The sequence below is a fragment of the Aquila chrysaetos genome, chromosome 13, assembly GCF_900496995.4.
Source record: "Aquila chrysaetos chrysaetos chromosome 13, bAquChr1.4, whole genome shotgun sequence".
Lineage (NCBI taxonomy): Eukaryota > Metazoa > Chordata > Aves > Accipitriformes > Accipitridae > Aquila > Aquila chrysaetos.
This window is the reverse complement of record NC_044016.1, coordinates 33,569,953-33,714,131: the sequence shown is the minus strand read 5'-3', so window position 1 is coordinate 33,714,131 and position 144,179 is coordinate 33,569,953. Positions and strand designations below refer to the sequence as shown.

Here is a 144,179-nt window from a genome sequence, read left to right as displayed (position 1 = left end):
TTCTTAAAGTCAGGCCAGATCTTTGAGGAGCTAACTCTGGATACCCGTATCTCAACATGTGCAGGACTGCAGGATTGGGTAGGATCATACTCTGCCAGAGTCACAGAGCGCTGCAGTCCAGGTTGCTCCAAAGTCTCCAAAGCTGCATTCCCCTATCCCTGCTGGGGCATGGACACATCTTGCTTCGGCCACATCCCTGCCTGCACTCAGCTCTGCCTCCAAGCTCAGAAGCTCACCTGCACCACCCTGGGCATGGCTCTGCCTTCTCTGCCAGGAAATTTCTTTGCTGCCAATCCTCAGAACCTGTCTTTTTAAGGATCAGGTAGCATGTACTTAATACAAACCATCTTTCTTAGCCTGTCAAAGGGTAACATGGAATAGGATCATTCAGTCAACATGTTTAAGTGTGTCATTTTATTACAATCAAAGGTATTTCAGGAGCACAAATCTATAACCCTGTTTGCAAGACTTAATACCTCGAAGTTCAGGATTGCTTAGTTTCAGGGACAGTTTTTTCCCATTTCTGAATAGCTGGCTCCATAACTAAACATGGATTCCAAAACATCATCATTCAAATTCGTATTTACAGGGTTCTGTAGTGTCTGGTTCAAGGGTCAGTTTAGTTTGTTATCCAGACCTCTGGAAGAGAAAGGTCTGGTTTGGACTCCACAAAAATTCACTTTCAATCTGGCACTTTGTACAACAAAATCATGTGCATTTCAAGACTTCAAAGAAATTAGAGCCAATATGGTTGCTTGATTTCTTTCAGTCAGAGGAACCATATCTATCTAGTAAAAGCACTCTTTCATTTTGCTACTCTGTAGGCATTTAGCTGCTGGTAGTTGTAAATTGAGTGCTTGCCCAGATTTTGATAAAAACATTTCATCCAACAAGATCCAGTAGAGGTCTGCCATACCTTCTCAGTCAAGCAGGATATCACAGCAGTAACAGAATAAATATTTCTCTGTCATAAATTTGCCAGTATCGTAAATACAGTGGCCAATGCCAGAGCCTTCAAAAGAATAATAAAATGCCTCATAAAGCCCTCAGTTTTGTAACTCTTGATACCTTGAATGTTAACATCCCAGAAGAGCCTTATCATTCATAATCAAAGACCGGATAGCATTCATGTGGGTAATATTTTTATCCATACAGATGTCTACTGCTTTTTCTTATTTTATTATTAATATCCCAAAGCTGTGGGTTTCATCAGATAATCACATGTGCATCAGCAAAGCACAAGTTATGCTTTAGGCAAGCATGCATTCAACCAGTTACCAGAGAGGTAACTGGGAAAAATGTAATCATTTCTGATGAACAGGAGGTCAAACTAAATTATCTAGTTGTCCCATCTGGCTCAGAGGTCTGTGAAACAACTTAGCATAAAGAATCATGCCCTTCCGTTCATTTACACTCGCTGCCTTTTAACTGAGAGAATTCCTTTTTCATGTACTCTGTGTGCAAAAGTAAGTAGGGAGTAACATCTACCTCCAGTGCAATCTCCCGTTGAACACAAAAATTTCCCCCATTTTTGTTAAATAATTACAACAAAAGAGTATACTGAATAATGAAAGCCTAGTCTTCTTACCATTTCAGTAGTGATGAGTCATCTGGCTTTAGTAGGAGAAAGATCAAGCCATAGACTCTGAGGCGAATGAATCTGACAATGCTGAAGATAGCAGTCTGGGAGAAGGAAAACTTACGCAGAGGAGACTGGAAATATTTTCTTCCCCTCCTGCCCACAGGATATTTTCTTCATTCTTGCTCATCCCAGTGTATTTATGCAACAGTCAGATTAATAAACTAAATAGTGCCTCCCTAATCTCCAGTTTATCCCCAGCATATGGATACAATATGCTCCAAATCCTAACTCACTGATAATTAGGATGAATTTTAGAGTAAGAATTAAAAGAAAAACCTCTAACGAGGATGTAGAAGTTTATCATCCACACAGCAAACATCTACAAAATCATGCAAAGTAAAATCTAGTGGTTTGACTGGAGGACCTGATTTGACCCATAACTGGTTGCCAGATTCCCTGTTAGGTCTCTAGACAGTCAGTGCTTTGCGTGGCCAGAAAGTTCCACTGGCCTGGAAAGTCAGGGTGCTGGGGCAATGCTGGGTGTCTTCCCAGAACATTCTGCACAAGCCTAGGACCAAAGTTTCAAAAAAAGAAATTCAGTAAAGGCAAGTCAGCTCGCACCTCTCCTGCACCTTGAATTTCAGAACCTACATTTTATGTGTCAAAGTTTCGGATTACAACCACCAAACTGTCAGGCTTTGGCATTTGACACAGTATGCCTACTAGGCATGTTCTTCAGACTCCACAAACTCACTGGGCAAATGAAGAATAATTTGTTTAAGCATCCACACTACTCCTTTGATGCAGGTATAATGAAAATCTCTATTTCACAACAAAGAAAACTGAGGAATGGAAAAAATATCACCTACCTAAGGTAAGGAAACCAGCATCACAGACAATGCTAGAATGCAGATCGTCTAATTACTGGACTATGTTCTCCTAATTGCCAAATAAACCCACAACCCTAGCAGAAGAATGATTACGCCTTCATCACCGTCCTGTTTACTCAACAATCCAGTAATAGAGCAATGACTGGGAGAAAATACATTTTGGTTTTGCAAAATTATCTCAGAGATTTGACAAGTCCTCACACAGAGACCTGTAACGAGTTCCAACCACTCTTAAAATAAAACTAAAATCTGAAACAAGCTTCTGAAAAGGAATCTGTGTCACTTTCTGAAACGAACTGTTCATTTACATTCCTTTAATGATCTGACTGTATTGAACCCAATGCACGGAGCAACACATGCAAGAAAGCTCATTTACACTTCCAACTTTGTTTTTCCAAGGGACCTGTATTATTTACCTCCTCATTTCCTTTGGAGCTCTTACGATGGGAGCTATAAGCTAAATGTCTCGAGCAATAGATGGAAGATGAAAGGTGACCAAATATATTCGAGCCGATAATAAACAGAGAGCATTTGTAGGTGAAAACAACCAGCTTGGCACAAGAGAGAGAGAGATAATGCAGTGGATTTAATAGGAGGCTTTTAACGTTTCCTGTTCGGGATTGGCTGGCTTATTAATGATTTAAGCACAAATTGAATTAACCAAATATTGAACATATGTTCTTTTAAACTCTCTTAAATCTACCAGAGCCTTGCACGGGAGAGCTATGCGGCCATGCTGTTGAAGTGGGGGGAGGATGACAAGGGGGTATTGAGGGTGACTGGGTAAGTAAAACATAACCTGAAGGTGGTCAATTTAATGCTGTGTTAGTGGCCTGAACTTTCAGTTCCCAAAGGGAAAGGATGATTAATGCCACTACCAAATGTATACCCATACCTGACCCTGATCTCATCAAATCCTGCTGCCACCATCTGCTGTTTTTAATTCCTCTGCAATATTTGTATTTGCTACCTCCCTCGTACAAAGAGAGGGAGAAAAAAAAATGTTCCCTGCTTATGAATGGTGTGATCTGGTTGTACTGGCTGAACGCTGGCCAGGAGGCATCTGTTGCTTATAGTCCTGACAGCATCTGCTACTATTTCTCACTTTTCCCAGCATGCTGTGAGATATGGTTTCTCCCAAAGGTGGCCTTTGTATGCACCATTGTCAATTCCATCATTGTCTGCCACAGCCTGTTCCCACGATGCAGTGGTAGTTATTACCACGCTGCAAAACCTTTTCTTGCAGGCTATCTGTAATCTAAGATATTGTGTGATTGAGTTATGCAGTTAACCCTTTTCCTATGCATCAAACCATTAAAATAAAAAGAAACAAGCTGGACCATTTTTGGAAGGAAAACCTTCGGAGCTTGCAATGGATGGGAAAGCAAAACAGATTTTTTTTTGTTGGGGTTTTTTTTGCTTTTAAAATAATGACAGTTTGGCGTTAAGTAAACTCAAGGTTTAAAAACAAACAAACAAAAAGACAAAAAGCAAAAAAATTCCTAACTAGCAGTTTTAATTCCTTTAAAAATACTATAAAGGATGCATTGTTTTTTCTCCTGATTCTTGATACGGCTATTAAGCATTGTAACCAAATGTGTGTGAATGCTATTATTTATGTGTCTGATCTTTAAATACCCTCTGCTAGTGGGATACAGACTGAGACTTCTGATGGACATAGGCGTCCCAAGCTGTCATCTTGCCTTGTCCTTCTGTCAAACAGTTAGTGTGTCAAGCGCTTCTCCTGGGAACTTTTAGAGTAAGAGACTGTAAGCACAGAACGGTCCGGTCTCCAGAGAGCCACTTTTAACTCACGACAATATCCTTGGTGTCAGCTCAGAATAGCCCACTATGGGGCAAGGAGAAAGAAAGCGCAACAGATGTTACTAGTAAAACCATGTTTACAATTCTGTAAAGTTATTGCCCTTATGTACCTTCTGACCAAAACCCACTTAAAAGACGGCCAGGTTGGATTTTTAAGTCAATTCTGTTCACATAAATCTTTGCGTAGAGAATCCGTGTAGTTAAAATAGACATTACATCTCTCACGTGTATGTGCCCCTCCCATTCCCCCCTGATCATTTGTAACAGTGGAGACTTTCAAATAATATAGTTATCACTTACAGCTGTATTTATGGTAATTTATATATCTGTGGAAGAATTGTAAATATCTCTCCCTAAAATACATAGGACATGAGTGACATTTTATCTCCCCAAATGCATTCATACATCTTTTATCCTCTTTTTTGCCTCTTCTTTTTAACTTTTCATTAATTTGGGGCGACTTATTACGTATGGAATCATATGTAAATCCCCTCAGAGGTACTTTCACAATTTTTTAATAGTTAAAGGAAGCAAGGTGGCTGTCTCTGGAAGCAATAATGATAATTAGCTGATTTTTTAAATCCATCTTAGAGCAGACCAAAATATTGGAGAGACGGGGTGGGGGGAAATCAACCATGGAACTTGTAAAGAAGGCTTTTAAAACTAAGCTTCCCCAAAATCCTCATCTCTCCTTCTGCCCAGTCCTGAGGAACTGTCAGGCAGTGCAATACAGCACATGGTGACAAAGCAAATATCAGGGCAGCATTTACAAGACTACATTTGGCTACTGTTCCCCTGTTAGCCTCATTTGTATTACATTTTGCATCACCTATATTACATTTTCTGGAGGAGAGAGCTTCTGAGAAGGGGGGAAATTGTGTTATTTTATAGCTCTGTGATTCCTATTTTAATTGGGACTCATGTTATTTCAACTGTGGTTTTATCCTGTCTGCTCTAATAATGCCAAGTGTAGTACCAGCATGGAGGGAACATAAAGAACAAGTACTACTCTCTTTGGCACCAGTTCATCTTGCCTTCACACTTTTGCTAGTTATTTAAAGCCCATTTTCAGTGTTATCATAAATTTAAATGAGGAAGTCTAATTTAAAACTGTTTTACATTCTCTCTGTGCATGTAAAAGGCTAGTGAGAATAAGGCATTTTACAGGCTAAGCCAGGTACGCTGTTAGATAACAGATCTGCCAAGCTGCTGTTGGTTAAGACCATTAAAAATATATTGCTGAGTCCAAGATTGAGTTTCTCTCTGCATTCTGAAATCCTTTTTCCAGAGGCAACAGATAACAGAAGGAAAGCCATGGCTGGCTGACTCACTTGCAGCTTTTCTATCGCTAGGACAGGATGAGCTTGGGGAAGCAAAGAGACTACCTAGAATCGGACCTCTGTACTTACAGCATCTGGTCTCCACAATGGTTGCAAAATCTGCACAGGCAGATTTGCATGGAAAAATTTATGATTTCTTTAAAAAAAAAGAAGGAAGAGAGTGTACCCATGTGAAGGAATCCATAGGTACAAACTGCGTGTGACCCACTTTTATAAAACATTTAATATCCGTAGATGGAAAGCAATAAAATTATCCTAGCAGCCAGATAACATGACTTGTGACAGAATCATTGAGCAGGATCACAATATACAAACACTCTGAATGACGTATTTCAAGCTACAGATTCCTCCAGGTTAGCTGTGGAAGCTCAACTGCTACAAACCTACCACCATTTCTGAGTCTGTAGTTCCCTGCAGCACCACCCTATCCCCTGCTATTTCCATTAGGATACAGGATACTTTACTGACAGCTTTTTTGCAGGAGGAGCTGTGTGTTTATTACTTCCTGCAACAAGGTGAACCAAGGTAAGACCTACTATGAAGGGCACTATGACCTTCCTGAGATCTTCACTAAAATACAGCAAACCCCAGGTGCGATGTAAGGACACACAAAAGCACCGCTTTCAACAGAAAGAGATTCGCACACTATTGGCATAACATTGCTTCAACGAGCCTCAGCGGATATTTTTTCCTGTTTCAGGCCAATCACAGGGACTCTGTTGCTCTTCGTTTTGACTTCTTTCTGCTCGTGGTCTGGCTGAAGTCAGTGAACGGCTCCTGCGAGAGGTGCTGGGTGCACCCTGACCCTCTGATGCCAACAAGGGGCCCAAGCCTCACCAGCCCTATAAACCAGAACTAACTTCAGCCCCGCCAGCAGCTTCCCTGAAAGACAAGCAGCACTGGCATGTTTACAGACAAGCATGAGTATAAATGTTTCCCTGAATCAGGAAATATTGCAAGGAGGCAGCAATATTTTTTCCCTCTTTGTTTCAGCAGCAGGAACAAGTACAGACAAAATTCCTTTATTATGGGTGAGCAGGGTATTTTGGCTAGGATCTGTTGTCTCTTCTCCTCCCTCCAGCATTACCGTCAGCAGATCCATTTTCAAACTAGAAATAAACTTCTGCCGTGTGCAGGTAGGTTTTGATAGCCAGCCTGAGCTGGAGGCTGCTCTCGCTCACCCACCGTTTGTTTGTTTTTAATTCAGCCCAGCAGCTCCAGCTCCCACCAGGCAAAACAGAGATTAAAATAACGCGAAGCAGAGGCAGGAGAGGCCTGTGCTTAGGTCGGGAAGGGTTGAGTGGAGGAGGAGATCGCACGCCCGGGGAGATCGGCCGCCCGGCCTCGGCAGCGGCATCGTGCCGCCCAGGCGCTCGCCCCAGGCCTGGCGGCCGCCAGCCGCCTCCTCCCCATCGCCAGCTCGCGGCCTCCGCCCGGCCGCCCTGCCCCGGCGCCCGGCCGGCTGGGTTTGCTGGGATGCGATCCCCCGGCCTTCCCCCGGCCTTCCCGGCCTCCTCCGGCCTTCCCCGGCCTTCCCCGGCCTCTTCCCGGCCTCCTCCGGCCTTCCCCGGCCTTCCCCGGCCTCTTCCCGGCCTTCCTTCCCCGGCAACAGCGGGGCGGCAGCCAATGGGGCCAGGCCGGGTCAGGGCGGCACGGCGGCGGCGGCGGCGCGGGCCTTTGTGCGGGGTGGCAGGTGACCACGGCGGGGGAACAAAGCGGGGTCAGGGCGGGAGCCGGGTCCCTTTTCTCAGGCCCATGTTCTCCACTCCTCACAATCTGTCTGAATTTAACTTGCCATTGAGGGCCCTGGCTGTAGAAAACAGCTTTATGTCGACTAATCCAGGCAGAAGTAAGGGTAGACACAGAGACAGGTTTGAAGGCGGGGACGTGGCTATTCTGCTGCCTCTTTTTTTTTTTTTTTTGGCTTTTTTTCTCCCTCCCCCTCCCTTCCCCTCTGCCTCCAGTGAAAAGTTTTCTGAACAAAAAAAAAAAAAAATGGTGACAAGATTAATCAGCCCGTGGAGCTGAAACACATGCTTGACTTAAACAACCTCTTTGCTGTTATTAACAACTGCTCCAGCATTTCTCTTGTTATGCTAATGGTACAGATTAGAGTAAAATCTATTCCTTCTTTGCTGAACAGGCCAATTGATAGAGGCCGATCTATTTTTCTCCCCCGTTTTAATTCTTTTTTTCTCCAGGCACAAGTGTTTGCGGCAGTAAGAACAACAGAACATGAAAAAAAACCCAAAACTGCACACAAAAGTGACGAGCCCCCACATACACTAAAATCATTAATAAATACAAATCTATATCAGTCTCCGCTACAGCCTGGAAATAATGTCTGGGTGTTGTAAGACAGGCTCACCACAAAAGACAGGAAATTCAACATAGTGGCCAATGCCCTACCTTTAACTCATTCATTTTTCTTCCTGCAAAGACACAGAGTGCCTGGTAAAGGAGACGCCTTTGATTAGTTTTAGTACGTTCCTGGGATGAAAAATGAAGGAGAAGGGAGCGTTGCTGGCATGTCCTGAAGAGGGCAACTTGACTCAACACCACGCCACGTGCTGGAGCGTCATTTGGATGGAAGGAGACCGTCCTGTTGCCAGCACAGGCCGTAGGGCCATTTGCTCTGTGGCATCAAGGGGAGCAGGATAGGTGCTGCGTGTCAGTCTGGGCTTGGTGGTTCGTGCCTCCTGTTAGCTTGGGTCAGACCCTAAATGCTCTTTAGTTTTTCTGTATTTTCCCCACCAGCTTTTTAGTAGTGAAAGACTGGGACCAGTTTCACAGATAACAGCAAAGATGACATTGCAACCTATGAGTTTATGATATCTTAAATATTTAAAAGCCTGTCTGACGTCTCAAAGAGGAGCTTTCAGCAGGTAATAGCCACTGAGTGAGAATGAATGCACCATCAACTTCCATGTGCAGCATGCATGTAGTATTTATATTAAAACCTGTATCACTTCCTCTGGATTTGAATTGTTTCTATATAAATAAGTGGAAACATTATGACCCTGGTTCTGCCTCATCCTAAGCCAACTTAAGTCAGTGAGACTCCTCCCTTTGATTTTGCTGATTTCTAGATTTGGCCCTACCACTGTCTCTGTATACAGTCACTGCTGAGCGGCAAACATCTGCTGCTGCCTACCACCGTCTTCAGCCTCCCCAGACACATTCACAGTTGGTTGATACTGTAAACTTGCCCAAATTCAACATTCCATGACTTCAATGAGCTCAATGAATTTCCAGGATCCACTTGTGAAGCCTGCAGTAACAGCAAGCTGATCTGGCTGGGTCCAAATACGTTAAAGACTCTCCTGGGCTAAGCCTGGATTTGGAAGTCAGCACTTTGCTAGCACTGAATTTGATCAGACAGATTTCAAAATTTCACAGAGTCAAAGACCACAGGGACTGTTAGATCATCTACTCTGACTTTCTTCATACCATATGCCATCATATTTCGCCCAGTTATTCCCATATTGAGCCTAATTACCTGTACTTGATTAAAACAGATCACCCATCCTGTCCTAATGAGATGAAATAAAAAATGGGAAACTGCTACCTCCTGTAGTAGTTTGTGCCAGTATTTCAATGACCTTCACTCTTCAAAAACATGTGCCTATTTTCTCACTTGAGTGGGCCTGGCTTCAATGTTCGTCTTTGCCCAATTTGGCTCTACTGGAGTAAAAGATTCTTCCTGAATCTGGTATTTTCACCCTCTGAAAGTATGTAGATTTCTTTGCAATCTTTGTGCCTTTATGTCTTTTTTTTTTTTTTTTGACAATATAAACTGGTTGAACTCCTTAGGGTGTTCACTGGAAGCCACTTTCTTGATCTTTCTTTGCTGTTAAGTGGGGATTGCCTACTCTCTCTTGCTAATCCTTTGCAGGCACCCAAGGACTGCTTTGACCCCTTTGCCATAGCCATGCTCAAGCAGCTTGTTCACTGTGAGTGCCAACCCTCTCCAAAACTGCCATATTCCAGGAGGCAACCCCACTTTCTCAAGGAGTGGCCCACCTTCTTTGTTCCTAAGTGTGCACCATTTTGCAATTGTAAACACTTTGTGTTTGTCTGACACATGACAATGTTGCTCCATATGACTGCTGCGTCCTCAACCGTTCTACTAATTTTTGCATGTAAGTGTATATTTTGAAGGGCATTTTTGTTACTCCAGGATGAGCATGATGGGGCTCGCATCTGGCTGCTGTCAAGCATACTAGGAACAATCTCATTGAGACATAATTACCCAGGGACAACTTATCTTCAATACAGGCCAGTATCTAGCTATTAATCTATTTATCACATGATCAAGTGATATTTTAAAGAACTTTAGTTTTAATTAGTGTCCCATAGTGTGAATGTTGTATGAAATATATTGTATCTCTGTAGTTGTCTTTAAAAGTTGAACTTTGACTCTCATTGAAGAAGGAGTTGGCAGTTATTCGACAAGATCAGCTTTCTTTGGTGTCATTAATCCAAAGATATTTCCGTCTTCTAATTCTTTATTGATTAAAATCTATAGCAGTCTAAGCATTATTTCCCCTCAGATAAATGGTAGGTTAATTGGGCCGCTGTTACTTGGGTCATCCTACTTGCCCCCTTTGAATATTGGCAGGCCGTTTGCACTCTGCACAGCTGGAATATCCTTGGTACTCTGAAATGAATTGAAAATGAATGTCAACAAACTGAAGATTTCCTCAATGGTTTCTGAACTTCTGGGTATAAGTTACTGAGCCCTGATGGTTTATAAAAGATTATCACTAAAAGATGTTGCCTTGCCTTCCTTCCAGTAACCCAGTGTCTGAAAGGAGCTTCTATGATCTTCATAAAATAGAAGAATATCAAGAAAAGAAAAAAAAAATAGCTGTGAAATACCTATTTTTCCACATCCAGGGAATCCTTTTTTGTAATCTCCATCTGCTAATATTTAGATCCCATCATTAGAATTTCTTGTGTTCCTACTGTAGTTAAAAAACTCCTGTTCATTGTCTTCAGCAACTCCAGATAGGGATTTATCCAACTTTGGCTTTCCCTTATCAATTTTCTGCATTTCATCCCTTATTATATCCTTTCTTATCGGTTTTATCTTTTTCATCACACTTTCTTATTTCTGACTGCTGCTTTCAATATTTTGCCAATGCTTTGTTGTTTCTTCTTATGATAAGTGCACAGTTACAGTAAAATATAACTTCTATCCAGAGAAAATATAAAAATGTGCTGCATTTTTAGCATATCAACACTGTGATAGACTCCCTAAAGGAAATCTAAGAAATCATGAACAAACTCTTTGTCAGTCTGTGCAAAGCAGTCTTCTTTCCAAGAGGAAAGGAGATATACACCAACATGTTGATAACTTCTGATGCAGCCCCAGACCAAAGCCGTGGGCTGCACCACTGCATTCTCATGACTGCGTCACATTGGCAAGAGCCGACGCTGCTCTGCTTGGGCTGATGGACACCGGGAACACCCCTGAATGCAAAAAGGTGTGAGAGAGACAGGGCCTACAGCTGGTTTAGGGTACTGCCACTTCTTCTTCTCACCCCCAAGTAAATCTGCAAGTAGACTTGGCTTCCCTGGGTAATTCAGTGTGAAACGAGCATCAGAGCACACGTGGTGGTAGCTGTTTCTTAAACAGAGAGAGAAATCCAGGCATTTTGAGCCACCTACTAGGTAAAAGAAGTTCTTACTCTGCACTGAAGAAACAGTGTTCCTGGGAGAAATATCCTCCCCTACACTCAAGTAAGAACTCAACAACAAAAAGAAAAGAGAGTAAATATTTCTGATTTTCACCCATATACCTTAAAGTCATGAGTTTTTTAAACAGGATTTCAGTATCTGCTTGCAAGTCAAATATTTCCCTCGGTGAGAATTCATCTCTACACAGCACAAGGCCTGTCAGTCCTACCATAGGCCACCTTTCCCCCTCCTCACTTGGAACATGTAGGATGTCATTATTTCTTGTTCCAGTTTAGGCAGTGGGGAGCAGTGGGAGAAAAGTGAGAGGAGAAACATGTTGAGTTCTGATGCCAAATCCCTGAGTTTGAGCTTCATGGAAACAATGCCAAAATACGGATTAGGCAATATAGGAGCCAAGATGCTGTACAGGAACTCATTGCCAAATTTTAAATAAACTACCACCCTTAGAGAGGAAACTATTAGATTTTAAGAAAAGCCACCACATTGTCCAGCACTAATGCCTCTTATAGCCAATAACTGCAACCCAACATAGTATTATACAAAGGGTTGAAGCCAACTGTTCTTGCAAATTAATGAGGAAAGAGCAGAAGTGGTGTGATTGCTGCTATATTTATTATTATTATTATTATTATTATTATTATTATTACCTAATTTTCTATTCCTAATACTGCAGCCAGAGACAGTGAATTTCCTTTCACAGTAGATAGTCAAGAAAGCTGAAGAAAACTCTGCAATTTCCATTTACCAGCATTCACACAATTTGCTTTGGTCCACATACCATACAATCCCTGGTTTACCCAGAAATATCTTGTAGACAGAAGCTGTACCTAAAAATAAGCCAGCAAAGGAACTAAACACAGTAATAAAGAGACTCTGTTGATGTGTGTAACATTTTCAGAGAATTGCACAACAGCTAGCAATAAACACTTTTCCAAGCTTTAACTACTCCATCATTAGTTGCGTTGCGCACTGCCTCTTCTGTTGTTGTTCATATTTCTGTAGCATTACTATTTGTGGACCCATTCTATTTAGGCATCAGCGCTCTGTTGAACAGTACCAGATTTTGTGGTCTTGCAAACCAGCTACTGGTTGGGGAAGAAGTGATACAGAGTCTGGAGATTTTTCTCAGTGTGGGAGTCATCAGTCTTCTGGATCAGAGACTTGTGACAGCCATTCACATTTCTGTGAGTCACAAGGTACCTTAAACATTCACCTTTTAGCTGAATGCACTCTAAAGAGAAGATTGTGCCATAAACCAGCTTGTTGGACAGCCGATGCTGTACTGTGCTCAGGCTGGGAAACAACTGGTTAGACAGTATTTCAGAAAAGCTCCAGGGGCCAGAGTTTTTGAAATGAATCAGAACATATTAAAGAAATACCTAGACTCTGCATCACTGTCTTAGGGTTTGGCTGCAAAAAGCTTTGTAGGCTGACACAAGCTCACTCTGCCCACACTCCAGGCAAGCACAAACTCTTTCCACCCTAGTCAAAACCAAAGAAACTTTGTTCTAGCAGCCATGCAGCTGTATTAGGGCTGCATGGATCCAAGGTGGTTTCGCCTGTATCTCTCAGCGGGACTTAGCAAAGGCTCAGCATCCCTCTAGCCACAGCTTCCAGTTTGGAGCTGTGATGGGTCCAGCTACCTCACTGAACCAACAGAGTATCACACAGCCATCACATCATACAATAATGTATTCTGTATACTCTGTGTGCATGAGAGATGTACAAAAAACACTCAAAAGTCCATTGCCTGAGACCTCTCAGCAAAAAATATTGCCGTACAATTCATCAGAAACAATCCTGTTTCTAGACCTCATTCTAGTTAGACAAAAACAGGGGTCAAAATCTTCTAATGCTGGAAATGAATCCTCCAGGGAAAGAGACAACATGATTTAGCCTAGCAGTTTTTCAAGGACAGAATAGCATTCTTCCTAAGAAAAACAACTGGTAAAGCCACAGGTGCCAGCCCCATACCAGGACTGTGCCAGACTGCAGTCATTGTATGCTCTCAATGAATGATGCCACTGCTATATTAATTTGGCTTGTATAAACATAAGAATGTGTTCTATCTATTTTCATAAATGTATGTAATATTATAATATAACTTATATGTTATAAACATATAGCGACTTTACAGCAGGTATTGTCAGTGTATGACAGTCCTGTACTTAGCTCACCATTGGTGCTCTGTGCAAATTTGAGTATCACTGTTGAAGCAAGATGCACGGAAATTGGAGGAAGCCCAAAGAAGATGAGAGAAGGCCGAACAACTTGGGGTGGCCACATTCAGAAAAGTCTGAGGGACACCAGGATGAGAGTCTTCAAAGATGTGAAAGGCTGCCAGTAAAGAAGAAGAGAATAACCTGCTGTCCTTACCCACAAGTCGGGAGCTCATTCAGACATTAGGAAAACTTTCTCACAGTCGTGACAGTGAAGCACGTGACTGGGTCGCTGGGAGTGATCGCAGGATCTGTGTCACTGAAGGTCTTAAAGAAGCAATTAGAAAATATCTCTCAGGAAGAGAGATATATCACTCAGGTAGAGCTGATCCTGCCTTGGTGCAGTGCTATGGCCTTGATGACCTCCAAAGGTGCCTTCCAGGACTATTTTTCTGCGTCCATGTTTTCACTATTACCACCTGAATGAAAAGGGCTCACTCTCAAAAAAGAGCAACAATTTTCCCTCTAAAGACCCAAAGACCAGTGCTAGCGAGCTCCAGCTTGTCAGTGGTAAAAGCTTCAGAATAAGGGCTGGTGCCTGCAGACTTCTGAGGGTTAAATGCAAGTGTCTGGAGGAATTAACTACTGCCCATTCCTGGTCTTCAGCCATCACCCATGTGCTGGAAATGCAACAGCAGACATGACAAAGGAGCAATTATCCCAACAAAATCAGTTATTACCAGCGATTCATATGGTAATGATGGTGGTGAGGATGATGATGATACTGCTCAACTGTAGCAAGGATGATAATAACCAGTGTTTTAGGGGAAGGATTACAGGTTTAATCAAAATGAATAGTTTATCACAGATAATGAATTTTACAGGGGAATATGGTCCTAGGAAAATGCCTTGTTCTGAATGCCTGAAAATTGCATTGATTTAAGTAGTGGGCTACCATATTTGCACTATTCATTTAGGAGAAGAGAGAATGTAGCATTTTTATGTAGATATTCTTTGCCATCCTTAAAAAATGGGTGTTAATGTCATGATCATGGTAAGGAGAGCCATTACAGAGTCCCACATGTTTACTGGTATTGTTTTTATAAGCTCTAAAATTTTACTCGGGTCCCATTTATATCATCTTTGGTTTGTCCCTGGCATAGGAAAAAAAAACTATCCACGTGCTAAAAAGAAACTAAGATGTGTGAGCATCTTGTGAAATTCATAAGCATCAAAGATCCTAATTCAGGAGAATGTTGAGACTCCTGTTACTACAGTGGGACTTAAACACAAGCATAGATGAGAGGGAAGCTCTCTCAAACAAAGGATAAATGGAAAAGGTCTGGAACAATATATTAGCACTAAAAAATTTATTAAGCATATTCATTTCCCAGTACATGTCCTTTTTTCTAACAAAAAAAAAAGGTTAGAAGCTTCTTTCATATGTTGTAGGGAGAGGCTGTAGAGAGAAGGGTGTGATAAGATAGAGTTAAAGAGTTGCCCATGTTTTAAAAATGGATAGAGAAATTTCAGACCCAAGAGAACATTACTTTATTCCCAAAAAGAAGCAGATCTGGGTTACCAGTGTATCTCCTTTCCAATTCATTTAACTTTTCCTTGTATAGTTTGCATGTTGAATTCTCTATAAGATCATTCCTCATACCATTGATGTTATTTTGCTATCATTGTTGATTTCAAACCAGGCTCTGCTTTACTTCACAAAGTGCCCTCCAAACTCAAACGAGCTGCAGAAATGCTGAAATCAATACATGCCTCTTGAAGGATAGATCTTTTGTAACACAAAGGAGAGAATGACTAATAGATTACTGAAGCCTTAACAAAACCTCAACAGATCCCCATATGGTGCATTGCAATTAAAAGAGTAGAGGATGGATTTATAATTTTTGGGGTGGAGAAAAGAAAAAGAAAAGAAAGAGTTTTGGACAAGAAAATGAGTGAGGTGGAGACAGAAGTGATGTGTGACCATACACAAAATAGAAATCCTTCTTTCTGAGCCTTTCATCTCCGGGTCACTGGTTCCAATCGAACCCAGGTCGATAGCGAACAAAAATCATTTTAATCTGATGGCTGTTTGCTGACCTATGTGAAATGAACTGGTTGTGTCAGTCTACTTCCCAGCTGACAGCTCTCCCCATCATCAAGGCCATTGCTACAAGTGGCAGTAATTGGTACTTTTCTGAGGCCGGCTCAGCTAAAAGGCTGAAGAATGGAAAAAGCAGTAGGGCTGAACCACCTCCTCCTCTTGTTCAGCTGCTCCCTCCAGGTGAGTGCTGGGGGACGCCGGGGGAAGCTGGCACTGCCGTTGCCTGCACCACATCTGCTCTTTGAACCAACAAAAGACTTCGGGGCAAAGGGGACTCCTCTGAAGTGGTAAAGACCTCTTGTGAACACAGATTTCTCGGGGAGGATGTGGGGTGGTAAGGCCCCAGGCAGTGTATTGCAGGTGGGTACCATTGTTTGTTGGTGGCCCCACGGGAGGGTGTCTGTGCAAGCATGGGACTCTGAAAGGACCCGTCAGGCTGCTGAGCCCGGTCCCCGCGGCCTGGGGGTCTATAGTAACAATTCCACCTGCGAAACAGGAGCAAGGAGGCCTAAGTGCAACCTCCACTGATGTCAGTGGAAGGACATCTGGGCTCACTCACGTGCGGGTACATGCAAAGGACTTTAATAACATTTTCAGAGAATTTCAGTTTTTAATTAAACAAGCTTCTGTGAGGGGGAACCTGACAAAGTGAGCTCAATCTAAGATGTTAAAATAATAAAGGAAGAAATAAAAGATGAACTTCAAGAGCTTAATAAAAACTAATGCCCTGGAGAGGACAGTTTTAATCATGAATTTTATCAGTGTTTCTCTGAGCAGCTGACACCTCCCCTATTGTGAGGAGATAATGTATTACAAAGGGGATATTATGAGGGTGAGTTTCAATTACGCTTTAAGCCACGGCCACCCTGTCCCCCTCAGATGCCTCCTGGGAACAGTGATTTTGCCATGGGACATCAGAGATGCCAGGATGGTCTGGCTAACTGGGGCACCAACAGGTGCTCCAAAGTCTGCCCACATCGTGCAGGCCAGTGATGCTTTCTACAAGGTAAACTTGTGCATGCCGCTGCAGACAGGAGGGAAAGCGATGAAGGGTGTCAGAACTGCTGGCAAAGCTGTGAAATGAAGCCTCGCAAAGTGGGAAATCCACCTTGTGAGTACTTGTTTCCCCTTTCAGGGATACACACAGAAGTACAAGAGGGTGAGGTCCCATCAGGCACTCTCCAGGTGGAAGGATCCATGCTGCAAGTGGATTTCCTGACATCTGAGTGAGCTGCTCCCGACATTGCACTTCACAAGCAGATTGTGTGATAGTACAGCTATGAGACATAGGCACACGCGATAGGGACAAGGAAGAAAAGAAGCCTGAAAATATTAGGAGGAGCCTTGGTTTTGCAAGTCATGACTTGTGCAACCGACTCTTTGCCATACATGCTCCTCTTTCACATATACACTAATGTCCTTTTCAGCACCCACATCAAGCGTCACTGTTACTTGGCAGGCTGGGTGCTAGGGAAAGCAACACCTCCATTCTCAAAGTAGGGGCAAGAAAAAGACATGATGCTCTCTCATGTGGTGCCTTTCTGAGCTCCCACCACTCCCTTTCTGTCATCAGATAGACCGTAGCTAGAGGCAATCTGTGTGGAAAGCTGGCAGTGGTCCTCACCAGCACATGTACCCTCTACTCCATTTCCCTACAGTTGGAAAGAAATAAGTGATGTGTCTGCATGGAAGAAATTCCTTTTCGGTTTTCATTGGTGATCCCCCATATTACTGTCGAGAAAAGAAAGCTCCTGGAAAATTTTAGCAGCTTCAGTCTGTATACTAATGAACACTGACTGCTAGCGAAGTTCTCTGTGCACACTGAATTCCCTTGTAGCTCAGAGTCTGAAGAGTAGGAATACTCAGGATATCTCCAAAATCTAAACAGGAGTTGTTTCCTTCCCACTAGCTGAAATTGTTTGGAAGGCCGTAGGAAGAGGCAATGGTCTAACAGGCACTGGTCCCACCTCAGCCTGAGTCAGTCCTTAGGCAGGAGGATGAAGAACAAGCACTTAGAGGACGGCAGGCGAGAGATGTGTGTTATGACAACTGAGCTAGTTGGCCTTTGGCTGGAGTCTCGTACTCCCTAGGATCCTTTCTCTGTTTAATCCAAGTTAAGCTCACTTTGCTCAGAGGTGTGCCAGTAGGTAAGTGCAAGGTGAATTTTGTTGCCATGGATAAAGAGCTGAGGTGAATGTCCTGCCACGGGCAAGGAAGAGAAAGGGCAGAGCTGGGAAGGAGAGTTTGTGGGATGAACCAATCTCCACAGTATGCTGTGGGATATAAGGTCTGTGATTCACGGAAGGGTCAGGAACTATATTAAGAGGAATGTCATTCATATAGCATCAATTGGTAAACTAAAATGTACATGTATGTTACATGATAGTCCTCATCTCTTAGAATACAAACCAGAACAAAATGTTCAGGGGCAGGTAGAAACTTTATCCAGAGGTGAATTGCACCTGCAAGGTCTCTGACCTTCCTCTGAATAATTTGGTCTTTTCAGAGATTAGATCAGTACTGGAATAAATTGGCTGCAAATGGAAGAACGCCATTTAGTTGGAAACAGAGAAATTTCCACAGTGGCTCAGACCTCTGGTCCATTTAATTCAGTACCGCGGTGAAGCCGCCAGCACAGAGTTGTTCAGAAGCTGTTATGCCCCTGTAAATAGACAGTTCTGTGAGGATATACCTGTTTTCGGCTGTTTCTGTCTAAATACTGCAATATTGTCACCTCCTCAAAATTTGGGTGAGCCTCAGGGAATATTCATAACTTGAAAGCTATGGGGTTTAGGGGATTCGAGTTTTGCAGTAGTTGGGAATTACGCAAGACCACCTAGTTCATTAAAACAACATGAAAGACAGAGTCAAAGCCAAGCCTGCAAAGGTAAACAGTGCATGAATTCACTGCCTCCATATTTAAAGCCTTCAAAGCCTTTCAGTTAAAATCCTTTTCCGCTCTGGATCTCAGCATGAGTCTGGCTGCGGGGAGGTTTTGTGTGGTGGCCTGTCAGCTTCCATCTCCAACACAGTGAAATTCAACTAATTGTAAGTGCACATTGCTCCAGGCGTACACTGCACACTGCCACTCGGGCCATGCACACGCGCCGTGACCCCATCCACCTACTGTAAAATACCGTATTCTCTCCCCACACACACGCTTTTCTTTTTTGTTACTTGCAATCACCAAAAAGATGACAGGCCAGAGCATCCCCATTGTGTTTCTGCAAAAAATCGGTGTGGAAGGATTTAGTCTCACGACTGCTTATGTGCCAAGAATTGCAGCAATCATTGGATTGTGCGTCCATTAATGAAAAAGGGTTGGCCAGAGAGCACAGTGTGGGGCTGCGTCTGCCTTCGGACTTTGATCTTACCTGCTGAAGCCGACCTCACTGCCGTGTCAGGCTCTCTGCATTGCAGCTGAGGATCAGAAAGCTTCGAGAGGAAAAGAGGAAAAGAAAAAATGGGAAATACCTCACAGTTGAAGACCCTCCGTGACCCAAAATAGCCTCTGTTAGTGCTAATCCTCAGTTGCTTGTGAGGTTCTGCAAGGTCAGGCCTAATTTGCTCTTTATGCAAAACTGTTTCGTTCCTGAGCTTTCATGGCAATACTATAGTCACAGATTACTGGCAAACTGTCCCCAGCAGGCTTTTTTCAGCACATTCTCAAGTTTGGAATTTGCCATCTGAACTTCATAGAAGTCATCTGAGTTTGTTTCTGTTTCTGGTTTGGATAGGCCAGGCTTTACTTCCATCAAAGTAGGGTTTGTTTTCTCACTCCTTAAACTAGAATCTTTTTCAACTTAATTTGGGCTATCAGCTTGACCGATTATCACAGATTATGAGTGATGTACGGCTTGCATTCAACTGGACTGTCTTCTGGGGGGACAATGTAAGAGTATGTTTACCTTCCTCCCCCACAAATTTTCTAACTCCCCAGCTGAGAGGATCATTTGCATCACTTTTGCTGCTGCAAGTTGATCAGCAGACTATTATGGCCGCAAATCGTATGTTTCATCCTTCTACGCTCAATTTTTGTCTGTCTTTGTGTGCTCAGGGTGGTAAGCAGCCACCTGCTCCGCCACACCGAGCATCTTTTGTAAGGGATTCAATGCTCTCAGGGTGCATTAAGCATGATCCAGACACACCGAGAGATCAGCCCCGTCAGGGTACTTGGGCAGAACATAGATGTGTGCAGACTTCAATGAGCTTGGCCTGGAGGCAAGTGCCTGCCCCCAGGATCGTAAAGCTCCTGTGGCAATGGGGGAATTTTAGGGAACTTTGTGATCCAAAGCTCAGAAGCTGATTGATGCTAGATGCCTCCCCAGCAACGGGGAACTGGGTTTCTGAACTAACCTCCTTGTGCCTCAGTCTTGTTTAGCTCTTGCATAAAGGTCTGGAAGAGGTTGTTTCAGTTCTGCCCTATGCCTTTATTGTGTGTAAGTACCTGATCCTTCACTGGCGACTCAAGGTGCTATAGTTGAATGAGTCATGTAAATAAGATTAATATTTGGTTAGTTGTTAGCACACCTTTCAGGCTGGTCCTTATAAAGTTAAGTTCAGTTCTGAGCAACCTTTCTGATGTGATTAACTTCATTTTCATTACTCTACTGCAGAAGTGTTTCTTGTCCTTCAGATCACCTGCTAACTCTGCTCTCATGTTCAGTCGACCTGTGACACTCTATAATTCAATGCTGCTTCAGTGACAATAACATTGAAATTCAACCACACAAGATCAACTATTTAAATAAATAGTTCTGACTGCTCTCAAAGAACTCATAATCCAAAAGGCTTTCACTGCCACTCACCGCTGAACCTCACCACTTATGCTCACCTAATTATGCAACACTTTTCTTCCCAAGCCATTGCACCTGAAGTGCTGATTATACTGTACTTGGAGTGCTGTGTGCTCTCTGAAGGGCTGTTTGCAGTCTCTGTGAGGTTGTCACTTGGTTCCTGATAGAAGTGATCCCATTGCCATTTCTACTTTGTTTGGGGGGCAATAACTGAAGTGCTAATGTTCGGGGATGCATCCACAACACCACAAGTAGAAGCGCGACAATTCCCTTTTTGGAAATGGGGACATTGGAGCAAAGCAGTTAGCCCAAACTCTTGCCCTCATTTCTGGGCTGTGTGAGAAGTATGACCCAGGAGCGGCAGACCCTTTGCCTGACTGTGAGAGCACCCTTCTCTAAAAATAAACGCTAGGCGGGGGAGCCCTGAGGAAGATAATAGCTGCCGCTAGCTGCCTCAGGAATTAGTTAGAGATAAGACAGTCTCAAAAATATTTGAAGGAACAGTTTGGTTTCATTAAATATATAAAAAAATAAATCTTAGAGGAGTTAATAGAAACAGAATATGGTGATGTATATGGTGTATGTGTACATGCCTGGAGATAGATATAGATATGGATATAGATACAGATATATATGTAGATAAATATATATATATAGTCTTTCCCTAACTGAAGTATTCTCATTAGTTTTATTGCTTCATTTCTTTATTTCTAGGTGGTTTAAGAAATGATTTTTTTTTTAAAAAAAGGTCATCGCAAATACTGGAGTCAAGGGGGACTTTTCCTTGGACCTTTTGATGTTGATTCAGAGTGCTCTGGGTTTTTCTAATAGAGCAAAGACAGCCTCTGCACATACAACCAGAACAAGCCAGTGTGCCAGTGAAGTCTTGTTTTGAGGACTTAAATGCTAAGACCTTATGGCTTTTTACTGATCTTCTGCAAGGCATGAATTTCATCCACAAGACTTCACAAGGTAAAAAGTGGCACCATAGCAAACTGGAGGCACAAGTATACCTCTTCTCACTTGGCCTTAAATGTCTTACCCATTTGAACTCACATTTCCGAGAAGAGATTACAATTAGGAAGAAGCAGATTAGATAGAATTGAGTGGCTCAGCTGATCCTGACATGTACTCTGATAGGTTTTGTGTTTCTGGAAGTAGCTATTCAAGAGATTTAAGGCTCCTTCCTTTAATGGAGACTCTCGGTCTATTGTATCAGATGGGTTGCCTCAGAGCACCTCACCCACCTTGTGGGCAGAGAGCCAGTCTCTAACACCAAAGCGCAGAGGGAAATGTAGGAGGCACAGCCCAAAGGAATGAAGAAAATAAATAGCGTGTCCTCACATGTCCTTCCTTATGCAGGGACTCGAGAAGGGTCAGACCCATCGTTCTCACAGATTTCTCAGAGTCCCATCTCCTGCCTTCACGCTGGTTTCTGCAAAAGAATATTAAATTTTACCAGCCAGGAAACTCTCAGAGGACGGCTTCTTCTGCCAGCCGAGCCAGTGCTGGGAAGCAAATGGCTTCCCACACTTGGAATTCACAGATCATCTGCCTATGGTCAAGCCTGGATTTTTCCTTGAGCGTTCTGGATATGAAGGCAAAGCATTTTCTTCCAGCAGGGCAAATTAGCTTGCCTGTTCTCCCCTGCAGTTGCCCTATGGTTTCTCTGAGAAGGCAGAAATGCCTAGAGCAATTGCTAGTATGGTTGATTTTTGCCATGTTGGCAGTAAGTAGTAGTCACTATTAAGCAAATACTGAATTCCCCATGTTGCATCTTTCTCATGCACCTTAAAGACATTATTCATCTCTCGCCTTTCTTTCCTGCCATGCTTATTCTAACTATACAGTACAAAACTCACAACTCTACCACTCTTCTATTCCTAATCTTAATAAGCAGTAATGGCTGAGGTATAGGGATTGTTTTTGAAAAGTTACTGACAAGTCAGGAGGAGCTGTTGGTTTGAGGTGCAGCAGAAACTCGTTAACCTTCAGCTAGTCATTAATCCCCAGGAAATGTCCACCCTGCAGTCATTACTGCTCTTAGGATGAAAAGTGTTATAGAAGAACAGAGTATTATTATGAGGTGAGAAGGGGCGGGGAAGATGTTTTTCTGAGATTAAGTGCCCTCCGAATTTTATTTGGTTTTGATTTCCTTTTCCTGACAGTATTGAACTTCAGCAGAATAAGCACTAGGTTGCTTTAAACCATTGCTTCCCTCATATGTAACTCAATTTGTACAGGCATGTATTTTTTTTTAATTTTTTTTTTTTTGTTTCTCTGAATACTGTTTATTTAAGTAATTGTTGGCTCTTTTCCTGTCCTTTGTTGACCCCAGGAAACAACTTTTTTTATGTGTTTCCATTCTGGGATTTCTATTATCTACTGACTTGAGCTGGGTGTACTTCCGTGAAAAGGCCCGAAAGAGGAGAGAGCTGAAGTTACTCTTGAACTAAAGTCAACTTGTCTTCCAGTCTGAGGCCCAAGAAAACCATCACTTGAAGCAAAGCACTTAGAAGGTAGTTTACAAGTCTACTTCCCAAGAGCAAACCAGGATGCAGTGTTATCACCTTCATGAAGTTAAAGGAGGTGGTTTTGCAATTTAGTGGAAAGAAGTCATGCTGTTAATTAGTCACATTTATTTGACAAAAAAGTGGGGGAGGGTGAAAAGGGGAAAGGAAGTTGGGAAAGCAAAACAGAACAGAAGGGAAAAAATCTTTATGATGAGGTGCTCGGCAGGATGAAGGAACAAAAGGAAGGCTTTCTGCCTGTCTCCTGATATTTTCCAACTCAGCAAAAAAATCCATTGTGTAGCTTAAGGGGAAAAAAAAAGTTAAAGTTGAAAGCTTAGTGTGTGAAAGCAACTGCTCAACCATTGTGTAATATGGGCTAATGTAATGTCACTGTTTCCCCATGATGTAAGTTGCAATTTTTGTTCCAGTTGCTGTGGTCAATGTTATCGCTTTCACTTTTCAAAAGGGGGCAAAGGGGTGCATGGAGATGGTATTTCTCTTTACCCCCACCGGCCCTTCCCCACCCCGAAACAAATACTTCTGTTAGGAAATATCAGTGCTGACCAGATGTCACTGACTTCTTTTTTTTTTTTTTTTTTGCATGTGTCCCTTAACAGCTGGCAAGAATATCAGCTCAAATTATTCACCACAAGCACACTCTTTCTGTTTGTCTCCAGATAAAGGGATTTGAAATCCTGGTTGTCAGAGAGGGATGCTGAAAACTGTGGAATGGATTTCTTCGGACAGAGGGAATACTTCTTGAAGATCTTTAAACCAGTCAGGGATGGTCATGACTAGCATGCAAAACCAGATAGATCCATTAGGGTTGGCTCTTCATGTTCTCAGAAACCGTTTTAGCCCAGGATGTTTTCTTGGAACCACTGTGAAGTGGCTTGTTCACAACAATCAGGAAATCTAAATGTAGAAACACTTTTTGTTTCAGTCATGTCAGCTGAAAAAAAATATCTTAGATGTGGTTACAGATGAGAAATACAGTGGATGGGTGATAGAAAGAGACTGCTGGGCATGGATGCTCTAGAATTGCTCAGGACCATAGCCATGTGCGTGTGCTACCTTGAACTACAATCTCTACACCTTGCAAATGGGCTGAGGGCACAAGACAGCGCTAGATTTTCAGTGGGACGGTTCCACGCGCAGTCCTGGTGTCGCAGGGCTCAGGAGGTGGCAGTGGTGACACAGCGAGTGGCACTGCTCTACCTGGAACCACGCTGGGTGGGTACCGCTGGGCACAGCCCAGAACGGGGGCTGATTTGCCCTCACAGACCACAGGCTAGTGGCCCTTGTCACCCATGTCAGTGAGGACGAGTACCTTCTGCCTAACCATAACCTTCTCCTCTTCCCCTCATATTTACAGTTATATCTGCTTTTTTTGTCGAAACCGTCATAGGTAACTGGTGTTTTAGAGAATAGTGCTGTGTTCTTCTCCAGTTATGGCTCCGTTGTAAAATAAGTGTGTTTTCCTTACACGAGCAAAGATAATTAAGGAGCTCGGTACAGGGAAGTCATAGCATGATAGCATTATTTTTAACATTATCTTCAGATGAGTGAAAAACCAAGATCAGCTGAAGATAACTCAGAGTTTCTGAAAACTCCCAGACAGCGGAGAAGCAAATCTCAACTCTTCACTTCAGCTCTGTCTCTAAACCAGAATGAATCACTATGTTTATTTAATACTGCACCTTGTCTTTGGTGATGGTTTTAAATAGTCACTTTAAAAGAAAGAGGCAAAGATTTTTAACGAACAGTAAGGCCAGCAACTAGCCTTGGAAGAGTATGTAACACATGACATGTCCCAGGTATGGTAATGTTATGCTTCAACGTATTAAGGCTTGTATTCCATTACTTATCTTCTCTAATGTAGCTGTAGAGATCCTCATTATTGACATGAAGAGCAAAGCTTTTCTAAAGCATGCTAAGCTCTTGAAATGACATCAATGTTGTTCATAGGCACTAAATTCCACTGGTGAACTACATGTTGTGGTTTCAAGTCCTCTTATTTTGGCCTTTTCCAGCAAGCAAGTAGGAGAAGCCAATTCACTGTTCCATGTATTGTCATGTTCCATCTTTACCTACCCTTTAGTAAGGAAACCCTAGCATTTTATCATGACATGGAAGTCTTTCCATATGCCTCATCACCTCCACTGTCAACCTCTGCAGTCCCTTCAGTTTTGAGCCTACCTGTTTTGAAATGCAGGGATGGGAACTGACTGTGTCTTTCTGACCATTTTAGGATGCAGGGAGATGGGGTTCTAGACTACTGGAAGGGCAGCCTTGGGTGACCTAGATTTCTGTAAGAAATCCTAACTCCATCTGAGTCAATACCAGCTTTGCCATTGACTTCAAAGGGGTCAGGAGAGCGGCCCCTGTGCCTTCATCTTTGTGCTGAAAAATGGGATATTATGGTACTTGCCATTGTTTCTGAAGTGGTTTTAGATGCATATAAAAATTAAATTAATAAATAAAAATTAATTATAGTTATTACTGTATTTTCCGTATTGTTTTCCATCACACTATTTTGTTTCTTTCTCTGATGGCCCCAGGGCACAAAGCAGATGTTTTCACTGAGCTGTCCTCAATGACTTTTAAATTACTTCATCATTGAAAAATGGCAACAGTGCCAGTCTTTCTTGTAACATTCAATCTCATAATCCCTCATATGCTTATAAAAAGACAACTTCAGGGCCAAATACATGCAGCACTGGAACCACCATGTCCAGATACCTCAGGTAAACAGCAAGAGGGAGATGGAGAGGTAAAGAGAGAAAAAAAACAGAAAGCATGAGAGAACACAAGATGGAAATGGGCAAAAAGAAAGGAAGGAAAGCAAGCAAGTCATCTGTGCAATTGAGAAGCATTATAGTTTGGATTTTCCTCAACTATTGATGGCCTGGAACTCAAATAATAATTTAGCTTTATTCTTGAATCTGTTTTGCCTTAGAAATAATGGGGGGGTACTTTATTGGAAAAAACATTCCTCGAATGTCTGACAACGGAGCATTACTGAAAACTTCTGATTCCCCCAACAGAAAACCTATTTAAAAAAAGACAAGTCATTAATCAGTAACAGCTGCTCCCAGCACCTGTTATTTATTCCTGTCATTAACACTTCCTTTAGCATTTCTGACAGAAATGGGTATCTTTTCTATCTGATAGAAAAGTGCTTTTTGGAACATCCCCAGAACTTGGTGGCAGCGTTTGATCTACAACGCGTGTTTACAGCTTACCCCAGCGTGGTATCGCAGCTTTTCTTTTTCTCTTGTGGGTTCTTTCTTTATTCTAAATGTAGGTTTAGAAAGCACTGAACATCCCATATCTTTTGCTGAATACTTGTGCGGCCTCTAATTGTCGGTATGCCCTGGTTAATTAGGGGCAGGGGCACACAGTGTCTGTGGGGTGTGTACAGGTGCCAGAGGATTGCCAGCCACCACGGCCTCCCTGTGCCTAATTCTCACTGAGGCAAATGGAAACTCGGAGGGCTTACAAGCTGGGATTTCAGTGCTGCAGGTGTTGTAATGTTTCTCTGTCAGTTTTGTCTTCTGTCAGAGCCTCCATCTCCCTGCTCAGATCAATCCCAGCCAGGGTCCCCGGCGGAGCTGGCAAGGAGGTTCCTCCCCCATGTTCCCCCACCAGCACGGCTCTGTGACCCCCCCGGCTCCCTGCCCCGTCCGGAGGAGCGGGATTCTCCAGGCAAAACGATGCCCTGCCTTGCCTCTTCCTGCAACGGCCCCTGGCTGCCTCTTGCCCCTTCCCTTCCCAGAACAGGAGGCACCCAAACCTCTCCTCACGTAGCAGAAGAAAACAGAGGAGATCAGACAGCAACAAGCATTGTTTAGAGGCGCCTTTCCTTTATATCCATTACCTGCTGGCTTCCAGCACCAAAGCTTGGTGTGGGAAGTCCTGCTTTCCACAATCATCCCAAACCCTCCTGTGCACGTGCAGAAGCAAGCTCTGAAAGTCCAGACAGCTCTGGCAATCTGGTTTGAAAGCCTTATGGTAAACACTAAAATATAATATGAAAGACGTGTAGGTGTGGCGCTTAGGGACATGGTTTAGTGGTGGACTTCGCACTGTTAGGTTAACAGTTGGACTTGATGATCTTGAGGGTCTTTTCCAACCTAAATGATTCTATGATTCTCTATTTCTGCACATAGTTGAACACATCAGCAGCAGTGAAGAAATGCAAGCGTACCTGGAATATTGCTGCTCTTCGTTTCCTTTTTCTTTTTCCAGCTCTCTTTTTTTGCTTAATAAATATCTGACAAATCTGTTCCATGCTTATTCACAGTTTAAACATTGAGATTTGTAGTGGTTTCCTACCACCGTTAGATAATGTTTTTCAACTGAAAGCCACTGTTTTCATTTAGGACTGTTGAAGTTGTGGCAACATTTCTGTTAGTCTTGGGGTTTATAACATTGTTTTAGTAAAAAGCATGCATGGGGTTGGATTTAGGAGAACATTGTTTCTTTAATACAGATAGATAAAGAAAGCAGTGTATTGTATTTATCAAAAGGAAATGTCAGCAGAACTTTATAGTCTGGTAATTAGATAACACAGATAAGTCTGCTGAGTTTGTGTGCTCACAACTGCCATTCCAGATAACACTTCCTGAAGTCAATTAGAAGAACTTACACAACATCATACATTTTTCACGGTTCCTTTCTTTAAACTGATACAGAAGGAAAGCAAGAAATTTAAGATACAGGCTATGACAAGCACAATATGTAGTCATTCAATGTTAGTTTTTTGCTCTGAACAATCCCGCTCGCTTTGAGCAAGAGCGCCGGGCATCTGACTTTTCCAAAGACGCCCGCAATCACGGCAGCAGCAGCTGTGCCAAACCATCACCACTGCGGGGCAACGGAGAATTCCACGGGCCCTTTGATTCAAACCAAGGTAAAACCAGACCGAAGCGAGGGGCTTACATTTTTCAGACAGGTGGCCTTTGTAAACACTCGCGTTTGCATATACAGAAAACCTCGCAAAGGAAAATCTCTTAATGCCTTGAAAAGGAAAGCACACAAGTAATAGCCAAATTATCTTGGATGTGGAACATGGATCCAAGTGTTGGAGGCCTGATTCTCCTCCGTACTGTTTTTATTTTAACTGTAGATGAGGTATTTTGACTCTATGCCTGTTGAAAACATTCTGAAGAGGTTTAATTTATTTATATTAATGGTAAAGTATTAGCCTTTTATGCTAGGACTTCGTATCTCATAATGCTTTGTGCCCTATGTAATTAGTTGTTCTTGAGGACACCAGTTTTTCCTTGTGCAGGTTACCATTAAAAGTATTTCCTGACATATAGCCAAATCTTGCAGTTTGCTTGTGTTAAATACAACCTTCCTCAGACCACTAAAGTGCTACTTAGGGCCAGAAAATGGGATGAGAGGGAGAACTTATCCTTAAAGATGTTCATATTCTAACGCAAAATCAAAAGTTAAATATACAGCTTTTTAATGAGATAAAATTCCCAGATCAACTCTACTTCGGGGGAAAGGAAAGGGGAAAAAAAAAAAAAAGGACGTTTTCAGCTGATTTGCTGTCTGCTGGGAAGCACTTATTTGTCATTTTGCTATCTTGCTTCACGGAGAAAGTGAAACTCATAAGACAGGTTTTCAAGAGGGCATTTCAGTTTACCATAGCTAAAAAAGAGTTTCCCCACTGAAAATCTCTTTCATAAAAATATTGACTTCGAAGTGCTGTGGAAAAACATCATTTTCTGCTAGGTAAAAATTCTGATTAGAAATGATCAGCAACTGCCTCCAGCGCGAACATCTTGGCAGTGGGGGGAGCTGGGTGCAGGAAGGGCTCTGCAGCACACGTCCTCCCCCACTAAGGGCTGGTCAGAATTGCCTATCTGTTCTGTCCTTTCCCACAGAAAGTGCTGTCCTCACAAAGTTCCAGTTTCATGTTACGAAAGAGAACACAGGACATCCCCGTCCTGATCCTTTCTCCTGCTCAGCCTTCAGCACCCTGGGAAATTACCCCGTGGAGATAGATGCACTAACTAGCAGTTCTGAGCCTGCACAGCTGTAAGCGCTCGAGCCTTGTCCGAACAGCCATGTATTTTCTGAATTATACCTGCATCTTTATAGCCGTGCAGACATGCTCTGGAGAACGCAGTGGTATAAAGTTGCTTTTACTAGCACGGCTTAGAGAAATAAACAAGGGAAGGGGAGGGAAGGTATCTGCGCTGATGTACATCACCTTTCTTTCAGTGTAGCTGCATCCACACTGGCCGTTCAGCTGGTATAGTTTTATACCATGAAAAAAATCACCCTAGTCATATATAACCCATGCACAGAGCAGGCTTTAAAGTAAGCAATGCCACTTCATATAGTTGCCCCTAGTAGGTGACATGAGTCTGCACTGACCCTCACCGTTACCCCCACAGCTGTATCATTGCATTGCGACAGTAGTCCCTGCCGTGCTTTTGCCCCCACACTTAGCATTGTCCTAGGCTGTTCCTAGGCACAAAGCAGGAGCCGTTCCCCACAGCCAGCATGGATGTAAGCAGTCTGTTTGGGAGAGTAAGATAGTTTAACACTATGGATACAGACCGATCCACACCAGCTGGCTGCAGGGCCAGAGACCAGCCCTAGCAGCGCTGAATTTATTGGTGCAGGAGATAAGGCTTGTGCTGGTTTTGGCCACAGCAGCAGGAGAAAAGACCGGGGATGTTTTTTCCCAAGAAAAAAAGCCAACCTGTCACAAGGATGCTGTGACCTCCAGCCCCATCTCCCCCACCTCCCTGCCCCGCTAACCAGGCAGCAGCCCCCGCACAGCAGCGGGTCTGTCATCCACCTCTGCCTCACCGCGAGCAGCAAGATCAGCCGTCACGTTTTCACAACAGTAGGCCCCGTGTTTCATCTGAAAATCTGCCTCGTAGTGCACATTGGGTCTTTTCCAGCCAGGCTCGTGATTTCTCTGACTTGCATAGTAGGTAGCAGAGACACAGGCAGACAGCCAGGTCTTATCAGCCAGGTGAAAGAAGTGGCTTCTGAGGAGGGAAGGGAACGGAGAGGCTCCCCATTTGTCTGGCACAAGTAGATGTCAGGCGCCATTAAGAGATTGCTACTCAGTTTGGGATTTGGCCTAGAAGTAGTTCTCAGGTCATTTTCTTTGAAATAGATGGCTTTGGATGCAAGGCCATAACAATAGGGAGGTTTCCCAGGGTCTGTCATTGAAGAATTCCCACCTGTATCATCTCCGCAGCTTTCCTCCTTATCCCTCATAGTCCCAAACCGAGTTTAGTCTGTATCTCTACCTGCAAAACTGTTTTGCTGGAAGAGAGCCCGCTTGATGGCAGGTGCTGATCTCTGAGAGGAGGCTGATGGCACCGTGGCCCCTCACGTTAAGACTACCACGTGTGGCATCCTTCCTGGGCCTTGGGCACACAGCTGCATCACGTCCCCCCGCCGCATACACCGCGCACACACTTGGACCACCGCAGCTGCCTCCCTGCCCCCCCCGCCAGTTTGTCTCCTTGCCACTGCCAGCGCAGGGTTTGCGTATCCTCTCTGAGATGACGGATGTTTCAATTGTGATCGGGGTCTTTATTCCATGCAAGCATCTGAAAGGGCTTTGCAAAAATAGCTCGCCACCTCGCAGACAAGCAATCTGACATGCAGAGATAGGAAACAGCCTTACTCGCCTTGGAGGGTATTTTAACATTCCCCACCACCGTGGTATCCTCTCACAAGCACAAATGACCTTCTCCCTGTTAGCACAACCAGGAGGCCCCCATTTTCCTAAGGTCCTGGAAAGATTAAGCGACACGGGTCCAAGGTTGCACAGGAAGTCTGGAGGGAGCACTGGAAATAGAAGGGGGCCCTCCCGAGTCCCTCGGCAGCGCCTTGACCACAAGACCATCCTTCCTCTCCCAAGGTTACACATCAGGTCTGTGGTGGAGCCAGGAATAGTACCCAAGTTTCCTGACACCCAAGCTGTCCTCCTGCACTGTGTACAAAGTAAGCACAAACATCAATTTAAAGCAATTTATAAACCCGTGTCTTGCAATTAAACCTGAGACGTGCTGTCTGAACCCAAAGCTCCCTACGTTTCGAAAGCCGTGACACACCTCGCTGAAAAAGTCCCCTTCCGCAAACAGGGCAGCTAACACCTCCCTGCAGCTAACCTCTCCTGCGGTGTCAGTGCCTCCGAGTTCCTGACACGTCCTGTCCGTGCCAACCCTCCAAATGCCGCTTGCCACGGAGAAACGCGTTTGCGGGCAGAGGCGTGGGCTGAGGGGTGCCCTCGCCAGCCGCCCTCTTGAGACCCGGCACCAAAGGAGGCCCAAGCCCTCCCCGGCCGCCGCAGGACGGAGGGGAGGAGGCGTTGCAGGTCGAGGTTGGCGGGGGGCATGAAGAGACGTCGCCGAAGCAACGGCCCGAGGAGGGACCCCAGGTCCCCCCCAAGGTCCTGGGACAGCGCGCGGGCTGGCACCGGCGAGGGGGGGGGACAAGCCACCCGTGGGGCAGAGCTGGCTACAGCGGCCGTGGGCTTTCATGTGCCCCACCCGCAGGGACGCGCGCTGGCGGCTTCCCCGGGGAGAGCGCGGAGATGGGCTGTGTCAGGAGGGGCACGGTGCCATGTGTCCCTGCAGCTCGTTGGAGCTTTTCCATTAATTTTAATGGGCTTTGGATCAGGCCCTGAATTCTCAGCTGTCCCGGCTAAACGGCCTCCCCAGGCAGGCTCTCCTCTCGTTTTAGCGTGAGGAGGGCCGTCGGGGACCCTGCTGACAGGGAGGTTCCTGCCGCTTTTTGGCAGCAGAGCTCCCGTCCCGGGGCGAGCGCTGCCCTGGCGGGGCTGAGGCCGGCAGGCGCCTTCGCTGGGCCTTGCCCGCCTTGCTGTGCTTTTCCAGACCTTTCCCTGACGTCGTGTTCAAGTAGCTCTTGCTGTAGCTCTAAAGACCTGACGTAATAGAGGCACTCAGCCATCAATGACCGTCCGTTCGTTACTGCTGTTTCTACAGAAGCAGCATTAGGAGGGCCCAGCTGAGACCATGGCACTGACTGTGCAAAGAGCAGCACTTCATAAGAGACAAGGCTGCTCCAAAAAGCTTGGGAAGAAGAGGAAACGGAGAGAAATAAAGCGGTTTGCCCAAGGTTGAAGAGCAACTCAGCAACAGAGATGGCAATAAAACCTACCAAGGCTCGCTTGTCTGTCCAATCTGCGAGGTTATGTTGCTCTGAACACCTGCTGCCATACACACCGTCGTGCCTCGTTTAATATATGATGCATTGACCGGTTATTGGCAGGTTGTTATGTTACTGCTTAGATTGAAAATGCTGTCCAGACCATCACTGACAGGCTGGTTTTTAATACATCGCTCTCCTCATGAAAACTTCCCCTGAAAAGACACTTTGGGATAAATGAAGAGGATGACAACGCCGGGTCACCTCATGAGAAGTGAGTCGGTAGATCTTGTCTAAGGTTTGGCTTAGCCAGAAGGTCTTACAGAGGGACAAGCCCCTGCAGTCAGTGTGAGCTTTCCACTGACCTCACACCAATGTGCGGTTCCAGTGGTTCAGGTACTTACGTACCCTAAAACAAGGGGAGCACATATATACTTTAGAGTTATAGATCACCAGCTGCAATAATTGCTTGATTATATCTGCTAGCCCACTCTTTGTGTTTAGGATAGCACCCCCCTCCCCTGAAGCGAATGGGAACAGAGGAGTTTCATCGGCTGCCCGAAGCTGCGGGAGGCGGCCCACAATGATTGGGGTTCAGTTTTAATGAGGCAAAAAGGAAATTATTTCCTAGATTTTCCTTTTTTTCCAAAAGCGGAAGAACACGTTGCCTGTTTCTGAAGGGCCTCTGCTAATTAACACGCAGCACAACCTGAAGGAGAGCTAGTTAGGGCAAAATAAATGGGGGAAATTGCCTGAGCGTTGGGGGCCAAGACGGGGTGGGATCACACCCTGCCCCAATATGAAGGCAGCAGACACCGGGGCAGAGCAGAAACCAAAGATGCGACTAATACTTCAGACAGGTATCATAACCAGGAGAGCTGTGGCCACCAGTCAATTCAGCATCACCTGTTCCTGGAGACGAAAGGGCCACCCCCCGGCAGGTGGGACTGGGGGAGCTCACATCCCATGGGTGCGCACCAAGGACGCAAGCCGGGGGCCCTCACTGGCGTGCCCTGGGAGTCCCAAACTCCCCTGGACTCCAGGCCAGTGTTTGAGGTTGCAAGAAGCGAAGAGCTGAGTCACGACAAGCCCCGCATCTGGGTTGCGACGGAGTGCGCTCGTGTTGCTCTTCCTCGGGAAGTGATGCCATGTGTGGTTATATATACACAGCCCCACATGACTGAGCAAACATTACTCAAGGTTTTGACAGACATTCACCTTTGGGGTAAGAGTGAGCACAACCGTAGGGTCAACAGTTCAGAAGGTTAGGAGGGGAAAGAGGGGGGGTCTACACAGAACAAGTTGTACCCCAGTCTTTGTGGTAGGTCTCAGTCCTACCCCATCCACCCATGAGTCTGCAGAAGGTTGTCAGATGCCTGGTTGCAAGGGTCAGTCAGCTCGTCATCAGTTATGGAATAAACGTAGCACTCTGGTTATCATTAATAATATTTATTTTGGAAAAATATTTTAAAAATGAATTTCTTCATTAACAAAACGGTAAAAAAAACTCAAATAACATTTGCACAATATTCCATAAATACATTTATATACAAAAAAATATAGTCACATAGACCCGAAGTGCCTTTGTACATATTTACCAAAAAATTTAAATTATAAAAAAATGAACATCACAAAATACTCAAGCTTTACAATTATCATGAAAATATTTTTACAGATTCAAAAAAATAACACACTTTTTCTCACCTAGTAAAAACACATTTCAGTATCAAAAAAGACAATAAAGGCAGTGTTTGTGTCTCTAATTCAAGAAAAGACTGGCTCATAAGAATCCAAAATATACACTTCAGGCAGTGCATGCTTCTTATGTAGTAATTAAGTCCATTCATTTAAATATATATAGAAAAGCAACTGACCATAGTGCAATGATAAAATTCATAAAAGGCAGTGCAACAGTAATCCTTGAACACAGACCCTTGCCTGATGTCCATCTTGTTTCTTTATTTTGCAGTCACTTTGCTAACTTCAGTAGAGAACCAGCTCAAGCCTGAATTTAGTTTCTCAGCAGCAGTCAGTGAAGGAATCTATCTCCCATTCCTCTTTCAGCAGCATTCATCGGGGCGCGTCTCCTCTGAAATTGTTCTGAACAACCACCTTGCCATATCTCTTCTGGTTTACACCTGGTGAGAGAAAACACGAGCAGAGATGAGGAGAGGTTAATGGAAAGTAAGAAGAGGGCTGTAAGGCTGCAGAGGGTCGGGCCACTGTCTTTATGCCGAGCAAGAACAGCCTCTGCATGAAGCACACTAAGGGGTAGGTCAGCAGACCACAACCACACTATCACTATACCCTTGCCTGCAAAAGTCGTCATACCCGTAGCCCCCACAGCAGCAAGACAGTGAGTTTGTGTTTACAACATCCACAGCGTGACAGACTCGAGCTGGCTGGATTTCAACAGGTACAAATGGCTGTGGCACCTCGGAAGAGAGTTCAGCTGCCCTGAGGTGTGTTCAGAGTGGGTTGTGCACCGAGAATTTTCTCTGCTGTTCCAACCACCAGGCAGTATACTAACCTCAGTTGCTATGATGCACTCATCTTTCTCTTCTGATATGACATACACCGACTGGTACTTTGTGTCCTTTGAAGTGGAATATACTGAATCTGGTCGTTTTCTTTCAGAAGTATCACTATTGAAGACAAAAAGAGACAACACAGGTCAGATGGCTGTTGCTTAACACTACCTATGAGACACACCCCCCGCCCCCCTTCAAAGTCAAGCTGTCCCCCACACTCAGATATGAGAGATACCTCTTTAGTTGTACTGCACATTTCTCCTCTGCCTCTGAATCATACGTTTCACACTTGGCTTCACATTTGCTGTGCTCCTCTTTAACAGAGTCCTCGTTCTTGAGTTCATGCACCAAATTGTAATCCACTGATGGGTATCTGACTTTGTAGCCATTTTTATCAGAGTTATCGCTGTGAAAGTCTACTTTCTTATTTGTGTTTTTAATCTGAGTGGCACCAATGACACTTATGGAAATGTCCTTCTCGCGCTGGCAGTTCGCCAGGTTGTTCATGGTCTCAGTCTCACTCCTGCAGGCATCAGGCTGGTGGTGCCTCTTCTGCACTCTGAGCCTGACGCAGACGACCACAGCAGCACACCCCAGCAGCAGCATGAGGACCAGAATAATCCCGGCGCAGACGGCGATCCAGGGGAACTGGGCGTTCTGGCCTTCCGTGTACTTCTCGGTGAAGTCGACGATGACCGGTCCCTGAGGCGGCTCAGGGAGCAAAAATTGGCAGTTGAGCCCGCCGTAACCCCGGGCGCACTCACAGACGTAGCGGTTGTTTCTTTCGTGGCAGGTGGCCCCGTTGTGGCAGGGGTTGTGTTCGCATCTGCTCACCGGGGTGCTGCAGTTCTTCCCGTTGTATCCCGGGGGGCAGGTGCAGGAATAGTCATTGACACCATCCTGGCAGGTCCCTCCGTTGACGCAGGGAAAGGAGGCGCAGTCGTCCACGTTATCATCACAGTGTCTCCCAGTGAAGCCGGCCTGGCACTGGCATATGTAGGAGTTCCCCAGATCGACGCACTGGGCTCCTGCAAGACATCAAGGGGGATGGGCGCTGAGTGGTGGGCAGCCAGACCCGACAGCCTCCCACCTGCTGCTCTTGGGGCGACCACCACAACCGGCAGCTGAGAAAAGCTCTCTTTCCGAGAGGTTAGCTCAACCTTTGCGGAGTCTGATCCACCATAAAAAGTACAGGGGTTTTTTAAGAAAGATATTTGCTAACCAGACCTGTTTTTCATTCTCCATCCTATTCCCTTTTTAACATTTCACTCAGCTTGGACAACAAAGCTAGTCCAGATCAGGTTAACACCACGATGTTACGTTACAGAGTTGGAGTGGCAATGAATGAGGAGGACTGCAGTAAAGAAAGTCTTCACTGGTTTAATCAAAACAGGAGGATTACTGTTACTAGATTACAAGTAATAATATTTAGCACTTGTGTGGCATTTTGCATCCACAGACCTCAAAGAGTCTTTGCAAAACATTTGCAAGTATAACCCTCCACTTTTTTATGCACGAAGCTTCAGGCCAAGTTACCTGGCTATCGTCACCCCTTGAGAAAATGCAGCCTACAGCATGGCCCGAACCACACCATTACTTTTTAAGTACAGTTCCTCCACCAAGTCAACTACTGACATGACATGGACCATGATTGATCAGTGCGCCTTGCTATGAACTCCAGACCAGAAGGCAAAGTAACTGGATGGTCTCCTTTTAGAAGGTCACTGTAGCATGTTTGGCCTTACCATTAGCACAAGGGCTGGAACTGCAGTAATCAATTTTCTTTTCACAGTTGAACCCAGAATAACCCAGTGGGCAGCGGCAGCTGTATCCCCCATCAGGGTTGTCGGTGCATCGCCCACCATTGAAGCATGGTCCATCAGCACAAGTCATTGCGCTCAGCTCACAGTTTTTACCGTAGAAGCCCGGGGGGCACGTACAGGAATAACTGTTCTCAAGATCCTGGGGGGAAGAAATGAGAAATGGTCAAAATATTTAGCTGAAGTTGCTTTGAAATCCAAGAAGTGATTATGAAAATCAGTAAAACTGACATTAACTCCTCCCTTGGGGTTCCAGGTGGCACAAGCAACTCAAACTTACAGTGCAGCTTCCACCATTCTTGCAAGGGTTGGCGTCACATTCATTGATTTCAATCTCGCAGTTGGAGCCTGTGTACCCAGGTCGGCAAGAACAAGTGTAGCTCCCCTGACCAGTGTTGGTGCATGTGGCACCATTCTTGCAGGGCTTGTGGTGGGTGCAGTAGTTCAGGTCTGTAAAAGAATTTTTTTTTTTTTTTTTTTTTTTTTTTTTAGAAAAAGGGCAGTCAAGACACTTGCTATTTTGCAAGGCTTGCACGGGGTGGGTGAGCTGGATATAGCTGCTTGCTTTCTGCATTTTAAAACAGACACTCAGGCAAGGCCTGAGAACTCACCCTGGTTGCAGAAAAGGCCACCCCAGCCTTCCTGGCAGTTGCACTGCCATGGCTGCTGACAGGTACCATGAAGGCAGCCTGGGTATCGGATGCACTCATCACAATATCGCCCCTGCCAACCCACTCTGCATCTGGGAAAAAAAAAAACAAAACCCAACAAATTCTCATCAGATTTAGACTTCTCACAGTTGGAAGCCCTATCACAAACTCCGCAAACACACTGATGCCAGGGATCAAGTTTCCTAAAAGCCCTCAGTGATCCTTCATGTGAGAAAGTTGCCAAGTCCAACCACAGCATCAGCTTTCATGGGTCCCAGCTATTTCTTCCACTTCCTTAGAGTGAGCCATGGTTCCAGGTAGTTAATTTGTTTACTCTAATAACAAACAGCTAAACCTTACACACAGCACTGTAAACTCATTAGGTTAATATTAATGGCACTGATGTTTGACTTGTAGATTAATACTTTGATCTGGCATCACCTGGATTTCTCAAATTACCATCTAATATGAAGAAAGTTATTTAAAGCGACCCTTCAAATGACCAATGGCTTACTTAACACCAAAGCATCAACATTAAAGACAAAGAAGGGAGCAGGAGGGGAGTGGAAAACTTACTTGCATTCCCCAGGTTTGTCGCAAAAGCCATGTTGCTCATCGCATCCAGGCAAACAAATCGCTGTAAACAAACCAAGCAGGGAGAGACATCAGCACCAGGGTCAAACGCCTCCCTTTTACAAGTCCGATCCTGAGAGCACCTTGCGGGTGGGGAGTGAGCCCCTTTTACTAGGTCAGGGCAGTTAAGCGCAGCTGAGTTAATCTCTGGAGTCTGCAGGAGTATTGATCTCGCCCCGTAACTGGGCACTTTACTTATCGCCGGGGATGAGCATTCTTCTTAATACAGTTGCACACAGACAAAAGAGGACTCACAATTGCTCCCTTCCCCACAGCCCCTCACCCCCCTTCCCTTCCCAGTGAGGGTCAGAAGTCCTTTTTTCCAATTCTATGCACACAGCTCCACCTCTTAATATCCCCCGAAAGTGTGTGTGCAGATAAGAGTGGACAGCTGGTGTGCAGGGTGCCAGTGCAAGACAGCTGCTCTATTGTCTATTCTCTCCCAGCAGCTGCCCCACTGCAACAATACCCCGGCCCCGGAGCCAATGGGGCCGGCGGCCGGCGGCCGGGCAGCCTATCCCTGCCCACAGCTAATCTATGGCACGCGCGTGATTTCGCTGCAAAAAAACTTTTTTTTTTTTTTTCTTATTCAAATAAATAAGTCTAAAGTTCTTCCTCCCTCCTTCCCCCCCTCCGCCCCGCTCCGAAAAGGGGCAGGCGGGTGGGTGCAGCCCTGGTAAAAGAGGTAAGCGGGCCAGCGGGAGGGAGGATGAGGGAAGGGAAAAAAGGGACTTCTGCTCATTACTTCGCCTGGTTATGGAACTCATTAAGCAGGCACTGCAAAGTTTTAATTCAACAAAGCCAGCCAGAGACAATGGCATGCGAGGGGAAGGGGGGGAAGAAAAAGAAAGAAAGAATCGGTGCTGATAATCAGATCGCCTCCAAGTTGGAAAGAATGGAGCTGGGGGCAAGGCGACGGGAAGCAATCTGCGACTGGCAGCTCCACTCGCTAACGGCAAAACATTCTTTTTGCATGCACACATAAACACATCTCCCCTGCCTAGTAGGTTTACGTTGCTGTTATAAGCTGGTTTTTTTCAAGAGGGAAAGCAGAGGGAAAAGCATATGTAACGAGTCAAGACAGACGGACAGCCTTCTACTTTGCTACGGGAAGAGCAGCGATGTACAGGCATCCAAAAGTGCTGACAGCCCCGAAAGAGCTCATTATCAAAATGCTTCCTTTTTCCCCACCCCTTGACACAACTGGGCTAGGCACTTTTGATCATGGGAAAGGTTGTAGTTCCTGTTTAAAACACTATCAAAGGAAATTGCGAGCCCCTCTGCCTGCTGTTTATTGTGCAACGTTGTGCCATGAACTGCTAAAAGCATCCTAGCAGTCACTAACAGTGTGAGTAATCAATCTGGGCTTGTTTGATAGCAGCTCAGCTGAGACCACAGTGTAGGTGGGCTTTAAGAAAAACAAAAACACAGCAAGAAGAAAACCGAGAGGCTGCTTTACAGCCTGTAACTGTTTTCTCCCTGCCTGCCTGGCCCTTTGATGACTGGAGAAGAGCACTCACTCAGTACGTCATCTGCCAGTGTACTTCAGAGCCGTGTATACACACAAACAGAGAATGCCACCACATGCTGCAGCAGGAGCTCTGTGTGCATGTTTGGGTGTACACCGCTGCGTCTCTACAAAGGGCGGCAATCTTGTACAAAGCTGCAAGTATCTGACATCCCTGGCTATCCTCTTTGTGATCTGCTTACTGTCCCAGCTTTTCCTGCTGTATCAACACACCGCATTCCTCAACAACTTCAAGCTCAGGTGTACTTTAAAACTCATGTCCCTCGCTACTTTATTAGTAGTAACAACCATGGCAATGGCACAGAAGAGAGATGCGGAAGAAGCTGAATGCAGCTTCAGGTGCAACAATCTCTGTTACTGGCAGTTTATGAGTGCCTCAAATGAGAAATGTATGGTCTAGAGGCCACAGAGAGCATCTTGGACCTCCCAACACTTTTCTCAACACAAAGCAGCAAGACATCAGACCATGACAAGCCTGCCAACAGGCCGGCTGTGTGGATGTTGCCACAGCCTAGCTGCCTCTCCTGAAGCCATGTACCTTGTAAGATGATGATACCGATGTACCATGGTTGAAGCGGTGGCTAGGTATACAAAGTAGTCCTGATATATTTTAATAAATCCTCAAGCAACTGCTGAACATTTTGCTATCAGATTTGATGCCTACAGCAAATGAGGAAGAGTGTAATGTTGGCACTGACATTTTTATTAGCTTAAGAAGGGGCTGTCTGCATTAACATTCTGTGGCAATGCTGAGGACCTCCTGTCCCCCGCACCAGTAAAGCCCGTACACAGCACCAGACCTCCACCCACCGTTACTTGGTTCCCCCTCTCCCATGGGGCCTGATGTCAAAGAAACCACCCCCACCCCACAAGAGCTCAGGGGACACAGCTGCAACCAGCACCCGGGGAGACAAGAAGGTGGACACTCACGCTCAGTGCAGTACTGGCCTTTCCAGCCCGGGTTGCAGACTTTCTCGCCACGCTCTCCGCAAGTGAAGTGACCAAAGGCATCGTCCCGGGGGCGGCAGAAGACGGAGCAGCCTTCTCCATAGTAGTGCTCATCACACACAAAGCGATAGGAGTACTTGAGGTCGGTGCGGCCGCTGCTGTGCAGGTCTTGGGACCACTCTTCACCCACCGCCAAGTGCCTCTGGGTGGCCAGGCGGCTGATGAGGCGCTCGGGGTTTTCTGTGTGAAAGCGGAGAGGAGAGGCGTGATTAGGGAGCCTGAAGTGGACAGGGGTGTAGGAAGATGCTCAGCTGGGGGTTGGGGGGCAGAGCTGGGCTCAGCAGAGGCAGGAGGATAGTGCCATGAGCCAACAGGTTGGCCTTTCTACCCGTGGTCTCCCGAAGAAGAGCAGGGATGGGATGGGGGGAATGTGCTGCAACGCTGCAGAGAGAGGGGCCGAGTGGGGCTGCCAGGCTGGGATTATTCTGGGGAAGAGTCTGTTTCGGGACAGTTACCTGTGGTGAGGTCATCAGGAGAGTCCGTATGCAGAGCCTCAATGATGAGCGAGAAGGTGCCCTGGGGAAAGAAGAAGCAGAGACAACCCACCGGGAGAGCGTGAGAGCCGGCAGGGCCAGGGGAGCAGCACCTGGAGTTATCGCTCCCAGACAACCCCCGGGGGGGGGGATCGGTGGCCCCTTGGAAAGGCGTTCGCCCAGCTGGGGTGGCCCGGGTGGGTGGGGTGAGGTGGGATGGGATGGGATGGGGTGGGATAGGGTGGGGTGGGATGGGATGGGGGCCGCTCCCCCCACACTTACGGGCCAGGTGAAGCCGAAGGGGAAGCGGATGGGGTTGCTGAAGGCGGGGTCGGCGCCGCCCGCCCCGTCGGGGACGCTGAAGGAGTTGGCACCGAGGACGGGGGTGATGGCGCTGCCGTAGGTGCAGGGGGGCTCGGGGGAGACGCTGGCCTGGTAGTGCTTGAGGCAGACGCGGAAGAAGGTCTTGCAGTCGCACTGCTGCAGCCCGCCGCCGCCGGGGCCCCCCCCGCGGCAGCAGTTGCGGTTGCTGAGCAGCCCCTTCTTATTGACAAACTCCTGCAGCTTCAGCTCGAAGACCCCGGAGCAGCCGACCTGCGAGGCGGGGACAGCGGCCGTCAGCCCGCCGAGCGGCCCCCCCCCGCTCCCCCCCGGCCCGACCCCATCCCCGCCGGCCATTCGCGGGGCTGACACCCCCCCCCCTCCCCGCTTCTCCCGGGGCTGACACCCCCTCCCCGCTTCTCCCGGCTGCAACAGGCAGTCCCCGGCACCCTCCCACACCCCCCCGGTGCAGGGACCGCCGCAGATATTTGTGCCCACCGCCCCCCCCCCCCCCCCCCCCCCCGCACTTACCTGGCAGCGGCTCAGCAGCACCGAGAGGAGGGCGAGCGTCAGCAGGAACCGACCTCCCATTTTGGAGGGGCAGCTCTGGTGCCCTCGCTTTCCTCCCCCTTGTCTTCTCGTCGGAGGGGAAAGGGGAAAGTCTCTCGGGGGAAGGGAAAAACGCAGCGGCCAAAGCCGCTCGCCCCGGCAGAGCTGGAAGGGTTAGTGTCACGGTCTCCTTCTTTCAGGAGTGTCTCTGACTTTTTTTTGCCCCTCTGTCGATACCTCTAGGTGTAGCCTGTCGGCGACTGACAGCTCTTTCGGATGGCAAAAGAAAAAGAAAGGGAAAAAAATTTAAAAAAAGAAAAAAGGTTAAGATTAATCTGCTAAACTCTTTTTCTTTCCCAATCCACGGTGCTCCTCCTTTCCTCCAGGAAGAAAAAAAATAAAAATAAAAATAAAAAAATAAAGGCAACTTAATTCCCAACAGAGGCAGAGAAAAGGCTTCCCAAGGAAGATTAAAAATCGGCGATCTGGAAATCCCTGCAGAGGCAGCGGCGGACGCGGCGATAATTCCCGGTGCGGTGAGATGCGGGAGCGGCTCTGCGCGGCTCTGCGCGGCTGCGCTCGCCCTGCGCACGTCGGGGCTGGTGGGTGTCAGACGGCAGCGGCGGCGGGCAGATCACGTCGGAGCCTTGATCCCCTTTTTTCCTTTTTTTTTTTGTGGGTTTGTTTTTTGGTTTTTTTTTTTTGCAAAAGAAGCGAAGCTCTCTTTCCTTGTCGTGGGCTTACTTTTGTTTTGAGAGGAATCCCAGCCAAGAAAAATAAGCTCGTGTCTCAATAGCGGCGCACTGAGCGTGTCCGGGTGTGCTCCTACGGGGGAGGGAAGGGGGGGGTGCCTGCTCTGCTCTGCTCTGCCCTGCTCTGCTCTGCTCTGCTCTGTGCCGCGGCTCGGCGGCTCTCTCCGAGGGTGAAGCGCTAAGGATCTGCCTCTCCTTGGGCGCCTGCCTCCCTTATATCCCGCCGGCCGCCTGCATGCCTAATGAGATGCAAATGAGCAGCCCCCCAATCTGGCTAGAGCTGTCACAAAGGAGCCACTTTTCCAAACCCTCCTCTCAATGGATCGCCAAATGGTCAGTGAGCTGTAAAATGTGCAACCCTCCTCCCCCTCCCCTCCGCGCTCACAAAACGTGCTCATTTACATTCCTGCAAATTTGGTAACCGCAAGAATCCCCCCTTCTGCTCCGGGGAGAGGGTAACACCCCCGCTGCACCGGCGAGAGCCAGCGCAACACGCTCCGGCGAGAAAACAACCCCGGGGACGGTGGGCTGTAATTACCTCTTGAAACGTGCAAAGCAACCGCCGTGCCCCCCAAAAAGTCACTCGGTGATCCCGACCGCTTCCAAAGGGGCATCCTCGGCTTTAAAGGGACGAGGGAGGTGGGAGCCAGCGAGCCGCAACAAGGGGAATCTGATCCCTTGACGTTCACACCGCATTTCCCCTGGCATAACCGGGGTAATTTGGGGGTGGGGGGTGATGAATTTGCGCGAACCGAGCCGGGGTTCGTCCGTCCCTCGGCTCTGCTCATAGCGCCGGCGGAGGGAAAGGGGGGGGGGGTCCCCGGGGGGTCCCGGCGGCGGGGGAGAGCGCCGGTGGCTTGGCGGAGGGGACCCGCGGAGGGGACCCACGGAGGGGACCCGTCTGCGGGGCTCCGCGGGTCCCGTCCCCGCCACCACCGCTGCAGGAGAGAGCCACCCGCTCCGCCCGGGTCCCGCACCCCTCTATGATTATTATCATCATCACCAGCAACCTCTCCCTCTCTCCCTCTCTTTTTTTCCTCCTTCAGCTTAGTAAAAAGTGAGTTTGGTGTGTGTCGTTCGCGTGGCTGTCATTAAGGCCGTTTGTTATTGTGTGAGGGCTGAATCAGTTAGCTCTTTGTGCTCTCAGCTGTATGGTAATGTAGACAGCACCTGCTCCCTGCACAATGCGAGGGAGAGAAAGAGCTCCCCTCGGCGCACGCTACTGCCTCTACAACAATGTCCGCACATTTTTTAAAGAAATCCCTTCCAGCACTTCCCCCCATCCGTAAAAAAAAAAAAAAAAAAAAAAAAAAAAAAAAAAAAACAAAACCAACACCACAACCCAACTTTACACCGACCGTCACCTTATTATTTTTGTACATATCCATCAGTCACTGGAACTTTTGTTTTGATCTTAAAAACATGGGAAGGAGTTTACTGGTGCGGTGAAAGCGGGGATAGAGATGATTACCGTTTGAGCAGTTTCTTAATGATGGATGGAAGCGGGGGATAAAAGTTGGAGGGTGACGCTGGCATGTCACTCGAAGCAGGGTTTTCCACTTTGTTCGGGCCCTCTGTTTAAACACCTTCGGTAGGCGCAGGCGGATTCATTAGGATGCAAGGTGTAACTGTCTCTGTAAATGTCATTTTAATTGTAACAGATCATTTCAGCACAGATTAAGCTTGTGTGCGAAAGGAGAGGATTTGGCTACAATAACCTCACTGTAGGTATGCCGTGCTAAAAGCCTTATTATGGCGACTTTATTGGGTTGAAACGTGCATTTGCATGGCAAAATGTGACTTTCATTGAAGCAGATGTCTTGATCACAAATTATCTTACAATGCGCTAGAAAAAAAAAAATCTTAAAGACTTCTTAAAGTAAAAGCATTGGGTAGTACCAATTAAAAGAAAATCACTAATGAGTTCATTCAGCCCTGCTCTTCTTGACTGTTCGAGGACTGTAGCTGCCCACGTTCATTTACTGGGGGTTTGTGGCACCTACCCCAAACGCCGGCAGGTACCCTCCGGACTTAAACAGGCATCCAGACTTTTGCAACGTTTCGCCGCTCAACGCGTGTGTCCTTTACATCTAATTTTTCTCGAGCGAGCCACCAATATCCAGGTACTCTTCTTCCCCCCTCTCCCCGCCCCTCGACGCTTAAGCGAAAGCTTAAATGTACAGGAATGTTTGGTGTTTGGGGTTGGGGTTTTTTTTTGATTGTTTGGGTTTTTTTTTTCCCACCACGGAGTTATATCTAGGCAGAGAGGGGAGCAGCGATCCCGCAGGCACCGTGCGAGGGTGCAGGGAAGGCGGCCCGGGAGGGAGCGGAGCGGAATGGGCCGCCCGCCCCCGCCGTGCCCAGCCTCTGCGGCGGGGAGCGGGGCGGGGGGGGCGAGCCCCGCAGCAACGCCGGCTTTAAACTGTACATTACTTTTGCCACCTAGCGTCAACATCTTTTCAAGTGGCTTGCCGCTGCTTCGTAAACTTTGCTGTGGCGTTATCCCCGGGGAAAGGCGGGGGGGATCACTTCGTATCGGGTTTACTAAGCGAGTGGGGCGGGGAGGGGGGGGGGGGGGATATCTGTCTTGAAATTTGGGGGGGAGCCCGTTCGGTGGAGGCGAGAAGTGATATATCAGCGCGGATCTTTTAATCCGCGAGAGATAGAAAGTTGGTCCATTAGCATCCCCTTGCTTAAAATACTGGAAATAAAAAGTTACACGCGCGAGGGCTTTAACCTAGCGATAGGAAAAAAAAAAAAAAAAAAAAAAAAGACCCGAAAAAACTTGCCCCCAAATCCTTAACAACCCCCCTTCGGTACCGGGTATTTGTTAAATTGACGTGGCACAGATTTCTCGATTACCGCTGCTGAGCGTGACTGAAAGGCGCCGTGAGAGCCGGCAGGATCCTGCCCACGGCGCTCATTCTTCTCCGGCTTAATTTATGCCACGCGATTCTGTATTGGGGAAATCAAGCAGAAAGCTCCTTTTTCTGCTTTTTTCCCCCCTCTCCCTCTCTCTTTCAGATGCTGGGCTAACGGGGAGACTGTTTAACTTAAGTGTTTCTATAGGAGGCTGTTGTAGTTTAACTCCTGCCCACCAGTAGCTGAGGCGAACAAAGGAGGGACTCGAGGTCTAACTATTCATCCATTCTCTGCACTTTAATTTTCATTGATTTCGAAGACAAGGGGAGCCCTTAGGGATTCTCGCTGAAGGGGGATGACACGCCTTTAGACGCGATCAGCCCCCCAGCCAGCCATCTGCTCCCAACCAAATGGCGCTTTTTCGCTCCCAACCGCGTGTCTCCGCACCGCGCTCGCCCGCCGCCCCCCTCACCGCGCACCGCCACCGACCCCCGCCGCCGGGGACGGACGGACGGACGGACGGACAGACGGACGCACGGACGGGACGGTCCCGCCCGACGCCCTGCCCGGCCGTGCCCGGGACCCCCCCGGGGCACGGTGACCCCGCACGGCCGGGACGCGGCGGGCGCGGCCCCGCCTGCCAGCGGCTTGCTGGTGTCGGGGCGGGGGGGGGGTGGGTATTGTACTCTCCCTCCCTGCCCCTAATCGATACCGATTCCGCAATGCCGCCCCCCCCCGCCCCCGCCCCGCTCCTGCCCCGGCGGGGATTTACGGTCCCACCGCGCAGCAGCGCGGCCGAGAGCTCCCCAGCAGCCGCGGCTTTTATTTCTAGGCGAGCCAGATTATGGGAAAAAATGATTTAAAAAAAAAAGGGGGGGGGAGGGTCGTGGGGGCTCTGTTAATTAGGGCGACCCGCTGCCATCGCTGGCGCGCAACCCTGATTTTTCCCGGGACGGCGGGCTCCGGGCATATGGCGAACGGTGCGTCGGCGGAGGGCCGCGTACGTGTGGAGCTATGTGTAGCCGAGTGTGCATAATATTTTAATTAGGTCTATAGTCCCTACGGAGGTATGTGTGCGCGGCTGCCCCTCCGCCGCAGCCCTCCCCGCACGCCCCCTTCACCTGTCCCGTGTCCCCGTGTCCCCGTGTCCCCGTCGCCCCCCATCCCCGGGAGGGGAGGGCAGGCGGGACACGGCCGGGCCGGAGCTCCGGCTCCCCCGCCGTCCCCGGGCTCGGCGATGTGAGCGGGGGTGCTGGCGAAGCCCGGGACCCCGCCGCCGCCGCAGGGTCCCCCCGAGCCGAGGAGGGTGGGCGGTGGGGGGCGCGGAGGTGCCGCCGGTGCCGGAGAGGGGCTCCGCCGCCCTTGCCGTGTGCGGGGAGGGGGATTAAGAAGTTTAGCGTGTAGGTTAGCCCAAAGTTGCAAAGGCATGTGCTGATTAGAATAAGAAAGGGCAGTCGCGTGGCTCAGCTGGCACACAGCGAGGCCAGATGATAGATAAGCAGCTCTGGGCCTTCCCCCCCCCCCCCCAGCCCCCTTTTTCAAATCGCAAATCATCTGCTCCGGCCCTATCCTAGCCCCTCATTTTCATGACAATGGTTGTGTGTTTACCTGTGATCCTGGGACGGGGCATTCCTTTGTCTCCCGAGGAGATTACCGCAGCCAGCTGCTCTCCAACCCTTCCCTGGGCAAATCCCGAAGTGCCCCTATATGTGTTTTACTGATTGCACACGAGGAGAAAGCGAACACACCCCCCCCCCCCCCCGTCCCGCTCCCCTGCCCTACTTGTTTGTTTGGGTTTGCTCCCTGGCTTGCTTCCGACGGGATTTTGCTTGTGGGAAACTACGAGGGATAAAATTGGTCACTCGTGTGCGTGAGCTGTGCCCAAAGTGGGAAAGGTGAAGGGCTGCGTACCCCTGCGAGGGCGAGCACCGCCCGCCCCGGGGGGAGGAGGGGGGGGCCAGAGCCGTGGGGAGCAGGCTGCCCTCGGGGCTCTTGGGGACGAGGGGACATCAGGGGCCCGGGGGAAGGAGGCTTCCCCCCGCCTTGCTCTCCCCCAGGCCCTCGGGCTCCCCACCGGAGACAGCACCTCTCCCCCGAAACTTCCCGTGGGTGCTGCCTCCCCCACCCTACCACTCTCTGCTCTGGGACACTGGGGTTCAAATGCTCTCACCACCCGTGCCCCTCTGGGGAGCAGGTCTGCCTCACTTTTGGGGAACTGGCGTCTTTGCCGCCCTTTAACTCCCAGGACACTCAGGACCTTCGCCACACTAGAAACCATGGATCGCGTTTGTGCTAGCTGACCTTCTGAGGACCCTTCCAATCTGAAATATCCCGCGATCCTGAGATTTACCGCGCCCCAGCACCCCGTCCGTCCCATCAGGCAAGCCCAGCATAACCCCATGCAACGCTGAGGCCTGGCTTGTCTCGGCGGGGTGTCACAGAGCAGGGAGGGCGAGCAATCGGGCTCAGATCATGTACGTGGGGTAAAAAACGCATCAGAACTTCTCAGAAAAATGTTTGGCATTCCTGCTACGAGATTTCACTGGATGGCTGGAAAAATTCCCTTCTGCTACTGGCTTTGGTAGCAATATTCTCTGTGTTCGCCAGTTCTCGTAGGGAAAACCCTCTTCTCTTTTCCCCGGTTTTATTAATCATCACCTTAAGCCAAAACTCTAAATAGTAGCTGCAAACTACCACTCCGGACAGTAGCAGCATAGACCACTCTCCCCCCAGCATGGCGTGCTGCTGTACTGTACCACGTTTCAAGCCTGAAGGGTTTTTCTGTTCCCCCCCCGCGGCCCACAGTCCCCTTTGCTCGGTGTGCACATCTTGTGCGCTGGCTGCAGCGCAAAACCTGCTGCTAATAAACTTGGCAGGGGGGGGAGCAGTTTGATTGTATGTTTCCAGGGCTTTCCGAGCCACTTCCAATTTGCGTCGTTTTTCTTTCTTGCCACATCTACGTGCAGGGAAGGTGGGGAGGAGGAGGGAAGAAGAAGGGGGCAGAAACTCCTCTGCAGAAGGTGATTATGAGAAAGAGGATGAGTATGGACGGGGCGGGCCCGAGCTTTTGGAAACGCTCTCCCCTTTTCTGAGAGCATCTGCCCGGAGACGAACAGATGTGGGCACCTGCGGTGACAGGCCACATATGCTCCATCCTATTCACAGGCATTCAGACACGGCTACAATGGTGAGGCTTTGTGCACGCAGAGTCACCAAATATATTAATCTGTGCTCCCCAGAGCACCGCTCTGTTTTAATTTTTCACCAGCGATAACATCTGATCTAATCCTCCCATCGGCTCCCCTGTGTCCCCCCCCCCCCCCCAAAAAAAAAAAAAAGATGTGAAGTTATTCAGGTCCCCACCTGTTGCCAGTAGAGCGGCAGCCAGGCTGTTAGCCCTACGGGCTGCGTGGCGGTGGGGTGAGCTCTGGGGAAACAGGGGTTCCCCCATACCAAGCAAAGCAAAGCAAACTCGTTGTCCCCCTCGCTCCCCAAGCGGGCCATGTCCCGCCAGAGCCGCCCACCAGACTGCCGTGGGCCGCTTTGTTTCCCCAAGGCCATCGCCGCTCAGCAGGCCCCGCAGCCACGGGGCGACATAAATCTCCCATGTACGACTGGGCTGGGGGGGTGTGGGGGGGTGTTCAAGCAATTTCGGTGTGCGACGCTTTCATCTCCCCACGTCCCGTGTGTGTGTGTCCCCCCCCGCCCCGCCTCGGCCCGGCTGGGTTTGTTCGGGGGCACAATGGCCCCTCCGGCCCCATTGTGGTCGTACAAAGCCGAGGGACACCAGGCCGCGGGAGGGGACAGCAGCGGTTCAAACCAGCCCGGCCCCCCCGCCGCCGCCGCTGCTGCTGCTGCTGCCATGCGAAGGGGCCCGCTGCGGCCGGCTGTCCCCGGCAGGGACGGCGCTACCAGCGCCCGGGGAGAGGGAGAGGGGACGCGGCCGTCGCCGCTCCCTCACGCCCGTCCACGGCCCCTCAGCTCCGGCCCCGGCCCCTCAGGCCCGGCCCCGCCCGGCCGCCCGGCGCATGCGCAGCCCCGCCCCGGCGGGAAGCGGAAGCGCAGGCTCGGGTCAGTGGCGGGGTGCCGTTAGGAGGGGGCGGGCGGCCGTTTGACGGCCCCGGAGGGGGTTGGGGGGGCTCGTCGGGGGTGAGGGCGACTGGAGCCCCGGTTTTCGCTCGCAGCATGGGCCGGGTGCCGCACGGCCTCCCGAGGGAGGGTCTCGGCGGGACGCGGCGGCCCTCGGAGCTCGCCCGGTGCAGGCCTCGGCCCTCGCCTCAGCGGCGGGCAGGTACCGCCGGCCCTTCGGCCGCCTCCCGCTCTGGGACGGGCTCCGGCCCTTCAAGGCAGCGGGGGGCTGCGGGCCTGTCTGCGCGCTGCTGCATGGCAGAGGCGGAGGACTTTGCTCCCGGTCCGTTGTGCTGCGAGCCTCGGCTGGAGGGCTCGTGTGAGGGCTGGAGCCGTGGTTGTGAACGTTTCTGCTAACAACCCTTTGCAATGCTGCGCGTTACTATGGGCATAATAAAATTTGCATCGTGGTAGTTGCTCGCTGACAGGAGGAAGTTTAGTGGTATCGTCGGCTGCTGTAGGAGTCATCTGAGTTTCTGTGTAAAACTGGGGGGGAAGGGGAATGTTTATTATTTCAGTTTGTGGAGAAACACACACCCCGCCCCCTGCAGATTCATGCACTTGATAGTAGTGCGGTTGAGATCCTCTGGTAACCTGAGATCTCCGTTTCGCACAAGTAACATCAGAAATAAGCATCCAGCCTTAAACTGTTCATCTGTTGCACAGAATGTGCATGTTTTGCTCTCTTGGGAAGCTTAGCGTTACAACATCAAACATTTTAGTCCTGATTCCGCCAACTTTACTGAGGTGCCTCTGATGAAAGTACTTTGCAAGTCAGTAGATTTTACTTGTTCTCTTTTCTGTTACTGTGATGGATTAGAGAGTGATTTCCTTAACACAACCGTTCCTGTTTAGTAGTGAAACAGGATGGTTGACAGTGTATAAACTCTCTATTTTTTAATATGCTTTTAGTGAATGTGTTTGATAGCAATACTAAAATGCTGGTAGGGGCCAAGGTGCTCATTTATGTGTTTGAGTGTGAACTTGCTATTGATTAAGCTAAACTAGTACTGGTAATGGAAATTTTTCTGATAATCTCTGTATCATAGACTTGCTTAAATTGTTAGGCAAGAGGAGTGCTTCAAATACAGGTGTGAGGAGATGGGAGAATGTTTCTTTCCATTTATTACAGTACAGTATAGCTAGTAAGTTGTTTACCACACTTCTTGCTCTAGGATTGTAGGCACTATAGACAGAATCTGTACTGAATCGTAACTAAAAGTTGCTTGGATGCAATGGATTTTTGCAGAAGTAAGACTTTCCGCGGCATACTGCATCTGTGTAATCATCTCAGATCATTTAGTCTGACCACGTGTGTTAGTGATTGAAAGATGAAGACCTTCACACCCATTGCTGGGTCTCCATGGAAAGTAATAAAAAACCATAACCTACCAGTGCTCAAACCGTTTGGAATTGGAGGTGCAGCTTTCCTGGAAAAGTGAATGGCTGGATTCTTAAGGGTACCCAGGTAATGCTGGAAGTGGCATCGTAGAGAGAGCAGTGCCCTACCTTGTATCCATGTGCAGCAATGAAGCAGATTCATACACATTTATTTCTGATTTTATAACAATGAGGTCTACTGTATGCTCTCAGCTTTATTTCTTGTGTATTTCATATTTATTTCATATTGCATTATATAAGGAAGTAATTGTTTATGATGAGGGTGGTGAAACTCTGGTGCAGGTTGTGTGGAGAGGTGGTCGATGCCCCATCCCTGGAAACATTCAAGGTCAGGCTGGATGGGGCTTTGAGCAACCTGATCTAGTTGAAGATGTCCCTGCTCGTGGTAGGGGGGGTTGGACTAGATGACCTTCAAAGGTCCCTTCCAACCCAAACTATTCTATGATTAATGAGGATGGTGTTCAAAAACTGTGCCTGGAGGGTATTAGATATTTAAACTCCAAGGACTCAGGAATACCTTTAAAAGCTGTCAATTCACAATACTTTTGTGAATTCAACTTCCTTTCTTTCTTTTTATATACTGTAAGCACATATATGGTAATGTAACACTCCAGAGACAGTCTAATTGAAATGTCAGAAATGAGCAGTGTGAAAAACAGGAAAAATTGTACCTGTTTAATTAAAACATAGTGAACTTATTCACTGTTTAACTGGGAAGGGATCTGACTTTCAAGTAAAATCAAACTGAAAACAAAACAGATTTTCTGAGAATAAAGAAGAAAACAAAGCTTGATGGAGCTTGTTACCTCCATTTTTCATTGCAAGGTCCTTTAAAATAAATGGTGCTGTGGTAGAGGAAATTGATGCTGTAGTAGAGGAAAGAGCACATCTATCGTAGACACTGTGCCAAATTTCTTTGCACTGAGACTTCTAGAGATAAAAATAGAGGTCATCAGTGGTTTTAATCTTACCCCACAACTCTCTCAGAACGTGTAAATTTGTTCATTTGGCATGCTGTTAAGTTCTGCCACAGAATTTGGAGACTCTCTTCTTCAATCTTTTGGTATTTCCTAAACTGAAAATAGGCTTATTCCATTTTTAATTATTTAATTTCTAGCTAATGTTTGCATGTGTGTCTTTTAAAATAGATTGGTTCAAAATTGCTGTGCATGTTAGAAATCCCATTTAATATAATAACTGTCAAGGATAGTCAGATATGTAGTTTCACAAAATATAGGTAAAACTAATTCTTTAAACAGGTCTTGAAAATTATGTCTTCAAATGACAGGATGGTAAAATGGGTTGAATTTCTGATTCAAAGCAGAACTGATATTATAAAAACTTGCAGAAGTAGAGGTATTGCAACTGGTGCCGTATCAATGGACTGCTGTCTGTAAACTCAGATGGTAACTGAGCTATTTGCATAATCAAGGTACAAGACTGATTTCCAAAGTTACTCAGTACTTTTTCCGCTGACTTCAATTAAAGATGTTCATATACTTTTAGTGTGAAAATCAAGCCATTAATTCCTGTGTTGTATGCTGTCAGCTAAGATGTTACAAAGCTTTTAATTACGTCTATACTTGTTTCTGTAGCAATGCATACTTTTCTGTATTTTACGCTATTAATCTGAATTTTTTAAAGTCTTATTTATGAAAACCTTTTGATATTTACGGTTTTCACTGATATGAAAAAGCAGAAGTGGAAGGCAAAGTGAATGGGCGCTTATGTCCAGTTTGTTGATGGGAAGAAAACTGGTTCAAACTGTTTAAAGGCCAGGTTGGCACAACAAGCTGTTGGCAAAAGCAGAAAACTGACTCTTCAGTTTCCAAGCTGCTTTTCTTTGATCATAGAATTTCATTACGTTTCTCAATATTGCACTTTAGAATGTTGTTTTTATTTTTCTTCTTTCAGACTGCTGTGAGTTTCAGAGATCAGCCATGGGCATTAAAGGTTTGCAGGGGTTTGTGGCAAGAGTTTGCCCTGATGCATGCAGAACAGTAGATCTGAGAGAGATGGCAGAAAAACATCGCATCGATCATCCTGATTTCCCACCTGTTGTCGTAGTAGATGCCATGAGTTGTGTTAGATACTGGTACACACCAGAATCCTGGGTATGCGGTGGCCAGTGGCGGGAATACCTTGCCAGTTTAGAGGATTTTATTAAAGCTTTTATGGCAGCTGGCATCAAGTTGGTGTTTTACTTTGATGGAGTGGTAGAAGAGAAAAAGAGAGATGAGTGGATCAAGCGGAGGCTGCAGAATAACAAGGAAATAGCCAGAATATTTCAGTTTATCAAGACTCACAGGAAACAACCAGGGAGAGAAATGTTTGTTGTTCCTTCAGCTTTGCCTACTTTTACGCGTTTTGCCCTGAAGTCGCTTGGTCAAAAAACAGTATGCACATTGCAAGAGGCAGACTTTGAGGTGGCTGCATATGGTTTGCAACATAACTGCATAGGAATTCTCGGGCAAGATAGTGACTACCTCATCTATAATACATGCCCCTACTTTTCCATTGAGAAGCTCCGTCTGGACAGACTGGTCACTGTTATGTATTCTCGAGAAGATCTTTGCCGTGTGTTGGGTCTTAGTTTGACACACCTCCCTCTCTTTGCTTGCTTGCTTGGCAATGATGTTGTTCCAGAAAGCTTGTTGGGAGGCTTTTGGCAGAAATGTTTAGTCACCAGTCCCCACAAGAATAACAGCTACAACAGAAGAACAAACGTACTTCTAGCTGTAGCAAATTACATCTCAAAAGTTCCATGCTCATACAGCAGCCTGAAACACTTGGAAGAGATGCTACCTTTGGGATCAGACAAGACATTACTTTGCAGAGGAGTGGAGTCATATCTTTTGCCTGGGCAGCAGTCTCCATGGATTCCTCCCAACGCAAGAAATTGCCAAATGTTCTCCCTTCAACAACAAACAGCCATGTGTCAGGATAAAGAAATCTTTCAGGTACCTTGTTTTTTAAAGCTTAATGGTCACTTTATTGCCATGACTACTTAGTGGAAGTTGGTAATGAGTACACCGAACCTATTGATTTAAATTTGCTTGAGCAAAATCTTTTGTCTGTTAAGTACAGCCATGGTTAGGACTATTACATGCATCACAATGAGGGCAGATGCAGCACATTTAATTAAAAGTGGTTCCTCTCTTTGAAGCATCAAGTAGGTCAAATAATGGGGAGCAGCTCCTGTATAGGCCAGTCACTGGGCATAGAGATATACTTCCCATGTATTGCACGATGTAAGGACTTGCTTTTTGCTTTGAGAACCCACAGGTCAGCTACAGCTGGTTAGTGCTCTGCTTGGCTGTGCCTGGCACGTGCAGTCAACGTACCAAAGGGAGCTGTGCTAAGAATGCAGAAGTTGAAATTGCTCTTGTGGAGGAGATGAGGAAACTTCCTATAAATCTGTATTTCGTGATTTTTTGATCAGGTTAATTATCCTTCAGATTCATTGTCCCTGAATGAACCAAAAGCACTTCGAGTGGCTTGTTAAAGGGCAGGGCTGCACTAGCAAGTTTCACTTACGGCTTCCCACATGGGCAAAGATGTGCTGGCATTGGGGTGAGAAGTGGTACGTCAGATTGGGTCGCTCTGAGAGATTGAATATATTAGCTAGGGTAGCCTACCTGGCTAATAGAAACTGAGCTACCTTGCATCAGAGTTTATGCAATAGTAGTAAGTCTAGAGTACAATTCTGTAAATTCATGGCAATTAAGATAACATACTGAGATTTAATAAAAAGAAAAATCTATACAAGGTAGTGTATTTTAGACCCTATATTAGCCATCTGTTACTCCCTATTTTGCTAGTTTCCTATAGACTTCAAATAGAGTGCCACTTTTTTATCTCTCTTACTTGTCTTGAGCATTTTCTTTAAAACTTTTTTTTCTGTTTCCTCATATTACTCTAAAGTAATCATGTAATTTACATTTTCCTTTTCTAAAAAGACTCTAAACCATTTTAAAACTACGTTGTAACCTATGCAATGTTCATTTCAGCTAAACTGCAGATATATATGGGGTTTTTTATTAACCATACATAGATAGAATATGTTTTACTTTTGACTGTAGTAGTTAAACAGAAGACATTATTTTAAAAAAACCCAACAACTCTTCATCCTAATAAAGTGTTGAAAAATACTGTTTATGCTTGAAGTGCAAGGAAAAATTAGCCAGAATGTAATTATGTAGGTTGGATTATGGCCAGGACAATAGTGGTAATAACCTTACTCCTTAAGAGAATGTATCATGCGGTCTTTATGACAAGTGGTCATTATTTCTTGGCTTGATCTTTCATTTGAAGGGTTGCAGTTCTCTAGCGTCATGCTGAGCTACTGCTGTAATAAAATAATAATGTTTAGAAACTCCATTGAAGAGTGCCTCACTGTTTGTTGCTGCATAAATCCTATGTTAAGCCAGTCCCTGGGCCAAGGACATTACAGTCAAAGTTGTAGACGTGTTAACTTGTCTTTTGATTTTGTTACAGGTATTTAAATATTTGTATATGTAATATGTGTGCTTTGCTTCGTATTTTGAAACCCATGTGTAGTTCTGCTTACCTTGCAAATACTCTGAACTGCACGTAAATGACATACACGGCTCAGTTCCAACCTTGAGGACATAGCCTCATGTTACTGCTTCTCTCAGAAAAGCAAAGCATAACTTCCTAGCTGACTGTAGGTGTAAATCAGAAATATTTTTTGAGATACAGCATTGAACACAGCAATACTTTTGAAATCAGCTTGTAATTTTTTTTGGTTCATAAGGATGTGTAGATTATTGGCAAATTGCAAGAAGCTAGTATTTTCAAATGATCTATTATCTGTGACAGTGGTTTGTATGAAATAGTTCAATGCTTCATTCAAATCATGCTTAGAAATACTTAACTCTTTGTTTTTATTTTATACAAAAGTAGATTTGGGGGATAACGTTTCCGTATATTAGGAATACTGAAGTATTTCTTTCAGGGCAACCATTAATTTATTGCTATAAGAAAATGCTCTGTTGTTTGGCATTGTATACAGAAGCCTACCATTGATTTTATGCTCAGGTGAGAATTTCTTCTGAAAGTATGATATTTCAGTAGAATTAGTTTTGATCAGTAATGACCCAGTGATTGACTGCAGCTTTGACCTGCTGAGTTCCCAGGTTTGCAAATACTGGAATTCTGCAGAAATGGTGAATTTGGCTCTGGCCAGTGGTCTGGTAATTCCCAGTGAAAGACACTGAGATAGCTGCGTGGATGTCACAACCCAAATAATACAGATAGTGTGACACATGCAGGGAGTGCAGAGCATGGAAACTTCAGTGCCTGCTCACCATACGGCATGGGTCCAGGAGGATTTATTAGTGGCACCCCATGGAAATGGCTCGGCTCAGCTGTTTGAACGCCTCCGTAGTTTTAGTCTGAGGTTGTGAGGTAGAAAGTCTGGCTCTGCACTTGGCCAGTCTGGGTTACAAGTGTTACTGGTTGAAATTCTGCGCTGCCCGAGAGCAGCTTCATTGCTTCTGCATCTAAGCTGCTCCAGACCAGCGGTCCCTGTTGGAACTAAGGCTGCTTGTAGCCAGCTGCATCCGCACCCTGTGTATGGTTAATGTGCAGCCTGGGTGATGCTGTGATTCTGCTTTTCAGCAACAGCCTGCAGACCTGGTTTTCCTCACTAGAGTAGACTGTATTTCTTTTCTTGGGGAAGAGTTATTGCAAAGTGAAAGTGTGGTGAAGTTCAGTATTCTAATTTCGCCACAATGTAAACTATGCAGAATCAGCTCAGGAAAGAAATGGAGCTGTCTTATGTAGTTCATCTTGAAATAAAATTAAAAGTTTGGGGTTTATCATGCCTTCACTCACTATTTAAAGAGGATAGGTTTTCAGGTGACTAAAGGAGGGCAGCTCATTTTTCTATATCTGAATTCAGAATTCATTTTAGGAATAATTACTCTCTTAAAAACTGTCATTAAAAACCCCAAGGTTTAAGGATTCAAGGAAGGGCTAAGAAAGGCAATGATGGGTTTCCTGGGGATTCCTGTCCACAAAAAGTTAGGCGTCTGAAAATATACTGTACTGGTGTTATTTGAAAAAGCACTCATTCCTTCCCTGGCCGTTCCCTCCATTTCCACTAGTAGAGGAAGTACTATTTCCTCAACACTGAATACATTTTGTTATTTTTTCATCCTTCTTAAGTTTGGAGATAATGCCTTCTTCCTTCTTTGAACAAACAGTTAGCTAAAGAACAGCATATCCAATCTGAAAATTATACAATCTTCAATATCCTGAGTAATGGAGAGATTGAGTGCAGCAACTCTTTGGAAGATGAATGTGATACAGAGATTCCTGGACAGGCACTTATTTACCGCCCTGCTCGTCAGCATATTTATTCTGTCTTGTTGGAATCTGAAAAAGGTAAGTATTAAACTAATTACACCATTATTCAAGTATACTTTCAATCTTGAAATATGAAACCTTGAATTCATTGTTTCAGTGGCTACATCAGCATGGCATTTAGGATAAAAACTGTGGGCAGCTGAAGTGTACTTCTTAAGGAATCAAGAGAAAATGTGACAATGAAATTGCAGTTTTTCTACATGCTGTTCAATATCAGTGCTTTTAAAGAGATTTTTAAAAAATGAGGTTTTTTCCTTGTTAAATGGGAAGTTGTGAAAGTTCTTAATGATCAAAAGATTGAACAAAACAATGACATTTAGAAGATTTTAAAAGTTTGAGAGGATATGAAACCTTATCTTGCTTTGGTAAGTTAGCTCCTGATGAATTAGTTGTAATATACTTTTGCAAAACAGTAATGCACTGTTAGAGTTTTACCTTCTGTTCATTTTAAGTCTGCAATTTTAAGAACAGTGGATAGTCAAATACAGTTACTGTAGTAATACAAATGCAAGTAGTCATGCCAGTGATTATTAGTTCCTTCATCAAAGTGCAAGAAAATACCATTTCTTTATCCAGTGGTATAAACAGATTGTGTACCAGGTATATATGTATATCTGTGCTTCCATTCTTCTGCTTTAAGACAGAGAATTCTTTATTCACATCCTTGGACAAATTTTATGTTCTTAAGACTTCCATTAGTTAAATGTTATCTTTACAGTGTCTTTTAGGCAGTGAGTTGAAAATTAAAAATGTACTGAACTTTTATTCTTTTTAATATGTTCATTTCTCCTTCGTAATCACTTTACATTTTATTGATGAAAGTGCACCACCATCAAACCTATTATACAGACTATGTGCTTAGAAAGGCACAGAAAGGTAATTAAGTACCTGACTTCCTTCAGCAACTAGAGGTTGAAGTTGTACCATAATAGGGAAAAAAAAAATAGAAAAAACTGAATCAGAGTTTACATAGTCATTTGGAGAGAGTAACAAAAATCTCAGCAGTAATCATGCACATCTGTCATTTTTCATTTTTCGGCCTGCTGCCTCTAAATTTTGTAGACAATTATAACTTGGTTGGGTTTTGTTTATTCCTCTAGCAGCAGGATATTCACTGATGTTTTCAGAAACACCCAGACCAAAACTTCTAATTAACAATTGTCGCTGTGAGATGGCAGGGTAGTAGGCAGATTTGCATTTGCGTTACAGTGTTTGTAGTACTCAGATGAAGAAGATTAGAATTGAAACACAGAAACATTAATTTAGAATCTTATTGAAAATGAAATTTGAACGTGAATGAGGTCTTTTAAGAAAGTGATTTTTAGAATAAAACCACAGATAACGTATTATTTGTTCTCAGTTCATGCTTCAAATTCCAGAGATAATTTTCTAAAGTAAATCATAGTGCACCCTCAATCCTTAACCCTTCTAGAAAGGTAGGTAGAGTGTGTCTGCATGGGCACCCCTGTTAAATCTGCATTTTTAGTGCATGTATCTACCTCTAACTGCTTTAACCATGTCACTTCCTAGTAGTTCATGCGTTGGTTTTTTTATTCCAGTGTGTAGTTGCTTCTAAGTCAACAGTGTAGATCATTAATCAGAGCCTGTATGGGAATTCATAGGTAAATGTAAGCATTATTTTTTATGAATTTGCTGCTAGACCTACAAGGAAGTTTTGTTCTTTACAAAGTAAGTAGAATCCTTTGCCAGTTTCCCTCCGATGAGGTCAAATTGTCTGGTTTTTGTAATTTGATGAGGGGTAGGATGGGAAGAAGTAACCTACACGGTATGTAGGTTGTATTATAATGTAGAATTACTTTGGATTGGTATTAAAAAGGAGCTTATTGGAAGGAGTCAACTAACTAAATTAGTCCATGTGGAGTCTGCTGCCATTGTGATACAGTTGCTGATGTAGCTCATTTGAAGCTAAATTGGCTAACTCTACACCATGTTCCAGTTTGCAGTGGAGATGTATGTGTTAGTGATCCTCTTTTTTGTTCTGTATGAGCCCTCTATTACAAGATTCCTGTGTTGGAAACTGACCTCTTTGCAGTTTGCAAATCTGCTTATTTACTGTTAAATAGGGATAGCAAAGCAGCCAACATTTAGTAAAAGCAGCGGTTACAGTTTTAGTAAGAACAGGTTAAAAATAATGCAAACTGTTTCCTCTACCCTGAAACAAGAAACTGTTAGTTTTGAATGTCTAGGTTGAGATTTCCAAGGGTGCCCGAGAGACCCAAGAATCCATAGGAGCTGAATGTTGTCTTATACTTTGAAATCACATGCCTAGACCATGCCACTTTGCCTGAAGCCGTAGTGTGATAAGCGTTTCTTTTGCTGTCAGTGCCAGTTTAAGTAATTCTCTTGCACAGCCACTCATTTCAGTCCCTGTGCAACCTTTCAGTTGTGCTGGTGCAGCTGTTTGTGCAGCTGCATGGTGGCCTAGTTTGAGAAACTGAAAATAGCCCCTCTCTCTCTTCCCTCCCTTTCTTGCAGTCAGGTCACTAACCTGGTTCTGTTTCCCCATCTGACTCTTTGTGTAGCCACAAACAACCGTGGTGAAACAGCCTGAGGGAATGGCAGGGAGTGGGAGTGAGCAAATCAGTGGTCCCCTGTAAAAGTTAGCAGTGCTGTTGAAAGAATTGCTCATGAAGCTATGCCTTTGGTACAGTTTGGTATATGGTAAGCATGTGTGTACCTTTACTCCTGGAAATGTTGCTAGAATCACAGCCTTGTTTTTGACCCTGCAAAAATAAATAGGGAGTTGATGGTGATCCTGATTACATGGCATTTGTTGCCTGTGTATTTTAAAAGTATCTTTATAATTAATAGAGCTATTTCTGATCATTATGTGGAATATTGCATATAGTGATATATAAATTGTCAACTTTTAGCATCTTTCCTAGGAAAACAGTACTATTGGGAAAATTCAAGAAGGAGGGGAAAATAACAGTAAATAATGCACCTTGATAGGCCAGCCAAGCTCTTTCTTCTGTGTGCAAAGAGTTCAGAACAAAGCTGGCAGGTTTTGGCACTAGCACAGTCCGTGGAAGTACCTGCACCTGCATGACTGTTGCCAATTAGGAGGTTATGTAATGTAGCCTAAGCCCGTGGCCAGCTCCTGGAAGTCCTGGCATCACTCCCAGTTCTAACATTAGCAGGCCAGACTGACCCTCTCTTTGGCACTGTCAGAAACAGTCCGTTAGCAGGATTCTTGCCAGTTATCACCAGTGACCACTCAGGAGGGCTGGCATTGTTGCAGGTGTAGAGGAGCACACATAACAGCATTTCCAACTGTCTCGTGTTTTGCACATAGTTGAAATTTTCCTTAGGCTGCCTAAGCAGTGCTTCCACAGGTCGTTCAGAATCTATTTAAACAAAGGAACTGCTATTTTTTAAATTTCACTGGTGGTATTCTGTATGTGCATTGTGCAGAAAAAAGTTTGAAAAATTGTTGGTTTTTTCCAGAGATATTTCCATGCAGGGAGGGTTGGCATTTAGTAATCATGTCTCCATTTTGTTCTTGGTATGTTAATGTGCTGTCAGTTTGCCGGACCTTGCTTTCAGCTCTATTTATTTGGCTACTTACGTGAACAGTAATACACTGTTGTTAGTAATGGACTATAATAGTGAAAAGCATGCAGCTGATGTGGTGCTATGCCCTGTACCAACATTAACATACATTAAAAGAACAAAACTAGAGGTTTCCTACTGACTTCTCTTTTTACTGTGCTTGAGCTCGGTGGGTGATGTAAAAATAGTATTTCTCTGGCATTTGGAATCGAGAGACATTTTGATAAGTTTTTCTGCAAGTTGTGGAACTCTTAAAGAGTGACTGTCCCCACCAGCTTCCCCTCAGCAAAGCTTTTATATTTCCATGCTTCTTCCTAGCATGCTCTTAACTTCTTCCCGTGTCCTTGACAACTCCCTCCTGCAATATATGGTGTTCTCGACTATGTTCCCTATTGCCTCCTGCTCTCCCCAAATGCCATCTAGCTTTTTATTCAGCTCTAGCTCTTCCATAGCTACTTGTGTATTGATTTGCTGTCCAGATTTGCCATTTCAGATACAACAGGTAACTTGACTTTCCTGCCTTTCTTTCAGTTGATCCCTCTGTCAGCTGAGTCACCAGCTGCACAAAATGTTTAGGAATTTAATGTGTTTGAAATCTCTCCTCCTCTGTCAGATTTAGTTGAAACAGAGCAGTGCATCCATGAATTAATTATAAGACAGATGTCATAATTGTGCTAGGCTTGCTTCCTTAAGAAGCCAGGCTAAAATTTGGGAGGCTGAATGAGCTGAATAGATTGAATAAAGCAGAATAATTTACATAATAAATCTCAAAACAGAATGCTAAAACATCAGAATGTTTCTGAAAGTGACTTTGGGATATTAAATTGGAGGGCTTTGTTCCTGAAATAGCGTTATCATAGGCAATTATTTATAATCAAGATGTGAGACTATTCAGCTACTGGAATGTGCAGTTTAAGGCTTTCCCCCCACCTGCAGTGTAGGCATTTTTCATTTTTTTATTAATGTCATCAGTTTTTGAACAGTTAAGCATGGCAAGCCAGGTGTAACGCTGTCCCTCAAAGTCCAGTTCCTGGTCCTTCAGTCCCTCACCTTTATTGGGAGTTTGTGCCGCAGGCCCATGGGTAAGGAAGGAAGAACCAGGGCTGTAAAAGAGGTTTTGTCGTGTTCTTTTCCCCCTCTCTTATCCCTGACACTAGAACTCCATCTGAGGAATTTCTGCCCTTGCACCATAGCACACTACTCATTCATTAATGCCAACAGTTCATTTGCAGCGTTGAGCTACAAAGGAGATCAGGAAATTAATGTGACCAAACTTTTTGGGGTGGTGGAGGGAAGGAAAGGGGAGTGTTGGAGAGATTGGTTTGGTTTGTTTTAAGCTAGGTGAAGTTTTTGATTAGGCTTCATAATGTGGCAGCAGAAATCCCGTGCAGTAAAGCACAGGGTGATTGGAATTGATGATAAAAGGCAGGCATTTTTAAGAACAGTGGCTTCAGCACTGGGTAAGACCTGGAAGGAGTTAGAGATGCAATTCTGTGAATCTGGAAAGGGACAAGGGAAGGAAAAAAAAAGCTTTGAGATTTGCCTGGGAAAGATTTGAAAATGCTATTCCAAGTGCCCACGACTAGCTAAATCTGTTTGCTTCATACTGTTTACTAGACTACAGAGGGTGGAAATTTAGGGCACTATGACATAGTTACCATAAGCAAAATCTGGACAGAATGCAGAAGCACCATTTATAACAACAATAATGATTCTAGGGTTTTTTTATGAAGACTTGCATTGGAATGATTATGAGCTGACTTTTGGAAATTGGATAGACTGCATTTCAAAAATTCCTAAATGCTTGAGTTTTTTCTGAGGGTATTTTCTTTTTTTTTTTTTTTTTTTTTTTTAAAAGCATCAAGTAGTTAGATGCACAACTCAAGTAGTGGAATTTTTAATTTAAGAGGCACCCTACTCTTTACTGGGGGGCGGGGCAGAGTTGGGGTTAGGGGGTAGGAAGCCACTTGAGCTATTATGCATAAACAATCCCTTTATACTAGATAAAAGGTCTGGAACAATGGGCTGTAAAAGCTCTGCATCTGACGGTGGGATGACTCCATTGCTGTCAGCTTTCAAATAGCCATCAAGGCCTCCTTATAAAGATTTTGTCTCAAATCCTGACACAGGAAATGTCAGGGCAAGTTGGGAGGAGAATCATATTAAGGACTGCCTGCATATGTGGCAGTGTGACAGCCCTGAGAGACTGAGATAGCTCACATAGGTCCCTAAGCTATGCCGTATGCCTCCACAGCTTCCTGAACTGCCTTGGAATGGGAAGGCCTAAAATTGGCTGAAAGCTGTTTTAGAATGCTTTCCACAGACTCTTATACTTACATTTTTGGCTGCAGTTCCCAACTCCAAATTCATGTTTATAGTACATAATTCAAACTCTCTTCGTTTGTTCTGATGAATTGTTGTAAAGATACTAAAACTAATTTTTCTTGGGTTGTTTCTGGAGAAGCTGAGCAAACAAGTCATTATGAAGTACCTTCTATTACTTTAGAATCCTGATCACCACTGCTTCCAACTTCTACAGTAATGGCAATACTTGGCATTTGACTTACTGATCCAATTCTGTCTTTTTTAGGTGGAGCCTATCCTGTGGTAAAAGAGTGGTTTGTCTATTTTGGAAATCCTCTCCAGCAGCCGGAGCTGATACAACCTGTACAACCTTCTATTCCAGGTAGAATAAAAATGTGTTTGAATCTGAACTGAAATAATGACATCACTAAAATCAGGTTAGACAATCCATCATCACATGTTTGATATGGAATCCAAAATGACTGTGGAGAACAAGGAGCTAAAGCAGAAATGCTGCATGCCTGTAATTGCTTTTAAATCACCCTCTGTAATTATAATAGGATTCAGCTTTGAGCTACATGTTATTATTATGTCTTGTTAAACCCAGTGCTAATTCAAACATCAGTTCTAAAAGGCAAACAATTTCTTAGAGGTTCTAAATACCGCTCTAAGGCCAGGATAAGTGGTGTGTAGGGCCATATCAGAATTCTTCTGTTAAGCTGTTTGAAAGAATGTGTTAATGAGACTGGCGGAGAATATAAAAAAGGGTCATTTTTAGATCACCTGTGTGACAACCCCAAAAGAGAATCCAGCTTTCAATAAAAAGAATAATTAGGCGCTCTGTTTCTCTGAAGCTGTTTCTACTGTCTTAAGGATCAAGTGTTTTGTGTGGTTTTACCTCCTATCCTTTGGTAAAGGACACATTTGTGAACACTTTTAGTGAAATCAGTGTTATGAGGAATGTGTTACATTTATGAGGAAGTATCATACACTTTAGTGAAAAGATTGGGCACTGTATATGTCACTCATCTCTTTATCACTAAATTGTATGATGCAATACAAGTTTAGGATAGGAAGTAAACAGTACTGTATCAGTTTTGTAATTTCAGAGGGAAAATTGTTCTAATTGTTCATTTGTCCGTGCTATTGTAGTCATAAACACTCTATCTTTACTCTCATAGCGCTCTCTCTCTCTCTCTCTCTCGTCATCTGCTATCATGTGGATCAGGAGCTCTTTTTAGTCTTTCGTATGAAATGAAATAGTTCCATTGATATACAATACTATTGATATCTTGTTAAGAAAAATTATTATCTACTCAACTTTTTGAGAGTAATTACCAGCGCTTCTTCCCTCAGTACCCAGAGCTTTCTGTAGCAGTCCTTGTTCGGATATGGTCTAAATCCAAATTCAGAAGGAGATGAAATGCATGCACTTTTTTGTTTGTTTGTTTGTTTGGGTTTTTTTTGTTGGTTAGGGGTTGCTTTAGAACCTACTTGTTTTTAATTTTCTAGGGTTATAGTAAATTTTCTTTTAAGGTATCCTAAGATTGTACATTTATCTTCATATTTGCAACTCATATATTCAATGAGTCTTCAGATTCAAGGATGACGGAAAAACAGTTGCTCTTTAGATACTAGCCTTTTCAAAATCCTTTTGAAAGGAACTGTTTGGAAAGAAATTAGTTATATAGACAAAGTACAAACAAGGTTTCATTTGATACACAGTTGTTTTATTGTCCAGTACCCCGATACAATATTAGGAGGGTGATTATCTCATTGACTTGATGATAGCATGAAATTGCTGTGAAATTTTCCAAATGGATATGAATATGCAGGGTAAAAATTGATCGGTCTGTCCTGTACAACTGTTTTATTTCAGCATACAATGGTCTGGGAACATGCATTTGTAAAACAAGCAAACAAAACTCAATGAAACCATACCTATGTAGTTACATGTTAGTTTGCATGGCAAATATACTGTATTTATTGTTGTGAAATTTTGCTTCCCAGATAGTGTAGTACCTTCCTCCCTTCCTGGAGAGGAATTCACTTAATCTCATGTACTCTGGTGCTATTGCTCTGCAAACACGCTACACATAGAACCCACCTTCATGTTGACAATAAATAGGATTTAAAATCACTGTGTGTGTTTGTTTATAGCAACCACATAACAGGAGTTTATAAAACCAGCATCTTCTCAGCCATAATCTTTACTAACTCAGTAATGAAAGGCTGTTCAAGCAGACTATTAAAAAAGGGGAGGAGGACTTCTAGTGTTTATTTTTAGTGCTCTGTTGTCATTCCTTCAGCGAACAAATATTTTTCTAAAATTTTTGCAGTCCATATTTGTATGCCTTACATTCACTCATGCCTCTTTTATTTTCCACAGCATGACTTTCTAATTCACCAAATAAGGTTCTCAACAGCGCATCACGTTTTTCAGACAGGGATCATATTTAGAGCTAAATTTAAAGAAGTTGTTATAGGAAGTTAGAGTTCAAAGCTGTCAATCAAGATAAGGTTACTCAAAAAGAGAAAAAAACTAACCAGAAACTATTTCAAAAATCACAGGTGCAATTAATCTGGGAAGGTTCTTTGTTTTATCTTTTTTGGAAAAAAAAAGATAACCTCATTATCACAACTACTTTAGAAGTGTACTAAGAATATATGGGAAATCCTGACTCTATTGAATATGATCTAGATTTAAAAAGTCTGAAGAAAGCCTATTTGATATGAACTTTGAACTGTAATGTGCATAACCATAAACATTTTAAATTTCACATTGATCTTAAAAAAAAAAAAAAAAGTAGAATTCCCACTGATGGGTTTTTTTGTGTGTGTATAAAACAGCAGAACTGTCTTGTATCTGAAAAGCTTGCAGGTGATTGAATGTTAGCTTTTTTAAAAAAAATGAAATATTGAAACCTAAAGGCTGTAAGATGATAGCTTAAAATATATTTAAAATATAGTGTGTATTATGTATATATATTTTTCTTGAGAGACAGTCTTCTGAATTAGCATCTGCGGTTGCTCTCATTCTCTGTCTCTCTTTCTCCCTTCTGGAATGTTTCCTTTCAGTTGAATGAATGTGATCATGATGTTTCCCATACATTGACAGAGCAGCACTTAAATTGATAAAAATCATCTCTGAGAAATGAATTTTGTTAGAAGATATGTGACCCAAGGAAATACTGTTTAACGTCCATGTCTTGTGAACATAGCTGATCTATTTGATATGTGTGCAGTTCATATGGAACAGAGGAAGTTTTGTCTTTACTAGAAATGTATGGATTCTGCTTTTCATTTTATTTCTGAAAATGTGTAGGATATTGTAGCTTCATACCACAGGAGTTTGGATGTACTTTCAGTACGCTAATGATTACATCTTATAGCAATATGTCATGAATACGCTTATGTTCAAAATCCTGTCTCTGGAATGCTTCTTTAATGGTCAAATTTAATTGGCATTTGGGTTTATGGCATCTTTAAAATTGGCCATAGTTGTTGACAAGTTAATATTGAGTGTTCCTAGCAAGTACGTTTTTACAAACTGATTTTTATTGCTCTGTATTTACATGAGCATGTAAAACGATGAAGTGTTAAAGTTCTATTATTGGTGTTATAAAATGAAATTTCAATAGTCATTACTTCAAATATACATGAGCAGTTAATATTATACATTTATATCTATATACATAATGATGACATGTTTTAAGTTGATATGAATGTGAGGATCACCTTTCTGTAAGCCTTGAGTTCAACGATACCGTAGTATTAATGCATTCCACAACTTCTGCATGCATTGCATATTCATAAACCAGTTATTGAAGTTCAGACAAATGAAATATTTATGTATTCCGTTGAAGTGCTCTTGTTTATCATGATGCTTTCTATATGACAATGTCTTTAAATGTGTGAGTGAAAAGGAAAAAGTAAAAAAAAAAAAAAATTTAATCAATGCTTTTTCTCATAATTTGTTGGTTGTCCATTTTTGTGTTTAGGCAAGTAGTACCTCTTGACCTCCATGGAGGTCTTTGTGGTGCTCTTCTTGGAGTTCCAAGTCTCAAGGACTACAGTTTACATAGTACTGAATATGGTTTTCACACAGTTTTGTGCATGTTGAGAATAACCGTAACCATATGTACTGTTTGAGTATCTCTCTGTAATTCATAGGAACTTGTGGTTCCTATGACCCCGGTAAGACAGACAATTTTCTCATGACTAATCTTTGCAGTAAAGATGTATCAATTACATATATCTAAGTATGTTTTGTTCTGTTTCGCTTTTGTTACTCAGTTTTGGGGTTTTTTTAAGGTTAATTTAGTAAATATTTAGATGTGTTCAGAAATTAAAATATTTCTCCTCCCTATCCAAGTAAATTTCTCTTTTTCAAGAGTGTTTTCTAATTGCTGTAAAGTACGTAGTGAGGATGTAACTAGAGCAGAGAACAGTTTTGTGGGTCTACTGTATATGAATCTTAGGTCTGTTGTTGACTGTATGCATGATAGGAGAGTCATTAAACTTCAGTGTATTTGTTTGTTTTACTTATCTTTCATTTAAGGGTTAATATAATGGATATTACATGGAATTTAATTACTTGTAGAAGAGATCCTTTCAGAAAAATAAGGCTTTTGGTTGGTATGTTCCAAAAGGAGATAGCGTCAATTTTTCTTTCCCAGAGTAAATAACTCATAATTCATGAGTACCTCTTTTTCCCAGGCACAAGTAGATGTTGTTTCTGAAAGTGTAAGAAACTGTTTATGGAAAAGATGTCTTGAATTTTTTGTTGAGCACTCTCAATATAGATATGTAATCTTGATTATTGATGTAGTTCATGGTTTTACTCTGAAGAAAGAAAAATTTCTATTATTAGGTATACCCCTGGATGCAATTCATTTAAAAAAAAAAACTGTAGAGATGGAAAGAGTACTTTCCTTTAACTGATTCTTGGCGTATTTCTTCATATGCAGCTGATTGGGAACCTTCTGGAAAGCAGAAACCTTCAAAACACTTTGAGTTTACCCATGTAAAAATTGTCCTGCACATTAAAGTTGCTTAGCCTTGGTAGGAAAAGTTGGCTTTGTTTTGTTTTTATGCATGTTATATTTGCTTTTCTTCCTGGAAGTCAGTTTCTGCTGTTCTTTGTTTTTTTCTTAAGGCAGCAATTACCAGTATCAAAACCAGTAATCTGAGTCTTACTGTGCTGTCTGTACTGGCCCACTCGCTGCCAGTATTTGTGTTATCACTAACCTGCGTTTCTAACTCCATTCAGGCAACTGGTATTTTTTCTTAATATATATATTTCCCTACAAAATAAGGTTAGAAACTTACAGATTGTATGATGGTAGTGCTTTACATGGTTAAAACTTTTGACGGGAGAGTTAGTCTTAAAAATAGTAAAAGAAACATCTATCAGGGAGTTGAAGAAAGAAAATACTGACTTATCTTCTAGTTTCCCCATCTCCAAAGAATTAGTACCATTTGGTTAATGGGCTTTCTTGGCTAAATAAACATCATCTATGTAGATTTCAGCACCTTGTCACTTTAACCATTTATTATCACCAAGTGTTCCTAACTGGACTACAGCTGCTGCATGTCACACAAAAAAGGAAAAGGTGTTACCAAATGTAGCTTAATTAGTCCACATTTAAAATTCACACCTCATTTTATTTAACTACAGAAGCAGCAGTACTTTATGGGAGGATTCTGTCTTTAATTGGGATTCTTAGGCATAACCAGTTAGTTGTTCTATTATTTCACATGCATTAGTGTTTATTTTGATAATGGATTAAATGTAATTTAAGTGAGGAGCAAATTTTACATTAGTTCACAAGTGTCACAAGTTGGGAGATGGCAACACAGGGTAAATATTAAGGGTTTAGAGACCAGGGTGAAACTATAGAAAGTCTGGAAAGATAGATTATACATAACTGATGACAGTTCTTTTGTGTGTGTTTGCAACAGCGTTTCATAAAGTAGCCTAGGGAGTGCAAAATACCAGATAGCCATGGTTTTTGCTCCCAAATGGAACCTGCTGCAGAGGAGTCATACCAGCACAGTGTTTTGTGGAGCATGCATGTTTGCCAGCAAATGGCATAGGTGACCAGTTTGTTCATTAAAACAGGTGATTATGAGGGAGCTGATACGCTAGCTCTAGGAGAGAGAGAGAAGAAACAGACATGGTTGTTTTCTGCTGAATCACTATTTTATGATGAAGTTAACCACATTTAATGCTGTGGATCCCCAAGGGAGAGGACACACTTGTAGGCAAACTTTGTTCTTGCAAAGGGTAAAAGCCTGCTGTCTCAGAGTTGTCTATATTGTTGTAACAACTGAATTCAGTCCACTCTGCTTAAACATGCCTGTATTCAATACAATTTGTTTAAATTACAGGCCATAATTTTTTTGTTAATTTTTTTTTTTAAATGCCAAGTTTTGTCAAATATATTTTATTTTCAACTCTGTGGTCCTTGCAAGTGCCAAGAACAGATCAGTTGTTTCCTTTCAGACTGTAATGAGGTAGGCATGTTTTATCTTGCTGCTGCCAAGATAAAAGAATGGGTTTCTTTTGTAGGTGGAACACCTAATTTGAAAACACTGTGGTTTGCCAAAGGACCTGACGTGGAAAAGCAACGGTATAGTACATTTCTGGCATGTTTTCACCTTCAGGACGGGATGGAAGAGCTCCAAGCTCTAGAAGCACCTGTTGCAGCATTCTGCTGCTTGCTGGCCTATCTTATGATGCAGGTAATGGGGACAGTTGCTTTTTCTTCAGCTGTCAGCCCTGATAGATGTGATTGACTAATAAACTGTTTCTTGCTAGACTGTGCTGGATTTTTCTCTTAATCTTTACTGTAGGCATAGTTGATCAAATATAATAGTACTGCATTACAGTATTTTTAATTACTCCATTTAACATGCATCATCCTGTTCAAGAAACACTTGGGTTTTTTCAGTTGTTAATCATAACTCTCACATGCCCATGACAAAGCCCCTTGGGCAGTTTAACAGAGAGAGTATAAACTGAGGGATTTCCCCCACTTTTTGGGACCTGTTTGCAAATTAAAGCTGCTCCTTTTGTGTTTCCTTTGTGTCGTCAAAAGAAGATATTCCGTCAGGTGACTATGCAGGCTGTGCAAACAGACAATATAAATATTTAGTCAGCTCTCACTACTTTTTCACACCATCTTGTCAATCTACTCGGTTTCAAGCCAGAATTGAGGATATGGCTCTTCTCATTAAGTTCTGAGTAATAGGGCATCATTAGGTAGCAGTTCTGTTATAATTCCAAACATTTGGCAGCCTGCAGACTACCTTAACTGTAAGAAAAAGGAACACAAGATTAAATACAATATTGCTTCATTATTTACATTTATCTTAGGTATTTAATATATTGTCTGTACTTGCCACCTTTCAAATGCTGATCTCACAAGCAGATTTTCCTCTCTTGAGGATGAGAAAATTATAATATCTAATCTGATAAGCTCTGTTGCAATTTTACTTATACTGAGCTGTGTTTTTTCTTTTGTTTTGCTTTTTCAGACTTCACTTTCCTTAATAACAGATTTATAATGGTGTGTGATACATGAAAACAAGTTCTCCCTGACTTTTCCTTTCTTTTTCCTTCATACGTGTTTGCTCAAACTTAGATGATACATTGAGGAGGTACATGTGGGAATAATACAAATGATCCATATAGCTCTTTTTTTTTCTTTAATTTTTCTATAGCAGAATATAAATGGAAAGATTTTTGAAGATGAAATCATTAAACATAATTTCATGCCTTGCGGTTTCAATTCAGCAAGATACGTATCATGTACTTAGTTTTTAACATGCTTTAAGTGTTTTTCATATTTGGATATGAAATCATAGTTCCATTTATTTATCTATTTTCACTGTTTTGTTTATTTGTTGTGCTATCCTGTACACCCTTTCATAGCATGATTACTAAATTATTTGAGAAGGGTTTCTTTAGAGGGATTAAGAAGAGGAGTAACAGGACAGAACACCTACAGAAATGTGGATTTACTGAGCCTTGATCACAGCATATTAATAAAATGGAAAAAAATTGCTTGTTAGGGATATGGTTTTCAGAACTTATTATCTAATGTCTAACATTAAAAACAGAGATGAAAATAGTTTTGCAGCTCATGTTTTCAACAAGAATAATAGCGGAGAGATCATGCAAAGGCTTAGTTTGATGGAAGGTTTTTCATGGCAGTGCCAGTTTCTCAACACCTGTCCCGTTTTCTGGTTCTTTTCTGCCCTCTGAGTTGCACTGACACAATCTACCCTGTGAACCAGACTAGGGAACTGATTTGGATTGAAATGTTTTTCATTGGTGAGTTGTTTTAAACTTTCATTAGTTCTCTGATATTGTCCATTTGTTTTCTTGGGGTGTTTGAGAGGAAAACATGAGAGCAAGAGTGTCAGCAGCCATGCTTTGAGCTGGCCATACTGCTTCCATTTGTTTTATAGCTGAGAAAACAATGCTGGTCTAACTGTGGCCTAATTCTTGTCTTTACACTTCAGTCCTACATTTGTATTAGAGAGGGAAAGTGGATTGTTACCCCAAAGGTTTTTTAACTTGAGCAATTGTAGGTTGCCTTGAAGCAGGCTAACATCATTTCCTTCAGCTCATGTGAGGGAGAAATAAGCTTCTTAAAAATTTCATTACTTATCATTTAATCTAACCTAAAGCTTAGGTTTTTGCAGGAACCAGCATACTGATCAACCCACCTGGCTTCCTCAAAATTTATGTGCAAGTATTTAATGAAAATTTCAGACACATTGTTTTTTTAAAGTGAGAAAAAATTTCCAATAAGCAAATCTTAACTATGTAAAGAAAGTGTCGATTTGACAAGTAGTCTTTTCAGTGAGGGTACTTTTCAAATATTCTCCAAATTAATAACAAAATAGTGAAAAAATTACAAAATAATAGGTCTGTCTTTAAAGTAGGGGAAAGGAGTGAATGAGTTCAAATATCAAACTGTGGAGCCTCCAGAAAAAGGGGAAATTTCTCGTTCAAGCTGTTATAGTTTTGGAAGAAATCTGACAATGGAAGTGTGATAACTCACCAAGTTCGGTTACTGAATAAAATATTTCTGTAAAGAAGTGTTTTGATACTCGTAAATATTTTGGCTCATCTGCTCTGTTAGGGGCATTTCCTTGCTGTTGTACTTGCAAGCAACCTTTGACTTACTTTTCTTAGGACAAAATTGTGCAAGTATTAAGAATTGTTTCGTAGATGGATGTCACTTTTTCTGTTACTGCAGTGTGTAAAATGTGCAGGTTTAGTAAACCTCTCTTGTTGCCGTCTACACAAAGGTGACACCTGACTTGAAATACAGGGTAAAGTAGGGCCATTATCAGATCTTAGCGCTGGCCCTCTGTCTCTCTCCTGAGGTGACAATGTACCTCTGTAGAATCTCGGAATACTTTTTCACAACAGTAAATGCCCCCGTTCTCCCTTTTCTGATAGAAGTACTGGAGTGAACTGTTACGTGAATTTAGAGTTTTTCTTTATGTTTTCCCACTTGAACGGTTTAGTTTTAGTTTTCTTATAGTTTTGAGTTCTTCCCACTTCAGTATGTAGCCTAAAAACCTAAAAGAATCCAAATATGTTTTGTTAAATCCTGAAATTTAGCTTAAAATAGGTAATTGAAAGATTATTTTTAAAGTTTCTAGCAGATAACCATGTAAGCATTTGAAAGAAATCCTAATGCTCTTCACATCTGTGGCTCATTGAGGTGGTTTTTATTCTGGATCTTGATGATAAAGCAATTTATATATTTTTTTAAATCTCATTTGTTTTTACTATGCTTAGTGGTATGGAGATGAAATTTCCTGTTATTAAAAATCTCCAGGGGAAGAGGAGAAAGGAATACATGAAGGGTGGGCATTTTGTTTGGTATGTGGAAATCCATGTATATACACTATACATGGGTATTGGGGTATGCACTTCATTCAAGTTGTGAGAGTTTTTTGTTCCCTTGAAGTGTCTTTTCCTAGATGATGCATTCATGGTGGTCATAACTTCAGGAGGTCATTGATTTAAGTTTGATGTGCTTGAGCAAGAAGAGTCAATTTTCAGAAAGTTCCTTTTCAGAGCCTTCAAATAATATGTTATTTTTTCACCTGCTTTAGGTCAGTAGCCTCTCTCTGGAGGACTTAAATGCGTTTGTGGCACTCATTCTCTGCCTCAAAGGGAAGTCAGCTGCTCAACTGGCAGGTTTGCAGGTATGGACTGGAATAACTGAGTAACATAAAATGTTCATGATAGCTTTGGGATAAATATTTGGGGGGAAAATTCTTCTACATTAATTTTTTTCAAATATGGGAACTGAAGGTCTTGGTAACTATATAGGCTTTTAATGTGCTACAGTTCATGTGAATACTTACATTTGTTAATCACTTTAAAAAAAAAAAAAAAGAGGACATTTTCTAGTGGTTGCAGTCCTAGGGTGAGCGAATTAGTCTCAGATTTCTTCCTGACTTGGCTTCCAGACTTCCAGCTGATGGAAAATTTGTAATGGTGAATCCTGTCTTGCAACACTGCTTTATTCTCTTTTCCTGAGGAGGATGGTGTTTTGGGACATAAATTGAATGAAAATCACTACATTAAATAAAGTTTAGTATTACTACTTGTGGGAGAACATAAACATAACATAAACCTAACCAGAAAAAATGTCTTGTTACATAATGTGGCCCACTGTAGTGTAGACTTTTTGGATCACACTATTTGGTAATTATTCAGGAGTTCTTTTTAAAATTTTTATATACGCTGTGCAACTTTTTTTTTCCTTTCCTATCTTCTTGAATCTACATGTGGAAAAGCAGGATCCTACATTGTTATTGCAGTAGAACGATCTAAATAGTTCTTCTTGCATATCTAATTATACAAGAGTACTTTCAGTCTCATAGCTTGAGATTGTATTCAAAGTATTAGCAGTGTACAGCACAGACTGCAAATGTCGATGGCTATTTGAGTTGTGGGTTTACTTAAAAGTAAGGGGGAAAAGGTTAGAAATGGTTGGAACCTTAACGTATCTTCCCTCTGAAAATCTTGCTTATATTTTCAATAAATTCTCTGTTACTTTAAACAGTCCATGTTAAGAGTTTTAAAAGTACTTTTTGCTGATGGCAGGGTAAACCGACCGTTCCTGTTACTATCCATCCATTTCTAGTGCACGGGGACCAAAATAACAAAACCAGTGTGATTCCAGTTTCATTATTTGATTCAGTTTAACAGGTAGAGCCCAGCCTCCTGTCAGTTTTTTCGGAATTCAGCACAAATTTGTTCTGCAGCTGATCAAGTGTTAGATCTGTGTCACAAAAAGGAGGCAATGAGATGAAGGCAATATGGAAAACAGCAAAAATGTAGGATTTATTTCTGTTGAAGATATGATTGCACATAGTGTTGCACTTAACATTGAGAGTATGATTATTTTATCAAGTCTGTTGTGGCAGTCATTCAGTAAAAGCATAAAGGAAGCCAAGCATAAGTGGGAAGTGTTGAAACAATTTTTTTACAGGTGCACTTACAGGTATTATTATGTAAGTTTCTAAAGTGCTTGGAAGTTTATTCTGTTTGAATTGGATGTTTTTGTGTGATTTTTGTTGTGGTTCTGTGAAATTTTAAGTCTGAGTGTTGCATCCAAACATGTAATATTAATCAATATACACTACTCAGCAGTCATTCTCCTAATTCAAAGTTGTTCACAAAATTTTGTAACTATCCCACAAAGCTTATGGCAGATCAGATACTGTCTGCTTTTCTGTTGTTGACATAAAAGTACATGAAACTTGAAGCTGGTCTTACACTGTATGGTATATCGCTATGAAGTGGACAGTATGTTGTTGGAATTGACTTATGCATGCTATTGGCAGGTACTCTCCAAAGTTACATCACTCTTGCACTGTTACAGCACTTCATGCACTGATGCAGAATGCCTTCTGCTGTGCTAAAAACCAGCAAAAGATTGATATAACACAGTTGAAATTTTTGTATCAGGCTATTTTGTAGAGCACTTCCTTGTCTTATTCTGTTGAAATTCATGGTAGTGCCTTTTGTAGTAGTTTGAGCTAGAATAAATCCCTCGGAAGAGAGCAGTGAGGAAAGATTTTTGGCCCCTTTCCCTTCTAAGGTTGTGAATAGGTGAATAACAGTTTCAGAGCTGTCCCCCATTGCCTGCAAATTAACGTCCCTTCCTGTGTTTTGATGACCTGATCTCCCAGTGGAAAATAGTTGCTGTTTCTCAGTTTGTTGTGTATCTCTGACTTGTCAAGCTATATCAAGAGATGTTATGTTGTATTAATTGCCATAAAAATAATTTTTTTCTTCATATATAAGACACCTGTAATTTTGTGGTAGCACCAGGAGCAATGTGAAGATATATATGAGGTTAATCTCACTTCACAAGAAGAGTAAAAAATGGTCTGTTTCCTGTTTGTGTGCTTCTGAAATAGGGTGTGTAGATGAACGTAATAATGTCCTGTGAATTTTCTCTTGGAAGGGCAGGAGACTAAACTAGTAGAATATCTTAAATAAATATTCTGAAAATAATTATCAATAAAGCAAGCTTTTTGAGCATTGTAATTCAAACATCTCATTTTCAAGAGTCCATCTCAGAATAGCTTAAACTGTTTTTACTCATTACTATGTTGATTTAGTAGTTTTACAAAATTAAGCTATGCTGTTATCTTAACAATTAGTAAATAAGGTATCAATAGGTATTTAACAGCTTAATTTTCTAGGTATTTGTGTTTAAAATCAAAGGATCCAAGTGCAGTGAATTACACTAGTACATAGCTAATTAATTTATAGGGTTTATAGTAGGAAAACAGAGGAATAGAGTTTAATCTGTTTACCATACTTTTTCTTCTCCACTGAGAAGTTAAACGTGATCGCTAGAAACAACTTAATAACAGAGCTTTCAAGGAAGTTATATTAAACTTAGTCAGCATCTGCAAAATTTTATGGAAATGTTTGGTCATTTGCAATTTTGGACTTAACACTGTATTATTATTTTAGATGTAGAAAAAATGTTTACTGCTTGTAAACAGTTCTGTGAAGAACACTGATTTGATCAAAAAAAATTGCTCTGTTTCTGCAAAGGTGTCCCTTAGCAAATATGTTTTAGCAGAAGAAAACTTAACTTCCACTGTGAAGTATGAAAGAAAATGTATATAGAGCCTGTTCTTCTGATAGGATGAAATGAACTTTTCAGACTTCACTTTCAAATCTGCTTTCTGATATGCTATCCATATTTCATAGTTAATGAGATCCCTAAACCCGCAAATTTATGAAACAGAAATGTCCATGGTTTGAATAAAGTGGGTTAAAGCCATAAAAAATACAGTTTATCTCATGCTGAAAGAAAGTGGGCTGTAGACATGTAACTAAAATGCACACTAAGTATTACTTTCTGGGAATAACACAATGTTTATACATGAAGATTTGATTATTTTTCAAGATCGATGGTTTCAAAATGCCAAAATGTGCACACGATAGAGAAGAGATTTTATACATTCTTTTTCTTGTAAGTTTTTTTTTCTAGTTTCCTTGTGCCCCCCCCTTATACGGCAGATTAACAGTCTGCTTTGCCCAAGCCTCCCATAGAGCTTATACATAAGGTCAGAATTAAATTTTGGACCCCAGGTTGCCTATTTCCCTTCTTTCTATTTTAATCTGGTGTGCGGTTTTGGCAAAAAGCCCAGAGAGCCATCAGTCTAACTTTGAGGCCATTGTAGAGAAAAAGAGGCACCAGCAGTCATGCTTGCAGTCTTGTTTCTTATATTGTGCTTGCCCTTGTTGTTTACAAGTGCAATTATAGATCATTGTTCACCTGTAATGCATGTAAAATACTGCCCAAACAGGAGAGGCCATAAGGACTTATAAATACAAATACATTTTTTCTAAGAGTTCTCTAAATATGTGAATATGTGAAAAATTTGTATTGGAGGTGTAAAGTTGTGAATCACATTTTTTCTGAAGGATGTGGCCAAAGATGAGATGGGAAAATTTGGTTAAAAAGAAAATACACCTGGAAATAGGTAGATGAAATCTGGGTCCTGTTAAATGCTTTTAAAAGTGAAATGTATGTCAGAAAATACAAACTCCAAGTTAGTAGCAGATGCACAGGTGGACATACACATCACTGCTAGAATTTATGACATTTACAACCTCTTTATAGCTGTCCAGGTTTTGGCTGGGATAGAGTTAATTTTTTTCCTAGCAGCTGGTATAGTGCTGTGTTTTGGATTTAGGATGAGAATAATGTTGATAACACACTGATGGTTTGGTTGTTGCTGAGCAGTGCTTTTCAGCTTCTCACACCACCCAGCCAGCAAGGAGGCTGGGGGTGCACAGGAAGCTGGGAGGGGACACAGCTGGGACAGCTGACCCAAACTGGCCAAAGGGATATACCAGACTGTATGACATCATGCTGAACAAAAAATCTGGGGGGAGTTGGCTGGGGAGTGGTGACCCACTGCTTGGGGACTGGCTGGGCATCATTGGTCAGCGGGTGGTGAGTAATTGCATTGTGCATCACTTGTTTTGTATATTCTTTTGCCATTATTATTATTATTATTATTATTATGATTTTCCCCTTCCTTTTCTGTCCTGTTACACTGTCTTTATTTCAACCCATGAGTTTTACCTTTTTTCTGATTCTCTCCCCCATCCTGCTGGGGTGGGAATGAGTACATGGCTGTGTGGTGTTTAGCTACCTGCCAGGTTAAACCACAATAGCTTTGCCATAAAATAGCCAGTTATGCCAGAATATCTGCTTTGGAGTAATTACATCTCTTGTGCCACTTGTAAAAGGAACAGTTTGGCTGTGTATGCGGTATAAGAAAGTCAAGCACTGAAGTGTATTCCTTCAATTTTTCCAGTGCTTTCAGTTATTTAAAAAGTACTACTGATATGAAATGAGTGCAGTCATTTTAGATTTTAAATTATAAGCTCCAGAGCGTCTTTGCAATTTGATTGCAAATGAACTTTCACAAAATACATATTAAGTATTACTTAAGTATTACTTAATTAGCTTTTGGAATAGTAAAATACTCAGCAAGCTAGTTAACTAGTTTGACAGGCAGAAATAGCTTTAGCAAGAATTGTAGTTGCATGGAACCTTCAAATATTTTCCGTTGTACAGTGTCATGGAAGCAAAATCAGCTTGGTAATAGTATTATACCAATATTACACAAGATACTTTTCTCTGAATGTTTTCCTGAGGCATACTTAGCCACATTCATGCAAAAAAGCAGTATGTTTTAGAGTAGTGTGTAGGTATCTTGGTTAGGGTCCCTCAAATTTCAGAAGGATGTTGCTAAATCCATTCTGTATTTTTAAACTCTGTATTCTTTCTCCCTTGCCATGCAGACAGAAAAGCATAAATAATACCCAGATTCTGAACATTCCAGAATTTCAATCTTCTGACCTATTTGGCAAGCCGAGCTACGTTTGTCAACACCATTAGATGTGATACTTTTCAGACAGACTCCAAACAGCCTTTGTGAGCTATCTATATTTTTCAAAATAGTTTAAAAAAAAAATCCTTTCTCCCCCAGGGAGCGTATGTTTATTGTGCCTGTGTGACTGTTTCCTAATAAATACTTGCTTGAGGTCTAATTGGATTGAGTGAAACATAAAATACAAGTAAGAATATTGTAAAGATCTCATAGATAAACCTCTCTTACATACTTAGGACCTGCATCTGTGATTTACGCTAGTATTAACTAAAGTGGAATTTGAGTGCGTTCCCAAATGCTTTACTGAATCGAGGTTTATATTCCCACAAAATTTGCATCTGTCAAAAGTGTTTTTAAAATGGTAGGTGAGATTGTAACTGGCAGGGGGTGGGGAATGGTGGGGATTGAGGTGGTTTACTGATCTTGGCATTGATTCTCAGCCCGTTCTCTCATCTGCAGTCTTTAGGTTTTCTCAGTGTTCTGGGCTAATCTAGAACAAAAGTGCAGCAGTATGGGATTTGATTTCAAGGTGAGATTGGTTCAGTCCCTGTTCAACCTCAGAAATATAACTTGCTTCTCATGTCCTCAAGATAGTCTTAAATGAACTAGTCCAAATACAAACAGTTCAAGTCTGCAAGTAGTGAAATTAGTTTTCATTTTAAATATTAAAAAAAAAATTACATGATTAATCAAGAGAAAGTTGTGTTAAATGAGCCTGCTTATATTAAATCAGGCGTCTAGACTCTTTTTCTCTTAATAAGTGTGTTTTGGCCTCTTGGGCCTGCATGCCTAGTTCACTATGCTGCTTTTGTACTGCAGAACCTATTTATTTTCTGTAATGACTTTGAAGTGGTGGGTATGGCTCCCCTGGTCTGTTACTGAGAGTGAAGTATTGCACTTGCACAGATCAAGCATTAGTGCAAATACAATTATATCTCAGGAGCTAAAGTTACTCACTGCTTTCAGCATTTTTTGAAAGTCCCATCTCGAAATCTGTTACTGTTTTCATAAGCATCTTTTGAAGGTCTGAAGAAATGCAAGTTTTCTTGGTCCTGTTGCATAGTCAACTGACTCTACCTTTCTTTGCTGCTGTTGGTTCATAAACACATAAAAAAAATTTCTTAGGCTAACATACCAACTTCCAGACAAGATTGCTGTTCTGCCCTGCTTTCCCCCATTTTCTTCTTTACCAAACGTGGTATATTTATTAGTATTATTAGAGTCTATTTCCCTGAACATTTTTTACATTTGACATAAGCTGTAGTATCAGAATTCACATAACACGTGAATTCTGATATGTGTGAATTCTGTTATGTGTCACTGGCACAAGTACAAACCCCAGCGTGACTAGATCAGCTCTTCTACCTTCTGAGAAAAATGCATTCATTTAGTTGGATTCAGTTTGCTTGTGGAGAAAATCTTGAGTAAGATTTTGAGCAAGGGCCTTAAAAGAGAGGATTTGTATTCCTTTGTGGAAGACGATCATGCATTTTTCTCCATAACTGTGTAAGTTTGCTCTGCTTTTCTGTGAGTTTTCCCCTTTACTGCCCTGTAGCTCATTATTAGCAAGGTTTCAACAGCAAAGAAATAGCAGCAATGTTTCAGTTATAAATTGCTTTTAGACTTTATATAGCATGAAGAATTATTCAGGATGTTCTCAAGGTAAAAGACACTCCGGAATTTCAGATAACAAAGTTACTGTTAATTTTTAATCCATGCCTAATAATATTGCAGAAAGTGAAATGTAGTTATTGGTAGTGAAGGTAATAAAGCTCTCCCAAAATATTAAGCAAACTGATAGCTTTGAAAAAGTCGGAGGTAACTTATTACAGAGAGGGAAAATAATTTCTGGTATCAGCTGACATTTTCCTGCCGAGTTAGTGTTGGTCAAAGTGTACGTTTACTCATCAGGTAGATAGTTTTCGCTTCCTTGCATATTGTATGTTAGAAGGAACAAGCAGTACGTGCGGGTTGGAGGTGGGGTTGCTCTCCCTTGCCTTTAAGGGCTGACCTGTGTCCCCACAGGGCAGGTGACGCGCAGGGGCTGGAGCCAGGGAGGGAAGGCAGGGTGCCGTCCGGAAGCGGTGGCACCTGCCTGTCATACCTGCGTGCCCCTGTCACGCCTGAGCAGGAACGCAAGCTGCATATCTGTCCAGGCTGTCCCTGGAGAAGCAGATGGCTATGTGTAACTTCGGAGAAGCAAAAGTGTTTCCTGAAATGACCTAATGAGACATTTATAGGTGAATGGAGAAAAAAGATAAAACAAGCCTTTAGGCATATGGTTGCAGTGCTTTGTAGGATGTACTGGAATTTTTCAAATTACTGTAGTAGAAATGTTCATCTTGAAGATATCAGAAACAGCCAGGCTAACCAAGAACTGATTCGTTCGCTTTCTTTTCAAGTGTATTCTTGATTGACCATTATCATTGTCCAGGGGTTAAAAGTCAAGATGGTGTCCGGTTCCTATCTATTGCTTCCTCTATGACTTTGGTCAAATTGTTCAGTTCTTTCTTGTATTTTAGTTCTTACTTGTAACACTCATGCATCAGTAGTCTCAATAATAGAAGTTCTTTAGCCAAAAGTGCTGTATAAATGTGAATTTTTAATATGTTCTTAACATTAATATTGATGTCACACATATATTCTCCACCCCTTCACCTTTATTTTGGGATTACTTCGTTTGATGTTCACTGTTATAAGTGTTACAAGTGAAGAAACAACACACAGGGACAGTAAATACCAGATGTGTAAAGGTGGTTGTGTGTTACCTCCAAACAAAATTTATGGGGAGATTTAGTTAATTGGTTTAGGAATCTAATCAGTGTCTCTAGTGTCACACCAGCACTAGTAGGAAGCACATGCACATTAACTAAAAAGGTGTGTTACATTCAGCTAGGCTGCTATATATTCCCCTGATAGATTTAAAAGAAGAGGCATTCAGTTCCTTGCCAAATACGAAATTATGTATTGGTTTTAGCAAGGGCAGTTAACGCATACCTCAGTATCATTTCCTACTTAGCAATAGTTTTCTATTTACTTTCTGTGTATAGGATACAGAAATACATCTTGGCAGAAAATATTTCTATGCTAGGACTGAAGTTCCATAAGTTCCTACTAAAGTCAATGAGAGCTTTACTACTGAATTTAATAAAAACAGAGCTATGCCAATACACTTTTGAAAAACCATCCCTCAATCTGATCAGTGTTATTTACTTTTTAGCAAAATTATACAGTTGTATGTTGTATTTGTACACTGAGGCTTCAACACAACAGAGGCATACTTCGGTCTAGCAACAATGGCAAGTAATATTTTTCAATTGTAGGAGGCTGAAAGTTTAGTGGTTCTGCAGGAAGTTTATTTTGGCACAGCACCTTGTGCCAAACAAAATAGGTACCTTTTGTTTTAAAATGGCTGTGGATCAGTTCCTGAGGCTGGAATGTCAGTGAACGCTTATTTCATCAGCAAAGTGCCTGCAGAGTCCAATGCTGGCTGAAGCGCTGAGATCCCATTTTGGCTTATTACAGAGCTTGCATTTTCTTTTAAACATCATTCTTCTCCATGTTAAGTACACCTTTAAAAATGGCCAAGTTACTCTCACAGAAACTGTTTGCCTGTTTATATGCAATTTGCTCTGACATAGTGCTGATACAAGAAAATGTAGAATATTACACGTACATAATGTTATTTTCTTTGAAACCTTTATTTGTAGCCAGTTCTTGAATAGCTCAGAAGACCATCTTTATGCAAGCTGTGTGCACCAAACATGTATTGTCTAATTTCACTGTATGTGTTCATCTAAACTACAGCATGGGGTTGATGTTCTTATGCCAAAAGGTAGCAAATTTCAAGCCGTGTATGTCAGTTTTTCATTCTGAAAGAAGTAGATGTTCTGGAAGTGGATACTCTATTGCAGGTTAATTACAAATCACTTCCTAGTATCCTGAACATACCTAATCACAGGTTGCAGGCTGGCAGTTCCTTTTGTAGGTCATCTGAGATACTGCTGCATTGATTCATGGTTCGGGATTGTAGTGAAATAGAGGCAGACCAGTTCTTCGTTTCTTCCTCAACCTGTGGACTTAACACCCGGAAAATTCCTTAGCCAGAACTGTTTACCTTGGACCATATCACTTCAAAAGGTGAACGGTAGTGTCAACAATCTTATTGTGCAGCTGCTTTGCAATACAAAGAAACCCTAGGAGGAAAAAAAAACCACCAACAACAAAACCTATATTGCACTGGCAAATAGTATTCATTTTCCTGGAATTCTCTATACTAACCATCTTGGTTCAATGACAGTTTTATTTGAAGAGCTTATATACCAGAGACATGACATTAGTAACAGTTGTCATGGTGTTTCTGGGAGCTGCAGAGCTTCAGACATACTAAATTTTGCCTCATCTAATTCTGCTGAAGTTCACTGGTCTTTCTGTTGGTTTCAGTGGGAAATAGATCAGGCCCTTAAAAAGTTTGTACTCAAAACAGTTTAAGAGAGTGAATGGCCATACATTAGGACAATTAAATAGATCTTGAACATCTACTCTGACTCTGGGGAGAAAACAAAACTGATTTTTAAGTTTGGCTAATTAAGCCCCGGGCAGTTGTAGCAGTGAACTCCCACCTATCAAAATTTCTTTGTAGTCACAATGATGTCTTAATCCACAGCAACCGTTTCACAGCAGACTGTGAAAAATGTCCACAAGATAGGCCACCAGACAGCAGCACACTGAGCAGTTGCGTGCCTAACCAGCGATCATTTGCCAATACAGTCTGCGGCTGTGAAGGACAGCACTGCATTAGCAAAGGTAGCCAAGCACACTCTGCTGAGTAGTTGTGTTGGTGGCAGGATTTTACTCCTAAAACTTTGTTCCATGGACCAGTCCTATGATTAAACAAAGGGAAAGGGCCTGGGGTAAGGTGTGGGATTAGGACTTTAGATCAGGAGTATGGTCAAGTTGCAGGTGGTGGCAAATGAAGCCCCTCATTTTAAAGATTTTGGTAAAGGAGCTAGTCAGTGTAGAGTAGAATACAGAAATACATAGTGAGTGTCAGAAAGTAAGGGAGTGGAAGAAGTTTGATCTTTGAAGGCTTACAATGGAAAGTTACTGGAACTAAGAGAGGGAAGTGACCTTTTGTACATTTTTTAAGTTTTTCTCCATGTCCCCTAATAACTTTTGAATATGTTGGCTAATTTCAGCCACGTTTGACAGAGATGTAGGAGTCTGAGAGAAATAAGTTACTGGTGATTGTTTTAAGTAGACAGCTGGGGAGAACGCACTCTAAATTGCCCAAAAGAAGGAAGTTTTAATGTGACATCACATTATTAGGGCATCCATGTGAGAGGGAGACATTGCTACAGGCATGGGAAAAAATTTCAATTAATTACTGAACCGTTTCAGATGCCAGTGACATAGCACATACAGGAGCCCATCAGTTCCTGATGCAGATGTACCAGGAGTCTGTCAGCAGTTTGTCCCCCATCAGGGACAAATTTTATTAGTTGCAAGGCAGATGGAGCTACCAATACTTCCCCTTCTCGTAATTCCACAACTTTTAACTAATGTATGGGGGGGGGGGGGGGGGGGGGGGGGAGGAAAGAAGACATGATCATAAGAGTTTTCAGAGTTCCAAACAAATAAAATATATTTTGCTACCAAGTAAATCCAATATTATCTATATGAGAGAGAGGTGAGAAGATTTAAAGATAAGTGTGTCACCAAAAACACAAGTATGTATTTAAGACAGTAAAAATTAAAATCCGAATGAATTCATTCACTTTTATAGAAAGAATGTGGCTGCTGGCTGGGCTACAGTCAGATAGTTAGCCTGATGAGTATAACTCAAAATTTACGCAAATGTTCTGTAAATGTCACATGTATTATGGACTGTTATTAGCCCACTAATCATTTAGATCAGAGTCGAGCAGTTGTGGCTAAAATAAGAAAAGTAATGTTATTTTAATCTTTTTTGCAGGTGCTAGTGTGCTGTCCATTACATAACTGTGTACAAATAAGCTGAAGGGGCTAAACTTTTTAACTGGTGATAGTCATCATCACAGAAATGTCATTTATGCTGGGTTTTGCTGTAGATGTGATTCAGAGCTCTGATAAAGGCTGATATTTTTGAAAATTAAACAAGAAATGAGAGCAATCTTTTTGGACCTGAAGGAGATTTTTATCTGATTGCAAATTGGTTAGTAGTAGTACTTCCGTGTCATTATTTTGTAGGCTGCTTAAAGGTAAAAGCTATTTTGAAGCTTTTTTTAGGTTGACTTCTTTGCAGGTTTTGGCTTACTGTAAATAAAAGTGTTGTTCCACAGAGAGGTATCATTTTACATCAAACTCCTGATAAAACCCGGTAAATAAACTTTCCTCAACATATAAACACTAAACAATTGGGTTGTTTACTGCTAAATATTTACTGGGAGGCCTTAGAAGTGTTTAAAAACTGGTTTTTCTAGTTTCTGTTGCAGCACATGCCCTCACAGGATCTCTTTTCAGTGCCCATTTTCCTTTGCACACACCTTGTTTAAGCAGTAGGAGCTTAATTTAAGCCGTAATCTTTTATCAGAATAAACCTTAGTCCTGTTTTCAAAATAACTGGAGCTCCTCTCCCCCCTCAATTTGACAGGTCAAGGAAGCAGGTGATGTACGACACTCCCAGCAGCCTATTGCTTAAAGCTGACTGATGCCAAGTAAATGTACTGTTTCACCAGCCCATCTCTGTAGGATAACACTCCTTAAATTTACCACCGTTGCACCAGTTTAGGTTATCTTTGCTCAAGAACAGAGCATATAGTTCCAGTGCACAGAGGTTTTAGCATCTTTTGACAACTTACACTGGGAGTTTATACTAACAGCCGAAGACAGGAAGATCTGGAATGCAGGAAAGGACTTCCCATTGCAGAGAATTTAACTTTAGTGAAGTTGTCATCAGTTGGCAGTTCATCTCTTTATATCTGGAACACAACGTGCCTTACCTCTCCCAGGCAAAGCTAAGCCTTACTGTTTTAATGACAAGTTCCTGAGATAGGATCTACCTGCTGCCTTTATTGCTCAAGCATAAATTGCCTATTGTTAAATATTTGATCATTTAAGATACAAGTGGGTTTGAGGGAGGTAATGTAAGAAGTAGTATATTGATAATATACTGACTGAGTTCAAATGGATCTAAAAAGAACTGGTTAAACTAGGAAAGTACTCAGATTTTGATCACCATCACTTGAATTTCAGCAGTTTATTGCTTGGGTCAAATGTCATTGATTTTTAGTTATTGTTCTTCAGTTGATTAATTTTAACTAGAAATTAGCAAATACTAACCTGTCCTTGAGTGTTGCATTTTCCTGTTTATAACAGAAACAGGTACATTCTTTTGAGGGTGGGATGGAAAGAGGCAGGATGGAAATGCCTTATGTAATTTTAAAGTTATTTCTTTTTAAATTTGTATTTCAAAATGTTAGCCATAGTCATATCTTCTGTATTCAGCTCAACCACAGGAAGAAGGCAACAGATTAGGAAAAAAATTAAATGCATAAGAACAACTAAATAACAATTATTAATACAAATTTTTTTCATTGAAAAAGTGTGTCCCCAGAATATTGTTGAAAATTCTACCAGAGGAACCAGTTCCTAAATGAAATGTAGTATTTAGTGCATTGAGATACAGATGATGCATAAAGTAGCACAAGAACTGTAAAATTATTATCATATCTTTACCTTTCTCCTTGGTTTCTAGAAATGAAGATAGTGAGGCGGCTTTGCCAGTGGGTACAGTTCTGCCCTCCATTTGTGTCTGCTGACATCTGGCATATTCAGATACTTGCCCTTACATTTCAAGTGCAGTAGAACCTCTTCATCCTTCTAACAGAATTTGAACCCTCTAAACTCCATAGAGTAGAGTGGTGAAGGAGTTGTGGGGTTTTTAGTATGTTCCTGAAGAGATGTTGTGCAGCTTTCAAAGTGCATAGGATAAAGTTTACACCTGTATCAAAATATTACTTGTGAATCCACAAAGAAGACCCAGAGGACTAACAGTATTTCCTTAAAACATAAAGGTATTTTTACATCCTGATTATTTTTTTATTATTGTTTAATTAGATGTAATTTGAACTGGAAATCTGCATTTCGTGTACAAGATCCATCTATTTTTCTTCCTGTAAGTAAAAACTCTTCAGCAGGATATAGTCTCTGGGTCTAGATTTGCAAACTGCTCCTGTGAGCAAACGCTTTCCTTCTTGCAAAGCCTCTTTCTGTGGTCAATGAGGATGCACACGAGCACAGAGATCAGCCTGAACTTGTGGTCCACAGGCTAAAGCCCTGTGTTTCTAGAGCAGAAAAAGGCACGAGATAAGTCTATGATGATGGCTCTTCCAGCAGACATTTCTCAAATTGTTAGAAAAAACCATGATACATCACTGATGTGGGTGCTGTAGCACTTCTCTTGCTCTTTTCAAGTGGGCTTACCCAGTTCAGCTCAGGCCTTCTAAGCACAGTATCAGTAACCTCTGCTGCAATGATACTAGAGGACTGTGAACTTTTGAGTTCTCATCTCAGTCTTCAGCTGATGTTGGCAAATAGGAAAAGTAATCTTTTTCCCCAAACGCTGAGAGGGTGAGGAGCTGCTGTTGGTAGGAGCAGCAGCAGGGGCACAGCGCAGGCAGCTGGTGCAGGAGGAGCAGTTCTCACGCACTCTCTGTCTCTCTCACACAAATGTCATCAGCTGGTGGCAGGAGTAGCAGCAGCGGGATCACAGGGGTGTATCTCACATGATTCACTGGGGTCCTGAGTTTATAAAAATAGTAAAAAGAACAGACACAATTTCCAATAAGAAGTAATCTCTAGGGTGTAATGCCCTGGAAGGCAAGCCTTCTTTTCTTTTGGAATTTTCCACTTCTCATCGTGACGTCTTTGCATTGCAGACACCAAGCAGTTGTGAGCATTCCCATGGCAAAGCAAGTCTGTGGTTTGCCATGTGCACAGGCTCATTGTTATAGACTCACTGTGCTTTGATTTTCTTTGTTTTTCATTGCCAGTGATGGAAAATAGAAACTACCCTTTAGTGAATGTATTTCCTGTCTTATTAAAATAAAGAAATCACTGTTGATTGTTCTCACCTTGGTATTGCCAGTATTGATTTCCATTAAAAAAACAAGCATTACCTGATATCCACCCCCACCGATACTTTAGTGCTTTAGGAAAGTTCTGGATTGATATCCCTAGACAGTGGAGTCTTCTACCTGTAAAACCTGTCACCAGCAACATTGTTTTTTTTCTTTTTAACCAGTGTGTCTCGAGTGTAGTTGAAAAGAGCACAACCAGGGTTGTATTGGTAGTTCAGACTTCATACTCACTTAGGCAGAAGTAACAACTAGCATCAATGACAGTACTACAGTGATCTCCAGCTTGAGGCAGCACTCAAAAGTCCTTTTCTACATTTTACTATTGTATGCATCACCATCAAAAGCAAAATTTTTCAAATTCTCATTTAGACACTTGTTCTGCAAATACATATGCATTTGCATATGCAAATACATATTGCACTAACTTGAATAACGTCACTGAAGAAAGTTGGGTTAATCACATGTTTGTGTTGGGTATATGCTTAGAGTTTTCAGAATAAAATAAAGATATAAAAGCTTTAAGATTTATGGCCCAGATGGCAACCAGCATCCACATATAGTATTAGTAATCTGTTCTAACAGCTGTTTTACATCCTTGGTACCAGTGGGATTAAAAAGGACAGTAAAAGCGTCTTTGTTAATAAATGACAAAAAGGTATGAATTAATAGTCATATAGTACACAGCCATTAAATTAGAAGATGGGAAATTGCTTGCTGCAGATGACAGCATTTACTTTTTTCAGCAGATTAATTACTTGTTTTCATTATTCTTCATGAAAGATTGTTTTCAGCAATTAAATCTTTTGGTGCTATCAGTACTTACTGATAATTCAGTGACAGAAGATATTGATTTGTATGACAGGGAATTTCAGTCTGGTTTTGTACAGATCTATAATAGAGAGACTATTGGTGGTATAAATCATATTGATATAAATTTGGCCAAGTTTGATTCAGTTGGTTGGTGTGCTACTGTCACTCTTGGCCTCTATTGCTAATTGTAGCTTGACAAGTCCATTTTCCTTATAGCATAAGAGGAAAACTTTACCACTTGTCAAAGTGCTCTAAGGTATTTTACTGAAGTTATTTAAAGTTGAATTTATTGTTGCGTTGAGAACAAGACCAGGGTGCGTAAATTCTGAAAGAATTCCTTAGCTGGATTAGTTTACAAAAAAAAGGGAATTTTGAAGATTCCCAGCAGTTCTTACTCTTTGTACTTCCTGCTCATAAAGTCTGACTTTGTGATCACAAACCGAGCAGATTCCATTTTAAAGCTTGCAATGATGTGGGCTCATTTCCTTAGCAGATCTTAAGATTTGATCAGGTGATCAGCAACAATCTGGTTAGTGCAATGTAAGACTCTCTCAGCTGCAACATGATCACTGGCTGTGTGCACTCTTACAGTCTACTTTAGTACAAATAATACTGGCTCACTTAAACCACATTCCTCTTTCAAGTACCTTTCAGCATTGTTAAATAGTTTGCAAAAACCTGCTTTACTTGCCAGAGCAAGAGAATTATGAGTGTGCATGTAGTTACTAGTCTCAGCTGGCAAAATGATAGCTTACATCTGGAGGAAATAACTTCCTGAAACTCAATAGCCTGGTCCCATACTGAAAATACTTTATTCTAAAGGAAAGGGAGAAGGTCTCCCATACTCAAGTATGAAGTGTCACAGGCAGAAAAGGATGAGCCTTTCATTTTCTAAATGACTGCTCAAATTAGTTTGTGTTGTCTGCATTTTTCTAGATGTCAGTGGTTGTCTTCAGTTGTCTGTATTGGGTGAATTTCAAGTACTGAGTGTCATGTTGGGTCAGTGCCCGGGTGGCCAGCTTGATGACTTTCCAGGAATCACTAGAGGCAGAAAAAGTTCTTCCCAGAGGGCTCTGTACCACCCTGCCTGGTATCTTTTGCCTGCATCGTCATCTCTAGGTCCTCTTTTGCTTTTGCACTGTAGAAAAAACAGCTAGTGGACGTACACCTAATATCTTCAAGTCGGCTTAACAGAACCCTACTGCCCTTGTCTGTGGTTAGGGGGAACCCTATCACAGAAGCCAGTTTCACGTAGTCAAATTATGCAACAGAGTTCAGCTCATTGCGTAATAATACAGAAAACCTGAGTCCTTGACCAGGTTCTAGCTGTATTCTCCAAATGATTTATTGTGTTTGTCTCTTTTGGAAGAAGCTTTGTAGCTCTGTGTTGCTAGCAAAGGTTTCCTGGTTTTGTTATGTGGACCTTAGGGAGAAAAAAGTTCTGATCCATTAGTACAACATTTCATGTTGTCTGCTATTACTTGTCATTTTTTTTAAATAGGGCACTGATGCTGTATGTGCATACCTTTAAGGCTTTTAGGGATCTTTCAAGGTGTAAGATGTTGTTGTAACAATGGGCCAACCCTTTCCATTGCATTTCAAACAAACAATTCACAGCTCTTCAGGAGCTAGGGCTAAGACAAATTTGAGCCACATTTTTGTCCTTTCTGTTCTGGACTATTTTGGATGCTATTCCATTCCTCGTATAACTTATACTGTAAGAAAAACTGTACTGTAACAGCTGCCATGGATTACAGTATTGATGGCCACACTGTTATGAATCCCCTCCTGGTCCTGACAGACTGCTTCGGTACAAACTGTGGAAAAGGCATTCCCTACTGAGGAGCTTTGTACTGTTTACACAATACTTAAAATCACAGTTTTCCCCATATTGGATTCAAGGCTTTTATAGTTTGCTATGCTCTGCCACAGCAGGATGTTAAATTCACCCATGAAGTTTATTTTGGCAGTAAGTTTTGATTGTCTTGTTGAGTTTCTCATTTTGCATTTTCTGGATGTTGTCATACCGTTCCAGTATTTCTTCTGGAGACATCCATCTTGAAGTGAAATAATTTGACTTTCAGACTACAGTCAGAGGAAATTTTAGAGTGTTTGAAATAAAAGCCTGGGCACAATAAACTTTGTTCTGTCAAATCTTGTAATTCAAGTGATCTCTAAGTGCTGTAACATTTCCCAGTTGATCAAACTGTGGAAGGTCAATGGATCACTGTACATATCATTTTATACTCCCAGTTCATGTTTTGCATTCCACTAACAGAATTCTTTCTGGGGAACTGCAAATGCTTGAGAAATACTATGGACAATAGCCATTTATTTTGTCTATTCATTTTCATTTTGAATATATCCATTTTAAAAACTTGAGTGAGATGCTGTATTTGTTAAAACAAACTTCATTTCTTTCACTTTATTGAATGAAACTAGATACAGAATCCTTTGATGAATTCTACTGTGCAATAGAGGACCATCATTGTCACAGCTTTGGGACTGTTTATCATTTGCTCTGCTGTTTGTGTGGTTATATGTGATGGTAAGATTGTTTATATTTCCTGATTTGTGAGGTGTACTTTTTTTTCTTTTTTCTTTGTGTGTGTGTGTGTCTGTGTCTGTGTGTGTTAACAGCTTGCACAAGTGGACTCGAGAGCTGTACATCTTGGCGCCGTCTTTGTTCGTGGCCTTACAACTTTGCTCATGGCCAATAGTACCTGTGGCTTTCCATTCAGAATGGATGATTTGATGCCTTGGGAACAGTTTGATGGAAAACTTTTTCAAGAGAAATACCAGCAGTCGCACCGAGGTTGCTCTTTGGAAGAGCTTTTGGAAGGCAATGTGAGTAATTGCATCCTCTTAGACAGTTCTATATTCTTTGAAAAATGTACCTGTCCATGTTCGTTTGTTGTTTTAATATTCGTGTTTACACTAGTCCCATTTCTTTGTATTTTTCCTCTCTTCCTTATTCCTTTTTGATCCTCTCCACCAAGAAAACTAAGAAGGTAGAAATACTGAGACTATGAAGGAAGCTATAATTTTACTTCTATTTTTTGTTTCCGTTACTCAGAAATATAAGGCAGTGTCAAAATGGTTGTCAATCTGAAGACATGAAAATGCCTGGAATGGTTTTCAAGTACTAAGATATTAATGACATCTTTTTCCAGTAAGAGTTTAGGCAACATATTAAGAATGTTTTTAAATAAGCATACTGGGTATAATTTTTCAAGTGTTTAAGAGTGATATTTTTTAAAGGTATTAAGGAACCTAAAGTTTGAGATGAAGGTGTGGTGAATTCAAAGAGGAACTGGAAATCAGAGGAAGGTATCTATCTAGGTATTTTTTTAGAATCTCACCAAGCACCTTCCCGTACCTCTAAGTACTTATTTAGTTCTCAATCCCACTTTTCAGAAGCTGGGGATTTGTGCAATTTGAATGCTATGTTACCAAAAAAACAGTGTGACTTAAAACATGTCTGTCCAGGCAAGGGCAGGGAGATATCAGCAGAGTCTTGCTGGGGGTGGGCCATATCTGGTTCATGAGGGTGGCATCACATCCAGGCTCAGACGTAGGGTCTGCTAGACTGGGTGCAAGGCTGTCTTAATGCAGTAGTGAAGCCTCGGACCACACCTGGCTTGTGCCCCACCAGCACAGAATATGTGGAGAGATGCTCAGGTAGATCTGTGCTCTTCTACGTACATAGCTCTTAAGACCTTCAATTAATGTGTCTCTTTTCAATGTGGAACTGAAAATCCTGTATCGTTTAATGGCTTTTGAAAATTTTACTTTTGAAATGTTTTTACCTGCTGTTACATATATCACTTGAGGTTAAAATAAATAAAAGTGATTACAGAGAAAAAAGTTTTAAGGTTTGAATTATTTTAATGTCATGCATTCAATATCAGTTGTTGTATAATTAGTTTTCTTTTCTAATTTTGTGTCCGATTACATACCATCCTAATCTGGAGTGATGAGTGGAACGCGTGTGGGTTGGTGGAATGTATGTGTTTTCAGCATGGAGGAGGAGGATAATCCTTTCCATATGGAATCAATCATATGACTGGGACTATAGCCTCTATCCAAATCCTGTGGTTCCCATTAATTGGTCCATTGAATTCAGTAGATTTTGGATTGGGCCAGTGGTTCATCCAGTTTTTTGTGTAGGACTTTTGCAGAACAATAGAGGGTCTACAGAATAAATGGGAAAATGTAAAACTATACAGATCTATGTGAAATTTATACTTCTTTTCTATATAGGTAGAATTCAGGTTAGTGAATAACTTTTACAATATGTATCTAGATCTGTACAAAATTTATATTGGCTGAGAGGTATTTTTAAATGTGTTAGGTAGTATGTTTTAGCTAACATTTGAAAATCTTGATGTGGTCAGGTTAAAGTTATATTGTAACCTGTCTTAGAAGGAAGATGAAGGCAGATGCTTAGATCCCTAGAATAGAGTTGGATATTTGCTTGATCAACTAAAATATCTAGGTTAGGGTTTTTAAAAACCTGATACTTGACCCAGATAAAGTGTTCTGTTGTGGGGAAAAATTGTCTAGCCCTGTGAATTTTTGGAGTAGTTTAAATACCTTTTTATTTTTTCAGTACAATTTTATGGTACATATATGGCAGAGATAGCTCCCAGACTAATAAAATAGCTTTCCAGCTTATCAGTTTGAGGCAAGAATCTGTTTTTGGGAGAATTGCCAAGAGATGCCAGTTTAGCTGGGGACACTGGCAAGGCAACAAGCGTATGTGATTGGTTTTTCCTATTATTGTAAGTTCAACTTTAATAAATAAAACTGGTACTTAGTTCCTGGCAGACCTTCATGTATTGCTGGAAGCCAAGATCTTTCAGCACTTGTTTGTTAACAATCTACCCTTGAGCACCATAAATCTAATCTGATGATAGCGACAGCATTGTATTCAGAAAAAGTTATTCTACATGGGATGTTTTGTTACAGAAAAGATAAGTAATAGGAAAAAATTACTCCTTTTGGTGTTTGATGCTTGTCTCCTAACTCCTAATGTCCCTTCTCTATGACCTGGACAGCTACATTACTTCAGGGAGTTCAGGACATCTCAGAATCGGTGTTGTTTTGATTATGATGGGCTTAAATACAGTTAATAGCTTTATGAAAATTATAATAGAAATGCAATCTTGGTTAAATATTTACATGTAATCCAGAAATTTTGAACATTTTAGGGTTTGCTTCCCACAGATTCTTGTACCAAAAGAAGAAAATGTATGAATTAAATGCAGTTGATATATTTGTGGGCAAGTTTTCGTGTAGCTCAGCTCTTTGTAGCCTAGCAGCTGTTAAAGATAAAAAATGCAAAGCTTCTGATAAGAATCAAAAATAGAGCCATCTTGTTTTTTTTTAAAAAAAATGCTAAGCTCATATTATGCTAGTTCTCTGTTTTTAATAACAGTAATCATATTAGTTTGTTTATCCACACAGAAAATTGGATATAATAGTCTCATAAAGCAGTGAGGCAATGATATTATCACTTTATTAGCCTTTTTATTGTGCTTCTCACTAATGAGTATGTTCATGATCAATTTTTTTAAATTAAAACCAAATTACCTAATGGGGTCAGCATAAGTGCTATGTTTTGTCCTTTTCTGATCATGCCTTTCATCCAACCTTCATAACACATTCTGAATTTATTCTCCCAAGAATACAATGAAAGGTTTTTCCCGTTAGTGGGTGTTCTTCACAGACTGTACTCAGTTTGTGTGGAGAAAAAAAAAAATCTGTGGGTTTTGCTTAAGGCTCTATAAAGAGGTTTGTTAACTGAAAAAATGTGCTGGGAAAGTTCGCGGGAGGCTTCAGGGATTCAGACTCTCTCTAATTTAAGAAATTAGTTGCTGCAGTCTTGCCACCTATTGGATTTTTACCTTATGCTGTAATCCTCTCCCCTCCTTGCTGCTCCCCCTCTGCCTTGGTGGTTACAAAAAGGAGTTGTCTTCCTGTAAAAATCAGTTCAGCTTTATGAAAATCACAAATTATGCTATTGCTCTAAAATCTGTCTTTTCATAATTCTTTTCAATTCAATGTGTACTACTGCCCACATGCCCAGTACAAATCAGTAAAAGAGAGAAAGATTCTAAGATCTGACACTTCTTCAAAGCTCACTGAAATCAGTGAAAGTTAAGGGTATATCACATCTCTCAGTATTGTGTCTTTAAATAGCTTCAGTCTGTCCTTTTAACGGTAGAACTTTTCATCACACCACAAGGTAAACATTATTATTTAATTCCCCCATTTCTCCTGAGACTTGCTTATGTTTTATTAGTCAGGAGTTGGCTGATATATGTATTACTATTGTTTTAAGTTTTGTTTCTAATGTATGAGATTAAGATACTTTGATTTTCACTGGTGTGTTTCCCTTGAGTTTATCAGTCCTTATCTGGAGGCTTTAACCATCTCTGCCTGAGGTATTGCTGATAGAAGTCTAGTTAAGTATATCTACAGGTGCAAGTTAATAGAATAAGAAGGCAAGTGATTTACAGATGTGAGCAGAGAAGAAAAACAAACTTCACTGAGAAAGGGGAAAACATTCTTTCTGCACTCCTAATCATACCTCCAAGGATTCACTTTCAATATAAAATGTTTGAACGTTGTTTCCTGAAAAAATGCGAACCAGATCTACCACCTTCATATATGTATGAGTGTGGCTAAGAAAAGTCTTAGTTGTTGTATATGTGATTGATCTGTGCTACACCTGAAGAGAGAAAAGCAGAACAGTCATTAATTTTTAATCCCATTGTCTGCAGGAGTCTTTGTATACACCCTTCCAGAATCTGAAGTCTTTCATTTGCAAGGTTTGCATGGCGAAGAAAAGAACAATACAGAGCAGACCAAGAGGGAATGCGTTTATCACAGGTTGGCATTGTGTTAATTTTCTCACTAAAGTCAATATATTGATGAGCTCAATTATCCTTCAACAGCAGCAGCATTTACATACACATCCCATCAAGCTAAGTAAATCATAAGGTCTTTCTCCAAGAAACCAAAGGAGAGATCTAAGAAAATACTTCCTGTTTTTAGGAATTCATTTGAATTTAATTACCCAAGTTTGGATAGAATATTTCCATCTCGCTACATAGTTAGTGAGATCTGTGCAGTGAATACAATTCACTACAGAAACATCACTGCTATTTACTCAGTGACTAAAGTTATTTTTATAGGAGGAATTAGATGACTCAGAGGTTTTTTTTCTTCCTTTCTCTCAGGGGAGCTATTTTAACATTGATAGTTGAAGGTCTGAGTGAGGCATTGAAGAGAGAATACTTCTTATTGGACTGACTGATATAGTTCAAAATACAAGAAAGTTTTTGGGCAACCTGGAGAACAGCTTTTTTTTGCCTAAGACCTTGCTTTTTTCCCCCCAAACTTTATGGCTTCATTTACTAAAGACATTTGTTTTCCCCAACTGATCTGCCTGACTTCCAGGGAAAAAAACATCTAAAAGGTTTTCAGCATTGTTGACAGATCAGCCTGAATGTTGAGGCTTTTGAGGCTTTGAAATAATTCACACTGAATCTCAGTGTTTATGCTTCTATTATGTTTATTACCTGCTTAATACCTGATCAATTATAATGTCTGTGAGGATAAAAATTACCCCTCCAGAATTCCTTGAGCAAATTACAACAGACAGAATGATTTTCTGCTAGTTCAGTACTTTGCATTATGTGACAGCAATACTTGTGATGTGGTACTACACCATACTGGTGCTGGACATTCAAAACTAAGGGTATCTGTTGGTGATTTATGATACCAGACCTTGTTAGCATCTGCTATTGCTTGAGAGCTGTGCTTGTGCTTAACATTTTAATTATGATTTGTGATTCCAATTTGAACAGAGATTTCTGTTTTGTTTTAATGACTACAGTCTCCAAATCTGTGTCATAAAATTTTGATCTGGTTTCTAAATACACTTGTTAACAGCTTGTAATCATGATGTGCATAGATGGAAATGAGGACAAGAAGAACCATGCTTATTTGGCTGACTTTACTTTGGAAAAATCATAATTGTGCATAAGTATTTTGGCATAAAACTAAGAGATGTTGTTTCCTGAAAAAGAATATGCTGTCTCTCTTTTTCTTCATTTAATCTTATATACAGTCAGAGTTGCTTAGTAAATACTGTTTTTCAGGAACACAACGAAGAGAATTTAATCCCAGGTTCCAACAAACACATAGAAGTTCTTTTGTTCCTCCATATCATAACCAAATGAGGGGATTCCTATGGAGAAATCCTCAACCACAAGGTAAAAAATGTGTGCACGTGTGTATATTTGGAATTGTCTCTATCAACAATATAACAGCTCTGTGTCTATATGCAGTACCCTGTGGCCACAGCAGTCAGTAACAAAACTTGTATCAGTTCTAGTTCTGTATTACCATTAGCAAAAACTAACTCTGCAAGGTGAGGTAGAGTGTAGCATTATAATCTGGAGTCATCTTTTACTCACAGTGTTCTGGGAAAGAAACTTTCATGTGGTATTTAAACTTTCCATGCTTGGTCTCAGCTGAACTGTGTCTAAAATTGTAATAGTTCTAAAACAAATTGACACGGCTGCACAGAAATGTCTGTCTGAAGTCTTTAGCTGCAGATCTTACCTCATACTTCAACAAAACACTTAACCATATGAGTAAAGCTAAACGCATTCTTAAGTGGTTTTCTAGATCAGGGTCTCAGCTTCCAGATCATTGCCTGAGTAATACAAATGCAAGTTCTGTCTTGTCATTAAACTTAAGTCATTCACCAATCTCACTTCTTGAACAGAACAGACATTTCAATGAAGCATCACTGTGGATAACACTGTTGAGCTGACATAATTCAGTTTTACTTCCTCATTATTATGAGTTTATGAGTTAAAGCATATACACGCAGATTAAAGAAAATAAGCAAAAGGAAGAGAAGTGCCTAAGAAAGACCAATTATTTTATTAAGTCTGCAGAGCCTAAATTTCTTCTCTGTTTCCAGGTGAGGTTTTCAGAGAATATTGGTGATGTGATTAGGGAGGATAAATAATAAATAAATACAGTAAAATCTTTAATGTGTTTCAGCTGCCACTCTTGTAAGCTTGAGAGTGAGATACTATCATTTGATTCACAGATAAGATTGTTTGATCATGTATGTAAAATGTAATGCTAAAATACAGAGTGTGTATGCTGACCGTGAGCAGAACCAAAACTGGTCACTGTTACTGTGACCATCTCAAGAAGCCTGCTACTCAGGGGTCAAATCATCTCTGACCAGCTCTAGAGATCTTATAACTAGATGTATTCCACAAAGTGTGTTCCACAGTAACTGTGCTGAGCTGTGTTATAAATGTGTTTCAGCAGCATTATTAAAACATCTTGGCTTCTTCTACACTAGTCCTATTTACTACCCTCAGGACGCTCTTAAAACATGATCCCATAATTGCAGTTAAATTGCCTCTGTTATAAGTAAAATAGATTTATTGGAAAAATATATCTGTCCTTACAAAAGAGCCCTACAATGTTTTAGAGCTCCTTTTAAACTGATCTGCCAAGATGACTTGTTTTGACAAAGTTTCTTATGCCTAAGTTTGCTAATATTAAGACAGGTATTTGGGTTGCTTCATTATGTAGCTGTTGTCTCTGCTATATGTGTGTGTCTCACCTAAAAGAGAAAAAAGAAGAACAAAAAAGTAGCGATTTTGTGTTCCACGATAGCTGATGTGATAAAATTTCCTAGTAATATTACTGCTATCTGTCTGTCCCATCCTTTATATACCTTCCCGTGGTATACTGTTATGGTTCCTGCTGTTGCATATTATATATAAATCATTGGATTAAATGCATTATAAAGTAATGGAACTGTAACCATGGGACCCGTATCTTCTGTGGCAGGAGTGTACCTAATGATTAGGCAGCCTTTGCTCTCTCTTATCAGTTAATGTTTAAGAATTCCATGACAATGTCTCAACTTCAACAGTGGAGGAAAGAGTGCCTCCACCCAGAAAGCATAAAGGTAAGAAGCACTGGTATTTCTTTGAGGCGATGGTTTGAATCCCCTTAGGCAGAACAAGAATTGAACTTAAGCATCCCTCATTTTATGGTGAATACTAACCACGGATCTGTTGTAATTAACATCTCATCCTCTAGCTATATTTTGAGAGGAGGGAATTCAGCTGTGGGGTTTCTCGGTTTTCAGGGGGTTGGGGTTTTTTTTTTGGTTTGGTTTGATTTTCTTTATTTGTTTTAAGTTCTCTTCATAAATTTCTTGGCTGTGCATCACAAATGGAGAGTGCATCCATGTAACTCAGAGCAGGACATCTAAGCCTCACAGGGAGGTAGATTTTCCCTTAGTGTTTCTTGTTTGTTAATTTAGAAGACTTTCTATTTAGCACACTGACTTTTGTGTATCCCATTCTGAGTGTCTGTCTATTCTGTCGCTTATTAAACAGACCATAGGAGTCTAATTTAAAGCTGAGGTTAAGGCTTCTGTTATTGAGATATAAAACTTTGCATTCAGCACTTTGTAATCTGTGTGCTTTGAGTTTAAAAGTCTTGCCTGAGGTAGCATAGATGTCTGTAATAAAGCATGACTTCATGCATTCTAGGTTCGTGGCTGAAACACCACACCACGTGCCGTATAGCCTATTGGTAGACAAAACTTCATTAATCAGCAGTTAAGACCACTAATACGTTGTTTTGAGTCACATTGTTACCTCATTCTACAAATAGCTAAAAATAAACTGAGCACTAAGAACTATGGAAATCACTATTGAGTATCATGTGTCTGTCACTCTCTTCAGCAGTCCAACTGATAAACACTTGAGATTGTCTGTCAAAACATACAAGTTACCACCTAGATCTAAATCAACATACAAAAGATAGCAAAAAAAGAAAATAAAGAAGTAAGTCTAACCTTATCTATGCATTGTCATATATACTTTTATAGCTATATTTTAAAATTTCAGTGATTTGGACAATGGTTCTCATACTAGTATTTGAAAACCTGTCTGAAAAGTGAGCTGAAGATGATGGAAGGAGACAGGGAGAGAGTGTCTGTGGGACTGGTTGTAACAGCTACATCAATGGTTGAAATCAGGGATACCCTAATACATTAGAAATAGTGAAAGGTATTGACAAGGGTATAGAATTTCTGCCAGTGATAAGGTAAACATCGGAACTCTCTGTATGATGGACCTAGAGGAGGGATGAGAACATAATGAGTAAGAGCTGTCAGAGAGCTAGAAGGAGTGGATGATAATTTCGGCTACCAGTTGTCTACTACCAGAATCATAAACAGTGAGATGGGGAAATGGTGAAGCATTTTGGCAATTTCATGCTTGCATTTAGAAGTTGTTGGATTTGGGGGTCAACTATATTCTGCCTAAGAAACTTATGTTCTCTCCAAAAAAATAGTTTTGCTTGCTTTGTTTCTATCCACCTTTGCCTTGTTTTTCTTCCATCTCTCTATTGGAAAAGAAGAGAAAAAGGGAAATGGACTGTTTTAAAGAATTCAGTTTAGAAAATATCACTTTTTCAAAAGTGATTTATTTTTCTTTTAAAACAAGGTCTTAGAGAAAAGCTTTTGTGGAAAATTGAAAGCAGTTTTTTCAGGAGAAAGGAAAGATGAGTGTCAAGGAAAGATATGTTAGAAATAGAATTGTTGGAGGTATGTCTCACTCAAGAGAACACCTTTTGTCCAAGACAAAAGGGAATTATCCAGAGTCCCATTTCTTCATGGAATGTAATTGCATCAAAAGGGTACATTCACTTCAGTCTTAGCACACTGCTAACCATGTAGCTGAACATAATACAACTGTACTGAAGGATCTGAGTTTGTAGCAAGTTTTCATTTACTAGGTATTTACTCAAGGCTTCCACACTCGTGTTGTGTACTCTGTGTTCAAGCATGTTTCTGGTTAACAGGATTTTGATAGAACTGTAAAGTAGGTTGGACTTGTTAGAACTTCAGTGCTGAAAAAAATATTTCATTTACAGTTTGAGTACTACTTTGCTTACAGGAATCTGTAACTAAAGCAGTATTGTACACAGGCACACTTAAACCAGTATGAAAATGTTTGTAATGTAGTGTAGCTCTGGTTCTAAATAGTGTATTTTCTTTTCCTGAATTCACACAGTCTGATCTACCAACCACAGTGTATGACCTGTATGATTCACTATCCCAACCCATTAATTGGACTAGATTTAAAAGTTACAGTGGCCCAAGAGCTTTAAGAATAGCAATGCCACCATGGACTTCATCCTCCAACATCTCAAAATACTAGCCATAATAATACACCAACTTGAGAGGGACATGTTCTTTTTTCAAAATATGTATAAACGTAATTTTTCTTGCAGACTGTCCAAATAAGCTTTTGTTTTCCTGCTTTAATGCTAATTAAAAATGTTTAATTTCTTTTCTACCCTCTCCAGGTAGAGAATATGGATCAGGACATCCAGACCGGAGGAGAAGATTCCACCTTCCTCCTCGGTAAAGAATACGTGTGTACACGTAGCAAAATGAGATGATGGGAGTTACCATTGAGATAATTTTTGTCCATGAGAGCATCTTTTTATGAATTTTACAGAGTAACTGAACCATGTGACTGCAGAGGAAATCACTCAAAGCTGAGGCTATTCAGCTTGTTAATCACTTTTCATGTTAGGTCTAAGCTTGCTATGAGACCGGAATCACTAAAACTTAAGTTAAAGAAACCAGCTGAAGCACAGTAGCATCCCAGTATAGCTACACTGTTTTGTCCGTTTGACACTGGGAAGTCTGAAGCGTTTTTACAGCATCGTGAGATATTCCTGACTATAAGTTTTAAGACTTAAACTATAAGTTTTGCATATTTTTGCTATAGTTGTGTATTTTACAAGAGTTTGCTCACCATGAATAATGTGGCATACCCACGCTGAATTGTGGTTTGTGTCTTCATTGTGGATTATATCTTTATCTTAAGGATTATACCATTGTTACTGAAACCTGTTGAAAAGTTTGAAACGTGACATTACTGATGTAAACATCATCTTCCAGTGAAACAAAATTACTTCCTGCAAAATGTGGCGCTTCCTTACAAGAGCCAAAAATTGCTATTACTTTTGGCACTTCTAGTTAAGCAACTTTTTCCATCTATCTCAGCTGACTGTGTGGAGTGAACCACATCACTGCTGAGGAGAGCAAGAATCTGTCATGCTTTACTTCTGTAATAAAGAATACTTACGAGAACTAAGTATTTTTTCCTGTCCAGAATTCTAATTTAAACTCTTTTCTTCAGAATTATTTTTTTAAAACTGATATATTTCACTTTGTGATTCATTTTCAGTGATGTATGCATTTCTTTAATTATAAAATTAATTCATTTTAAATAGAGTTAATATAAATAATACTAAAGAAATGTAAAATAACAGAGCACATGCAATTTTTAACAGCACCATAGGATCATACATTGGTAAATTGGTACCACAAAAGCCCCTCTTGAAGTCATTGTGTTTTTTAAGAAACTGTTTTACAGATTACAACAGCTTTCTTATGTCTTCCATTTGCATACCCATTCAGTTAAAAATAATCAGAGGTACTTTACTTAATTAGTGTCTTCAGGAAAAAAAATTAGGCAGTTTATGTAGAAATCCCATTTTAAATCATGAAGTGTAAAAATTGTACCAGAGGAAAAAAGTGTCAACAACACTTATGTCACATAGAAAGTGGGTGACACACTTAGAACCATGTTTCTCTCTTTACTGATCTGCATCTCAACCTAATTGAAAATTGACTTCATCTATGTAATCTTCAACAATTTCATCCTTTTCTGAGGTTTCTAGCAATTTTTGAATGGGGTTGGCTCAAGTGGATATTTATGGAACTGATGGGTTTTCATCTATTTATGTGCTTTGGAATCACAGTATGGTTAGTTTTGTACTTTGGCATTTTCAGTACATGAAGTTATATAATATACTCTCTTCTTCTCATACAGAAGGTATATGATGAAAGAAAAGTGAAAGCCTGATGTCCTGTTTCTGCTCTCAAAAAAGACTGAGCAGCAGAAAAAGAGGATATCCTAAGATAGAGGCAAAATGTTAAGAGCAAGTTTTGAAATCTGATAGAGTTTGCAGATTTCCATAAGAGCATGTTTAGTTACTGAGGATGATGACTATTCCAAACAGTGAAGTCAGTGGTGTTGCACAGGGACAAAACTTTATATTTACACAGAGAACTGTGGCCTTAATGTTTATAATGTTGGCAAATCCACTCTTTTGGATTATTTTTCTTTTTTGTTTTGAATAATATTGATTAGTATCTTGTTAGTGTAGTTCTCATAATCACTATTCTAGATATGGAAACTGTATCTCAGTCTTAGGCTTCTTATTGTGTTACTGCCAGGATTATTTGTTTTTATAAGCATTTGAAAATTAAATTTATATCTGAAAACTATCTCATCACCCATACCAATAGAGAATAGCAGACGCTATAAAACTTAATGCCTGCATTAAGACTTGCAGAACTTAAGGTTCAAAATATAAGTGCTGATCTGGATAATTAATACATAGATCACTAAACCCAGAACACATCATTATGGTACTTTAATCACCTGCATAATACAGATCACAAAATCTTTCCCTGCAACAGGCTGTAACTTCTAAAAATGTTTCAGTGTTGATATTCTTGTGTCTTATTTGGCTCCTCACAACTGTTTGTCTTTTAAATTACCCAGGTGACCGTACTCATTACTGGAAGTGGATGAAAATGGATAGGAGAAAAGACACATTTTTTATGAAATGCTGTATGTTGAAGATCATAAAAACTTCATCAGTGTTTTAAAAAATGGTGGTAGAAAGGCTCTAATCAGAAATTTATCATGCCTCATCTTCAGTTCCATTTTATTTTGTATACTTTTTTTTCTAGCCTATAGCTTATGGAATGTTGTGAAACAATTATTATATAATTTAGGTTCCAGATAGTATTGTTTGGAGCACTTTACAAAAACCTTGTTGACACAGATATGAAAAATGGTCATCAAAAAATTATGTCTAAAAAGTAGAGACCAGTCCTAGGTGTTGAAGGCAGTTGCAAAAATTTAATTAATTCATCTGGTTCTGTTGTGAAAACTATTGTGTCTCTTCTGTTAAACGTTTATGGTAGATAAGGCTGAAAGTGCTCAGTCTCGGACAAAAAAAGGGTACTTCTAAAGTGTTTACAATCATATGACGGTTAAAAATGTTACTTTTTCATCATGTGGCTTACTTTCATAGTTTCTCAGTCTCAGTGAATGAGAAAGGGGTAGCTAAAACATTCCAGAAAGTTATAAAATTGGTTTCTATGTACAAAACTGCTACAGCTTTAATATCCTATTATTCTGGGGCCTTTCAGAGGTGAGTCAAATGCATAGTCCTCTTCTGGAATACCTAGAATTCTCCTCCATATGTAGTGAGTAATTTGTGAAACATTTAAGGTTTATGCCAGACCTTACATCTGTCTTTAGCCTCAAAGTAAAGGTGTCAGTGTGAGCGTCTGGCCAGTATAATTTTGGAGGAAATTCTAAATCAACGGGAAACTAACAGACATTTTGAATGCATTCTTTTTTTTTTTTTTTTTCCTCTGAAGTGGCAGTTGTTTGAAGCACACAGGGTAAATTTTTTTCCCTGTTGACATCACTGGTGCATCTTTTGCAGATATTAGTGGCACTGTGATTTCACTCCATCCTGATAAGGTAATCCCAAGACATCTAAGTAAATGGACAGAGTACAGGTAGGGCAGTCGGGTATCTCCTGTGTTAATTTTCACTGGTCTATTATTCATCACACAGACTTTATTACTACTTTGGAGATATGTGTGTTTTTAGAGTAGTACATAAGTACACTTGAAATCAAATATCTTTAGAAGTATTTAGCATGAGGGAAAGGTATTATTTTTATATTCTAAAGAGAAAATTTAGCTCTAATTTTGAAACCTATTTTCAGAAGAAGTATTACAGCTATTGTACAACTTGCACTTATCTTTATGGTACAATGATTACCGATTTAAACTCTGTTGGTTTTAGTCCATTATTGTTCAGTTCATGTTGTTTCTTAGGCCTCATGCAGATAACTCCTTTGAGTCAACTGTCAGTGGAACTTAGTTCCTATTTAGTATACATGTTATGTCAAAGTGAACAGTATTGTCAGACATACATAACTCAATACTATAATTTCCTCGCATGTATTTTTCTATTTGTAACCCAATAAATACATTCTTTCATACTCTGCATGTAGCAACAGTCCAGCTAAACAAATAAATTGGCAGCAATACAGTATTTCTAGTTCTATTAAAAGTTTGAACAGACATAACTTTTACACGACACTGTCTGATTTGCATTCCAGGGATCCTGTAACGATAGGGGCATTCCTGCTTCCTTTTTCTATTGATTTGTCACTGACTGTAATTGTACTACCACTTTTTTTTTTTTTTTTTTTCCCCCCAAACCTTTTGGAATAATGTGGTCTGAGTTTTATGGAAAGTTCTCTAGTTTCAGGAATCTCATGATGTATAATAGTGTATTTGAAAAGAATGTAAATGTGTGCCAGGATTTGTTGGTAATTCCCCCTTCAGGCTTTGATATGAGAAAAGATTTCTGTTGGCCTCAATAAACAAAGTTAAATACAGTTAGAGTGGGAGTTTTGCTGTGCTAGTTCTGGTATGTTATGAATTGTTGGTAATAATTACCCTGACTACTGAAGAATTGTTAGCTTCTCTGTGAGGTTTTTTTTTTCCTCCTAATGTTAGACCATAAACAGAAGCTGCTTATTATTATTTCCAAGCCAAAAGATATTTTTTTTCCCACCAGGAATCATAGAGCAAAAGCAGAAGCATGAAGTCGCAACGTAGAGGTGCTACTTTTCCTGTCTCACTGAATGTTAAATTGGTCAGAGTACTATGAAGCTTTTGGACTGTACGAGGAAATCATATACAAGAACATGACCTTAAAGATTCCAGTCTAACAGGGTTTACTTAATATGTGGACTGCAGGGTTACTTTGAATGGGTACAGGACAGAGGAAAAACAGACATGCGGATTTGAAGTGAAGGAACCTGTGTTTGTGAAGAAAAGCATTCTTATTTCTTGTTTGGCTATATTGCTCACTGTCTTCTCTAGCGTGTGCACTGGGTAGCTGCATTTCATCAAATGTTCACTGAAATTGCAGATTTATTTATTAGCTTTATTTATTGCCCTTCTGGAAGGGGATTCAGAGAACATTAATTAATAGCAATAACTTAGTCAACTGTGACTGAACAGAAATCGTGATGTGGTCACTGTGAGAGAAAGAATGACCAACAGGAAGACATTTGTCAACTTTCCTCTTATTATGTATCCTTCATCTTACATTACTTTCCTCGTTTGTGACACCATCACACTGGGAATCTGACTTTGGACTGCAGAAAACACTGAAACACTGAGTTAATCTTATGATGCTGTGGCACTTTAAGTATCAAAATATATAGATTATGCCTGTTCTGTAAAACAGGAAACTACAGTTTTAATTGCTTTAATACCTCAGCAAGCGCTGCGCTGAGGCGGAGGGGAACAGCAGCACTAAAGCGGAGGGGAACAGCAGCACTAAAGCTCTACAAACCTTTTTGTGCCGTGCTGTCTGGGCAAAGTTATAAGGATAATCAAACACGTGGTATTATTTTGCAAAGGTGGTCTTTAATGAAATGTTGGGGAAGAAGATCAAAGGTTTAAGTGTTCATGTTTAACCATTGACCTCTTCTTGTCAGCTAAGCTGGGAGGCAGGCTAGTATATGCTCCTTCCCTAGGAAGGTTGATGGGAGATTCCTCTGTGATGCAGAGCCTCCTTCTTAGAGAGTATCTTTTGGTGATGATATAGAAGCATGGTCAGCCCAGTAAATAAGCAGAAACCTTGGCCTTTTTGTGCCACGTAGGCATACCATGCTTGAGAGTGTAGGGATACCATGACGTTTTGTGCTTGGATCCAGCTGGTGCGTGAGAAAGCCCTGTGCGAGAGAGCTGTGAAATGTCTCATGGGAGGCCTCTGCCCCTTGGCTCATGAGCTGCATTTAAGCCCAGGTCCTTGCCGTTGGTCCTTGCCTAATTGACTTTGCAGGTCTGCCTGTGCCCAGCCTGGCACCTTCCCGATTCTGCCCTTGCCTTGCTGACTAGACTTCCTGGTTTGACCTGGGATATCCCTCATCGCCATAGACTTGTCCAGTGATCACAGGACTGTCGGGTGAACCTGGTTACCATCATCAGACCTGCTCTGCTCTTCTTCAGGTACTGTGGGACTGCACCTTCACCAGTCAGGTCATGGCCCTACCTGCGTTGTCACTCAGCTGCTGGCTTGCCTTCCCTCGCGGAGCAGCCCACCCTTGCTGCTCCATGACAGTGGCCTTTAAGGCCCCGACAGCGCAGGTCGTCAGAAAGTTTGGCCTTACAGCCAAACTACCATAGTAATTGGACAGTGTCAAAACAGTAGATATGGCCTCTGGGATTACTTGCTGCTGAAAACAGCTTGAAAAACTTGAAAACTTTGCTACAACCAGCGAAGTGTCTTTGTGTATCTCGATACAATTAGGACCTTGCATTCATTGCTTTCCTAGACCTTGTAGCTGACATCCAGACCTTTCTCACTCATAATCGGGCTACCACGTACACCGTGTTTCAACGTTACACATCACAAATGTGAAGCTGGTTCAGAACATGGAAGCTCATTTGTTAAAGAATGTGTTCCTGCAACTAATACTCCTAGAGCTCTGCTGGCTTGTACTGCTTTTGGAGTCCTAGGTAGGACGTTGGGGTCTAAGTTTAACCTACAGTGCCTTGGCTAGGATTTTTTACCTGGAAGTATGTGGTCCTCTTAGGGCTCTGTGGTTGAGACAACACATGATGAGTTGAAGAGTTGACTGTAAAAGACAAAGAGGCAGCTGGCAGGGTATTCTGTCTGAGTACTCACCAGCCTAAATGTGTTATTTAATCTTACTACAAAATTAAGGACTAATGTTTGGTTTTCCTTGTGCCAATAGGGAAAATATATCTTTATTGTATTAAAAAAAACAACCTTACAGTCTTTAGTATTTGTTTGTTCAGGGAAGGAATCAAAACCAAGTACTGGCCCTGATCTTGTACTGAGTGCTGCTCATTGCATGAATAGGAGTTATGATAATGCACAACTGAAAACTCTCTAACACGCTTGAAATCAGAGTGCAGGCAGGACTTCAGCTGTAGTAATTTCAAGTTCTGTCTCCCATACCTCTATATACTACAATAAGGGAGGTGGACATTTGACTGGGGCTAAAGAACCGCTCTGACTGCAGAATTTCAGTCACACAGAGTGTTGCATTCTGCACTGGGTGTTCATATTTGATACCAAAATTGTGTTTTATCAATAAGCATCACCAAAAGACTCTCCTCTCCTCTTTGATTATATTTGCAACTACTGCTCACCAGTCCTTCAGAGTTGAAGGACTTGATTTGCTAATCTAATACAATCACAAACCTGATAATTACACAGTCTAGGGAAGCAAGGAAGAGACATAGAATATGAGGGATGCATACAACATTTAATGTTTTTAGGCTTTTATCTTTGTGTTGGTTCTGTTTATTCTCCCACAGTTAGTCATTAGATCACTTATTGAATGACCTATTATTAGTAGTGGTCACATAGATAAAAAGGGATATATTCAAAGTTAATATACCTAATCTAGGCATGAATTTTTATATGAAATATGTTGATATTTCAGATGTATTAATCTTCTCTTTTTCATGCCAGAAGACACGAGAAATACTAGGCACAGAAACTGGTGCTGGATATAAGCCCTCTGAAAGTGCTTGATAACTGAAGGCTTTTTAATAGAGAATGGTGCCCTCTGTCTCAAAAATTAGGTAGCCAAGTATGCAGCTGGCCTTTGGACTCTTATTAAAGAGCAAAACTGTGCTGTTAGAGCTATTCTGTTCTCAGATGTGATGTCTAAATATGCTGTAGGTAGCTCAAAAAGTGATTGTTCAGTGGAAGCGATCCTATTTTTTAGAAAAGTGATGAGAAACTCACATGTTGTTTATGGCATTTGGAAAATTTGAGTCAAGGTAACCATTCAGGTGTTAGCTTTATCAGATCCAGCTTTATTTTAGTCAAGGGTTTGTTTGTTTGTTAATAGCAGAGGCCCAGCAGGCTCTTGTATTTACTTTCTGGGAATACTTTAGTTTTCATTTGTGATGATGGTGCAGCTCAACTAAAAGGATGTAAGTGTATAATGTGCTGCCTTTTGATAATCATCTTCGCCCTCTGGTTTAATTACCCATCAGATCTTTTAGTCCTTCTGATCTACATTCTGCTGGAGGGCTTTCAATTTGAGTAAAGTTTATCCAGGTTTGAGGCATGCTGGTGATAAAGCTAGACCTCTTGTTATGTAAGACGCATATGAAAGATCACCGCATTTAAATATGGGGGGTAAGGCTGACTCAGAATCTTAACCATCTTTGGGCAAATTGCAATACTTCTCTCTTGAACAAAGCCTTCATTTTGTCGGTGTGATTTAAATTCTACTCTTCCTTCCCTATGCAGAGGGGAGGCTCCACAAAGGAACAAACAGGAGAGGTGAAAAAAAATCCACTAGCGATGGTACATTTCCAAACAAAAGAAGGGAGAGCAGCTACACAGCTGATGCACAGCAGCATGGAGCATTAAGAAGGTGGCTAGTGCATCTAGACCAAAAGTTCTAGGTTTTCAAAACAATTCAGAAACCTAGGGCATACTGTACTTTCATCATGGTTCCAATACACTTAATGCAGTTGTATTTTTTTTATTGACTATCTGCACATCTAGGCTCATTTTGCAACTGTGTGTGATGCCTCTGCAAGTCTAGACAGTGATTGTGGTTTATGCTTTATATAAAGGTTACATTTTAAATGATTTCCTGAAGTGGTCGAAGAAAAGAAGTAATTAATAACCTGCAAATTCATCCTCCTTTTATTTTGAGGAGGGAATTCTTTTACTTCTTTGTGTTACTGATTACTATGTTAATTCTTGGCAACAAATAGTGCCGTAAGAAACTTTTCCTCCAAGCAAGTTAAAAAATAGCATCAAAGAAAAAAAAATTAAGTGCTAATAGGAGCCAGTTTGTGTGTCCTAACACTTACTTGTTGGGAGTAGGAAAGAAATCCCAAATTTGTCATTGTGCATTTGTTTACACCAACGTGTTATTGCTTAATCAATCCACCATCCCTCTCCCTGATAAACACCCCCATCTGTCTGTAGAGAGAGCCCAACCTAGCAAGGCTGGTAGCTTGTTGTTTTAGAAATTAGGGTCTGGCGGGGGGGAAGCTTCTGTTGCTTGTGCTCCAGGAGTGCAGTGATTCGGGGGGTTGTTAACTGCCCCGTGTAATGCTTACTAGGGGCTACAGCTGGTGCCAGCTCGCAGCATTTAGATTTTGAGAAGATGAGCGTCCAGCCTGCTGGAGGATAAGATGCATTTGCCTTTCCATGCGCTGGATATGATCCATCCTTCGAGAGGGAATAGTTTCAACCCCGAAACAGTTGTACTTCCAGATATGCGAGGGTAGCATGTGTGAAGTTTCTCTAAGAGACTCTCTAGCATTTATCTCCCATACAAAAAGTTTCCTCACTCTTTTTATGACTCCAGTTAAATCTCTGAAGGGCCGGGGGAGGGGGGGTTGCCCTCTGAATTCTGTTGGTTTTAAATTGGGCCCACCAGAAAAGGAGATAAATCAGTTTAAAGGTAATTTTACAGAAGAAGATTAAGAGGATATGAGGCCAAAATTGCTTGAAAAACAGAAATTAAGGGCTATGTTTTGTCTTAGATGGCTTGTGCAACTGACTTCAGATTAAGTGCACCCTTTTAGATGTGTTAGGCTGACAGTGCTGGGAAATGAGCCCAGGCCTTCTGACTTCTGGTAGCTTTCCTGACTGCTGGACTACAAACTCGCATGACAGATTGCATCCAGCACAGTAGGCTGCAGAAAGTAGTTAATGGAAAATAGACTGCTTTGATGTTCACTTCTGGTGGGCTGATCCTCTGGTTTAAAGGCTAAACATCTATTGTCCTCAGTAGGAGTTTTCTTTACGAAAATCTTTCACAAAATCTGTAATTTCCCATTTCATTTTCTGAGACTGTGGTTTGCTCTATTTCTGCATTCAGTAGCCAGCAAATATTTTCAAGAGCAATTTGTAATTTTCGAGCCTCGTAACTTCAGATGCCACAGACAGGACCTTTTTTTCTCAGAAATTGCTAGGAATCTGTCCTCTTCTGCTAAAGCGGATGTTTCTAAAGTATTTCCATTAGAGCACCAGAAACGAAGGCACCTAAACACACTGCCTACTTTCCTGAAAAATGGGGCTAAGCACTGCAGAGATGCACCTTAGAAAACAGGCTTGGCTAGAATTAAAATGGGGGGGGGAGGGTGAGGAGAGTGAGAGCAAATACAGTAACAGCCTATGATTAGAAATCTTAACAATGACAGTGAGTTCTGTTTAATTTCTAACTGCTTAAAAGCAGGCCTGGGGAAATGCTCTGCTTAGAAATGTCATGGAAAGTGCAGCTGGTCCATGGGCTTTATCTTGAAAAGCAAAGGATCTTTCCCATTTTGTAGTAACACTGCCATTTACTGGGCCATACCACTAGCAATTTGCAACAATGGGAGGGAAAAAAGCTGCCATTTGACCTAGAATGCAATTTTCAACTAATTAATAAAGTGACCATTAGTGCCCGAGGGGATAATAACAGGAATAAGAACAAATTACTATGGGGTGCAAAGGAGGCTTGGGCATTGTATTGCAAATTTCTTATGGCACTATTCTTTTTTTTCTCACTAATACTTTTAAAGTGCCCCCACTCAACACTTGCTCCTTGTAGGACCCTTGCAAACCACATAAGAATTAGCCCTTCAAAGATCAATCAGGATCTAATTGTTGTTAACAAAGTGCCACCTGGAGAGAAATGTTACAATATACCTTCATTACAAAGCATTCAATCTCTCTCACGCTCACAAGTCCTGGCTACAGTACAGACAAAAAGAAGCGGTTGCTAGCATTAAGATCAGGCACCTGCAATTGCTTGTAAAACACTGCCAGTCCCTGCACAAATATGCTCCTAACGTTGCATGAGCCTCGTTAGAACTGCTCTGTTTATGCTTCCTCAGAGCAAATTTTGCTGGGGTCTCTCTTTGCAGCGCTTTAACGTATCACCGAAGCCCTCGTATTGATGGGGACGTTAGGCGAAGCAACTACACCATTTGACGTCCTCTTTCATAGGCTCCAGGATCTGCTCTCAGTAAGGATTCTTCTGTATTTTATGGCCCCTGCTCTCCATGTCCCAAAGGCAAATGTTCAGGAAGGCCCCAGTGAACTGACTTTTAATGCCCTGGTTTCCTTTCTCTGCCCTGTCAGAGATTTTACCTGTAGGTATAGCGCATCAGCTGTAGGTCCTGCCTGTGCTAGTACTTTGCAGCTTTGATGGTTAAAATTCCAGACAAGACCCACACTGACCAGTGTCTGCCACTTGATTCTTGGACACCTTTGTGGCTACATGTCCACAGTAGTTGAAGTCGAACTGATATTACTGTCATCTGTCCTGAAAATTTCCAGTGGACGGCTTTGTAGCAAATTGAAAATTACTGTCCGCAGACTTGCTTTGCTCGTGCCTTGTTTACAAAGTCAGGGAGCTGGTGTGACTGAAAGCTAACCTGCTCAAGAAACTAAAAATAAATACTAGTTCTTGATCGGTTACTCGATCCATCTGCTGTGGCTGCACAAAAGCTAGCACCAGCATGAAGGAGGGGCAGAAACTGGTGGCTGGGAGCAAGTGAGGGAACACGGAACCTTGCCTTTAGTGGAAGGACTTGCTCCACGTTAAGGTGAACCCAGCCTCTCTTCCCAAAGGCATTTTGTAAAATTTTAATTTTTTTTTCTTTAGCAGTGGGAGATATAGAATCGTAGAACAGCCCAGGTTGGAAGGGACCTTGAAAGATCATCTGGCCCAACCTTTCATGGGAAGGGGAACCTAGATGAGATTACCTAGCACCCTGTCCAGTCACATCGTGAAAACCTCCAGTGATGAGGACCCTACCACATCCCTGGGGAGGTTGTTCCAGTGAGTGATTGTTCTCACTGTAAAGAATTTCTTTCTTATATCGAGATAAAACCTCTCCCGGTGCAACTTGGACCTGTTGCCCCTTGTCTTCTCCACATGGCTCCTTGTGAAGAGAGAGCTTCCATCCTCTTTGTAGCTGCCATTTAAGTACTGGAATACTGTGATGAGGTCCCCCCTGAGCCTTCTCTTCTCCAGGGAGAAAAGACCTAACTCCTTCGGTCTTTCCTCATAGTGCAGGTTCTCCAGCCCTTTGATGATCTTCATGGCCTCCTTTGGACCCTCTTCAGTCTGTCAGCGTCATTCTTGAATTACGGGGACCAGAACTGGACACAGTACTCCAGGTGTGGCCTGACAAGTGCCAAGCAGAGCGGGATGATCACGGCTCTATCTCTGCTAGCAATGCACCTGCGGATGCAGCCCAGGATCGGATTTGCCATTGTTGCTGCAGCGGCACACTACTGACTCCTGTTCAGCTTGTCGTTCAGCGGGACCCCCAGGTCCCTTTCAGCAAGGCTGCTCCCCAGCCTGCTCCTGGCCTGTACTGGGCACTTTGGTTATGGTGTCCCAGGTGCAGGACTTTACTCTTGTCTTTGTTAAACTTCGTACTGTTCTCGGTAGCCCACTCTTCCAGCCTGTCCGTGTCGTTCTGTAAGAAGTCTCTCCGTTCTGACGTGTCCATCTCACCACCCAGTTTAGTGTCATCAGCGATGTAGATTAACCTTTGACAAGCTGGTGCCTTACATTACGAGTGATGGCTGTAGTGAGTTAGAACGAAGGCAGTGAACAACAGAGTGATATAACCTTTATTTCAACAAATGTCCTGCTCATTCTGAGGATCAGGAAGTTGGAGAGTGAAGGAGAGGTGGAAGCAATCTCCTCTCTTTCTGTTCCTTGCTCAGATTAGCCGCCTGCCCAAGCCCTTATCCGTACTGCTCCAGAGAACTGAGGGAATCACTGGAGGGGAGTGCTCAGGTACCTTGGCCAGGTTGGTTCTTTAATGGATGTACATGGAGGCAGGAATCTTCTGGAGATCGAGGCAATGTTAACAGCCTTTAGGCTGCTGGTTTTACTAGAGAAATTACCTCTGTCTGGCCTCTGTCTCATACGGATAGATACATGGGGAGAAATGGCACGCTCAGTCCCTGTCTTGTTGGATAACTAATCCCAATGCCCTGCTTGCCTCATATTTTGGAATATATGTAGTGCAAATAGAGAAACAGAAGATATTTTTTCTGATAAAGAGCACATTATACCAAACCAGACCAATCCTGCTGCATCCTGAAAGACTTCATTTGTTAAATGTCATTCCGAATGTCCTTAACTAGCAGATACTGGCTATATGTGCTCACCCTGCAGTTGTTTTCTAAACAGTCAGTGTTATAGCCACAATTAAAACACATGCTTTGAATTTTTCATTTTGACTTAGTGTATCTTTGACCATCATCAGCTTTCATGTAAGAAGACCATTGACCATAAAGGATCTGTCCTGCTTTAACATCAGTGAAGATTTGCCAAATAACTAATTGGTGATGTTTGAAATGCAAAGTCTTTGGTGTAATCGGGACAGTGAGGCTGCACCAAACTAGTAAGTATGTACAAGCTTTGCTTACGTGTGGTGGAGGAAAGGAACAAAACACCCCCTATGACTGGAAGAGAGTCCCCCGAACAGCTCTGAAAGAGGTGGGCTTCCACCAGCACAATCCCAGACTTGCAGATTGCCTTTTTCATTGACTAAATGTCATTGATGGCATAAGCATAAAGCAGCCCAGAGCATAAAATGGGCACCTCTCAGCAGTCTGGCATCCTTGTGCTTTAAATGAATCAAAAATGGTTCAGCTACTTGGTCTTTTCAGGTGAAAAGTGTTCTTAAATGGCTTTACTGGAGTTCCAGTGCTTGCCTCTGGAAGTTAGCAACGAGGGCACATGCTTGGGACGCCTTGCTACCTATGCAGAAATCTGCAGTTGTGTGTGATTGTGTATCCGCTCATTGACAAACAGCGTTCATTAGGGAGTTCTCATTGAACACGTGTTTTCGGAGTTGATGAGTATCTAATTTGGTCTGCTGTAAGAGGATTCTGTCTAATTGGTAGGATATGGGACAGAGTTAGGAAACCTGATTAATTCCCCTGCACCTTCCTAGACCTGGCATTTACTAACTCTGTGACCTTGGTCAAGACATACCAGTATCTTGTGACACCCATTGTCATCTGCTAGAGCACAGCCTGCCCTCTTTAGAAGTCTCTTATGAAGCTTCGATCCATTGGGCACTGATTGCTGTTGTGGGTGGCCACTAAATGTGTGGAATAGTACCCCTAATAAGTCTGTAATGCTGAGGCCAGATACCGAGGTGTGCAAAACTAGAAGCCACTTGGAAATATTGGCAATTGACTCCTTGTGCTGCTCTTTGCTAAAAGAGGGCTGATGATATTCACCTGTCAAAGAGATTATAGCTTGAAGAAGGGCAGGAGATCATTTTGTGAAGGGGCTATAGGACTGCACAGTATCTGGGTAAAGCTTCAGAGAAGAAACTGCGTGAATAAATAGAGGCGGGGTACAGGGGGTTATTCAGACTGCGAATCTCTGATCAAATTCATGCTCTCCAAAGAGGCACAAGGAACAGAGATGGAAGGGTTTGCCATCCCCAAAACAGCTTGGCAGTCCCCCAGGACTGTAGACTGGCTTCACCGGAGGGTCTGTTCTTTTGCTGACACAAGAGATGGATGTACATATAAGTCCCATTAGCATTGAAGGGAGGTGCCTGCTAAACTTTCCCACGCGTTAGCAGAGGAAAAGACTTTTAAAGGTATCATCTCAAGAGGTAATAGAAGGTTCTTGCTGCACATGTTGCATGTCTTTAATATTTGCCTGTGATACAGCTATATGCTTACATCATTTGGATGTATCAACTTGACATCTTGCTGTCTGTCACAAAGAGGCATTTTGGAGCCGTCCAGCATGCTTTCCCATTATCCTCAATGCAAGTCTATAAATATACAACTTGTGTGTAACCTGTTTGCATACTGATGCCCTGTGTCCCAGATCAATCTGTTGTTGATTTCCAAGGACTATAGTCTCCTTTGATTCCTAGTTTTTATTGAACACTCATCAGCAGGGATATATGCTTGATTTTTTTTTTTTTTTTCCTTCCTTCTGTGGCTGTTTTTCTGTCTTTTGTAGCAAACATTAAAGTTTATTTGTGGGCTGAGGAAAGTTATACCCTTTGTGACAATGTGTTGTGGGGCTTTATTTAATCCTGTGGGGTATTTGGGTGCATTCTGTTGGGGGAGGGATGGAAGGAGTAAAAGAAAAAGCCGTAGAAATCAGTGGAACTGGAGATCTAGAGTCCTAGAAGGTGGCAATCTGTTAATTAGTGTTCTTGGGAAAACCTGCCTGTGATGAAAATAAAGCCCCATCGTTAAAACCCACTGCATTTTCCTTTTCTGCCCCTGAATGTTGTTAACAATGTTGCACTCTGGTTAAGTAAAAATCTAAAACTGCAGTGAAGTGTTAGTAATCGGTTCCTGAGCAGATTCCCTAATGCTATTCACTTTTCCCTGCTAATCTTCCTGTGTGAGTTATAACAATGCAGCACCAAATGAGAAGGAAATGTCAGGTTATGTTTCAGGGCCAGCCTCCTGCCCACCCTCCATCTGTGCTGATGTCAGTGCTTATTGGAACATATGCTGCCTGTTGCTCACTGACCATCTGTTAGCTGAGCTGATGAAGTGTTCCCGTTGCTGGGACAACCCGGCCCTTGATTGCCAGTGGCACCGCAAACATTTTCCGCTCAGGTTTCACTTTTATCTGTGCTCTGGAATGGCAGCCCCGCTGCGGTACGGGTTACCCCATCCCTGCCTTTTCCCTCGACTTGCGGGGGGAGCGCACTCAAAATTCAAGTTACGAGTTTTAGGGCGAATGTAAAAGGCTGCAGCAGAGCTAACGTGCCCGTGATAAACTGTCGGCGTTACAGGCTCGGACGTAGGGGCAGGCATGCTTTCCGATGGGAGCCCAGGGTCGAGGGAGCGTGTCCGGTGGTGGTTAGAAAGTTCGTGGGATGAGACTGCAGCTGGCATCGTGCAGAAACACTTACAGCCCCGAAAACCTCAAGGCTACAGGGGGAGTTCTGGAGCCAAGCAAAAGGCAAGAGATGGGCAACTTTTCCCTTGGTTAAGAGTCACTTGGTCTGTAATTGCTGCGTGTTGTAGTTGTACCTGACAGCCACAAATGTTTCAGACGTAAGTGAACCCAAATGTAACCATTCCTTTACGGTGTAGGCCTCAGTTTGTGGAGTGAAAGCATTGTCAAGCCGTAGCGGTGATAATAAAACCGCTTGCTCACACGCAGCCTTTTTTGTAGCTCTGTCTGGTGAGCTTTCCCCCTCTCTTAAAAATGTCTACAAATGTTAATCAATCCTCATGACAAGCCTGGGGGGCTGGCAGGTGGTATTCCCATTTTAAAGAGGGAGAAGCAAAGTGTGAGAGCTGGCACGAGAAGCACGGCATGCCCACCTCCCAGCCCTCGCCTGCTGAGATCACTAGACCATATTGCCCTTCGTTACACACCAAGAGCCCCAGCTCAGCCGTGGGGCCAACAGGAGCTGCATACCAGACATGAGGGCCGGGTAGACTGTCCTGTAGTTTTCCACCTTGTACACGAAGGGACTAGAGCAGCATCTGATAAATAAACTTTGTTGGTGAAGCTGACCGCAATAGTTAGGGTAAAAAGTGATGGTCTTTAGGATGCAGAAAGTGTGGATGCTCGGCAGTGTTAAATGCTCTGAAGTTGTAAAATGTCTCGATCGCTTGTTTTCTGTGTTGGAATTCCTTGGCATTTTCCCTGCTGACCCTGGGGTTTTGGTCCCTGGATGACTGCGGTCACTTACATGATCTCTCAGCCCCAGCCTCGGGGCCAAAGACTCTCCCATCGTCCTTCCATTTCTCTCCCTTCCCTTCCGTCCAGCCTTGCTTCTTTCCTGTTCTCCCCAAATCTTTTCTCGGATATGTTGTCCCTTGGCAGTCCCTACACAGCAAAAGGGAACTTTTTAGCCTTTCTCTCTTCGAGCCTACCCTTTCTGTCTCCTATCACAGTCCTCTGTCAATCGTACCTGTAGTCTGGCCAGTCAGCCGTGCTCTGGCTGACCTTTTTGCCAGCAACCCTTGCTTCTCATGTCTCTAACATTCTCTTTTCTTTCGTTCCTAGCACAAAAATCCTCTTCCCAGTTTTTTAATGCATCCTGTCAGATATCTACACCATCTTTTCATAAGGCCAAGTTATAAGCTCTTCAGAAAAAGGGCTATTTATTTTTCACCCTATACATCAATTATTGTTTTAATTAAATGACTGAATAGTACAATAATGCTATGTGCTCAGAGACTGCATGACGTGTGGTAGAGCTGCATAAGATATGATACATACTGACGTAATCCTAGGTGTTAATAATAACAGACAACTTCAGCATATGTTGCTATTTCAGGATGTTCTGGCACAACAGGCTGGTTTTATTCACCCGGGGGATGAGTACATGAACAAATTACCACAAGGCCAGCAAGGGTGGGGATTTACATTGCCTCATCTGCTTTGTGGTGAGTGCCTGAGTGTTGGGTCTTATTCCGTGGCACGTGTGAGGTAGCGTGCTGTGCTTTTGTCAAGTGGCAAGCCAGGTCTCTTACCTTGCCCTTATTGTGGTTATGATAAAAGCATTTATCTGCAGTTTATCACGATTACCACAATGGAGCCTGAGCACTCTAAATTTATACCCTCTCCTGTGTCAACTCGTTTGGTGCCAGTCTGCTTTTAAATCCACTTTGGTGTCCTTGTTTGTTGCCAGAATGGTGCAAATGTGCCAGTACGTAGATGAAAATTGAGCCAATCTTTTCTCCCCTCCGAGAATGTCATAGAGCTTGGGGGTTTTGCTGGCTTTACAGGCCTGGACTGCTATGCATTTTGAGTCAAAACAATGCAGGATTTAACACTTTGCTTTAAGATTTGACAACTTGATTTTCCCTCGATCAAAAAACGTGAAGGAAAACTGGTAGCATGAGCCACCATCTGCCCAGCCTCCAGCAGGATTTGCCATTCCCAAGTGAAACTGCTATTTTTACACAGGACAGGACTGCGTGTTTTGTGTAGTTTTTAGACTCAGTTTAAATAGTTGCACTGATTTCTACATGTGGCTGAGAAGGTAGAGTGTGGCTTTACTGGGTGGTATTTGAACAGTAAGAGTGGTAAATGAAAGAATTTCAAAGCTTTGAGATGCTACTAACAAGGTGAGACGAGGCATATGCATGTACTTTACCAGAAATTTGTAATGTCTGCACATTTCTAGGGGAGTGTAGCAGCTAAGGGTCATGTTGAAATTCCAGATAGTGATGCCCTTGCTGCCTTCATGGGTAGCTATGTAATGGTTACCATCCTCATCTTAAGCGGTGGTGGAGGTCTCTGGTGCTGTGCCTGTCTACAGCACTGGAAAGCAAACTGTAGATGTTTTACTGCAAGCACATATACGGGCTTCTGTGATGTGTACCCAAGCTTTGGCTTGCAAAAAGCAAAGTTCCTCAGCCCGTCGATGTCTGTTGACACCATTAGAGAAATACTGATTTTTAACCAGCCAAGAACCTGATCTCTGCTGTGGCTGGAGTGTTAGGCATTCAGAGCTCTGCTTAATCACAGCTTTAACACATTTCCTGAATCTGGACGGTTGGATCCTGTAAGAACAATAAATACTTGCTTGTACTGCTGTGCCCTAAGGTTTGCAAAGCGGGGCTGTTGTGCGTGCTTTTGTGAAAAAATCCTGTCCTCGCTGCAGCGTGGGGGGTGGGCTGCCACTAACATCAGTTGCACGAGGATTTGCTCTGCGCTGCCCGGGTTCTGGAGATCACTCTCCGCACAAATTAATTAAAAGATGCCTTAGGTAGGTGTCCAGCCAGCACAGAAGGAACCCAGCTCTGTTACTAGTCTGCAGTCCCCGGTTTTCCAGCTGTCACTATGTAATACGGTCTCCCTCTCACGTAATTCCTTCCTGTAGTCCAATAGAAGTCCTTTAAAGAAGAAAAAAAAAATAAAGAAAGAGGAACAACAAGCAAGTAATCCTGTCATACGATCTGCCCCAGTAGTTTGGGGCCTGTTTCTCTTTCAGGGGCTGTGAGCCTGCTTTGAGGTGCACAATAGAGATGCCTTCTCCATTGACTGTGGGGCTCAATGAGCCAAACTGGGCAGCAGCCCCGGGAACAGCAGCAGCAGCAGCAGTGGTGCAGCGCAGTAATGGGCCCAACTGTTAACTGATTTAACACTCTGCCAGCTGCAGTCCCTGAGCTCAGAGACGAGCGGCGAGCCTTTGAATATTACCTTTCAGCCAATTAGACATATGTCACTTCCATAAAACCTTTCATGTGTGCTCCCGTCGAGGGGAGGATCTGCTGGGGAGAAGGAGGGAACGGCGTTACCTGCCTCCCTCCTGGGCGCGTGGTCCCTCCCTCCAGCAGGAATTTCTTGTTGTTTCTGGTATTATTTTCAGCACTGATGCAAGCGCCTGGTGAGGGGTATGGGGGAAAGAGAATGACTCTCGGAGCTCCAGGAGTTTTTCCGACAGTCTTATAGGCTGCCTGGGATAGGAGGCTTTTACAGTAAAGGTGGGTTTGGGTCTTTAGATTGAAATGAGACCTCTTTCATCACCTGAACGCTGGGAAGGTTAACATCATCATCTGAATCGGCCCGAGTTCGTTTCACGTGTCAAAAAACTCCTGATCTCAAAGAACCTTTGGATTCAGGCGAAGTAAATGAGTATGCAGATGCCAGAGGACTGGTGCTGAATGCAAAAGTTTTAGCCCAACCATCAATTTCGCAAAAAAGCACAAGTAAAATTGTTACTAGTGAGCTGCAGCTCAGGGAGAGCACCGCGGGCTGCGGGCTTTGTCCAAAGGAGCAGCAGCAGCAGCAGCCGTAGCACTGAGTCAGCAAACACAGGTCTGGGGTACCCGCCGCAGCTGCTCCGCAGTCAGTGCCTTTAGGGCACGGGAAATGAATGTTACGGATGCTTATTTTCAGAATCGGTGTGGAAGGCAAAAGTGTTTCTATTGGTCATAGAAGAGAGACGCCGCTTTTTATTCCTTCACATTTATTGAATATTTTTATTTCAGTAAGGTTGAAATTCTTATTTCGGTCACGTCAGTTTCTTTTTGCTTTTTATATTAAAATACACAAAAATGGAATATTAAAAGGCATATTAAATCGTGATAAAATACGGCAGATTATGGTAAGTTTTAAAAATAAAATATGTAGTATAATATGTTTAAAATATTTGAATTACCAAAGTCAATTCACTTTAATAACAAGTGAATTGAAGCTAAGAAGTTGTGCCAAAATGAACAAAATTAAAAGGATAAGATAAACGAAGGATTTTTTCATAGCAATGTAAAAATCAAAGCATCCTGGGGATGAGGGCTGAGGGACAGAAAAACATTTATTTTAAAGTCCTGGCCTAAAGCTTTCAAGCTGACACTTGCTGCTGACACTGTTGGTGAGCAGAAATGAGTGATCTAGAGCTGTGTGAAGACTGTTTGGCTTTCCCACTGGAGGTGAGAGACCTGCACAGGTTTTGTACGCTATCGTGGACAACAAACTGTGCGTGGCATGCAAGAAAAGAGAGGAATGGGTAATGGCTATCGCTTCCCTAACTTGGGAGAAGAGTGCTGAAACTAAGTTAGTCCACTAGGTTGGTCTCTGAAGAAGTGTGATTGATTTATTCAGTTTTGGCTTTCTCGAGTTTATTCTGGGTTTTCCTTCTCAGTATCTTCAGCCATCTTCCCAGTAGGATGTTCTCTGATTTACACTTTTGGTGCTTGGTAAAGGAGAAGTAGTGCTTGTCAAGGGCAATGAGGCAAAACGTTTTTTGGGGTGAGGATCATGCTGGATCTAAATGTGCAGGAGTAGTCTTCAGGTATTCAGTCCTCTTCACACCTGAAGAAAGGCTTGAGTTCAGTTTTTGAAAAAGAAACTCTCTTTTCCAAAAAACTCTTCCCTTGCAGTGTTTTGACCAGCTTCAGGCAGTGATGACAGGATTATGGAGTGGTAATATATAAGCTGAAATGAGATGCTATTTGGAAGATCCCAGGGTTGTAGTCAGACAAATACTTTAAGCCGGCATAAGTTGTCAGTGTTGATAAAAGCAGTAGTTCCACATTTCCTCTGCTTCTGGCTGCTTGTTCTTGCCCTTGTACTGTTCTCTTCCTTTCACCATACTTTTCTTTTCCTAGCCTAATGGTGAACTGGAGCAGATTCAGCTGGAGTTGGGGGGGAGGTGTAGCTGGATCCATTTTCCCCAGTCTAGTTCGTTGCACAACTCCGCAAACCCTTGTGTCAGTAGGCGGGCCATGGTACCACCGCGGATGGAATTGAGCAGCCAGGGCAGGGAGCGAGCAGGACCACTTTTTTTCTGTGTTAGCACTAGCTTATTGTCTCCATTGAAGTCTATTTTCCCATTTAATAAGGACAGTTTGCCCATTTTTAGCAGCTGGAGCACCTGCCAAAAGAAGCCACTTGAGGAGATCTTACAAAGTACAAGTGAGTGTGTTGTCCAGCCAACAGCCGGTGAGCCAAGGTCAGGCATTCCTCTTGCTGATGGTTCCTGTTGTCAAAATTCTTATGAAGGTCCTTGCAGGTGTGGCTACCTCTAGACTTGGTTTGCCTGTGATAACTTTCTCAGTGGAGCAGTTTGGTGCTGCTAAGTGTGGTTTTGATGACGGTCCTCACTTTATCTGAGTACATAGTTTGTGGGTAAAAAAGAGACTCTGAACACAAGTAGGGAACTGATAAATTTGAATATACCATCAGTAAACAACATGATATTTTCCCCCTGTGGAAGCGTGTCAGATATTTATTTCACAGGTCTTGTATGACATGATTATTCTCTTTTTCATCTTTCTCTGCCAAATCTTCACTGAAGTGATCTTGCAAACTCTGTTCCTTTCCACTGTCAGTCACTCAGTTGGTATGGCTTGGAACTTGCATATCTTTGTGCATTTGAATCCATTACTAATGCATAAGCATTCATCAATTTGGCAGGAATGGACATTACACATCTGTAATTCATAAGCGTTAGGACAGTTTTGGGTGATGATGATTCAGGCATCCACTGAATGTCCAAATTCCCTTTGGCATCAGTTGTCCAGCCATAACTTGTTGGATCCAGCAGAGTGGGTTCACATTGCAGGAATCATCTCCAAATTCCTGCTTAATAGTTTGCATGCAGTTCATGCTGGAATAAGCAATCTTTGCATGGGGGAAGCTGGCTGGAGTCGATTTCATCCCTTTTGGCAGAGAAGGGTTGATAATGGCATCAGTTGTTGCACTTTTAGGGACAAACAGATGGCATGTGAATTCTTGTAATTTCTGAAAGAAGCCTGATGAAAGCTCCCAGGGTTGTCCAAACACTGAAAAGTTATATTGATAATGGCATTTTCTTTGCATGAGTTCTAGGGCTCCCAGTTTTCCTTTGTCTGAAAAAACACTAACAGCATTGCATCCCAAAAAGACATGCAGGCCAATCAGTACTCTGCATGCGTTAGTCCCAGGGGAGCACGCTATTATATTACTGTCAGTGAGTGATGTTTTGTGTCTGTTTTCTGACTTTCTCATGCATTAGCCAAGATCTATGTTACTGCTGGATTTTACCCATTGTTTGAGCATGCACTATAACGCACATCTTCCTTCTTTAATGATACTTTGAGAAGTCCTGTTTTCTTGTGGCGGTCTCTGATTAGGAACAATGAGAGGATCACAGTTGAACCGAGATGTGATGTACTTTACCTTTGTGATTTACACACACACGCACACCATTTTTTAAGCAAGAATTTGATGAGGTTTGACTTGCTGATGGGACAAGAGCAAAATTTGTCTCTTACTTGGATTTCGTGGCCTGCAGTTGGGTGCTTGAAATAAATGCTGGTAGTGGATCCTCTTGGATTTCTCACCACCTTTTGTTGTTTTTGTCTGGTAAATGTTTAACAATGTATTAACTTTATGACTTTCTGCACCTTCGTATAGTTCAAATGAGCAGAGATGCCTTGTTAACACCACTCAGCCTTTGGACAAGTCTTTGTTAATAACACAGACAGATGGGATAGTGATGGTTTCAGGGGGGCTTTGGTGAATCGTTTTTTTTTTTTTCCCCATCTGACTAAATAAACTAAGTCTTAGTCAAAGAGGTTTATCCATTGCTCTGTTCTTGCTGATGGGCTTAAGTCTTCCTTCTATCCTGTTAGCATTGTATGAAGAAGCCATGTGCGTTTGACTTAATTCAGTTCTGAGGACTGAAAAGGCCACAGCTCACTCTCACTGCATACTTTGATGTCTGCTGTCCTCTGTAAAACTGCTCTACACATCACCACTTGGATGCCTATTGATTTTTTACTTAGTTGCTTTCAGCTCTCTGTTCAGCACTAAATTATCTTTGGCAAGCATATCCGTCAACAAGTTGTCTGGAGACGTGATCTGTTTTCCCTTTGTCACCCTGGCTGATACGTACCTAGTGTCTCCTTCAAACCTGGTCTTTTGGGCTCCAAAGGTTTTGTTTCTCATTGAAATACTGTTTATTGGTTTACATTTTTCTTTTCCAGTAGAACCACTCTTGCTTTGAGATAAAAGTTGCTATCATATCTGGATTAACACAGACACTTTATGATAAGTGCAAAGATCACTTGGCATACAAAGGGTTTTCTCCTGCAGAATATTCAGAATTTGGATTATCCATCTGGTATTCTTCAGTACTGTTATTTTGGCTGCCTTTGCTTTAAAGTACAAATAACATCACCACCAGTAATTAACAAACTCTTGCAGCCACAGTTTCTCTACTGAAAATGGCAAAGATCCTGGTTCTTTGCAATACTGCTTACTTGCACATCAGCACGTGGTGTATTACATTTTACAGGCAATTACTAGTCCTTTGTCTTTTCAAGTATTTGGGAGGCGGGGGGTGGGGTGTTGGGGGCTGCATTTTTTAAGTTTTGGGCTTTTTTCTGGTGGAAGACACATTTTTAGTCCTTGGATCCTGTTTCTTTGTTTTCCTAGAAGTTTCCCTCTTCTCAGCCATTGTTGCTGTACTCCTTTGACCCAATGACATACCAAAAGACCTATTTTTGGCCAAGGTTATTCATACTTTTCATAATCCTGAATCTGTGATGCTTTGTTTTTGTTCAAGCCTTTGACAATACCCTGAAGGAGAATCTGGTTGCAGATTTAGGCAGCTTTCAGAAGAGTATTTGCAAATGCATGCTCAGATGTGGCTTTAGGTTAGATCTTGTCTTCCGAAATTGTGTGAAGTGTGTGCGTTTTCTGTGTTGTTTCAAAGATGTTCACTCCTCCTCTCCTCACTGCTTACTTTCATTGATGTGACACTAATATTTCAAATCTGCAATAAAAGATGCATGTATTGGAGGCAGCAGCAAAGTTCACCGTCGTGTAAGCATAAACAGAATGAGCATATGTTAATGAAAACTGATATCGTGGCATTCAGTTTTCATTTATTTGATGACCATCTTGGAAAAGCTAACCAGATTGACAGTAGTAATTTGTCATCAAACTGCTAAACCACATAGATAAGTTCTGTAACAACAATCAAACCACAGAGATAATGAAAAGTCTGCTGGTTCATACAGATAAATCCATCCTAACTCAAAATTTGGCCCTTCAAATGATACCACTTAACTACCCAGAGTCATTGATTAAGAGGAAAAGGGCTGTGTTTCCACCTCGGTGAGCACTCAAGCAGTAATAGGAGGAGGAATACAGATATTCTTTACACTGTCCCTGACTTTCCTTAACCAAGCAGAGGGTGTGAAATTTTAGCTAAAGGGCAGAATTCAACAACTCAGTAAGATACAACAGCAAAATAATGCAAAGATGGGTTCCTCTCAGAGCAAACTGCTTTCATTCAATGCTTTGTGTCATTCAACTCACATACATTTCTGATACTACTCTTATTTTTCTGGCTCCCCTTCAGAACTGGATGGATAACTCCGTTGTTACTGGATTTTCATATATATAGCCTTGAAAAATCAAACCTTTCCATTCATTCTCCAGTCTCTGTAATAAGAAATGACTCGATGGATCTGGACCAGAAAATTGTTGAAATGGGTATGTTCCTGGGAAGCATTTCTTCCTTAGCAAAACAACCTATTTGGCTAAATTTCACGTGGTTGCAAATGCCCCCATCGGCTCTAGCCAGCAGTATTTGGTAGTGCCATAAATGAAATAAATATTGCCCTCAGAAAGCAGTTGCCCGTGCAGAACACTGTTAGCACAGTTCTCCCACTCACCTTTCTTTGATTACATGCATTTAGATGGTAAGTAAGTGGAAGGAGCAGACAAACATACAAGTGGTAACAGACTAAATAATGTGATTAATAAGGTAGATTGACTGCCTGTATACTACTTTGTATTTCTGCTTTGATCCGGATGTTTTAAATGGCCCATAATGACCAAGACAGGGAAACCTGAGAATCATCCACCTAAGAAAATTTGTTAAAAATTTAAGATGAGTAGTTCCATGGCAAGACTAGAGGAACTGGAGGAGCATGATCTCTGCGGGATTTCTGCTTTGTATTTGTATACTCTGGTGTTTAATAAAGTGTTGGCTCTAGTCGAGGGTTTTCCCCGTGACTGAGACATTCGTAATATTTCCCATACGGACTCCTTGCACCTTCTGCTAAAGACTTGTCTTCAATAAGGGCACAAACAGAACTGCCTTCTTCAACCCAGGTGTCCATTTTCATGAGACTTGCAGGAATTTAGTATCTTGGAGTGTAATTTCAACCTCCATCAAACTTGGTGGAAACTAGCTACTTAACTCAAAGGCCATTAAGAGAGTTGAGTGTACATGAAGATAGGCAAACGTGCAGAAAATTATTGAACAAACCTTCTTTTTTCAGTAAACTTGGCTTAAAATGGTTGTTGAACATCAGGCTCTTACCTCTGTGCAGGAATATTCCATCAGCTCCTAGTGACTTCATTGCAGTTGTGAATCCTTGATGCTTTGAGCACTTTCTTATCTGCTGATGTGTGCATTTAGGAATCGGATGTGAAGGTCACTTTTTCTAATGGCTTATTTCCTTTGAAAATATAGCAAGGTACAATGAACATGGACATAGCTCTTCAAATCCGAGGGTTTGTCCTATTTAAAACATGCACTGTCTGCTTGAAACCATTGGTTATTCTTGCCTTTTTTTTTTTTTTAATGCCTTGGAAAACTTGAGAGTCAAACACAGATACCATATCTGTCTTTGAGCAGAACAATTAAGGTAATTAGCCAAAGCAACTACTCAGTCTATGCAAAGTAGAGCTGAGGGAAATAGGAGGACTCTCTCCCCGTGGAAGAGGTACTTGAAGTTACCTCCAGATTCTCAGTAACTGCTGCCAACTTGAGAATTTAACCGGCATGCAAATCAAAAAGGACAAAGCCCAAGCAAGAGGAAAAGGGAAAACAAGACACTGAAGACCATCCCAGAGGAGATTAGACGAAGATCCCTCTACAGGAACTCTTGACACCCCAGATGCAAGCTTAAGAGACGGTCCTGAATTAGACGTGTCAGAAAGCACAGAGCTAACACAGCCGCCGGGCCCAGCAGCCTGAGCCGAGCTCCCAGGAGGCTGCACTGTCCATCAGAAATTAGTCATTGGGGCAGAAGTCGTAAAAGAAAGGGAGAGTCGGAAACAACCACCGTCCTCCTCTGGGACGCCGCAAGCCGAGCGAGCGATGTGAGCGGGAGGTATTGCTTGGGGATGGCGGTGATAACCCCGCTTCAGGGCAGTGCTGTACGGTAACTGCTGCCAGTGAGGTGTGCAACAATATTTAAGGTCTTAACTGCCACAAGAAAATACAGATGTTGCACCTGAAATAAATCACCTGAAGTGCTTACAGACGATGGAATAAACGTCAAAATTGTTTGGCCGTAGAGAAGCACTATGGCAACAGTGAAGGGTAACCTCTCTAGCAATTTTGCACTTGTCTTTTTTTGGCCCTTCGGTCCCTCAGTATTTCCACTGTGGTGGCATTCAGACCGTAGCGGGACATGTCGGTGCCACACATACTTGTCCCGTTCACGGCAGCCGAAGGCTGGTGACACATGAGTGTGACGGCTGTCGTGCCTCGCTGGCGCTGCAGCTCGGAGGAGACGTGGAGCAGGGTGTGCTCCGAGGACGTCTGTCAGTGCTGGTGTCGGGGAATGGTGGGGATGCTGTCTTACGGCTAGAGTCCAAGCTCGGGGGATTCATGGAGAACTCCTTGCAGGCAGGGTATCGTAACAGTGCTGGTAAAAGCGCTTCAACTGTAGCTTGTAAGGAGAAATGAGGAAATCGTTTGGGGCTGCGTGTTTTCTAAAAGCCTTAACTCTTAGCTCCTGAAGCACACGCTTGTGTACCGATAGTTCAGCAGTGTGTTCAGCTGGGAGATCTATACAGGGACGCTAGGGCAGGGTTCTCGGTAGAACGGGTTGGCAAAATGTGTAACTGGGGAGATTAGTGCCATTCTGTTCAACTTGATCTATTCTGTAGGGTGCTTTGTGTCACTCTTCTTGGACGCACCGTGATTTAACATTCAGGAGCGTATACCTCTTGTCATTAACTCCATCAGCTACTGGTTTTCTAACCCTTCCCTTCATCTGAGTGTCAGATTTTTCACTTGCAAATATCTCCAGAGCAAGCCTTCTCATCCAGAGGAAGCAGAAGGAAATTGCCCTCCTTAATGAGCATGGACTGAAAGAGGAGGAAAGCTTCCTGCCCTCTGCGAACACAGGTCAGGTCCACCATAGATACTGTTTGATGTGCCTGAACTTCTCCTTCAAACAAAGTGTAAAGCCAGCGTCCTGCCTCTTTCTTCTTACTGAATGTCCCTCCCGGTACTTTTCACAGCTGTCAAGTGCCAACTTGCGCATTGCACCTAAATTCCAGTTTGGAGTAACTGGACTTTGCTGCTCTGTCTTCCTCGCATGGTTTCAGTTCTCTCCTGCACGTATTGACCTAAACTGTTGGGTAGCACTTGTTAGGCTAAACTGCTTCTTGTGCCACACGAGCCGGGGGCAGCTTCATTTCAGCAACGAGTTTGTTTTGCACGGCGTTACCTACAGGCTGAATCCAAAGGGGTCCTTGCTCCAGCTGGTGCTTCCCTTCATTCCAGTACAAATGTTGTGAGGAGAAGGTTTAAGTAAGGACTGCAAAATGCCTCCAATCCTAGGTCTAAATTAAAGCAGACTCTGGTGCCAGTATTGAATTTCATTCCTTCTCTTCAGCTCTGAGAGACTGAAAAGGCTGCTCTGTCAGCAGCCAGGTGCAGCAGCGGGGTCTGACTCTATACATCCCTCAGATAAAACGGTGCTATGGAATTCACCGACTTAAAATAGCTTGTGTATTGATATTGTCATCGTTGTACAATATCTTTAATAGGCTACTAGCAAGGCTGGTGAGAAAATCCTGTTGTGTTTTTTTAATGACCAATAGGTCAGCTTTAAAAAAAAAATAGTTTCAAAGGTTTCAGTAAGAGCCCCAAAAGATCCTGGAAACAGGGGAACTTCTGAGAGCTCCAAGTGTGAAGCTGTAAAGTCTTCATATGCTAAAAAAAGAATCTTTAACACTTGAGCATTTGTCCTTTATTCAGCTATCTTGTAAGTTGCTGCAAATGCAGCAAGAGCTGAAAACAGGCAGCCTCTTCACAGTGGCTTTTTTTTTTTGGCTGTTTAATAAACATACACTAGATACAAATTTAGCCAATAAAAGGTTCATGTAGTATATATGTATGTGTAACACATGCACAAAAGGGCTATTCAAAATGCATAGCAACCACTCGGCAGGGTTTAATTTTCCTTAACAGTTTTCCATTTTCCTTTAAATTTGGGATGGGAGTGGGGGGTAGCAATCAGAATCCTTGGCATAAATAGGATAATAATAAGGAAGTTCCTGGTATTGTTGATGTTACAGTTCTTAACAAAGCATACAACTGAATTCAGATAAAAGAAAGTTTCTGATTAAAAGAGACTGTATGAATGAAAAATTTGAAAAGTTATTGGAAATTTCTCATAGTTGTTAATCACTGTCATATGTTAATCATATGAGAAATGAAAAACTAGCCAAGATTTTTGTAACATGTTTTATTAATTTGGTTAACACTTTTAAAAAATGTATTTTAAAAACTATTAGCATTCTGTATGACAGCACACATAAATTATGTCAGCCAAACAGTACAGCAGGTTACATCATTGCCTTCTGTGACATTTATGAAGCCAGCATCTGCTGTGCATGATGGGTTGGCTTTTTCCAAAGCCTATCTAAGGGGTTTACAGCTGGCTTTCCAAATATATGCCCTGCCATGGTCTTAAAGTGACACACAGACGCCGAGATCGTTGGCAGGTTTAGATTTTCATCCAGTTTTCTCGCTTAGCGGAGCCTGCCGGAGTGTCAGTTCTCCTATGTGCTGGCAGTGAAGTCCTGAGTGTGAAACAGATGTTTCTGTTACACGAACACCTAGATGCCCAGATTGAGACTGTAATCCCATTTTAGTACAAGCGAAGAAGTAGAAATTATTAATAGTTGCTTGTAGCGTAGTGCAAGGGTTGAGACTGCTGGGTGCTGTAAAACCTTGAAGAATACAGAGGCAGGGGGGGGGTTAAGTTTTTGATGCCTAATGAAACAGATAATTTTTTTTTTTTTTTAACTTCCCCCCCCCCCCCCCCCCCCCCCGCCCTGAAGAATCTACCTTTCTAACTCTCACTGAAATCTGTAAGTTAGATGCCTTCAGACATTTCATGGTCTGAGCTCTGGGCTCTCTCTGCCCCTTTAGGCACTTAACACTTGACAATCTAGCCTTTGCATTGTGCAGGGGGAAAGGCTGCAGCAGTGCCTGTAGGGTTTTGTGAATGCAAGGAAGACAGGGTTTTAAAGAACTTGGGATCTGGACAGACACAAGAACAGGAGTGGTGATAAAATGGCATCAGTCCTTCCAGCCTCGGCGGGATGCTGTGTTAAGTTGGTCTGCCTGGTTTATTTTGACCTGTTAGTTTTTTGGTTTGTTTTGCTTTCTGTGTTGAACAGCACAAGCTTCCTGCGGTGTGTTAGTGAAATAGGTTGCAGAACCTCATGGTCTTCCCTTTGCTTCTTTATCTTCCTCTGCTACAAAAATAACTTTATCCTGTCTAGATTGACCGAACAATCTTGTGCTATGTGGGTGAAGATACATGTGATATGTGGATGAAGATACATGTAGATGTGCTTATGTGCACGTGTGTGTGTGCATATATATGTATATGAAGCATTCCACCCATAAGTCCTGAAATCAAACAAAGCCGGAGGCCCCTGTGGCACACCAGATCATCTTGCAGTTCTGATACGTGCGTAAAGCAGGCAACAAGTACTTCTTCCCCAAAAAAAGTTTTCTGTGCCTCTTGATTTATCTGTTTTTTGAGAAGCAAGCAGAGGTGAAATCCATGTCACCAAGAGGCATCCCAGTTTTGCTCACCTGATTGAAGGGATCAGCTTCAGATTCCTCTGCCAAACCCACCAGCAAAACACAAAGCTGTTACTGAGCCTTTTTTCCCCCTAAGCTCTTCAGTGGCCTGAGATACCTTTCGTTGGGGCAGCAGTTCTGCTTGCAAAAAGCCGATCATTTCATCAAAGCCCCAGACTCTGGAGAACATGGGCTGTGCCATCACAGGGCTGCTTTTCAAGGAGGCATCTGTGCTTAGCATATGGCAACTATTTATTATAGCTGTTGCATTGAGAAACAACAATTCCCATGATAATTGTTTCTCGTATATCAAGATGCTTCAATCTCTGTTTCCCACAACATTCTGCTTGTCTGGTATGTGTGTGCCAATGTCACCACAGTCCTAGCAGACAGTTGTCTACGTTTTGTCATTACTGAGGGTAAACAGACATGACTTGAGTGGGAAGGAGAGCGGGGGAAGTGGACTGCTAATTTAGTCTGGCTTTAATACTGCACTGTGAAAGAAGTACTGAATGATTTGTGGGCAATATTTACAAACCTCCCCTCCCTCAATCCATCCATCCTTTTTCTTCAAGCGCACATTGTTCAAGGGCATTAATGCTTGTTATTTGCCAGAATGCAGTACAGACGATGCTTGGTTTTGCAAGGAGATGGGGAGACTCTTCTGTTCCCCCCCATCAACTAGTGCTCTGTTCATTATTTCAGAAGAAACACTCCTGTGTTCACTTGGAAATGTATAACATGTATGGACATTTACTCACACATGCGTGCATACACTTTCAGCACCTATATGCAATATATACGTTTTCTCCCTTTGCATGCAGTAATCACATATGTATCTTTCATATGCTAAATGTCAAAATCCCTAAACATACAAATTAATTATTTAAAAAAAAAAAAGAAGGAAAGGAAAACACACTAGAAGGTAGCCTCCCACTGTCTCATCACCAGCAAGACCTCGACTTTTTCTGCCTGACCTGGCTGTGATGTTCCCTTGTGGGCTTTAAGTTTTGGAGACTGTTACAGGGGCTGATTTTGAGAATGGGCATGCCATTGCAGCAGTTCAGCATCTAGGCTCTTTGTTTGCACAACTCAGTGCAACTCCATAGACTTTCAGCATCAGTGTTTTGGCCCATGCCAGGTGAGATTTGGATCCATGACATTTGATGATGCTTCCTTTTTTTCAATTTTTTTTTTTTTTTTTTTTTGTATGGTTGTTTGGGGGAGAGAAGGGATAGGACGAACCTTTTATTACTTAATGAAAGTACATTATACCTGGAGATGGCTGAGCAAAACCAGCATCTGAGAGTTCTGTGCAACAGATAAATATTACACTTATTTCCTCAGAGAGCCAGAGCCACTCCTGAGAAGCTGTAAGCATTAACAATCATGATTTAATGCAAATAAATAAAATTCAGGATTTAAATTAAAATTAGGATTTAAGTTTGATGCGGCAATCAAGGATTAGATAGGAGGGATGTTGACTCTCATAATGTTTTAACATAGGTCATGCTACAGCAAAACTCAGGCATAACCAAGATTTGATCTCGGCTCATTCTGTGTGTACTAAAGCAGAGAGAAGAGTCTATTAGTTTTTGAGAAATTAGGTTCTGTTCAAAACACAGCATTACTCCCTTACAAAGGACCCAAGCTCTTCACACCGTGATGAGAGCTTCAATGATACTCAGCGTTTGTGAATCTGACTCTCGTTCTTTTGTGTAGCACTGGTGTGTTTACATTACCCAGAGGACATTCACATGTACAGCGTAATTCATAAGTTCATCTGATTTTAACTAACTTGTCTGCTTTCGTGTTAAAACCTGAGATGAAACCATTTTGGTTGTGTGATGAGGTGGTGCAGCTCTTAGTGAAGTTACATGACTCTGCTGCTTTATACCCTGCTAACTGGGTCCTGTATTTGCATGTAAAAGTCTGACTTCATAATGCTGCTTTATTTTTGGCTTTGTGCAAGCTGTTTCTAGTTGAATCAATAGTAAAACTGCTCCTTAAGGCAGATAAATATGTAATTAGTAGAAATAATGGAGCAGTAGTCAGTCAGCTGCAAAACTGATGCTTCATCTAAATGTGTGTAAGGCACTTTATTTAGTTGGCATGTTGCTAACATCTATTAAGTTAAATTATGAGAAGTGTTTTGAGGCCTTTCACACAGAATGTGAAGCTTTTCATTCCTTATTTACATGTGTGAATATATATGCATGGAGATTTCAACCCATGAATTAACTCCAGAGGAAAACAAACCACCAGATAAACACAAAGCCTGGGTTTGTGTTTGGGTTTATTATTTTTTTCCCTTTAGAAAGCAAAGAAGCATCCTTACAGAATTTTCTGATTAATTTATTCAAAGAACTTAATTGATGTATCACAACACAGCGGTATAATTTACATGGCATTAAAAAATGGAATTGCTTAGTTCTTCGCACTGACAGCAGCCAGCTGAGAGAGTAACGAGAAGTCAATCTTTGATGGTCATTTTTATGACTTTGAAACATGTGCTTTTACTTAAATCTCACCTCATGCTGTTGGGTTTTCTAAATATTGAAATATTATGCAGTGTTTTATTAACACCAGTTAACACTGGTATCTCTGGGTAGATAAATAGATAAATAGCTAGATAGCTAGATGGCTAGATAGATCGATCGTTGCAGATTCTGTTGGAAGTCACCATACATCCCAGAGCTTTAATGCGAATGCAAAGCCCATGCAAAGCAACCTCTGGATTGGGTGATTAAATGTTAGGAATCAGAAACCTGTTTGGTAGTTTGCTTCTGGGAGGCAGCTATGGAAGGAAGTAGTTTATCACAGTATTAGAGAAGTACAACAAGACATACGGAGGTATGTAAGGGCTGAGTGTCCCTAGAGGAAAAGATGTTTTTAACTGAGTCCACCTGATCCTTCGACTTTTGGATCTGGGGACCTCTACACCTCTACAAGCAGGCTAAACGGTGCAGCGTGGGGCACAGCTGAGACATGCCCAAGACCCGTGAAGTCTCATCTCTCAAATAATGGATGTCTCTGCTCTGCAGCCCAAGGTCCTTCTCTGCTAGCTACTCTGCCAGGAGCTGGGCAGGAGCTGAGAGGTGAGAGGAGGATAGATGGGTGAGAGGAGAGTATCTCCCATGTGCAAGGGTGTTTTACTAGTAGCATAAGAGAAGCTGGAAAAAATTACAGATCTATGGTTTTCCATCTCCCTACATGCACAAAGTACCTTGTCACACTGTCTCGTAAAGATTTTAAAGATGGTTTTAATACTTGAAACTTCCTCCGCCTTCAAAGAACAACAAGACTTCGAGACAGATATGTGGGAACTCACTTAGCCAAGTATTGCAATTTCAGTTCGTCTGCAGTGATCTGCAAACCACAGACTCTGAAATGAGCAAGGGGTTATGTGAACGTTCCGTATAAGTATTTATTTTTATTTTCTTTAGCAGAAGCTGTCAAATAAAGCATCTCCTGCCCTTCAGAGCTTTTGCAGTCTGTGCAGAGCTTCTGCAAGCCAGGGCTTTGCTTAGTACACTTAATTAGAGTTTGCTTATTGTAACAGTGCAAAATACAATCTGGTTTTACTCTGGGAATTAAATTTTGCTGCATTCTATTCTTGGTTAGCATCAGTTGCTTCCTAGTATTGGCAGGGATGCTCATGAAATCTGGGCATGTCTGGTGCAGTAAAGGTTAGTAGATTTAACAAGGAGGCATTAAAAATTGATTTAATAGAACAGTAGCCTGGACTTCAGTATGTAGCATAATTTCAGCATTGCTCCGGGGTAAGTATTCAATTTTGACTTTTTTTCATTCCAGACTAAATGAAACAGATGCCTCTCAATACACTTCTTTGGTAAACACACTCTGAGAATCCTCCATCCAATTGTAAATGATTATATGGCTAAAAATGTAGTCTGTAATAGAGAAAACAGATGCAGTGATAATTATCCCAGTGCCCTGCATATCAAACATTAACTATTGGTGGTGGAAAAGAGAGGCTGAAATCAAAACAAAGTGGGATTTGCTGCACCAGCTCAGACTATCAGTTCAGGTTGCCTGACATTATCTTCAGATATGGGCTGAGCTTGATAATTTATAAAGAAATCAGGAATGCTTCTTTATAACATTGCAAAGAATGTATAATGCTTCTTAGATTCACTGTCAGTTGTTTGCACGTGATTCTTGCTAGTCGGGCATGGAACTCAGAGGGTCTTGGAACTTCTAATTTTAATTATTTGAGTATTTTAAATCTACAACCTGAATTTTCCATGCAGTTTTACTGCCCCCAAAAGCAGTAGCCAGCTGTGCTCTGTCTTCAGTAATACGGGAATTGAAATGCCTTGATAGGAAGTTTGAGGTTGGATCGCTGAAATAAGTTTTGCCTGTGGCTGTTGCGGAAAATTCCATGTAGATGTGCAAGCTTATCATCTGATCTTCCAAGATGCTGGTGAGTATAGCACTAGCCAGAGTGACCAGCGTGTATGCAAGATCGTAGCGCAGGCTGGAAGGTTTCATCCTTCGACTAAAATCATTGCAGCTGTTTCTGATTGCTCTTGTTTTGCCGTCACATAGCTGAAAATGATTCAATTTTAAAATATAAGCGTCCAATAAATAGCCTGAAATATGATCTAATCTCTTCTGCTATTTTTTTCGGATTCTTTTTAGAAGGGTTTCAATACTGAAAATGCAAAACTCCTCTCTGGAGCTGACGGAGGTATTTGGCCCAGATTCCTGTCAACTGACTGGAGGCATCTACCCTATGATGCCTAAGGGCGCTCACCCAGCATTAGCTGTCTGAAAACTGGGCAGTTCAGCCCCTCCTGAAATAGGTGGGAAAATTGTCTCCCACAGGTGCCTGTTTTGTCTCTGACTAAAGGGAGCCTGAAGTGCTGGCACAGGCTAGAAGCCCGATTTTCGGTGGATGGGTTACCTGAGGTGAGTTTTACCCCAGTTAGCCTCATCGTTCCCTTCGCTTCTGCCCAAGATAGAGGACAGACGGTCTCTTCCAGAGGGTTATTCAATTCACTTGGGACCCAGACCTGCCCTTGGGAAGTGTTGTTTTTCCTTTGACTATTAGAAACGGGCAGCTCAGAGAGAGAGTGTTGGGATGAAACCAGATTGTCTTCCTGCAGTCTTATTCCGGAGGAGAGGGAGAGAGGACTTGTTGCAGAGCCCCGGAGCTCTGCCAGTTCACTGGAAATCTCTCTCTGGGACCTGTTGCTCTTCCCAATAAGGAAGTCTGTAAGAGTTACCATCTATGGGACCCAAACGCCTTACCAAAAGCTTTTGACTTACCAAGCTGGTTTGCTTCACACAGTGAAAATATATGCTATATTGATTAGAAAATAGTCTGCTGTGACATCTGAAACATGGACACTCATGCTTGTAGACTTAACAAGGTTAAGGTTCACTTTTATTGTGAAAACTAAGTAGAATAATAAATTGTCACTTGCCAACACATTGCTCCGTAAAAGTGGCCTTGCTCACGTTAGTCCTAGTCACATTAGCACAAGGTAGAAGTATGTGCCACTGTCTTCTGATGTACCGATGAACGTGTTCATCTCATTCAGTTGCCCTAAAAGGTTGGGCAATAAGAACAAGCTGCTGGGCTAGGGCTGTTGCTTCAGTTCCTCCTCAGCTGCTCCGGCTTTGGTCAGAAGCACGCTCGTGGGACGGACTCACTCATCTGGAGTACAGAAGCGTGACCCCGTAACACAAGGTAGCCAGAGGCTGGTGATTAAAACAGGAAACTAATGTAAACTGCTTATCATTGACAAGTAGGTAAACTTTAGAAACCGGCTGAACTCACCTGTGTGAAAGGTATGAGAAATAGGTCAAGGCCATGCTGTCTGTTTACCTGCTTTTAATCTTCACCGGGGCACAGCAATTTATCATCTTTCCGAAGTGAAAGCCCTGCTCAGAACAGAGGAATGGGCTGAAGTTCCATGGCCGAGGACGCTTAGGACACACAAGGGTTCAGGTCAGAAAAATCTAATGGGCTTCCTGGGTTTGAAATATGCCTGTCTAGATATAGTTTGTTCTGATTATATTTGGCTGTCATTCTACATAGGTCAAATATACTTACAGGATAGTGTCCTAAGGGACATTGTGGGGGCAGAAGAGGCTTGGTTTTTTGCAAAACTCTCCTAAAGTTGGACAAAATGTTTAGAAATATCCCATGTATATACTCACGTGGGAGAAAGGTGTGATATGTTCATGTGAAAAGCCATGTGCCCTGCTCTTGTTATAGAGCGAAGACATGAGAGAGATGGGCCATTGGAAGCTGAAGGCAGCTCCCGGGGCACAGCTGAGACCAGGTCAGGCTGGATCCAAACGCAAGACCCTTCTCTGCATCCTCCTGCACCACGTGCCAGCCTTTCATTAGTGTGTGACCCTAATTAATACGCCATGTGCCCTTTCAAGAGCACCAGATAAGTACTCACAGCTTTTGCTAGGCAGATGGTAACTTTCATTACTTGACCAGACTTGCTGATCTCCTGTTAGATATCTCACCCCTTGCACAGCTCTGCAGCCATATTGTGTCAGGCTGCTGAGCGTTCCCAGCCACAAACAAGAAGGATCATGTTTGAGTTTGAAAGCCATGGCCTGGGTAAAATCCCATTGCTCTTTTCTGATCCATCTTCTATTGACATCGACTCTTTGTCTGAATTTTGTCCAAACACAGTCAGAAGAACAAGCTGCAGGTTTAAGCTCACTGTGGGCAGCATATTCCCTCCCTCATCTTAAAAGCCTTTTGTTTTTCCACAGCTTCGTAGCATCTTTTAGGTCTCAGGAGGGGAATTACTAGTTGTAAATTTCTTTACGTGTCCTCCTTTCACACTCCTAGGAGTGAAAAATAAAATGCTGCCCAGCTAGGCCATCCCTCTGCCTCTGAATAAACATTTGTGTGAGGGCTCCCATTCTTGCCAAGTGTTAGGATAACATTCTCATGCTGATTCCCCTGTCCTCCTTCAGCATCCCAGTGCTGGAGGTCCATTTCCGAGGCTTTGAAATGGCCATGCTCTCACCTCATCTCATACACATGGAAATCAGCTCACCAGAAGGAGCCAGCTTGTAAATCCCACGGGGAAGCCAACAGGGCAGGTTAGGAAATGATGACCTTCAGTATATTAATGGTTGAGTGAAGAGCTCCGTGCAGCCAAAGAGGCTGCAATGAAAATGGAGGAGGCAGGGTTGGTAGGTGGGTGAGGGCACTGCTGAAGGGCTTGGGCCTCCTTCGTTCAAGCTCCACTGACCGTTTTGCCGTTGTTTCAGCAAAAGCCAGAGCTGAGCATTTAAAACCTTTAACCGTTTGCTTATTTTCATACACGGGGGACAAAGGATCTCTTACCATTACACAAACCAACTGTTTGTGTAAGGGTTCAGAAACAACAGCAGATAGGGGAGCCACGTCGTACCGGGCACCACACATGCCCAGATCGTCCTTGCCACAAACTTGACAGACAAGAGACGAAGGGCTACAGCACATGAGCAGCGTGGGTATTGCAGCAACACATTTCTGGCAAGACGGGCCAGTGCCATCGACCACAAGACCAATTTGTCTCCTTAGTAGTTGTGTAAGACACAGAGGGGGCCGACTGCGTGTACAAACATCTCCTGCTTATGCTGCTTCTAATTAACCAGAGGAATACGCTGCCACGCGGCGTCAGGGAGGCAGATAGCTCCTGTGACTGCACAGCGAGGAGAGCAAGGCTCTGCCTATGCTTCAGAGGGGATCTTGGAGTAGTTATTCCCCAAACTGTGTTGGCAAGCCCTCCAGCTACCGGCCGTCACGTCCTTTGTCCGGTGTCGAGCCTGCTCGTTTTCTGAGCAGGATTAGCAACGAATCCTTCTGCTCGTTTAGTTGTACCTAAACAGGGGCTTTTCCTGGCAAAATCACGGTGGTAAGAGAAGGAATATTCTCCAACTCCTGGCTGCTGTAGCTGGTCTGAGAGGTGTTTCCAGTGCAGACCTGGAAACGGGTCTGCAGGTGGGAGGCTTATGTCAGTCCTCAAGTTTCACAGCTGGGATCCAGAAACAATTTTTCTCTTCACTACCTAATTGCACAGGTAGCTTAATCTATGGAGGGTATGTTTCTTTTGCATTTCCTTCACGTGTCTACTCCAGCCATGTCCGGGGAAGCACCAAGACTTTGGTTTGGTTGCACTGTCAGTGCCGCTGTTTCGTTTTTCCATAGATGCGAAGCGGTTCAGAAGGAGCTTATGTGTGAACAGATAAGTGTGTCGCTAAACCCACACCTCCGAGAGCTGAACTGAACAATTCTGTTCACTCCTGACCTGTACGCCAGAGTGAGTGACTCCGGTTAGGTCTGAAGTGTCTCTCCAGTCACAGAAGATAAGGTCAGGGTTGCTTGTTTAGGGTTAGGCAAATTAGGTACAGTGAAAGGCCTGAAGGGAAGGAGGGAAAACTATTGTGAGAAAGGCCATACATTCAGTATTGTCCTGTCCCTGTAAAAGAGAAAGGGGGCAGTGACCAAAGCCCTGATCTAGATTAGATCCAGAGGTCTTGTTGGGACTGCAATAAGATCATCTTCAAAGCTTAAGCGCTGACTTAAATATTTGTTTTCTGATCTGGGGTAGGAGCTGGTTTGAGGATATTGCTTCAGGCACATGTTGTATACAAAATACCATGAAATTTGTATTTATCAGTGATCAAAGAAACAGATAGAAATAAGTCATTTGGGAGATGAGAACTTTAACCAACACTGAATGAAATTCTACAGAAATCCCAAGATTAGTCAAGTAGGGTATCTTAACATATTTTAACACGGTTAAATGCCTATTAGCGTGGGCCCTTTGAGCAAGTGTCTTTTGATACATTAGAAAGAATCAACAAAAGAACAGTTCTCACGGCTCTTTGAAAAACTCCTGTTTTTAAAAAACTGAAGTAAGAGTTGGACTTCTGCCTGAAATCCTGTATTACAGACTGTCTCTCCCAGGTGAAACCCTGTGTAGCACATTTTCGCTATACCCAAGCCCTTTATTGTTACAGATTATTTGTTTTAGAGGTCCCTGAGGACTTTTAAGTAATTTTCTTATAATCAGGGGGACACGCTGAAGCATGTGCAACAGCACTCAAAATGGGAATGTTCCTCATTCTGTATTAGCTGGCACACTCCTTCCGAGGGGCGTCTGGTTTGGGCTGCAGGGTTTTTCTAGTTCGTGTTTGTAGAGCTGTCTTACATCAAAAGAGAACCAAGAGAAAAGGGAACAAAATCTTAAACCCGTTCTCTTTCCTCTGCCACTACCGTGAAATATGCTCCCAAGAATGAGAGCAGGTCAAATTATTCAGCGTTGGTATATAAGTGCTTCGGGAAGGGTTAGTAGGGCATTTCCATTATTTGCTGTGGTTGTGACATTTAGAGGGTACTTTGAAGAAAATAGCCTGGCTGGTAAATGACAGCAGAGAAAGGGGAAGGAAAGCAAATGGAGAGGAGGGAAGTTCACAGAGATTTCCTGACGAGATGAAAGGCTGAAGAAAACCCAGTGAGTTCTTATTCAAAAACCATTTTGGTGACCTCTGTTTGAATGAGAGAACTGTTTCTTTGCATGCTTACTTGGTCATGTCCACGAGTATGCTTCACCAAATATCTGCTGTGTTTAACACCGCAGTCCACTTTGTAATGTGTGATGAGAATTATTTTTACAGCTGAGGTTCTTAAGAGAGGCCCACATGTGGTGTGTAAATCCTGGTGGGTTTTAACACACCTCAGTTGCACTAAAGAGGGAAATGCTGATCTTCACCAAGATTAATAAGGTACACAAAAGTATTAGCATCCAGTGTTTAAACCAAATGAAAAGCAGCCTGGGAACCTGGTGTCCTCTACAGGGAAGCCAGTGTGTGCATGTGGGGAGACGGGGAGGATGACAGGACTTTCCCTGCTGATTCTCAGCACAGTTTTAGTCATGTCATCCTTCCCGTATGTCCTCCAGTGTCACAACCTGCCGAGGAGACAAAATAGTGACCACTACTCCAGACGGACACTGTGAGAATGTAGTGTTTGTACACAGCTTTAATGAAAGGCTCAGTAAGTGTCAGCACTCTGATATCAGGTGATGGCATAAATATTGCTAGGTATTGAACTAAAAATGATGAGTTTGGAGATAAAGTATTAGTCTGACATGAGAGGGCGTCTTGTGGAAGAGCACATTCCTATTTTGAGTGTGACCTTGGGAAAATTGCTTAACCTGTCTTCTGTGTCTTTATTGCCCAACTCTAAACCCGAGTTGATATGTTACTGCCTTGTTTGCAGGATTGCATGAGCAAATTAATCAGCCTCTGAGAGACACTCGGATACTATAGTGATATAAATAGAGCTGGCCGGGAAACTCTTCTCAAATCCTTCAACTTTATTGCACATCAAGATAAAACAATCTTTCAAAGGTTGTTTGGTGGATTGATAATTGAAACAAAAATATACATAGAACAAACATCATTTTCTTGTAAGCGTGCCCCTACAGGATGTGGATTCACATTCAAATTGCCATTAACTCATTTCATAGAGGGACTTGAATCTGGGGCTTTCTTTTCCTGGAAAACTGTTCAGAATTGGGGTGCTTGGTTAAAAAAAAAGGTGTTTGTGTTAAAAAAAAAAAAATCTGACTGGCTGTGAACATAGTAAGAACAGGAGGAACGTGATGCATAAGTGCAAAATTTAAACATGGACCAATCTTTATAGAGAAGGCAAGGCACGAGGGGAGAGAAGAAAAAAAGAAAGAGAATATAAAAAGGCCTGTATATCTATCACCAAATGTGTCTTTTCCAAAGCTTGTGGAAAAAAGCATCACGAAGAGTGCAACACAGCAGGCTAGGTGTAGACTGAATACGTAAACCTGTCCCCAGAGCACTGAATAGCACAACGATATGGGATAGTGGGGTGTGAAACAGCAAATTTAGAGAAAGGAGAGCTATGTCAGCAGCAGCATCAAAATGTAGAGACTAACATAGCCATGTTTAAGAGAAATTAGAGGCTGGGAGAGAGAGGAGGGAGAAAGTGTTGATGCACTATAAGATTATCACACATTTCTAAAGAGGTCTGAAAGAGCTGACTTCCTGCTGTGGGGTTCCTCTCATATTGGTGTGAACAAGCATCGCACCGTCACCTGCAAAGTCTTTAAGTGCAAGTGGTGACACTTCAGTATTCACAGCCTGCCTTAGAAAATCCAAGGGAAGCAAAAGAAAGATGAAAACCTTGCAAGTCAAAAGGGTGCTGCTCCCATTGTTCTTCTTGCTGCTTGGTTAACTGGGAATCCCTTTGAGCACCGGAGAGGTCACATCTCCCCAGATGCGCTCTGCCCACATCCTAGGGCAGGGCAGTGCTGCCGGTGTGGAAGCAGCTCCCCACAAACACCTTTCATGGTTACAGTAAATGAAATCACCCTGCTAGGCAGGACACAAACTCTCACCATGGTACCATGGTTTTAGCAGAATATATACCTGTGAGCACAACTACCAGCGGAAGATGATTACCCTGTGACATGGCAGCACAGCGCCTTTTACAGAATAGGCAGGACTGAAACCACTCGGGACTGTCTTGAACAGAACTGGGACTTTATGGGCACGTGAGACCGAGTCTGAGTCACCAAAGATAAGAACGGGTGCATCTAGACCCTCTCCAGCTAGGACCTTGGGGGTGACTGCTGCACCCCTGGCCATGAGCTCCTGCTGGTCCCAGCCCACAGGCTTGAGGACTGAATGTGCTGTCAAGTACATGAAGACCTGAAGCCACTGTAGCTGTGAAGGCAAGAGCAGGAGCTTCACAGACAGTGAATTCAATAGCAATGAACAGGTCGTGCACCAGAAACTGAGGGGAAAGGAAAATTAGCCCGAGTTTTTGACACCAGGTAAAATAATTGATCAACAGGGTCACTGGAGGACCGTGCTGAATTCAAGAAAGATGTTAGGCATGTCCATGTGCTTTGCTGCTGCGTTTCATACCTTGCAGGTGGTAAGTAGGCAAAACCGAGCTCTCCCGAGGAGAGGCTTGGGCTTCCAAGGGGCACTCTGCTATCTCCAACATGAAGCAATGGATTGCCAATGCAGTCTTGTTATTGTACTGTGTTACAAATGCGTAACGAGCATCTGGAATAAGCAGGGCTAATCAAAGTCCTTTATTTAGATGATACAATAGGAGTAACAAAGCCTGGCTTGTTTTCCAGGAAGGGATGTGTGGGAGGGTTTCTGTTGGGGGTATGGGGAGTATGCTCTGAGTATATGCTTGTCTAGTTTTAATACTTACTTCTGGTTTGGATAAACTCATTCATTTGACGTCCATTCCTATAAAAAGGACACAAATAAGGATGAGAACTAACTTTGTGATCTGCAACCCTACAATATCCCACAGCCATTTTCAGCAATAAAAAAGCTGTTCATGTTCTTGATTCTTTGTGGGAGACAAGACATTTGTCTATAACCACCAACAAAAAAATCAAGCAAACTGCAAATGCTGTATTTTTCACTATTATTAAGCCCTCCCCAGCAAGTCAATCCATTTCTCTTTTGAAAGAGTGAGATAGTGTGCCTGGCTGACACTTACTAGAGAGCTGTTTGAGCTTGCCTTCCTCACATTTCAAGAAAAAGGTTTTTTCCCCCTTTTAATGAAAATTCACTTTTTTTGGTCCTCCTTTATTCATTTATTTTTGAGGCCTTCCACCTCTGTTAACTGTGGGAAAAGGCTTCCCTTTGCCAGGGTACAGCATGCATTGTAAAAGTAATTCAATTTTACACCATAGCAATGACATGATCAAGGGGACTTTGAGCAGGCTTTGTGACCAAGAGCATTTAACAAGTATGTGAAAAGCTTCCAAAGAGCCTTCATGAAAGAAAGAAAGGTTATAACAATAGGAGAGGTAGTTTGATAGCGGTAAATTAAGAGTCATAGGAGTGACTCTAATCAGGTTAGACTTTAAAGAGAAAGAAGCACCTTTATATCTCTTGGGTATAGGCCTGAGTGCATTAAGAACTGTTGGATTTGTGTTGGGAAGTACACAAATCCCTGTGGCACTCAGCACTTGCTCCTCCTTGGGCTGACGAATCCAGCCCTGCAAGGACAAAGACTTCCAAGGCAAAATAAGTAAAACTGCAGGTTTGGACCGAGTACCTTGGAAAAATAACATTGAATCTTTGTTGGGTTTAGTCAATATCTAGAGCTCTTTAGAGGTTGTTATCTTCCAT

At 42.3% G+C, this 144,179-nt stretch overlaps 2 protein-coding genes across 4 annotated transcripts; one reads left to right on the top strand and one right to left on the bottom strand.

Moving 5' to 3' along the window:
• Positions 1–33,529: 33,529 nt before the first annotated feature.
• Positions 33,530–42,629, bottom strand: DLL1 (delta like canonical Notch ligand 1). The gene is made up of 11 exons (XM_030036040.2): positions 41,566–42,629; positions 40,996–41,307; positions 40,696–40,756; positions 40,163–40,420; positions 37,648–37,708; positions 37,033–37,163; positions 36,702–36,871; positions 36,347–36,563; positions 34,837–35,629; positions 34,601–34,715; positions 33,530–34,208 (listed from the first exon to the last, which is right to left on the bottom strand). The coding sequence occupies exons 1-11, from the start codon at positions 41,623–41,625 to the stop codon at positions 34,203–34,205; spliced, it is 2,184 nt and encodes a 727-aa protein (XP_029891900.1). The 5' UTR covers positions 41,626–42,629; the 3' UTR covers positions 33,530–34,202.
• A 6,611-nt stretch (positions 42,630–49,240) lies between these two features.
• Positions 49,241–105,043, top strand: FAM120B (family with sequence similarity 120B). 3 transcript variants are annotated; one of them, XM_030035570.2, is made up of 11 exons: positions 49,241–49,268; positions 52,641–53,686; positions 56,957–57,137; positions 63,283–63,378; positions 69,571–69,743; positions 73,143–73,235; positions 91,043–91,249; positions 95,191–95,299; positions 96,574–96,687; positions 100,838–100,895; positions 102,379–105,043. In XM_030035570.2, exons 2-11 carry the CDS (start codon positions 52,667–52,669, stop codon positions 102,401–102,403), a joined length of 2,076 nt encoding a protein of 691 aa, XP_029891430.1. In that variant the 5' UTR covers positions 49,241–49,268; positions 52,641–52,666; the 3' UTR covers positions 102,404–105,043. The 3 variants fall into 3 exon arrangements, with proteins under 3 accessions (XP_029891430.1, XP_029891431.1, XP_029891429.1); XM_030035571.2 differs by lacking the exon at positions 49,241–49,268 and adding an exon at positions 51,163–52,158; XM_030035569.2 differs by lacking the exon at positions 49,241–49,268 and having other exon boundaries at positions 103,117–105,043.
• The last annotated feature ends 39,136 nt before the right edge of the window (positions 105,044–144,179 follow it).

Bases quoted from the DNA above. Each gene is read 5' to 3' on its own strand.
- FAM120B (XM_030035570.2), top strand. From the start codon at position 52,667: ATGGGCATTAAAGGTTTGCAGGGGTTTGTGGCAAGAGTTTGCCCTGAT. The intron at 57,138-63,282 runs GTAAGTATTAAA...TGTCTTTTTTAG, and splicing joins CTTGTTGGAATCTGAAAAAG to GTGGAGCCTATCCTGTGGTA. The intron at 95,300-96,573 runs GTTGGCATTGTG...ACTGTTTTTCAG, and splicing joins AGGGAATGCGTTTATCACAG to GAACACAACGAAGAGAATTT.
- DLL1 (XM_030036040.2), bottom strand. From the start codon at position 41,625: ATGGGAGGTCGGTTCCTGCTGACGCTCGCCCTCCTCTCGGTGCTGCTG. The intron at 41,308-41,565 runs GTAAGTGCGGGG...CCCGCCTCGCAG, and splicing joins TGCTGCTGAGCCGCTGCCAG to GTCGGCTGCTCCGGGGTCTT. The intron at 34,716-34,836 runs GTATCTCTCATA...TGTCTTCAATAG, and splicing joins TGTGCAGTACAACTAAAGAG to TGATACTTCTGAAAGAAAAC.